This window comes from Indicator indicator, chromosome 8, assembly GCF_027791375.1.
Source record: "Indicator indicator isolate 239-I01 chromosome 8, UM_Iind_1.1, whole genome shotgun sequence".
NCBI lineage: Eukaryota > Metazoa > Chordata > Aves > Piciformes > Indicatoridae > Indicator > Indicator indicator.
In genome coordinates, this window is record NC_072017.1 from 26,997,501 (window position 1) to 27,141,679 (window position 144,179).

Below are 144,179 nucleotides of genomic sequence, written 5' to 3' on the forward strand. Positions count from 1 at the left end.
TATTCCAAATTAGCCACTGCACTGCCTGGTGATTATAGCCATAAAACCCACAGAATGACAGGGGTAGGAAGGGACCTCAGGAGACCATCTAAGTCCAATGCTCCTGCTAATTCAGGGTCACCCACATCATATTGCCTGGAATCACAATGTGCAGGTGGATTTGGATCCTCTGCAGAGAAGGGGACTCCACAACCTTCATGGGCAGCCTGCTCCAGGACTCTAGCACCTTCACAGCAAAAAATTTTTTCCTTGTGTTTAAGTGAAACCTCCTGTGTTCCAGTTTGCACCCAATGTCCTATCACTGGGCATCACTTAAAAGAGCCTAGCCCCATCTTCTTGGCTGCCTCTTCATTCAGCTGAGGAAAATAAAGCTGTGGAGATCATACCGGGGCATGTCAGAGGCAGAGGGCCACAGGAATCAATACACTTGTGCAGCTGCTGCTGCTGAGTTATTGATGCTGGAAAAGCACTGCAGAAGCATGGACTTTGAGGTACAGCAGACACTGTGAAAGGTGGAGAGGGGAAAGGTGTGCTGAGATGGTAGCTCTAGGGAGAGAGACTCAACCAAAAGGGTCTGTGGGGTCTACTCTGCCAAGGAGCTGTGGTGCTGCTAGGCTTCCAGACAGAGCATGATGGATAAGACAGCAGCAGAAACATTCATTAGAATGACTGTTTTAGCTTTTTGGACAATTAGCCTGATAATTATGCCACTTATTTATTATAATAGCCTGCAGTTAATGGATTCTGTACAAGGGAATTAATGACTCTAAATTATTTTAGAAATACCCTGAATATGCCAACTTTTAAAATACTAACACAGAACATCTCTGCAGGAGGTTTAAATCAGTGGCAGATTGCTGACCGCTGTTCCAAAGCCATGCTTGCCTCCCAGAAAGTCAAAGAGAAATATCTCCTGCCATGGGGCTGGGAGCAGGAGCTCAAGGCTGCTGTGTGCACCACCAAAGCAGGGATGCTCTTCAGCTCTGCAGCAAGCCAAGCACATCAGTCAAGGCCATGCTAGTGCTGTGCTTCCATCAACAGCAGGGGCAACATGTTGCCTGCCTCAGCCTTGGCTTGGTGTGCGTCCTGCCTCTTTGTCAGCTAGAGATGGTGCCTTTGCCTACAGGCTGTGGCAGGCCTATTTATGATCTGCTCAGCACAGGCTGTCAGAGGCAGTTAAGATACCTTCACCCAAGGAAACCTTACTTGTTATTCCCTTGTTATAAAACAAAGGTCATTTGGACCGAAAATACCTCTGTTGCTAGCTGAAGTGGGGGAGAGTTCTGTGTGTAACTGTCTGCTGCTATGGGAGTGGGAAGGCAGCAGAAGCTGGAAGCTACAGCTGTTTCCAAAGCACAGATGATGGTGACTGAGCTTGCATGGATAAATGAAGCAGCATAGCTCTCCAGCCCTCAACCCATGTTTCAGCTGGCTGATTCAAAGCTCCATTTGGTGCAGTGCAGCTGGGTCACCTTGCCTGATTTCACTAGTTGCCATTAAGAGGTGGGAAAGTCCACCAGCTAAAATGTATGCAAGATAAGATAAAATGGATAGTCAGCATGTCCAAGGATTCAAAAGAACAAATACAGCCTTAGCAAAAGTCTAAGGAAAAACAAGCAGGGAATCATAGAATCATAGGATGGTTTATGCTGGAAGTTATCTTAAAGATCATCCAGTTCCACCCCTCTTGCCATGGGCAGGGACACCTTCCAGTAGACCAGGATGCTCAATGCCTCATCCAGCCTGGCCTTGAAAGCCTCTAGGAAGGGAGCATCCACAACATCCCTGGGAAACCTGTTCCAGTTTCCCTCCACCCTCACTGGGAAGAATTTCTCTCTAATCTTCAGTCTAAATCCACCCTCTTTCAGCTTCAATCCACTGCTCCTCATCCTACCACTATGAGCCTTTGTAAAAAGTCCCTCCTCAGCTTTCCTGGATTTCCTCCTCAGGTACTGGAAGGCTGCTCTAAGTTCTGTGAGTTTTGGGGCTATTCAACCTACAGAAGAGAAGGCTCCAGGGAGACCTTAGAGCTGCATTTCGATATCTGAAGGGGACCTTCAGGAAGGCTGGGGAGGGACTGTTTAGAAGGGCCTGTGGTGATAGGATTAGGGGCAGGGTACATTGAGGTTGGATATCAGAAAGAAGTTCTGAACAATGAGGGTGGTGAAATACTGGAACATGCTGCCCACAGATGTGGTTGAGGCTCCATCCCTGAAGACATTCAAGGTCAGACTCGATGGGGTTCTGAGCACCCTTCTCTAGGTGAACATGTTCCTGCTGACTGCAGGGGGCTTGGACAAGATAATAGTTGAAGTTCTCTTCCAACCCAGTGCATTTTGTGTGATTCCATGATTCTGCCATTCTATGATTTGCACTGATCCATATTGAGCACCCTGGCTCCTGAGCAGCCACATGCCTAGAGCTGCAATATTTAATACCTCCATTAAGTGGCTTTCTGTCAGAGGGGTAGGATGGAATGCACCTTGATGTGTGCCTTGGGTTTGTGACACTGTGCTGTATTTTTAAAGGACAAGCTGTTCTGTTCTGCAAAGCAACACCTGCTGAGTGAGATGAACCAGGGACTTCAAATTGTGTGTGCTTGCCTAACGGTGGTTAGCCTCTAAAGGGCTGAAAACTGTGTAAACCTGACAAATCCAATAAAATAAAGATAATTATGCCTTCTGCAGCAGGCATTTTTAGAACTTGAACAATGTGTGTACAGGAAGAATAAAACCTCGTTGAAACTAGAAGAGAAATAATGGCACCTGGTAGTATTCATGGAGCTGTAACAAAATACTGTTTACAGATCTCCACTGGTTGTGAAACAATCTGCACTGAAAAAAATGGAGGGACTGTAACCCAAAGATTGAAGGAGCATAAAACATGTAATATTGTAGTTACAAGGCACACAAAATCTTATTGGAGCTGTGATAAATATTTGTGCCTGAGAGATTTTACTGTTTTACAAACTGCTTTCCCTGGGGGATGATTAAGGAATATAAGGACACCCTGTTTTTCAGTTTGAGAGCCTAGCAGCTTCCAAGATCTATGATGAAGGGGCAACTTACCCATTCTCAAAAGTGTCCAATTGGTTAGTTTTGTATTAAACATCTCTCACTTGAACATAAGGAAAAACTTCTTTCCTTGAGGAGGCTGGAGCAGACTGCTCAGATAGGTTGCAGAGTCTCCTTCTCTGTCCACCTGGACATTGTGATCCTGGGCAACCTGCCATGGGTGATCCTGCTTCAGCAGGGGTGTTGGAGTAGATGACGTCCAGAGGTGCCTTCCAACCCCCACCCTTTTGTGATTCTGTCATTCTGTATTGAAAATACTCTGTTTTGATTAAAGATTATATCAGTAGACAGATAGATAGATCATCTCTTGGGCTGCATAAATAAAGTCAGAATAGGTTCCTAAAGTGATGCTGCTTTTAAACTGAAACTATAATGACCCATGGGAACAGGGAACTCACTGTGCAGGGTTTAATGGAAGCACAGATATTGCATTCAGCTGCAATACAACAGCTTTGGAAGTTGTCTGTAGGACTTGAAAGAGGCTGCACTGCAAGTTTCAAAAGTGTTTACCTAAAAAGGAGGGTAAATTTAGAATGGAGATTAGGAAGAAATTCTTTCCGGTGAGGGTAGTGAGACACTGGAACAGGTTTCCCAGGAAGGTTGTGGATGTCCCCTCCCTGGAGGTGTTCAAGGCCAGGTTGGATGAGGCCTTGAGCAACCTGGTCTAGTGGAAGGTGTCCTTGCCCATGTCAGGGGTATAAGAATTAGATGATCTCTAAAGTCCCTTCCAATCCAAACCATTCTACAATTCTGAAACTGCAGGCATGCACTTTGTGAGGTTTGGGGATGGGGAAGGGAGGTATATTTGAAGTTGGAGATAGCAGTCAGTGTTGTAAGCTAGAACACAGGAAGTTCCACCTCAACATGCGGAGAAACTTCCTTACTGTGAGGGTGACAGAACACTGAAACAGGCTGCCCAGAGAGGCTGTGGAATCTCCTTCTCTTTCAAAGTCAACCTGGATGTATCTTCCTGTGTGGCCTGTCCTAGGTGATCCGACTTTGCCAGGGTGGTTGGACCTGATGACCTCTGGAGGTCCCTTCCAAGCCTTAACATTCTGTGATTGGTTCTGTGTGTGACAATTAATGTTTTCTCCAGTCACGTATTTTAAACTCTGTACAGATTTCATCTGGACAAGTAATATTTGGGGGTTTCTTTGGTTTTTGGCTTGTGGTTTGGTTTTTTTTTTTCTTGTTTGGGTTTTATTGGGGTTTTTGGAGGAGGGTTGTTTGTTTGGGGATTTTTTAGCTGGCATTTTATGCATTTCTACCAATAATTTGTTAGATATTTGTGTGGGTCCTTCATTAATTGCTCCTGGGTTTAACATCTTCCCCCTTCCAAAGATGTTCTCAGTTTTCTTCATGTATAGGAAGAATTTAAAACACTAAAAATAAAATAAAGCCTCCCTGTAGATAACTTTCTCTTTTCTTACATCACTTTTTTGTTTTGTTTTGTTTTTTTTTTTCAAATCATAGAATTGTTTTAGTTGCAAAAAGTCCTCTAAGATCATTGAGGCCAACCATCAATCAAACACCACCACAGCCATCAAACCATGTCCCAAAGTGCCATGTCCACATGTTCCGTGAACACCTCCAGGGATGGTGACTCCACCATCTCCTTAGCAGCCTGTTCCAATTCCTGACTGCTCTTGCAACAAAGGAATTTGTCCTAATATGAAATGAGATTCAAATCTCAAGCTGTTTTGAGGATTACAGCAGAATACTTTGCATTATGGAATAAGAGTCATAGCATTGTAGAATATTAAGTCTGGAAGAGCTTTTTCTCTTCTCATCTTACCTGCCAAGTTCCCTCTTGTTCACTAACCAGTGCCAAGTTTTGTCCCTTGTTCTTAGAAACAAGTATTTCAGTCATTCCTCCTAGAGGTGTTTGTTAATTACTTTTCAGGTCAAACAGTCTCAGGATATGGTTTATGCATTTGCATTGAGTCATAAGAGTGGTTTCTGAGGAATTCATTTGCAGGAGAAAGCAGTAGAGGCTGCCAAGTTACCACATCTGATCTACCACACTTCTACTGGGGAAGGTGAACACCTCCAAGCTTGGTGCAAATTCCTATGCTGCTGACAGTGTGTAAGAATTCAGGAAGAGAAGTTCAGCTGGTGTCCATCAGGAGTGCAGGAGGTTTGCAGCAGGGCTGCTGCTGTGTGACACACAGATCTGTCAGTATTGCTTCTCTGATCAAGGGAAATACAGAATCATAGAACTGTTTTGGTTGGAAAAGACCTCTAAGATTATCAAGTGCAACCATCAACCTATGACCACCATTAAACCATGACCCCAAGTGCCATGTCCACACACTTTGTGAACACCTCCAGGGCTCGTGACTCTACCACAGAATCACAGGATACATCTAGCTTGAAGAGACCTCAAAGATCATCCAGTCCAACCCTCAGCCCAACACTGAAAGATCGAAACTAAACCATGTCCCTAAGCACCAGGTCTACACGCTTGAACACCCCCAGGGATGGTGACTCCTGTAGCATGTTTTGGGATGGTTCCATCAGTAATTATTGGGCAGACAATGACAGTTTTCCTTAGTGCTGTACCAAATAAACTAGGGATGTATTCATCCAGGTTACCAGAGAATAAAGGAAGAGATGATCAGAGTCACCAGGTTTTAAGAATGTCTATGACAATTATGGTGGAAAGATAGAAAACCTGCCACAAAGTCTCATGTAAAAGAGACCGACCATGTTTAATCAAGGCTGACACAAAATCAAGACTTTTCAAGGCAATACCTGCAGCAAAAGAGAAGTATTCAGACACTGTCATTCTCTGCAAACATCTCCTGGTGCCATCAGGTAAAAAAATTCCTCCCTCAGCTATATGGGATTTTCCTTCCACTGTAGATATTACCAAATAAAACTTTCTCAAAACTTGGTTGCAGAAATTCATGAGGAAAAGCGAATTCTCCCATGGTTTTGTTCCACAATACCCTCTCTGAGAAAAAAAACACGTGAGAGTGAGCAGCCAGGGAGAAATAAGGTTCAGAAGGGGCTGCAGAAAGAGACTGAGATACCAAAGCACCATTTAGTAGGACAGGCAAGGTCAAATTTTCTATTTATTTATTTAGTTAGTTAGTTTTCTGCAATGAATGTTCCTCCTCAGGGCTGCAAAACAAAACAAAAACCAACAAACCAAACCAAAACCAAACCAACCAACCAACCAAAAAATAACAGAAAATCAAAACCAACCAAAGACAAACAAAGTGACCAACAACAGAATTTGCCCACAGTCCTGAATTCTTTAGATGATAAAGGCAGGCCTTGTTGTCCAGAGAAGAGGAAAGGGCTTGTAGTGATAGGAAAAGAGGTAATGGCTTTAAGCTGGAAGAAGGGAGATTGAAACTGGAGATTAAGAAGAAATTCTGTGCAGTGAGGGTGGTGAGGCACTGGAACAGGTTGCCCAGGGAGATTGTGGATGCCACCTTCCTGGAGGGGCTTGAGAGCAGGCTGGACAAGGCCTTGAGCAACCTGATCTTCTGGAAGGTGTCTCTGTCCTTGGCAGGGATGTTGGAACTAGATGATATTTAAGGTCCCTTCCAACCCAAACCATTCTGTAATGATTCTATGATGAAAGGCAGCTCATCTGCACAGTAAGCAGCAGTGACTGTAGCCTGTTTAGGGTAGAGGTAAAATGACCACTAGAAACTTATGTTCTTTTTGCTTAAGCTGCTTCCAAAGAAAAATCCTGTGTGCTTGGTACACCCTGATGTCTGAGTTAAGTTCACCAAATGGACAGTGACAGTGTGGGCACAACAAAGGACACATTTTGTAGAAACGCTCTATTCAAATACCCTATTTAATGTTTGTTTCACATGCCACATGCTGGGTAGAATCATAGAGTAGTTTCATGTGGAAAAGTCCTCTAAGATCATCCAGTCCAAACATCAACTCAACACTCCAGGGCCATTAAACCATGTCCCAAAGTGCCATTAAACCATGTCCCAAAGTGCCATATACACACGTTTCTTGAACACCTCCAGGGACAGTGACTCCACCACTTCTCTGGGCAGCCTGTTCCAAACCCTGACCACTCTTGCAGCAAAGAAATATTTTTAATATCCAACCTATACCTCCCCTGGCACAATTTCAGGCCACTTCCTCTCATTCTAGTGCCTGATACTAGGCAGAAAAGATCAACCCCCAACTCGCTGCAACCTCCTTTCAGGGAGTTGTAGAGAGCAATGAGGTCTCCCCTCAGCCTCCTTTTCTCCAGACTAAATGATTTCAGTTCCCTCAATCACTCCTCAGAAGACTTGCTCTCCAGACCCTTCACCAGTTTTGTTGCCCTTCTCAGACTCCCTTTACTAGTAGCTCACCAACCAGGATCTCAAAGTGATATTGCTTTTTGGAAAACAGTATTGATTGGTTTTGATTGTGGAAGCAGCAAATGAAAGTGCAAAAGCACCTGATATTTTTATACTCCTCTTTCAGAGGCAGCACTTGCCTTCTTTCATAGTATAATGCTTGCTTTTGAAAAGGAAATCAAAAGCTGAATAATATGGAATTCTTGTGATTCACAAATGTTTGCATTTTCCAATTATTTCTACACAATCCTGAGATGCTGGATTTGTGGATGTGATGAGGAGCATTCAATAGCTTCTCATATTCAGGTGTTAAGTCTCTCATATCATGCTGCTCAGGGAAGGAATTACCTCTGCAGCCTCAGACCATCCTTTGAAAAATCAGGTCTCTTTCATCTTGGTGAGCTGTAACAGGAGAATTGGTCATTTCTTTGCATAGAGTTACAGCTCAATTTATCTGGGATTTTGCTGTGTCCAGTCTTTCCTTACCGCTTCGTTTTAAACCCAGCACGTCAGAATGATTAAGAAGCATCAAAAGTGTGACCAGAAGGATGAGGGAGGGGATTCTGCCCCTCTACTCTGCTCTGCTGAGACCCCACCTGGAGTACTGTGTCCAGTTGTAGTGCCACCAAACAAGAAGGACATGAAACTGTTGGAGCAGATGCAGAGGAGGCCACAAAGATGACCAGAGGGCTGGAGAACCTCCGCTATGGGGACAGGCTGAGAGAGCTGGGGCTGTTTAGCCTGGAGAAGAGAAGGTGATGAAGAGACCTTAGAGCAGCCTTCCAGTATTGAAGGTGGTCTGCTAGAAAGATGGGAAGGGACTTTTTACAAGGGCTTGTTGTGATAGAACGAGGAACAATGGCTTTAGACTGGAAGAGGGGAGATTTATACAGGATATTAGGAAGAAATTCTTTCTAGTGAGGGTGGTGAGACACTGGAACAGGTTGCCCAGGGAGGCTGTGGATGCCCTCTCCCTGGAGGTGTTCAAGGCCAGGTTGGATGGGGCCTTGAGCAAGCTGGTCTAGTGGGAAGTGTCCCTGCCCATGGTGGGGGGGTTGGAACTAGATAATCTTTAAGGTCCCTTCCAATCCAAACCATTCTATGAATCTGTGATTTGTCCTTTTTTATTTTTTTTCTTTTTCTTTAACATCAGTAACTGTAAATAATTACACAACTCCTGACCCTTGAGTGACAGTGACCAACATGCTTGATACACTTTTCATCTTCCTTAGTAATTTTACTGTGCCTTTTTTTTTTCATTTTTAAAAAAATTGTTTGTACTTTTTTTCCTCCCCCAGGCCAGGTGTCTGTTTTGACGTTCTGAAAACCATACTTGGTAAAAGCAAATTCAGAGATAATGCAGGAATGGATTAAATACTGCCTTTTTAACAATGATTTATAAATATGATTTTGAAATAAGAGAGAATATACAGACTGGTAAACAGCAATGTCTCTGCTAACAGGAGGTACTGCTCCATGACTGCTTGTCCAAGAGGAGATCTGTAGACTTTTAAACCAATTCTACCTTCAAATTCTTTCTGTCTTACCCACCTTCTTCTGTACAGAAAGTCATGCCCACATCCTTGCATAATGGAGGCTATGGTAATGTTATTTCCATTCCTCTGGGAAGAAAATGATACAATGCAAAGCAAGTGTCAGTAATTTTTGCCACACAGCATGGCATTTCTTCACAGAGTTCAATAATGGTGGGACTCAGTGATCTTAAAGCTGATCTCAGTGATCTAAAGAAGGAATTCTATGATTCGTTGTTAGTCTATAACTTTTTATAGAACCATAGAATGGAAAGGTCATCTAGTTCCAACCTCCCCTGCCACTGGCAGGGGAACCTTCCATTAGACCAGGTTGCTCAAGGCCTCATCCAACCTAGTCTTGAACACCTCCAGAGAGGGAACATCCACAACCTCCCTGGGAAACCTTCTCCAGTGTCTTACCACCCTCACTGGAAAGAATTTCTTCCTAATCTCCATTCTAAATCTCCCTTCTTCTAGCTCAAAGCCATTGCCCCTTGTCCTATCACTACAAGCCCTTGTCAAAAACCCCACCCTGTCTTTCTTACTACCACCTTCAGGTACTGGAATTCTGCTCTAGGATGTTCCTGTAGTCTTCTCTTCTTCAGGCTGAACAGCCCTAGCTCTACCAGCTTGTCCCTATAGGGGCAATTCTCCAGCCCTCTGATCATCTTTGTGGCCTCTTCTAGACCTGATCCAACAGTTCCATGTCCTTCTTTTGCTAGTTTTAAACCTGACCTAAAACTATCTAGGAAACTGCCTGGCTTTCTAGGTTGCAATCCAGTTCTCAAACCACTCATAGTCCCATTTTATGCCTTCTCCATGTGTAAACTTGTACCTATATCCCATGTCACATGCAGTGGCATGAACTTGTCTGCAGACTTGCAGCAAAACGCTGTATGGTGCTCCCTGGAAGTTTGTCACCTCTGTTTTTGCAGTGTCCCTTTCAAATGATGTACAATTTAGCCCTCAGCCTGCTTCTCAAGTTTACCCCCACCCCCAGCACAGAGCTTGCTGAAGGCACAAGCTGTCAGACTTGATTATTTGCTAAACATCTTAATAGGAATTGCAGTTTTCCTTAAAAGAACAAAAACAAAACAAAACAAAAAGCACAACCAATACCACCAAGAGAAAATGCCACCAAGGTCAATTGTCCTTTCTTTCAAATTGGTTTCATGGAATTCATCTCTCCCCAGGAGACTTGAGGCACTCCTGGAATTACTGCATAATCAACTCATGCCTTCTCTGGGGACTACACTGCTATGAAATCAAATAATGTTGTAATCTCGATGTGAAAACCAACTTCAGTCAGCACCTTTGATCTCAAAGGTTTGAGAGTGTCACTGAAAGAATTACTTCAAGCTTGACAGTCTTCCAATCAAATTGCAGCAAGCATTGACTCCCAGACCTGCAACTCCAGCAAGAAAGGGCCCTGGGCTGGCCTTAATCAGAGTCTTCCAAATGGAAAACAAAACAAAACAAAACAAAACAAAACAAAAACAAAAAAAAAGACACAAAAAACCAACCAACCAAACAAACAAAACCACAACAAAAAAAACCCCACATGACACGAGAGAGGTATTTTAGGAACACTTGCTTTCCTCAGGGGCTTTCTGTAGTTGTAGCACTGAAGTGTGGTTTAGTTACTGCAGAGCTAAAGGGATTACCTGTTCCACTGCTGTACGTAACCATGGGCCAGACCATTTCTGCCCTGCAGAACTTCCATGGCCTTCTTTGGGAAAGCTAACTGGTAATTCTCACTCAAAAAAAGACTTTCTGAGCTTTCACTCTTGGTTCCTTACTTTTCTCCTTGGTAAAAAATTGCACAGAAAAACAAAATAGGAGAAAATGCACCTTTTTTTTTTAATTCCTTTGCTCAGCCTTTTCTGTTTTCAGCTTCGTTTTTCCTTAGTAACAAAGAAGACTGTTTTCAGTGGCATTTTTTGAGTTCCTAGGAAAAATAATTGGTGTTTTTCAACTGCCTACATAAGAGAGTCCTATAAACTCTAATCCTGCAGCTGTGGCTATTAACTCATATTTCTGTACCCTAGCAAAGCTGGGTTGGAATCAATGGAGCAGAGCACGTTTGACAGTAAGAATGATTAGAAGATCAGTGGCCAATTAGGCAAAAAGACAGCTCAAGACTGTTATGATACTGGGAACTAAAGCACTGTCTTCTTTGGTAACAGAGATGAATCACCACAAAGGAATCCACATGGTTCTGTAGGAAGATGCCAAATACCACTTCTAACATATTTTAGTGGACCTGGTGGGCAAAAATGTCTTTTTTGACAACATTTCACTGTGGCTTCTGAAATGATTACATCTAGAGTAGAAATAGACCACAGCCTTTTGTACTCCAGATGATATTGGGGTGAGAAAAAGATTTGGTTTTCCTCTTTTTCATCTCTCGCAGTTTTACTGTGTGCTGTAATTGCATCTTGTGTGTTACCCAGGGATGCATTCAGCCTGCCTTGTCAACCAGCTTCTGCTGAAGTTATAGGAAGTTTTAGTTGGTTATCATGGTAGACAGAACAGAACATTTTCATATGATGTCTGCAAGTGTTTCAGTTGCTTCCTTTTAAGTATCTTTTCATTAGTTATAGTGATAATCTCATAAATTGTTATATTTTCCCAGGGAAAGGAAGGAAGTTTGTGCAATCATTCTATTCATAGGGGCCTGTAACAAAGCTGGGGAGGGAATTTTTCCAAGTATTTGTTGTGATAGGGTGAGGAACAATGGCTTTAGGCTGGAAGAGGGGAGATTTATACAGGAGATTAGGAAGAAATTCTGTACAATGAGGTTGGTGAGACACTGGAACAGGTTGCCCAGGGAGGCTGTGGATGCCCCCTCTCTGGAGGTGTTCAAGGCCAGGCTGGATGAGGCCTTCAGCAGCCTGGTCTAGTGGAAGGCATCCCTGCCCATGACAGGCAGGTTGGAACTAGCTGATCTTTATGGTCTCTTCCAACCCAAACCATTCATATTCTATGTTTCTGTGATTTCAGGATTCATTTGTGTCCCCTTACTCTCTGAAATTTCTGCTCCTTTTTCACCTCTCTAAAGTAAATCTGACACAGGGCTGAGCTTTCCAGGCTTTTAATTTTATGCAGAGGCTGTGGAAGGAGGCAGCTGATGTCACTGGAAATGGCTAAAGGAAGGTTTGGGGATGAGCCAACACTTGGTCAGTCATCGGGGCCATGGCACAGGAGGGAGCCATCACAAATAATCTGCCTGTATGAAAGGCTTCAGCTGCAGCCTCTATTTTCTTGGGTACCAAAGCCAGTCTGCTCTCAGCTGCAAAAACATCAGACCAGGCTCATGCAACTGCAGAGCCCACAGACAGCATCAGCAGTGTTATGCAATCCACAGCCAAATGTATTGCACTAAGTTTTGGGCTCTCTTGGGCTACAGTTGCAAGGTGTTAGAATCATAGAATCATAGAATTTTTTGGGTTGGAAAAGGCCTACAAGACCATTGAGTCTAACCATAAAGTCAACACCACCATGGCCATTAAACCATGTCCCCAAGTGCGTTGTCAACACATTTCTTGAACACCTCCAGGGATGGTGACTCCACCACCAACCTGGGCAGCCTGTTTCAATGCTTGACCAGGGTTCACAGAGGGAAAAGAGACTAAGTTGTGATGCTTAGGAAGCTATCAGAAATTCATTAAAGGAGCTTTAAATGTTATTAACTCTGAAGAAGTCATGATCTACTCAGAGATACTCTGCAAGTACAAAGAGATGAAATGTACCAGACAATTTATCTGTCATACAGGAATCTCTCTATTCCAATTATTATGTTTTGCTATATAATTTATTTCTCTTTATTTTCCTTTCCATGCTGGTTTTTGTTTTTTTTTTTTTTTCAAGATTTTTTTTCTTCTTTTTTTTCTTTTTGCATTATGTGCATGATAAAAAAGGAATAAAGGAAAGACTGAGGTACTTAAACAGCTGATTAAAACCTGCCTGTAATCCTGTCTGGGACAGGAACTGCTGCTGCGTTCAACAGCTCAGAGTATTGTATCTGTATCAGTCTTCTAAAAATCTTCTAAATCACTGCATTTGGCTGTCTCCAGTTTCTTGGAAATCAGCTGAATCACAGACCAGATCTCTCACTGACATTGTCCAGGCACTTTGTGCAGCTTCTGTCTCCATCCCCTCCTGTGGTACAAAGCATTTTCTCTGTAATCACCATTGCACAGCAGCTTGGACTTGCACTGGATTGCTGGAAGGGGAGAATGAGGCTTTCAAGCACAGCATTTTCATGCTTACAAATTTGATTGGTGTCATCTGTGACATCCATATCCTGCCTCGTAATCACACCATGCCACAACCATCACAATGATTAAATGGTGGGGTTTTTCCCTCTTGTGTGTCAAGATAAGAGGACTTTGGTCTGATGGGAGAAGGACAATGAAGGAGCACAGTTATAGATCATGATCAGTCTTTGGAGGCCTTTAGAAGAGCACTCCTTGGTTCTTTGAGACCTCAAGGAGCAGCATTTTCAAGATGTAAGGTGTCCCTCTTTCTGGGAGATCCTAGCACCGGGTCCTGCTTTTGAAACATATCTCATCCTGAAGAAAAGCCTGAAGCACAGCTGCAAAACCTGCTGGACAGATGTGACAGAGCCATGGTGTAATGAGGAACCAGTTTGATGGTGACACTGGGAGGAGCTGCGGCTGCACCCCACAGTGGGGTGGGAATCCATGCCCCAGTTGGAGGCTCCAGGATAATGTGCTTCTCTCTATCCCTTTCCTGCTATCTGGCACCTTGGCTTCTCCCAACTAAGTGATGCTGTAACTGTGCTGCTGAGGCTGTTTAGCCTGGAAAAGATGAGGCTGGTTTTAAAGGGCAATGAGTCTTTGCCCGTGTCTGAAACTGATGGGAAAAGGGCACCCACTGCTACATGGAAAACATCATAACCCTCATAAATAAAGACACAATGAGCTGTCACCTAGTTTTTGGAAAGTCTGTAGCAGATAAGGATGACTAAAACCACAACATCCACGTCCTAAACTCCCTTCCTCAGTTTTCTGTTCTGTATCCCCAGACTGGTAACAGCTTGCTGACTATCAAGGACGCTGCAAAGGTTAATTAGACGCTTGCCAGGTTACAAGACAATTTAAAGAGTTCTTTTTATTCTAAGCACCACTGTGAAAAACATAATGCCTCTAGGAGAAATTTAGGTTGTCCCTTATCATCTTATGCTTGAATTCACTTTCACCATAGACTTCATTTCCATCTCACCCTTGTTCCTAATGACAGCAGGCAGATTACAGCTGTGGTTTCCAAAAGCAACTTTCCAAGTCCTCTTGCTGGCCACAGCAGAAGGAAGGAATTTGGCAGGGGAAGAGAGGGGTCCTTCTCCACTTCTCCATTCAGCCTCTTTTTCCCAGTTCCCCAGACAGTTTGTTGCCTAAACTTTATTACATTCTCTGCATATACAGGGTGGGCTGTGCTTTGCATCCTCCTGCTAATGAAGATAGCAGAAAAACTTCAAAGTTCACCCCAGAGCCCTGGAAACAGGATCTGAGTAGCAGCTGTTCTTGAAGGTGCTGGCTTAATGGTCTCCCTTTCACCACAGATTCACAAAATGTTAGGGGTTGGAAGGGACCTCTGGAGATCACCAAGTCCAATCCCCCTTATCAAGATCACTTAAGGCAGGTCACACAGGATCACATCCTGGAGGCCTTGAAAGCCTCCAGAGAGGGAGACTTCACCACCTCCCTGAGCAGCCTGCTCCAGTTCTCTGCCATCCTCAAATTAAAGAAGCTCCTTCTCGTGTTGAGATTGAACTTCCTATGTTCACATTCATGCCCATTACCTCTTGTCCTGTCACTGGGGACCACTGAGAAGAGTCTGACCCCCATCTTCCTGACACCCACCCTGAAGCATTTGTTATTATTAATAGTCATCACTAATAGTCTCCCCTTCTTATCATCAATAACCTCCTCTCAGGCTGCTCTTCTCCATGCTAAACCACCCCAGCTGCCTCAGCCTCTCCTCATATGAGAGATGTTCCAGCATTTTGGTGGCTCTCTGCTGGACTTTCTCCGGCAGTTCTTTGTCTTTTTTGAACTAGGGAACCCAGAAGTGGACACAGTATTCCAGGTGAGGTCTCACCAGAGGGGGTGAAGAACCTCCCTCAACCTGCTGGCCTCACTCCTCTTAAAGCATCCCAGGAGCAGTTTCCTATGCCCCTGTACCTGCTGGCAGCAGACAAATTTCTCTCTCATCACCAGAAATGTTTTGGCCAGCGTCCCTCCGAATTTTAAGGTAGGTAGGTTTAATGTGTCATTTTAATGACTCCTTTGCAATGAGGCCAGCTTTGAACTTGCTGATTACTTTAGATGATCTCAGAGGCCTTTGCCAAGCAAAACGGTTCCATGACCAGATGCATTGCCCAGTAGAGGGAGCAGAGGGAGCACGGTCTAGCTGCTGCCTCTGGACGTTCACTCTACATCGATTTGCAGAAGCACTCGGAAAGGTTTCCCCAGTCCGAGCAATCCTTACGTGTTTCTCTGCAATCCCCCGTGTGAGTCAGTGTGGCACGGTGTCCCACAGGGCCATGCAGGCATTGCCCCAATACAGAAACTGCCTTGGGCTGACTCCATCCTTCACAGATGCTGCCGCAGCAGCCAGCAGGAATCAGCTGCTGACATCCACTGCTGGCATCCAGTGCATAAGAATCTTTCCTTAATACCTTGGTGGTATAAATAACAGAATCATCACAGAATGCTGTGGGTGTTGGAAAGGACCTCTGAAATAATAATAAAAAAAAAAAGTCCAATTCCCCTGCTAAAGTAGGATTACCCAGACTATATCACAGGAGAACACAGTGACATATAACAGTTTATAAAAATCATGGCATCATACAATTGTTTCAGTTGGAAAAGACCTCTTAAGATCCAATCCAAACCATTCTATAATCACTGAGTCCAACCATTAGACTAAGACCAGTAATCTGTGTCCCACAGGGCTATGTCCACAAGTTTCTTATATATAAATGTTACATAATAACTATGATACAGAAAAATGTTACCATATAGTTTAAATTAATTATATAGTGATTAATATGCATTCACCACTAATACATAGTAATTAATGTGGTAACTTAACAACAACATATAATAATAATTATCCTTGTATGGATCATACAACCATAGAAGTGTTTCAGTTAGAAAAGACCTCTAAGATAAATTGAGTCCAACTGTCAATACAGCACCACCATGGCCATTAAAACATCTCCCAAAGTGCCATGTCCACACTCTTCTTGAACACCTCCAGGGATAGTGACTCACTGCCTCCCTGGGAAGCCTGTTCTAATCCCTGACCACTCTTGCAGCAAAGAAAGTTTTCCTAATCTCCACCCTAAATCTCCCCTGGCACAATTTCAGGCCATTTCCTTTCATTCTATCACCTGATACTAGGGAGAAGAGACTAATCCCCACCTCACTCCAACCTCATTTCAGGGAATTGTAGAGAGCAATAAGGTCTCCCCTCAGCCTCATCTTCTCCAGACTAAACAACCCCAGTTCCCTCCGCTGCTCCTCACCAGACTTGTTCTTCAGACCCTTCACCAACTTTGTTGTCCTTCTCTGCACATGCTCCATCAGCAAAATGTCTTTCTTGAGTTGAGGGGCCCAAAACTGAACCCAGTTTTTGAGGTGGGGCCTCACCTGTGCTGAGTACAGGGGCATAATCACTTCCCTACTCCTGCTGGCCACACCATTATTTATCAAGACCAGGATGCTGGTGGCCTTCTTGGCTACCTGAACACACTGCTGGATCATGTTCAGATGACTGCCAACCAGCACCCCCAGGTCCTTTTCTTCTGGGCAGCTTTCCAGCCACTCTGCCCCAAACCTAGAGTGTTGCATGGAGTTGTTGTGAACCAAGTGCAGGACCTGGAACTTGGCCGTCTTAAACCTCATAAAACTGACCTTAGGCCATCAGTCCAGCCTGTCCAGGTCCCTATGCAGAGCCTTCCTATCCTCCAGAGATCAACATTCCCAGCTTTACAAGAGGAGTACATAAGAAAGCTGAGCTGTATATCTTTCCATCTTGGATTCATTGCTTTCCATCTGCTACCTGTAATTTCCTGTTTTTTGATTTTTTTTTTTTCACCTGTCTGGATGCAAAGATTCTGTGTGCAAACACTTTGGTGCCAGTCAAAGCCCAAACTATCTGATTTTCTGTTTGCCTACCCTAGTGGCTTCTTCCATTATAAATATATATGTGTGTGTGTGTATATATATACATATTTCTTTATTTATTTAGGCTCTGAAGATTCAAGCTGTTTCTGTATGTAGTGTGTAGGCTGTAGGAACCTCATCGCTAGCTTCACATCTTCCCATTCCTTTTGTGTCCTTCAGTTCTCTTCAGCACATGTACTATGTGTTGATACAGCAGGAAGCAGCTAGCAGTTGCATGGTAGAGAAGAGGGCTGGCAGCTGTATTTTTACAAAGCTGCTTTCATTATCCCAAAGTGTTTCTAATGGCACAGATAGCAAATATCTGCTACTATGCTTCTGGGAACCATGCTTATTTCTGCTAAAGTTCTGCTTAGTTCCACTAAAGGCCCAACATCCCTCGAAGTGAGCAGGGAACTTGGTGACGCTTCATTAGCTTTCTAGTTTGTGTTCTGCACATGTGTGCTTTGCAAGCCTTCTTGCAAAACTTCACAGCTTTCATCTGCTGCATCTGTGGCATCAGACACCAGGCTCAGGTGGAACCCCAGAGCAGCAAATCATGTGCAACTCACACAAAAAATTAAACCATAGCCAACTTCTGTGACTGTAAAGGACAGATCTCCTCTGAGCACAGAACAGCACTTGCTCTGAAAAATCCCTTGTGTGTGTGCCATGGAGAAAGAAATGTTTCTGAAGGATCATCACACATCTTCAGACCCTGGGTCAAGCTAACAGCCACCTCTCTGACTGCTATTGTGATCTTTTATTTGTTTTTATGTAGAATCACAGGTTGGAAGGGACTCCAAGGATCATGTGCTACAACCTTTCTAGGCAACAGTAGAGTTGCAATAAACTGGCCTAGCACCCTGTCAAGATGAGTCTTCAAACTGTCCAGTGGAGGGGAATTCACTGCTTCCCTTGGAAGATGATTCCAATGTCCAACTGTTCTCTGGAGTCCAACTGGACTCTCTCAGGCAGTAACTTGTCCCCATCATGCATTGTCTTTTCCATGTGACTCCTTGTAAAAAGGGAGTCTCCATCTTCTTTATAGCCACCCTTCATGTCATGGTCCATGGTAATTAGGTGTCCCCTAATCCTTCTCTTCCCAAGGTTGAATAAACCCAGGTCAGTCATCCTTTGCTCATGTGGTAGGTCTGACAGTCCTCTGGTGAATCCATGTTGTCTTTTCCCAATTACATGCTTCAGTTGACTTGTGACATTTCCTGGGACAATTTGTTCCATAACTCTCCTTGGGATTGAAGTGAGTCTAATGGGTCTCTCTGGAACCCCTCTTATAGATGGGGGTGACATTAACCTACTTCCAGTCTTCAGGGATGTCTCCCAATCTCCACATCTTCTCAAAGATTATGGAGAATGGCTTCACAATGACATCAACTAGCTCTCTTAACACCCTTGGGTGGATGAGACCTTGGACTGTTATTAATAACTGTGCATTTCCTAGGTGATAGCTCCACAGAGCTTTTAAACATGTAAACTGCCACAGCTGAGAAACTCCAGGGAGCTCACACAAGCATCTCACCCAACATCGCCCTTGCAACAACTCAGACTTAAAATGGCTGCAAATACAAACACCTGGAGAAAAGCCAAAAAGAAAAGAAAACCTACTCCCATTCATGGGAACAAAGGTATTTTCCATCAGATACTTTGAAAATGTTGAGAGCTCCCTCATGAGCTGAATGGAATCCATCATTAAAGAACTGGAAATGCAGATTTGCCTCCAGCCTCCACGAAATGTCGGCAGTTAACCATAAATCCTGTAAATCATCAGGGCCATCCAATGTGCAGCCTGTCCATTCATACCATTGAGGTGTCTTTTTACTTCAAAAGAAGCCACAAAAGGGGAAATTACTGTCAGAAGAATAACACATGCTCATTTCTATTCTAGTTACCACAGTGTGCAAAAAAAAAAATTTTTTTTTTTTTTAAAAAATCATTGTATTAAAAAAATGCAAAAAACAAACTCTTAACATGACGCAGGAACTGGAATATTTCCAACAACATCTTTCTTTGACAGAAGATTTAGCTAAAATCAGAATAGACTTTGGAAATGTGTCAATAACATTTAGGATTTTTTGTTTGTTTGTTTGTTTTAGAGGCTGTTTAAACCTCCAGTAATTCTTGGCATTGAACTAGCATGGATTTTTCTTTTTCCCCATATTCTCTTCCTGTTGATTTCAAAAGTTGGTTCTGCTTGTGCAGCTCATTTATAAGCGTGCCTCTGGTCTGAAATGCTCCTGAATTATTGTTGTTGAACACAAACAGAAACAGAGCATGACTTCCCTCCATGCTCTTTCATCAACGGTTCTGGCTCAGTGCTTTGCACCTTGTATGCATATTTAGGCTGAAATCAAACAAATGAGTAACAAAAGCCCACATTTAGTTCACTGATTAATTAGCTTGTTTACTAAAGTTTGCAGAGGACAAAGGAGCTCCTGTTCAAATCACTCTGGAGTTAGAAAGGAGCAAGTCAGAGCAGTGCCTGTCCCCTGAGGGCTAATCCAAAGATACTTGAAGTTAACATGAGCATTTAAACTTTTGTTCCATATTGGTTGTGGGTGGGATTTTTAATTGTACCTTTTTCTGTCACTCAAAGAAAAAAAAAAAGGCACTTTGAAAGATACTTTTTTAAAAAATTCCTTCCTTGCTGCTTCAGATAAAAGAAAGTCTGAAATTCTGAGGTTAATTTTCATTTCAGTGAAAATTATTTCTTTAAACTAAACATGTGAAAATTATTTCTCTAGATTAAATCCATGAAATTTATGCAAGGGAGCAAAAAATATTTGGCTTATTCAATGTCTTTGCATAAAATATTCAGCAGTTTTTCAGTTCACTGGGGCATACATTTTTTAGGGAGAAATATGGTCTTTGTTTAGCTATTTTATAAGTTCCCAAAAAAGCAAATAAAATCATAGCATAGTAGAACTGTATTGGTTGCAAAAAGACCTCTCAGATCATAAAGTCCAACCTTTGTCTAACTCTGCCAAGTCTGGTGTTAAACTGTGGCCCTCAACACCACATCTCTGCCTCTTGGAAACACCTCTAGGGATGGGGATTCAACCAACTCCCTGGTCAGCCTGTTCCAGTCTTTGAGAATGCTCTCAGTCAAGAGGCTGCCTCTAAACCTAAACCTCCCATAGTGAAACTTGGAGGAACACCTGGGGGTGTTCCTGTGTGACCTGCTCTAGGTAATCCTGTGCTGGCAAGGGGGTTGGACTCCATGCTCTCTAGACGTTCCTTCTAATCCCTACCTTTCTGTGATTCTGTGTGATTCTATGGTTAGTGGAACATGTCCCTCCTCACCGCAGGGGAGTTGGCCTAGGTGACCTTTGGAAGTCCCTTTTGGTCCAAACCATTCTATGATTCCACGATTACCTAACCACAACAGCACTAATGGTTGGGCCTTACTGTAACAAGATAGGATTTGTGTTGGTGTGGCCATGATGTTTTACAGGAAAACCTAGATGTTATTTTCCTTTTTCTGTTTAGTAAATGCACAGAGAAATATCCTGAGTATGTCTCTTATGGCTTTTGTAACCTTTCACAAGGTAGTTGGAAAAGAAAGCCTAGATGAGTTTACACAGTCATAACTGAGTTGGTGAAAGGCAAGTACCCACTAATTGTAACCAGAAAATGACATTGTCTTCTGACCCTTCTTCTGCTCTACTTTGTGCATACGTTGTTTATTGCAGCATGATCACTGCAGAGTTTGGTTCTGATCCCACCTTGAGTGAGGATGATGAGATTCCAAACAAAAAAATCTTTCTGCTGCCAACCCCACTGGGGCCTTGGCTAATATGTAGAAATAAACGTTACAGGGTGAAAATCATCCTTGGGATGATCCCATGCTGGAGATTAAGCATGACCTAGCTGCTCATAAAGCCATGCAGGCTGTTTGCTCTCTAGTGAAAACAGGATGCTGTCCATGTGAACCAATCCCCAAAAACAAGTCTTATGAGAAGCTGGTGAGGGATCTGGGGTTGTTTAGTCTGGAGAAGAGGAGGCTGAGAAGAGACCTTCTGACTCTCTACAGCTTCCTGAAACGAGGTTGGAGCAAGATGAGTGTTGGTCTCTTCTCAGTAATGTGAGAGGAAGTGGCCTCAAGTTGCACTAGGGGAGTTTTAGGTTGGAGATTAGAAGAAACTTGTTGACTGAAAGGGTTCTCAAAAATTGGAACAGGCTGCCCATGGAGGTGGTTGAATCCCCATCCCTGGAGGTATTTCCAAGAGGTAGAAATGTGGTGCTGGGTGACATAGTTTAGCAATAGATTTGGTAGAGTTAGAGAATGGTTGGACTGTATGATCTGACAGGTGTTTGCCATGATTCTAAAGTGCCTTTCTCCACAAAGTCCATGGCTGTTTCATTTGGAGCTGCAGCCTTTCTTGTAAGAGAGAGCCATCATGGCTCTTTTACAGCTCTGTAGAAAATGATGGAGAGAAAGGTATTTAGTTGCTGTAAGTAACGTAAGGGAGCAAATTTAGGCAGTTTGACTCCCACTTTTCCACAAGTCTCAGATTTCAGTGATTAGCAAGAAATCAAAACACAAGCTGTTTTCTTCAGCACTAATTTATATATGAAGTACCCTCAGGAATCCCAGGTGGAGACATTTTATAGACCTTTTCTCCATGTTTTATTAGCAAAGGCTTTCTTTCCGCTAGCCATTTAGCATTCTCTTTTGGTACACGGTTTAGCACCAAACTTTGTAGAGTTAGATAATGGTTGGACTCAATGATCTGAAAGGTCTTTTCCAACCAAAACAATTCTATGAGTCTATGATTCTATGATTTGCTTGTCCTAAGCTGTATTTACTATTTGTTACCATTCAGTTAATCATGCAATACAGCAACCAAATTTTTTTTTTTAAGAATTGCAAGTCTGGAGAAAAATTACTGAGGCAATAACACTTTTTTGTTTGATGCCACCATTCTCTGCATCATCCCTCCAACACAAATCATTCTCCTTGCTCTGCTCTATCTTCTAGAATAGATGTTAGCTAAAACCTTGCTCTAACTCTTGCATCAGAGAGGAAATATGGTACAGGAAAAAATTTTATTGTCTTCAGTATTTCCACTCCTCTATATTTAGGTCCAAGGGGACTATAGTGTTGCCTTGCCTGACCTTTAATGCATTGATTCTCAGTGTCCCAGCATGAAGCAGAGAAGTGTTATTCTTCCCATACTCCATATGGACAGCTAAGAGACAGATACTTGCCTAGGGCCGCACGGGACTGCTTGTGGAAGATGAAGGACTTAAATCCAAGTCTTTCACACACCAGTAAACTATCTCCAGCACCAGATCCATCATACACTTATTTCAGTCCATTGTCATTGAGGTCCCGTCTGACTCTTACACAGCATCTCTGTGAAAAGGACTTGGGGATCTTGGTTGATGAAAAAGTCAACAATAGGCAGCAGTGTTTGCTGGCAGCCCAGAAGGTAGCTGTATCCTAAGCAGCAGCAAAAACAGTGTGGCCAGCAGGATGAGTGAGGTGATTCTGCCCCTCTACCCTGCTCTCATTAGACCCCAACCAGAGAACAGAGTCCAGTTCTGGTGCCCCCAGCACAAAAAGGGCATGAAATCACTAGAGATGGTCCAGAGGAGGCCACAAAGATGATCCCCTATGGGCAGAATTGGGGCAGTTCAGCCTGGAGAAGAGAAGGCTCTGGGGAGACTTTAGAACAGCCTTCCAGTACTTGAAGACAGACTGAAAAAAGCTGGGGAGGGCTTGTAGTAATAAAATCAGATGGAATGGCTTTGAGCTGGAAGAGGGCAGATTTAGAATGGAGATTAGGAAGAAATTCTTTGAAGTAAGGGTGGTGAGACACTGGAACAGTTTGCCCAGGGAGGCTGTGGGTGCCCCCTCCCTGAAGGTGTTCAAGGCCAGATCGGACAGGACCATGAGAATCCTGGTCTAGCAGAAGGTGTTCCTGCCTTTGGCAGCAGGGATGGACCTAGATGATCTTTAAGGTCTGTTCCAACCTAAATCATTATATGACCTCTCCAGGGTATCTGGAAAATTCTCAGTGCCTGGGCTCTCCCTACCCTCCCTGCTAAATCTATTGATGGCCATTTTAAAAAGCAGGTCCCAAAAGAAATCCAAGTGAGTAGTGATACAAGTTTGATTTTTATCTTTTAGTGTGCCCAGATGGATTTTCATGTATATATTGGATTTACATGGAAGGATTTGGTAGCAGAGGAGCTACAAGGCTGGCTTATATGAGAAGATATCAAGAGCTGTTGCCATGTTCAGCAGAGTTGGTTCCAGCTTCTGGACAGGATCCTGCCCCAAAAAGAGCCCTCCGTGGGCTTGTGGAAATTAGTTTCCCCAAGTCAAGTCTGGTTTGCCCATGATGGTAATTGCTGAGCAGCCTCCCTGTCCTTATCTTAATCCACAAACTTTTTTCTGAGCCCTGGGGCACACCATTTGTGGCTGGTAACCAACTGGATTTAACTCCATTCCCCACTACTCTCTGGGCCTGGCCATTTAGCCAATTTTTTACCCAACATAATGTGTGATTATCCAAGGCAGGATAGGCCTGCTGAGCTTGTATGATTGTAGCTTGATTGCTACTTTTTATCTGAATACTCTCGTTTTTACAACATTTCCTAGAAAAAAGAAACCAAAACTCTAGCATTAGTTTACCTTTAACAGCTTCTATTACTTTAAACTCCAATAAACACAGCAGAAAGTAGAGAATTAAAGTGGGTTACCTACATGAGTGCTCTGGAGGCACTGAACATCAAGTAGTTTGCCTTTGTCACTTTTCTGCCACTGCAAGTCACCCAAATAAGCTTTCCTGTAACTGAGCTAATGATAAATCTGCAACTCTGAAAGAACAGCTTTCTATCTTTAGGCTTCAACTATGCTTCGCTTTTGTGTGTACAGCCTATTTATGGAGCGCTGCTGTTGAACTTGAATGCAGACCAGAAAAGCCTTCTTGCCTAAACTGTCTATAAATACCTTCTGGAAGAGCTCAAGGGGTTTTACAATTTGGGTTGTTCTGAAGTCCTCAGTGTGTTGCTTTGCTCAAGCATTTGTTTATTCCCCATTGAATATCCATCTTTTGTCTTCAAGAAGTGGCTTCCTGAAATGTAAGAGACTGCTATTTGTGTAGAACCACAGAATGCCAGGTTGGATCCACAAGGATCATCTGGTCCAAGGCAGGGACACCTTACACTAGATCAGGCTGGCCAGAGCCTCATCCAACCTGGCCTTAAACACCTCCAGGGATGGGGCCTCAACCACCTCCCTGGACAACCCATTCCAGTGTCTCACCACTCTTATGGTGAAGAACTTCTTCCTCATGCCCGGTCTGAATCTCCCCACTTCCAGCTTTATTCCATTCCCCCTAGTCCTGTCACTGCCTATGATTCGTAAAATCATAGAATTGTTTTGTTTGAAAAAGACTTCTAAGATTATCCATGACCACTAAACCTAAGACCACCATGACCATTAAACCTAAGATCACCATGGCCATTAACCCATGTCCCAAAGTGCCATGTCCACACATTTCTTGGACACCACCAGGGACAGTGACTTCACCAGCTCCCTGGACAACCAATTCCAACATGATTTCATTTATTGCAAGCAGATAGCTGAAAACAAAGAGCTAATACATCTCCTTTCCACTGCAATTTATGGCATTTTGAAACTGGGGGGGGAACACACCTGAAAACAATCAATATTTTGTTAAAACAAAATTCAGAGCAATTTGAGTGTCTAATAATTTGAGGTGTTGTTTTGGTAACGTGTGTGTGTGTATCAATTCTCACTTTTACATTTGTTTAATGTTTCATAATGTCAAATAACATTCTAGGAAAGCTTCATTCCAGCAAAATTGAAATGAAATAAGAATTTTTCAAACATGAACAGTCCTTGGATTGATGCAGCTTAAAGTAAAGCCTGAAACATCAGGAATCAGCCCCAAGAATGAAATGCTAGCTTTATAAAATACAGTGGGGAATATGCAATCCAGAAATCAATCCATACAGCTTTAAAAATACAAAAATGTCCACTTATGAAATTGTGCAGGAAGCTAAGCAGACCAACATCACCATCTCTTGGGTAATATTTACATTATAAGTTTGTCTGATTTGTTGTTTTTTCTCTCCTCATCTTATACAGCTCAAGTCTTGCAATTACTAAATGCCTCGTGAATGCTCTTGCTAATGTGAAACCCAAGACTTCTCAGGCTTGGAAGCAGTAAATATGTGTGTGCCTGTGTTACCTCTCTGACATGCCCAGAACAGAGAAAGACATAAAGGCCAAATCTATCTTGGGAAAAGGTGGCAGTAAAAAATAGGATTTTCACCAAATGTTACCTTGTACTTCATGGGATGCTTGCAAAGTGAGGACAAGATTCTTCCTGCCTTCCTTACAGCACAGGATTAAAGATTCGACTGGATGATCCTTGAGGTCGCTTCCAAGCTGGCATTCTGTGATCATGGAGGAGAGCAAAAGTAGGCCCACCATTAAATCCTCAGTCCGGGTCAAAGGCCTAGTAGACTTCTGCACAGCATTTAAGCAAAAGACAGAGTCTTTTGGTTGCCAGTGGAAGCTGACTGAAGCTTTGTCAATCCTCTCACCAAAAGTGGAGACCAATGTGGTCTCCCCTCAGCCTCCTCTTCTGCAGACTAAACAACCCCAGTTTCCTCAGTGGTGTTTTTTTTAAAATAAATTAATCAAACAGTGTAGAAAGATCTGAAGAAAGATGACAAATATTCAAAACATGCTTGCTCTGGCTATGGGGTATAGTTGAGATTGCCCCAGACCTTGAGGGGCAAACCTCATGCTCATACTGATGGACCTTACCTCATCAGCATGCCTGTTGCTTTCAGCAGAGCTGCTGCAAAGATTGAGGCTTTCTTGCTTGAGATTTTGCCTTCAAAGAAATGGTTTGCTAGTAAGGTGGATCACACCACGGCATTCGGGGCTTGTAACACCATGGAGTTTATTCTCCTGATTTATCACAAGGGAGGGCTCATACCAGTGCTATAGAAACTGGTCTCCTGGGGTGAGAGGAGAGCCACCTCCAGAGACTAACGTAAAAATCACCATTAACTAAGAGTTAGACTCATAAGAGCATGCTCATGGTTGCTTTTTAGAGATAAGAGTCTCTCTCAAGTACCTGCAGAAGAAATGAAGCAAAGCTACTCTCAAGCTAGGCACTGCAATTATTTTCCTGGTGCTGCTTGATGTGAGTACCACATTCATGACAAAGGACCACATTCATAAAATCATAGAATTGTTACAGTTGGAAAAGACCTCTAAGATCATTGAGTCACCATGTTAAGCTGGCATGGTGGTGTCAGCCTAACACTACCATGGTCATTAAACCCTGTCCCAAAGTGTCATGTCCACACATTTCTTGAACACCTCCAGGGATGGTGAGTCCACCACGTGCCTGGACAGCCAGTTCCAATGCCTGAACGCCCTTTCAGCAAAGACATTTCCAAAGTGCTTCAGTAATAAGCTCCTGAAGACTTCATCAAGAAGGTCCAAGCGTGGTTGAGTCTGCGAGAACAAGTTCCTATCGCCATCAGTATAGGTGTGTATGGGCAGACCTACATGGAGGCATTGAAACAATGGAGGAATTAATTCCTCCATTCACTTTGTATTGAATCTAATATTTATAGATTTCATAAAGACCAATATGTTTAAAAATATTTAGTTGGAAAAAAAACAAACCAAACTAAAACAAACCTCCCAGTAATTGATTTTAGTAATGTGGGTTTAATATCATCACTTAATGACAAACTCACTATGAGCCGGCAATGATTGCTGGCAGCCCAGAAGGCAGACATGTACTGGGCTGCATCCAGAGCAGTGGAGCAGGACAGGGAGGGGATTCTACCATTCTACTGCTGAGACTCCATCTGGAGCACTACCTCCAGTTTGGGTGTCACCAGAACAAGAAGGACATGGAGCTATTGGATCAGGTCCAGAGGAAGCCACAAAGATGATCAGAGGGCTGGAGAACCTCACCTGTGGGCACAGGTTGGTAGAGTTGGGGCAGTTCAGCCTGGAGAAGGGAAGGCTCCAGGAAGACCTTAGAGCAGACTTCCAGTATCTGCAGGGAGCCTACAAGAAAGCTGGGGAGGGACTTTTGACAAGGGTTTGCAGTTACAGGACAAAGGACAATGGCTTTGAGCTGGAAGAGGGGAGATTTAGACTGGGAGATTAGGAAGAAATTTTTTCCAGTGGGGGTAGGGAGACACTGAGATAGGGTGCCCAAGGAGGTTGTGGATGCCTCCTCCCGGGAGGTGTCCAAGGCCAGGTTGGATGTGAAAGGTCTTAAGAAACATTGTCTAGTTGTCTGGAAGGTGTTCCCACTCATGACAAGGGGTTTGAAACCAGATGGTTTTTAAGGTCTCTTCCAAAACAAACCACTCTGTGATCCTACAATAATATATAAGCACATTTTGGTAACTAGTTGTAATTTTTTTGAGAAATATTTCTTTCACTACATCCATTCTAGTTCTCCCTAAATTTTTTTCTAAACTTTTCCAGCTTTATCTGAAACTGCTCTAGTCTTGCCTTTAGAAAGACTAAACATCAGCAAATTTTTTTATTAAAAAAATTAAAAAGTAGAATTTCACATCTTTAAAACTGACTTTATTTTCTTTAAATTCCTTCGTAGTTAGTTAAAATCCAAAATAAATGTTACATGAATCCATGGAGGTTTCTTCCAACTGCTGCCCTTCTATGTTTCTATGAAAGTAGTCTTCAAATTGTGAAACTTATTGACTCAAATTCTATTTTCTTGGCAAGTTTTTATAATAAGTTATCTTATTACATGCAAAGAGTAGTTACTTGTTAACCTCAGAACCACCTGGGGCATCTAAATCTTTCACAACAAAGAAAGAGATATCAAGGTGTAAAATGAAAAGAAGAAAAATACAGCTCTCAAAGGAATGTCAAATATTTCAGCTTGAGGGTTAAATATGGGCATTAAAACTAATCCAATAAAAATGGAAAACAAGGGTGTACTAAAATTCCCAACTGTGATAAATTCATTATGTATGGATAAAGGAAAACATAAGAATTCACAATAAACACATGTGCTTCTTAAAGACAGTTGGTTGTAAAAATAATTAAAGTAGATTACTCTGACTTCCAGACACATGTTCTCAGTATGCTGGTGGGTTTAGAAGCGTGGAGGTACCAGCAGTGCTTGGGGAGGTGGGAGATGTGCAGTAGCAGTAATCACAGAATCATAGAATTGTAGAATCAGAATGGTTTGGGTTGGAAAATCATCTAGTTACAACCCCCCTTCTATGCGCAGGGACACCTTCTACTAGAGCAAGTTGCTCAAGACCTCATCCAACTTGGTCTGGAATTCCTTCAGAGAGGGGGCATAATGCATCATGGGATAACAACCTCATATAAAACTTAAGCCTTCTGTCTAAAAACCAGGAAATAAAAGTAGGAATCAGTATTTATCTTCATCAAACTTCAAATTTCAGTGATTTTATAGCTGATTGAAATACTAATTTAAGAGTAGCCTTTAGCTCCCCTCTTGTGCCAACATCAAGCAGTATCTGGGGTTAGATTTTCCAAAAATCTGATCTCAGTGTTTCATCTTCTAGACAAGTTTTCAAAGCAGCTTATCCCTGGCAGTTGTCCCAAAGCAGGGAGAGAAAGGAGGAACTCTTTTGTTCAGATACTCTTACAAAACCAAGGTCAGCTTTGTGCTTCAGCTTCACAGTTCAGCCACCAGTAAGAGACAGGGTGCCCAGCAATAGGATGAGGGGCAATGGATACAAACTGGAGCGCAGGGGGTTCCACCTCACCGGGAGGGAAAAGCTTCTTTACCGTGAGGGTGACAGAGCCCTGGAACAGGCTTCCCAGAGAGGTTGTGGAGTCTCCTTCTCTGGATACATTCCAAACCTGCCTGGATGCGTTCCTGTGTGACCTGCCTTACGTGACCCTGTTCTGGCAGGGCAGTTGGACTGGATGATTTCCAGAGGTCCTTTCCAATCCCCACTATGCTGGGATTCTCTGATAGTGTTCATAAGGCTGTGGAATTGTGTGTTAATGTAAATTAATGTATTTGATGTATGAGACAGAAGACTTACTTTCACACAATCACAGAATTGCCTAGGTTAGAAAAGAGCTTTAAGATCATCAAGTCCAATCATTAGCCTAACATTGACAAGTCTTTGACTAAACCACATCCCTAAGCACTAAATCTACAGGACTCTTAAATGCCTCCAGGGATGGGGACTCCACCACCTCTCCGGGCATCCTGTTCTAGTATCTGACAACTCTTTCAGTGTAGAAATTCTTCCTAATATCCAAACTGAACTTCCTGTGGTGCAACTTGAAGCCATTTCCTCTTGTCCTATCACTTCTTACTTTGTTGAACAGACCAATCCCCACGTGGCTCCAGCCTCCTTTCAGGGAGTTGTAGAGAGCAATAAGGTCTCCCCCTAGGCTCCTTTTCTCCAGACTAAACAATCCCAGTTCCCTCAGCCATTCCTCACCAGATCTGTTCCCCAGATCCATCACCAGATTCACTGCACTTACTCCAGACCTGCTCCAGCATTTCAATATCCTTTTTGTACTGAGGGACCCAAAACTGAACACAGGACACAAGGTGTGGCCTGACCAGTGCTAAGTACAGGAGGATAATGACTGCCCTAGTCCTGCTAGTCATTTGAATGACTGTTGTCATGTTTCCTCTCCTCTCCCCACTTTCAGGAGCTTGTTTATCCAAGGCTGGGAGGAATATAGCTGCTGTTGTTTAAGCAAGTCATGGTATGAGAAAGACATAAAAATGGGATCAGAGAAAAAAAATAAATCAATTAAAAAGCCACCAAATTGGCAGTGATCTCACGGACCAGGAAAGCTCCTGATAAATGGCAACTCCCTGCAGTCTTTTCCCCAAAAGGCTTTGGTTTCCTAGGAATAGCCTGGGAAGGATTTGCACGTGGGCAATGTCAGAGGGCAGAGTTACACAAGGACTGGAATTGCACAAAGAAGCTGATTCATCAGGGGCCAGTGCCTGTTTAAAGAGAAAATCTAGAACAAGTGCCAGTATTTCAGTGCACATTTCTCACTCACTGAGTCAAGATTCCCAGGAGCTATGAAAGGCAATCATGCAGTTCTCAAGTGATTGGAAATGTCATTATAATGTAAAAGGAAGAAAACTTAATCCCCCATCACTTTTTCCACAGCTTTTTTGGTTTGCTTTTTTTTTTTTTTCATGCCTGGACAGATGTTCCTTGTCAGCCTCTTGAAAAATACATGGACCATAATCCAGGCTCACTGTGGTCACTGTTAAGCGGTGCTGTTAGCCTAAATATTAGTTAGAAGGCAATAAACAGGGACAGGCAAACTTTTACACTGAATAAAATATAAGCAGGCTAAGTGAAGCAGGAGAGTAATCTACAAAGTAGAAAACAAAGTGAAAAAAAAACCACAAACATATTCTTTTGCATAGCAGATGGTGAACAGCAGCGCTAAGAGATTTGGAAGGCTCAGCCTTTGAGGGATATGGGGAAAATGGGTTCCAAATCATAGAATCATAGAATGGTTTGGGCTGGAAGGGACCTCAAAAGTCATCTAGTTGCAATGCCTCTGCCATGGCAGGGACATCTTCCACTAGAGCAGCTTGCTCAAGACCTCATTCAACATGGCCTTGAATGCCTCCAGGGAGCAGGCATCCACAGCCTCCCTGAATAACCAGTTCCAATGTCTCACCACCCTCACTGGAAAGAATTTCTTTCTACTATCCCAGTGAATTGAATCCCAAAGTTATTTGATGCTCATAGCAAGGAAAAGCATAAAGAGAAATGAAGAGTGGCAAGAACAAGCAGGACTAGGAGAAAGGAAGGGAAGAGGGAAGAGAAGAGAAGAGAAGAGAAGAGAAGAGAAGAGAAGAGAAGAGAAGAGAAGAGAAGAGAAGAGAAGAGAAGAGAAGAGAAGAGAAGAGAAGAGAAGAGAAGAGAAGAGAAGAGAAGAGAAGAGAAGAGAAGAGAAGAGAAGAGAAGAGAAGAGAAGAGAGAAGAGATAAGAAGATATAAGAAAAGAACAGAAGCATAATTTCTGCAAGATATAATTCCTGTATAAACCTCAGCCTGCTTTCCCATTGCCATCAAATAGAGTTTATTTCTCTCAAGGTCCCTTCCAACCTCAACCATTCTAGAACCTATGAATTTTGAAACGGTAAAGCAAGCATCATCATAGAGTTTTCACAAGGGAACTAAACTTCTTTACATGAGCCTCCCACAGAAATATATTACCTTCAGTGTACTAATATAGGTATGTCTATGGATGCATGCATAATGTCTCATTCCTTTAGGTGTCTTTTGCTGTTAGGCTAACTCTTGACATATTTTTTCCTTCTATTTATTTTTAGGAAGTTCTCAAATTAAAACAGTCTGAAAGGTTTTTCCACCCCCCCGTAAATGATTTATGCACAGAAAATTGCAGCTTACATCAATCCAAGGCTACTTGTGAGCTTGTGGAAATTCATAATACAGAGACAACTGTCTCCAAGCTAGATGTCAAGCTAGAGAACTAGAAGAAGATGAGGAATATATTCTTTTTAGCCCACTTCTCAGAGAATCCAGTGTTTTGGTCCATCCACCATGCAAACAATTTACCAATGTATAGAATGTAAACCTCATGGAATTGTTTTGGTTAGAAAAGACCTTCAAGATCCTTTACTCAAACCATTCACTAACTCTGCATGATGCAGTACTTCCCAAAACACTCTTACAGATGCTGCAGGGAGCATTGCTGGACCTGGAGTGGGTGCTTTGGTATTTAATAACGCTTGAAACTTGTCTTTTCTTTGAATGCACCTCATTGTTTTTCCAAAAACACTTCAGTTGTCAGCAGCTACTCTGCTTTGTCGCCATGAGTCTCTCAGTCTATGTCATGTGCTGTGGGTAGGAAGGCTCTAAAGAGGGACCTGGGCAGGGTGGATAGATAGGCCAAGGCCAATTGTATGTGATTCAATAAGGCCAACTGCCTGGTCCTGCACTTGGGTTACAATAATCCCATGAAAGCTTAAGGCTTGGGGCAGAGTGGCTGCAAAGCTGTCCGGCAGAGAGAGACCTGGGAATGTTGATTGATATCTGACTGAAGATGAACCAGCAGTGTGCTCAAGTGGCCAAGAAGGCCACCATCATGCTGACCTAGATCAGCAATAGTGTGACCAGCAGGACCAGGGAAGTGATTGTCCCCCTGTACTCAGAACTGGTGAGGCCACATCTTGAGTATTTGGTTGAGTTTGGGCCCCTCACTACAAGAAAGACATTGAGGTGCTAGAGTGTGTCAAGAGAAGGGAACAAAGGTGGTGAAGGGTCTGGAGAACAGGTCTGGTGAGGAGGAGCTGACAAAACTGGTGTTAGGCTGGAGAAGAGAAGATTAATGGGAGACTTTCTCCCTCTCTACAACTCTCTGGAAGGAGCTTGGAACCAAGGGGGTGTTTTGGTGTTTGTCTCTTCTCCCTAGTAACAAATGATAGGAGAGGAAACAGCCTTGGGTTGCACCAGGGTGGGGTTAAATTGGAGATTAATAAAAACTTCTTGATTAAAAGGGTTCTCAAATACTGCAACAGGCTGCCCAGGGAAGTGGCTGAATCCCCATCCCTGGAGGTGTTTCAAAGAGGAAAAGATGTGGTGGCCATGGATTAGCGCATATAGATATTGATTGGACTCAATGATCTTAAAGGGCTTTTCCAACCAAAACAGTTTTGTGACTCCATGAAGGAGCAGTTCTGTTCTTTGTTTTGAACCTAGCCCTGACTCATTTAATTTGATCCCTTCTAGCTTACAAATTGAAAGAGACAGGAGACATTGATCCCTGTTCCTATTCCTCTTCTCCTTGTCTTCTGGTGATTTTATGGTCCTAAGCCAAATCAGAAAAATGCAGATAATACCTTTGCTAGGATATTTTTTTGCTACCTATAGCTAGAGTATAAGGGCTGCACATACAGAGGGCTTTACAGCAGCTGGGAAGGATTTTCATAACTGTGATGCTACATGGTGAGAGCAGCAGAAATGCCAAGTGTCTTGCACACTTGTACCTGTAAATAATTGATATGACCTCTTCTTAATACAAATTCCTCCCAGAATTAAAATGAAGACTCAAGTCTCACCTGCAGGATTTCAATTTCCAACCATTACCACAGAATCACAGAGTGCATCAGGTTGGAAGGGACCCTCAAAGGTCATTTTGTCCAACCTGCCTGCAGTCAGCAGGGACATCTTCAACTAGATCAGGTTGCACAGGGACACATCAAGACTGACCATGAATGTAATCAGGGATGAGGCCTCCACCACATCTATCGGCAACCTGTTCCAGTATTTCACCACCCTCATTGCAAAGAAATTCCTCCTGATGTCCAACCTAAATCTCCCCTACTCCAGTTTCAAACCATTGTCCCTCGTCCTATCACCACAGGCCCTTCTAAGCAGTCCCTTCCTACCTACAGCCTTCCTGAAGCTTATTTATGTTCAGATATTGAAATGCAGCTCCATGATCTCCCTGCAGCCTTCTCTTCTCCAGGCTGAACAGCCCCAAATTTTTCAGCCTGTCTTCATAGAAGAGGTGCTCCAGCCCTCTAATCATCTTTATTGCCTCCTCAGGACCCACTCCAGCAGGTCTGTGTCTCTCTTGTGTTGGGAGTCCCATCACTGGACACAGTACTCCAGGTGAGGTCTCATCAGAGTGACAGAATCACCCCTCTCAACCTGCTGGCCATGCTTCTTTTGAATGGAAATGAGGAATGTCTTAGAAATTTTTCCAGTCCTCCTGGCTGCTTTATTCTTACTACATCTCATGTTTCTCAAAGCACAGTTGCCTTCCAGTTTCCTTAAGTGCATAATCAGATGCCAAGAATGTAGCACATGCTGTGTCAAAGAAGAGCCTAGGTGGGATCTAGAGACCCAGATGCCAGGGCGTTAGAGACATCATCTCAACACTCCTCACACTGAATAGTATTTTAAGTGTAGGTAGCCACACTGAAACCTACTTTCTTTCCAGAATAAGGGAAGAGGACAACATGAAGAGAAGTCCTCGAGTAGATGCAAGGGAAACTCCAAGAGAAGCAATGATCATAGATTGATAGAATCATAGAATTGTTTCTGTTGGAAAAGACTAAGATCATCCAGTCCAGCTGTCAAACCAACACCACCATGGGCATTAAATCATCTCCCAAAGTGCCATGTCCATGTTTCTTGCACACCTCCAGGGATGGTGACTCCACCACCTCCCTGGTCAGGCTGTTCCAATCCCAGACCACTCCTGCACCAGAGAAATTTTTCCTACTATCCAGTCTAAACCTCTCCTGGCACAATTTCAGGCCATTTCCTCTCATTCTGTCCCCTGGTACTATGGAGAAGACACCAATCCCTACCTCACTCCACCTCCTTTCAGGCAGTTGTAGAGAGCAATAAGGTCTTCCCTCAGCATCTTCTTTTCCACACGAAACAACCTCAGTTGCCTCAACTGCTCCTCAGCAGCCCTGGTCTCTAGACCTTTCACCAGTTTCCTTGCCCTTCTCTGTACATGCTCCAGCACCTCCATGTCCTTCTTGTAGTGAGAGGCCCAAAACTGAACCCAGTGTTTGAGCTGTGGCCTTATCAGTGCTGAGTACTGAGTGAGGGGGACAACAACTTCCCTACTCCTGCCATCCACACTATTCCTGATCCAGGACAGGATGCTTTTGGCCTTTTTAGCCACCTGGACACACACTGGCTCATGTTCAGCCAGCTGTCAACCAGCACGCCCAGGTCCTTCTCTGTCAGGCAACTTTCCAGGCCCCCTATCCCAATCCTGGAGCATTCATGGCATTGTTGTAACCCGAGTACAGGGCCCAGCTCTTGGTCTTGTTGAACTTCATACAGCTGGTGTCAGCACATCAATCCAGCTTGTCTAGGTGTCTCTGCAAAGCCTTGATCAGATCAACACTCCGTCCTAGTTTAATGTCATCTGCAAATTTACAGAGGGTGCACTGTAAATCATCTAAATCATTGCTAAAAACGTTAAACAGAACTGGCCCCAATACAGAGCCCTGGGGAACACCACTAGTAACTGGCCACCAACTGGCACCCAGCTAAGCACCCCAACACATCTATCGGCAGGGCACGAGGACAGTTATTTGTGCTTTGCCTGCAGTCTGGATCCCCAGGTGCATCCCAGCAGGATGTGCTGCAGAGCCTCAGAGAATCACACCTAGCATCCTTGTAAACATTTCCCTCCAAGAACAGCCCTGCAGGCTGCCGCCATCTATTTGCATTACTCTACAAATCCTTTCTCTTGTGAACAAAGTAAAAATCATTGCCCATTGTGTTGCAGATCCTTTAGTAACTTCTGAAAACAGAACACACACTCAAGTAGGATAATGTTGTGCTTCAAGTCTGAGTTTGGGGTTTTGTTGTTTGGGTTTTGGTTTTGGTTTTTTGGGGGGTGAGGAGGATTTTAAGTGTTTGGGGGTTTTTCCTGTTCTATTTTCATCTTCTTTCAATAATGTGGAGGTGAAGCAGTTGCCACTCTACCTGTGTAACTAGATAGGTGCTTTTTAGGCACCTGAAACCCCCTCTTCCTAGGAGAATCAGCAAATCACAGGATACCAGGTTGGAAGGGACCACAAGGATCATCTGGTCCAACCTTTCTAGGTAATATTAGAGTTGAAATGAGCTAGCCCAGCACCCTGTCAAGCTAAGTCTTCAAACTGTCCAGTGTAGGGGAATCCAATAATTCTCTTGGGAGATGATTCCAATGCCCAACTGTTCTTGTGGTGAAACACTTTCTTCCACAGCCCAGAAGGCTGGATTTTATCTCGTGGCTGATGTACAGGAATTTTTCCACCTACCTGCAAGAGGCATCTCTTCTGGGGCATAGCAGGGCCACAGTCTAGCAGCATGTTACACTAAGGCAATCAAATAAAAATATTACAACAAGCTGGAAGTGCAGGATAAGTCCAGAAGGGCTGAGTGCAGTACAGCTCAAACTGAAGTTTCTTACTTCTCTGTGTCCAGTGTTAGTTTATAGCACAGTGGTTTTGATTTTTTTTGGTTTATTGAGGAGCCAGCTTCCAGTTTCACTTTTAATCAAAAATAAATACCCTCTGATATTCTGTAGATCCAGTCATTCAATTCAGACTCAGCTTTACCTACTGATGCCTTTGCTGGTCCAAGTCATAGAATCATAGAATGGTAGGGGTCTCCGGAGATCATCATGTCCAATGCCCCTGACAAAGCAGTATCACCCAGGACAGGTCTCACAGGAATGCATCCAGATAGGCTTTGAAAGACTCCAGAGAAGGAGACTCCATAACCTCTCTGGGCAGCCTGCTCCAGGGCTCCAGCACCCTCACAGTGAAGAAATGTTTCCTCATGTTGAGGTGGAACTTCCTCTGTTCCAGCTTGTGTCCATTCCTTCCTTGTCCTACCAGAGGACACCATGGCAAAGAGACTGGTGCCTTCTTGACATTCACCCTTCAGATATTTATAAACATCAATAAGATCTCCTCTCTGTCTGCTCTTCTTCACACTAAACAGCCCCAGGTGTCTCAGTCTTTCCTCATCAGACAGATATTCCAGTCCTCTCATCATCCTCGTAGCCCTGATCTGCATAACCTCAAAGTGGGATTTCCCTCCTAACTAACCACTCAAGAGGGAAAAAAATAAACCAAAACCCAAACAGCTAATGTTAACATTTTTTACACAAAAATCCTTTAAAAAGAGATTGTGTTTAATAACTGCAATCAGCTTTCTGACAAGGACAAAAACCATTAATGACAGAATGGAAAAAAAATAATTTCTCAATGAGAAGTACTTTGGGAGGAGGAAAAAAAAAAGTCACCTTGATTTTCTATTATTACACAGCAATTGCTACTCAAAGCTCAAAGCCAACCAGGGATACATCAATATATTAGTGAAAGGTAAATATGGGATTGATTTGCAGAAAGGAAAAACAAAAGTCAGAGCTGGAAGTGCTTCATAGTGAAATAAATCCATGGGAAAAATAAAAGAGCCAATATGAACAGACTGATCACTGAACACGTGAAGTTAAAAGAGATCTATGATACATCTCATAAAGAATAAATCTTCATGGAGGTGTATATACATATATATATATAAACAGAAGTATGAAATCAATGAGTAAAAGCTATTTGGTAAATGTGTTATCATAAGATTTTATTTATTTTTTTTCATGGACCCCTACTTTACAAACATGCACTGATTTGCAGACTCTGATGCGGAGTTATAGATAATACAGAGGTCAGGTGGGGAGCATCTGTGGCTGGTCACCAGTGGTGTTCCCCAAGGCTCAGTGCTACAGCCTGTTCTCTTGAGTGTCTTTATCAATGATCCAGATGAGGGGATTTAGAATTATCGTAGAATCAGGCAGGGTTGGCAGGGACCACAGGGATCATCTAGTTCCAACCCCCCTCCGTGGGCAGGGACACCTCACACTAGATCAGGCTGGCCACAGTCTCATCCAGCCTGGCCTTGTTTTGGCAGCCTGAGTAAGTTTGCAGGTGACTTTAAATTGGGTGAGACTGTCAATGTGCTTGAGGGTAAGAAGGCTCTGCAGAGAGACCCGGAGCCATGGCTGAGGCCATTTGTGTGAGATTCAACAAGGCCAAGGGCCAGGTCTTGCACTTGAGTCACAACTCCAGGCCCAGGGCGGAGCGTCTGGGCACTGCCTGCCAGAGAAGAACCTGAGGCTGCTGATTGACAGCTGCAGAACGTGAGCCAGCAGTGTCCTCAGGTGGCCAAGCAGGCCACTGGCAACCTGGCCCGGATCAGGAGTACTGTGGCCAGCAGGAGCAGGGAAGTGATCCTGGCCCTGTGCTCAGCACTGCTGAGGCCACACCTCGAGCACTGGCTTCAGCTGTGGCCCCCTCGCTAGGAGAAGGACATTGAGGGCCTGGAGAGTGTTCAGAGGAGGGCAAGAAAGCTGCTGAAGGGTCTGGAGAACAGACTCACAGGACCTCAAGGATCATCTAATCCAGCATTTCAGGGTAAGGATATAGTTTAAATGGGATGGCCCAGCACCCTGGGCCTTGAAACTGTCTGGTGTAGGGGATTCCACCACTTCCCTGGGGAGCTTTTCCAATGTTCAATAGTTCCAATGGTGACATTTTCTTTTCTGTCATCCAGTCCAAATCTCCCCAGTAGCAACTTGTGCCTATTGCCCCTTGTCTTTACCATGGGACTCTGTAAAAAGGGAGTCTCCCTCCTCATGATAGCCACCCTTTATGTACTTGTACATGGTTAGGAAGTCTCCCTAACTCTTCTCTTTTCAAGGCTGAAGAGCGCAGTTTTCTCAGCCTTCCTTTGCATGGCCCTTCTCTGCACCCTTTCCAGCCTATCCACATTCTTCTTGTATTATTAGGAGCAGCTGAGGGACGTAGAGCTGTTTAGTCTGGAGAAGAGGATGCTGAGGGGAGACCTTATGGCTCTCTGAAAGGAAGGTGGAGCCAGGTGGGGATTGGTCTCTTCTCCCTAGTATCAGGTGATAGAAGAGGAAACCCTGAAATGGTGCCAGGAGAAGTTTAGGTTAGAGATTAGAGTGGTGAGGGGTTGGAACAGGCTGCCCAGGGAGGTGGTGGAGTCACTACCCCTGGAGTGTTCAAGAAGTGTTTGGACATGGCACTTTAGGACATGATTTCATGGTCATGGTGGTATTTGGTTGTGGCTGGACTGGATGAACTTAGAGGTCTTTTATAGCTGAAATAATTCTATGATTCTATGGTTCTGTGATTTCACTAGAAGGAAATCATCTCTCAAGCTGATTTTATTTACTAACCCTTTTATTTTGCATGATAGCTTTTCTGGATAAACCTAATAACAGCCTCTTAAATGCTGTGCTTTTGCCATCTTTTGGTTTCTTTATTGGCATTCTTAAAATATTCACTTGGCATGTAAGGGAGGTGGGACATTTCTGCACCATTTCAGTAACCCATACATCACAGACAGTGTTACTCTAGAGCATATTAATGAAATTTGCCAGCAACCCACATTCTAAAATCTGTTTGCAGTAAATGTTTCTTCAAAATGTTCAAGTAAGAAACAAATCAGACACAATCAGACTGTTTGTACATACTTCATGAAGGAAAATAAGATCCAAATTCATTAATAAATTATTCACCAGCTCTGCTTTCAAGTATATTGAGAGCTGGCAAAAAATCCACAGCAAGGGATAAAGCTCAGTAAGAGCACATAAAACGGAGAGGCACTCTCAGGTAGGGAGATTAGTGGCAGGTCTTGACTTAGTCAATATCCTCATTAATGATTCTGGAGCAGAAGTAAACAGAAGCATAATGAAACCCATGGGTAGCTGGGAGGAACTGTGCATGCCAGTACCAAAGAGTGGGGAATAATACAAAAGAAACAGGATGCAGAGATGTCAAATAAAATAACCCCTCAATCTAAAAATCAAATGAAGAAAAATATCCTATGCTGATGTAAAGGAGGACCACAGACAAGCCTCATATTCATTGTTCATCAATCACAACAGCCAGGTAATAATCAGAGTAGTCCCACAGAAGTCAGTGGCACCGTGATTGAAGTCTAAAGGAAGCAGGGACCTACTTCCATCAGCTGATGAGCTGCAGAAAGAGGAAAGTCTATGGTGCTGCATGGTGAGTTGCATTGTTTGTGTTGCAGAGGCAGCAGCTCTTCTCACATAACCTACAGCAAATCATCACCCACCTTTAAGCACCTTATGTGCTCAGGTGGCAAAGAAAGCCAACAGGATCCTGGCTTCTATCATGAATAGCATGGTCATCAGAACCAGGGAAGTGATTGTCCCCCTGTACTCAGCAACACTTTGAGTCCTGGGTTCAGTTTTGGGCCCCTCACTACAAGAAAGACACTGAGGTAATGGAGCACGTCCAGGGAAGGGCAAAAAACTGCTGAAGGGTTTGGAGGACAGGTCTGGTGAGGAGCAGCTGAGGGAACTGAAATAATTTAATCTGGAGAAGAGGAGGCTGAGGGGAGACCTCATTGCTCTCTACAAGTCCCTGAAAGGAGACTGCAGTGAGTTGGGGGTTGGTCTCTTCTGCCTAGTCACAGGTGAGAGGAAGAGAGGAAATAGCCTGAAATTGTTCCAGAGGAGGTTTAGGTTGGAAATTAGGAAAAAATTCTTTGCTGCAAGAGTGGTCAGGAGTTGGAACAGGCTTCCCAGGGAGGTGGTGGAGTCACTGTCCCTGGAGGTGTTCAAGAAACGTGTGGACATGGCACTTTGGGACATGGTTTATGGCCATGGTAATGTTATGTTCATGGTTGGACTTGATGATCTTGAAGGTCTTTTTCAAACAAAACTATTCTGTGCTTCTCTTATTCTATATACTTCAATGACTTTCCTGTTAAGAACTCACGGTTTCAGCAAATAAGTTATCAATCGACAATACAAATGTCTTGGAAATTTTTCCCTAGTCATGAAAGACTGGGTCTTTCTGGCTTTTCTATTCCTACATCCCATGGTGGTCTTAGGTTGAAGGTTGGACTCGATGATCTTAGAGGTCTTTTCCAACCAAAACAACTCTGTGATTGTATCTTCACTGATTACATACTGAGTACTCTAAAAACTGTGAAACTACCACTGAAAATGTTTAGAGGTGAGGACGGAGGAAGAATCCCAAAGGTATTTTCATAAATCTGTAGACTCAAAGTGATGCACCCAAAGGTGAAAAATTAGTCAATGACTCACAAAATGTTGCTTCCCCTGGCTGTCCTGCACCCGGTACTGAGCAAAACATTGTTGCTGAGGCCTCTAAGTGATATTTTGCCTGCTGTTTTCATTAGAAGCCATTCATGTTTTATTTAGGTAACTTCAATCAATGTGCATCTCTGTTTTATTTCTCACTTAAGCTCTGCCAGAGTAATCAGCCTCAGCTGCAAATTGTCCTGCATTGCCAGTGATACTTTCCAATATTGTAAACTTCGTGCAGTTAATTGTTCTGAGAGAGCAGGGAGGTATTTGTCGGTAGCAGAAGAAATGCAATGGTCATGCAATGGCACTGTGTTTATTTTCAATACATAATTGATCTCACACAGTTGGTTTGGGTGTTTTCTGCTCTTTGGTGTCCTGCAGATTGTTCCACTGGGGGAAACATAGAGAGGGAGACAGCTGCTTTGATTTTTGATAAGGATATTGGGGGCAAATGGGAATGATGAATCAATTTAGCTGGAAAATTTTGCTCTACTAAGAGGAGGTGTCTGGATATAAGTTTTAGAATCAGGGAATTATTAGGGTTGGAGAATACCTCTAAGACTGTTCAAGTCCAAACATCAACCCAGCACCACCACTCTAAAACACTGAAGTAAAAGATACAAAGCTAGAAGGAGGATTTAATGGTCTAAATGTGAATGGAGCTCATGGATGTAGTTTCTAAAAGCTGTGCTCTTCAACAAGGTTGTTTAGTCTGGGGAAGAGGAGGCTGAGGGGAAACCTTCTCACACTTGCCAGCTCCCTGAAAGGAGGTTGGCACCAGGTAGGTGTTGGTCTCCTCTGCTTAGTAGCGAGTGATAGGAGGAAAGAAAATGGATTTAAGTTGCACCAGGGGAAGTTTAGGCTATATATCAGAAGAAACTTGACTGAGAGGGTTCTCATATATTGTAACATGCTGCCCAGGGAGGTGGTTGAATCCCCATTCCTGCAGGTGTTCCAAAGAGGCAGAGATGTGGTGCTGAGGGCCATGGTTTAGCACCAGACTTGGTAGAGTTAGGGAATGGTTGGGCTTGATGATCTTAAAGGTCTTTTCCAACCAAAATGATTCTATGATTCTATATTTATAAAATGCCTGGGAAAAAAAAAAAAAAAAAAAAGGACTAATTGTAAAAATGGAAAGATCCAATAATTACAAAGCAGTTGGGTAGGCTACTGAAAAGAAGATAGAAGATAGAGAGCTGAGGTAATAAAATGGCAAATTAGACCCATTGGAAGGCAATACTAAAATATGCACCTTGAAAAAAGCAATTTGAGACTCATGAATAAAATTAGCTCTGAGCTGGTTGTAACTGTCAAGAATGAGACCATGAAAACTACACCTTAGTGCTTGGAAATGCTGGATAAAATTGTAAGAGGTTTTTGATAGGTAACAAACAAAAAATACTTTAATCTTGGTACAAAATGATAGTTCATCCCCATTTTGAACACTGTGTGTTGTTCTGATCCCTTCACCTGGAAATCAGGAAAGTGACAGGTGTGGGACAGTTTCTCCATGACAAATGACCAAACTGGCTGTGACTCTTTGCTCCAGGACAGATTTGACTGAAAGGAAACAGAGTAGATTCTGGGAGTCACAGTGCTAAGAGAAGTCAAATGCAGAAAAAAAATGGGATAGTGTACTGCAGCTTCATCAAGGTTTTGCTAGGTCTGTTTTTCAAAGAATTATAGAATTGTTTGGGTTGGAAGAGACCTTCAAGATCATCTAATTCCAACCCCACTCTCATGGTCAGGGACACCTTGTACTAGATCAGGTTGCTCAAGGCCCTGTCCAACCTGGCCTTGAACACCTCCAGGGAGGGGGCATCCACATCCTCCCTGGGCAACCTGTTCCAGTATCACACCATCCTCACTGTAAAGAATGTTATGGGTGTTCAACATCTGCATGGCCCAAAGGATATTCAGCATTAGACTCTGCAGCAGAAATCCAGACAGCATTCCTAAATGTGGAATAAAAACCTCCCTGTGTAATAGAGAAAGTCACTGAAATTAGAATGGATGGGAGTGTGTTTTGGAGAATGTACCACTAGTGGTTGTGTTTTTCTTGTTCCTCTCTAGATCACAGAATCATAGAATTTTTCCCATTGGAAAAGGCCTCTGAGATCGTCAAGTTCAACTGTCCACCCAACACCACCATGGCCATTAAACCATGTTCCAAAGTGCCAGGTCCACATGTTTCTTGAACACCTCCAGGGATGGTGATTCCATCACCTCCCTGGGCAGCATCTTCCAATCCCTGCCCACTCCTAATCTCCAACCTAAACCTCCCTGGCACAATTTCAGGCCATTTCTTGTCCTTTTATCACTTGAGACTAGGGAGAAGAGACTGATCCCCAAGTTTCTTCACCTCCTTTCAGGAAGCTGTAGATGCATGCTTAGACGTACAGCTGGAGCTGGTGGAGGTGTGGTGTGTGTAAGCCGTTTGCATCCAGCACATGAACCATATGCTGCTTTTAAATCTTCTGAAACTGAGCAGCCTCTTCTCCCTGATCAGACCTTATCTTTAAAATGATGTCTGGCTTCTGGGATTTCCTTCTGTGCTCACATCCTGCTTCTGCAAACTTGAACATGGCTCTTGGGAAGCATTGCAGATTGACAGCTTCAGCAACTGGAAAAAAAAAAAAAAAAACAAGACATGATAATCACTGTCAGAGAAGGATTGGGAAGAGAGTCTGAGAGCTTAATTATGGCCACAAAGGGACGGGCTCTTTGTATGAGCAGTGCTGAAATGCAGAGAGGGAAGGGAGGGGAGAGTACAGGAACTGCAGTCAGGTTTCAGAGACAGTTGGTCATTCTGCTGATGATCATGCCAAAACACCTAGAGGTTTTTAAAAGCTTAGAAAGCTGACAAATTTTGCACTGTGCATTCTGCAAGAGCCATAAAATGTTAAGTAGCTCAGATACAGTAGGGTAGTAACAGGAGATGTGGGATGCTCTTAGTCCAGAGAAGAAACACAGAAGTTTAAAAATCCTTTTGTGAGTTCTTTTTTTTTTTTTGCTGTTAATGACCATAAGGTACCTGCTAGCAGATCCACTGTGGTGACCTGAGGAAAGAAGAAAGGGGATTCTACCACACATGTTGATTGCTCTGTGTGCCCTCAGCCAGTTTGCTGTGGATACAAAACTGGGAGGATTGGCTGCTACACCACCCAGGCTCTGCTGCCAGTCAGGGAGATCTGGGCAGGCTGGAGAACTGGGAATAGAGGGACCTAATAAGATTAAACAAGAATAAGTGGAAAGTCCTGTATCTGGGGAGGAACAGCACCATGCACTAGTACAGGTTAGGGCTTGACCTGCTGGAAAGGGGATCTGTGGAGGAGGATCTGGGAATCCTGGTGGATGACAACTTCACCATGAGTCAGCAATGTGCCCTTGTGGTGAAGAGGGCAAAAGATATCCTGGGGTGCATTAAGAAGAGCATGACCAGCAAGTCTAGGGAGGTTCTCCTCCCCCACTACTTTGCCCTAGTGAGATCACACCTGGGGTGTTGTGTCCAGTTCTGGGTTCCCTAGTTCAAGAGGGACAGGGAACTACAAGAGAGGCAACCTACACATACATACATGTATGTCAGCCCTTGAAAGAGCACCATGGAGCAGGCAACACTTGAGCTTGAACCCTGCAAGCTGGGGAACAGCCACTTTCCTGATTAAAAGGGAAAACTAACACCTCAGATAGTCCATGATTAAAGTCAGCAGTCCTAAATGGTATCCCTTAGTCTGAGACTTTTAATACAGAAGAGCATGAGTGTGAACAACTAGTATTTAACAAAGGTAACAAAGCAAGCAGTGGAAGTAATAAAAACTGAACAACAAACCCCAAACTAACAAAACCCAAACCCCAAACCAAATCAAAACCAAAACCATACATCACACTGCAGTTGTGATTTGACTTGAAACAGAGCATTGCAGGGGCCAGTGGTCCTTAGACTGATCATGAATGTCATAGGTAGGGCTGATTCCTCCCTTCTTTCTACACCAATGCTTATCTCCTTCAATATAAAAGTAAGCAAAATACTACAGAGAGGTTTATGAGCTCTATTAAAAAAGAGTACTGTGGCAGGGCTGCAAAAAGCAGAAGGCTCATAAGCTAGATATAAATTCAGGATGGGCATCCTGAATGGACCACCACAAAGTGGATCCTTTACTGTTTACATCATATTTGATGCTGTTTTCCACTGCCACATCCAGGGTATTTCACTTCCAAAAAACTGTCGTGAACAACCATGTGGCACCAGGTTTACAACACTGGAAAAAACAGATGAGCTGCAGTTTCCTTGCTACCCAGACCACCTAAGAATCATACAACCATGGAATTGTTAGGGATGGAAGAGGTCTCTAAGATCAAGTCCAGCCACCAACCCAGTACCATCATAGCCACTAAACCATATCCCAAAGTGCCATGCCCAAACATTTCTTGAACACCTCCAGGGATGGGGACTCCACCACATCCCTGGGCAGCCTCTTCCAATGCCTGACCACTCTTGCAGCAAAGAAATTTTCCTATTCTCCAACCTAAACCTCCTCTGGAACAATTTCAGGCCATTTCCTCTTGAAGATAAGTAAGAAACCCAGAAGAAAAGAGCATACTGGGTAACACAAGGAACTGGTGACTCTGTGCGCATTGGTTCTCTGAGTTCAAACTACTGCAGATACATAAGATGAAGTTAGCTGAGGATTGAGCCTGGTGGCACACTGTTTTGCAAAGAAAGCTCATCTTTGTGGGTGTCTTCAGTTTTCAGAAGCAACTGTGCTTTTAAGAAGTAAGAACCTGCTGGCAGCTGCCTAGGCTTTTCTTTGAGCACAGAACTGATACCATCTCCAACTCTTTTGTAGCTCAGCAGTTGAGTGATGAAACAGAAATCTGCTGTTTCTATTTGCTCCTCCACCTGAGTGTCTTCATAGACTGCAATTCTCCACAATGTGTAGTACTGAAGAACACAAGAGAGGAATGAAAGACAAAATTCCCATACCAGTTTGTTTGAAAAATCAAGCATAACATTTGGAGTTCTGGGTTCTCCAGTTCATGAGGGACAGGGATATATGAGAGTGGATAAAATGGAGGCTACAAGGATGGTGAAGGGCCTTGAATGTCTGTCTGATGAGGAAAGGCTGAGAGACCTGGGGCTCTTTAGCCTGGAAAAGATGAGTCTGAGAGGGGATCTTATTAATGTTTATAAATATCTGAGGGGTGGGTGTCAAGAAGGGGCCAGGATCTTTTCAGTGGTGTCCTGTGATAGGAAGAGGGGCAGTGAATACAAATTGGAACACAGGAAATTCCACCTTAATATGAGGAAAAACTTCTTTATTCTGAGGGATTTGGAGCCCTGGAGCAGGCTACCCAGAGAGGCTATGGAGTCTCCTTCGCTGAAGACTTTCAGGATCCATATGGATGCATTCCTATGTGACCTGCCCTAGGTGGTCCTACTTTGGCAGGATCACGATGATCTGTGGAGGTCCCTTCCAACCCATACTATTCTATGATGCTATGATTCTATGATTCTGTGATTCTATGATTCTGTCTTTTGTTAACAGTATTGGGGGGGTTTGACTGTGGCTGGTGGAAGAGCCTGGTGATACAGGACACATCAATTTACCAGTCAGTTTACAGAGATCTGATACTGGCTAAAAATCTCCAAAATGTATTGAGTGTCACGTCTGTAAAGTAATTCCAATGTTGGAATCTTATTCCCTGTCTACTGCTCTAAACAACTCAGCATAATGATACTCATCTTCTCCAAGTCACTGTGCTGCTCTCCTCTTGGCTGTGGTGCACACCAATCTGTGTGCTAGGTCCTATACATTAGGGTGTCTGACTTAATTCAGAAATCTGCTTAGAATGCATACTTGAATTATTGATTGTACAGGTCAGGAGATAGAATTAGATGGGGTGGATTTGAGAGTTATGAATAATAAACTCCTGCTCAGACAAAGTTGCCCAGCAATGAGTTCAAGTTCAAAGAGCTGCTACCACTACACATTCTATGTGTGCTGTTATCAGGCTATCTACAGTCAATGCTACATATTGTTTAGTTTTCTTAATAGCCATGCAGAAGAACGGACAAGTCTGTAAGGGATTTAGGAGCACAGTTCCCTCTGGCCTGTGATGAGATTATGCACCTGAAAACTTCTTTTGGAATCTGCTCCAGATATTGATTGCTGTCACATTTCCATTTAGCTGATTTTTCAGGCATTGGAATTTTCAGACATTGGAACAGGTTGCTCAGGGAGGTGGCTGAGTCACTGTCCCTGGAGGTGTTCAGGAAATGTGTGGACATGGTGCTTCAGCATACAATTTAATGGTCATGGTGGTGTTGAATTGATGGTTAAATTCTATGATCTTGGAGGCCTCATCAGACCAAAACAATTCTATGATTCTGCACTTGTATGAATATCTGCTTTGAAACATCCCTGACCATCTTTTCTCATGTGCTGGTTGATAACATTTTACAATTCAGCCTCTTATCACAGAATCACAGAATTGTTAAGGCTGGAAAAGACCTCTGAGATCATCAAGTCCAGCCTATGACCTAACACCATGACATCAGCTAAACCATGCCACCAAGTGCCACATCCAATCTTTTCTTAAAGACCTCCAGTGATGGCAACTCCACCACCTCCCTGGGCAGTCCATTACAGTGCTTAATCAGCCTTTCTGTGAGGAAGTGCTTCCTAACATCCAACCTAAACCTCCCCTGGTGCAGCTTCATACCACGCCTTCTTGTCCTGTCGCTAGTTGCATGGGAGAAGAGCCTGACCACCACCTGACTACAACTTCCTTTTAGGTAGTTGCAGAGAGTGATGAGGTCCCCTCTAAGTCTTCTCTTCTCCAGACTGAACAACCATGCAGGACATTAGGTGCATCTCACTTGCTCTTCTTCCCCTCTCAGAATTTGTTTCAGCAAGCCTTTCACATCCTCTTTCTTCTCAGTCTTAATGAGAACAAAACTAATTGGAATCATCTATAACCACACTTACAAACATCCAGGACTGCCCAACACTTGAGTTGCACTTTCTGTGTCAGTATCTTGGTAATGGGGCACTCAGCATTTCACACAGGCCTCAGGTGTGGGTCCACTGGCCCCTTCTGCATTTCAGCCATCCCTTCTGATTTGTTCTGTGCCTCTGCTGGTATATCTCAGTGTTTTGTTTGCTTTCTCTTTGGCTGCCAGATACTATGCTAACTATCTGAAGATTAGATCTCTCATTTGTCTCAGATCAGTTTCCTGTGACCTTATCAGAAAAAGCATTAAAAGATTTATAAAATGAATGTGTGAAACAAGGAGATGTCAATCAACTCTGCAGAAGGGGGTAAAAACATTATTTCAGTGACTGCTGACACAAGCTAAAAAAACCCTGAACTTAATAAAAAATCATTCTACTGATTTCTGAAACAGAGCCCAGGGTGGAGAAACCAAAAAAAGATCAATTGCATGTCTCTGTACAACAACCATTTCTTAAAGCCTTGATTTTTTAGTATATTCCCTTTTGCTATGCTTTGACCCAGTCCTATTTGATTTATGTTGGGGTTTTTTTTGTTTTCTTTTCTCATTAAGTTGTGTACATGAGATATCCACGCAAGACCTCATGGAATCATGGAATCATAGAATGGTATAAGTTGGAAGGGACCTCACCTTAGAGGAATCATAGAACCACAGATTGGTAGGGGTTGCAAGGGACCTCTGGGGATCACTGAGTCAAACCCCTCTGCCAAAGCAGGATCAGCTAGGGTAGGCCACACAGGAATGCATCCAGAGGGGTCTGGAAAGTCTCTAGAGAAGGAGACTGCATTTAATGAAACCTTGCACACATTTCATCAAAGGGAGCTTCTGCTGCATTTGGTCCAGATTTTATACCTGCTTTTCTTTGAAATCTGCAAAATTTGTCTTTGCATTATTGATTTCTTTCTTTTTTGGAACCTGATTTCCCCCTGACCATAGCATTTAGTCTTCAAACAAAGTCAGGATCACTTTACCACTGCAGTATAACCTCAAGTGAGAAAGTTAATTTCCTATTCAGTTTAGAATTTCACCACTGATACCATGAATACTAAATTCATACCACCGCAGTCGGGGTCCTTGGAGAGCACCTTTAAAAACAGGCTTCTTATCTGCGATTATTTCCTACTTTTGTTTCACAAATGGCTTTAAATCCTCTCACAGTCTTGCAAGAAGAGTGGTGTTTTCCCTTTGGTTTCTTCTCTCCATTCTGCCTGCCAGGAGATAGGTGAAGTAAGTGGTTACAGATGATATGAGCATTATAGGATAGATAGCTACGAGTACTGCAAAAGCAGGATGCCCAGCAGTCCCTCAGGGGCAATACAGCATTTCTGCCAGGAGTTCAAATTTCTCTCAAGCCCAGCAAGTGATGTGAGCTGGAACTTTACTCTTCTGGATGTCAGCGTAATTCATCCCTCATGCTAATGCTGCAATGGATGCCAGGGGTGGATTTCCTTCTCTTCTCCAGGGGATATTTTGGGTTCTTGTAGAATGTAATGGCTTCATGGACCTAGCTGATGAAGTCATGATAAATTGCAGCATGCAACAATGTGGTCTTGTGAGACCTCACCTCAAATACTGTGTCCAGTTCTGGTGTCCCCATCATAAGAAGGACACAGAGTTGGTGGAGTGAGTCCAAAGGAGGGCCACAAGGATGATCCAAAGGCTGGAACACCTCTGCTGTGAAGATAGGCTGAGGGAGCTGGGGTTGTTCAGCCTGGAGAAGAGAGGACTCCAGAAGGGTCTCAGAGCTGCCTTCCAGTACATGAGGGAATCTTCCAGGAAGGCTGCAGAAGGACTTTTCATCAGGGTGTCTAGAGACAGGACAAGGGGGGATGGTTTGAAGCTGAGGGAGAATAGGGTTAGACTGGATCTTAGGAAGAAGTTCTTCAGTACAAGGGTGGTGAGTCTCTGGAACAGGTTTCCCAGGAAGGCTGTGGATGCACCCTCTCTGGAGGTATTTAAGGCCAGATTGGATGAAGCCTTGGGCAACCAAGTCTAGTTGAGAGGAGTAAGTGGTCTCTGAGGTCTCTGAGCCATTCTGATTCTGTGATGATTCTATGCAGTGTATGGCTTCACATGGCTCGTAGATTAAGGACAATACATTGGTTTCCTAATGAGTATGGACACCAAGTACCTATGAGGGGTTGTGTTGATCATTTATGAGGAACACTTTATTTTCCTGAATGTCACAAGAGTTTAAGTGGGCACTGGTAGAAGTGCTCATCAAGCCACTTTCCATCAGTTATCAGTAGTCCTAGATAACCAGGGTGGTCCCAGCTGATTGGAGATTGACAAATGTGAGGCTCATCTATGAGAAATGTTGGAAGGAGGATCCAGGGAACTACAGACTTGTCTGCCTGACCCTATGTGCCAGGGAAGGTCATGGAGCAGGTCACCTTGAGCACCATCGTGCAGCATGTGCAGGGTGACTAGGTAATTAGAACCTGTCAGCTTGGGTTCATGAAAGACAGGTCCTGCTTGATGATCCTGATCTCCTACTATGAGAAGATGGCCTGCTTAGTGGATGAAGGAAAGGCTATGGATATTGTTTACCTGTATTTTGGCAAATCCTCTGACATTGTGTGTGACACCCTCCTCCTGAAGAAACTGTCTGCTCGTGGCTTGGACGGTGGATGTTTTGCTGGATAAAAACCCTGGCTGATAGCTGATCCCAAGGAGTGGTGGGAAATAGATTTAAACCCATATGTTGGCTGGTCAAAAGTGGAGTTCCCCAGGGTTCAGTGCTGCAGCCTGTTCTCTTTAATGCCTTTATCAATGACCTAGGTGCACCTTCGGTAAGTTTGCAGATGACACTGAACTTGGTGGTTGAATGCCCGTCCCTGGAGGTGTTTCAAAGGTGCAGAGATGTGGTGCTGAGGGCCACGATTTACCACCAGACCTGGCAGAGTCAGGTAATGGTTGGACTGCGTGATCTTAAAGGTCTTTTCCAACCAACAGGAAGCACAGAAATTCCTGTCCACCTTTTTGGTCTTAAAAAGATATTCTTCCTCCTCTCTCTCTCAAACCCACTGACTGCTTTTTCTGATTTTTTGATTCCTCATGCTTTCCCTGATCTTTTCTGCCTTTTATCAGTGGCTGCAACCAACAAACCCCCTTGCTTCCAAATCTGCTTCTATGCCTCCAGCATCTCTGGCAGCACGGCTGGTTTTACCCTGCTATTTCTGCTTCCTGTGTTTTCAGCCATAACTAGGTGGAGGGGCATTTAATTGCTCTTTCGTTTGAGCCTGGTTCCAGCCAGCTACTTTAAAGTGGCTCCTAGATCAAAGCCCTCTTCTTTTACAACAGCCAGCTACATCTTACATAGTTACAGAATCATAGAATGGTTTGGAATGGAAGGGATCTTACAGATCATCCAGTTCCAGCTCCCTCACCATGGACAGGAGACCTTCCACTAGACCAGCTTTCTCAAGGCCTCAAATAGTATGGCCTTTAACAACCCCAGGGAGGGGGCATCCACAGCTGCCCTGGGGAACTTGTTCCAGTGTGTCATCACCCTAACTCCAAAGAATTTCCTTCTTTGCTCCTTTCTAATCTTCCAGTGCAACATCCACATACAGACAGGCTTTAGCCTGTGTTAGAAAATGTAACCAGAGCCAGCTCTCACAATTTACAAGTTCAAATTAATAAGAAAACCAAAACCAAAACAATGAAACAACTCAAACTCCTTAAGCTGACATCCTAGAGACAATTTTTATTTTCTCCCACATTATTTAAGTACTGGAACAAGAGAGACAAATCAAAGACTTTCCAAAGGGTTGAAATCACTTGAAGTCATAGAGGAAGGCTGTATTGTTAGGTTTCAATTAAGCTAAATAATTAATGATTTTTGTGTCTAATTGCCTTATTACCTCAACAACAGACAGATTTGGGTCAGCAGTTCAGGTAATTCTTATGCAGGGCTATTTTCCAAACCATGTCTAAGCCACCAGTCACCAGCAGTCATCTGGAGTCTCCCTCTCTGGAGATATTCAAGACCCACCTGGATGAATTCATCTGTGATCTGGTATAGGTGATCCTGCTCTGTCAGGGGGTTTGGACTGGATGACTTTTCAAGGTCCCTTCCAGCCCCTAACATTCTGTGATTCTGTGATTCAGCTGGTTTACACAGACTTCCCACTTGCATTTTGAGTGGGGTGAATTTGGGCATGCAAGTTAAGAATGGCAGTTTATTTGAAGTGAATACCATACTCTGTCCTGAGAATCTGTGCCGGGAGATCTTCCCGTGTCACTCCTGCCTACTCTTTGGAAAGCATGGAAGCAGCACCACTGCCTACCAAAACACTGCAGCAGGAGTATTTCTGCTCCTGAGAGACTGGGAAACCATCTTCTACTGCACAAAACTTTGGTCTGCATTATACAGGCTGTAAGGAAGTACACCAACAGGTAAGTACTAACAAAGTTAGGAACCAGGTCATGGAATCATAGAATCATTAAGGTCAGAAAAGACCTCTAAGATCATCAATCCAACACCTCCATGACCACTGGACTGTGTCCTGAAGTGCCTCATTTCCCACTCTACTCAGTGTTCATCAGACCACACCTGGAGCACTGCCTGCAGTTTTGGCCCCCACTATGAAAAATAGATGTGGACAGGCTGGAAAGTGTCCAGAGAAGGACCAGGAGAGTGATCAGGGATCTGGAAGCCCTGTCATGTGAGGAAATGCTGAGAAAGCTGGGTTGGTTCAACCTGGACAAGAGAAGGCTGAGAGGAGACCTTATCACCATGGACCATAAAGGGTGGCTACCAAGAGGATAAAGATTCCCTTTTTACAAGAAGTCCCATGGAAAAGACAAAGGGTGATGGGGACAAGTTACTGCTGGAGAGACTCCCATTGGACTCCAGAAGAAAGTATTTCACCATGAGAACAGTTGGACATTGGAATCATCTCCGAAGGGAAGCAGTGGATTCCTCTCCACTGCAGAGTTTGAAGACTCAGCTTGACAGGGTGCTGGGTCATCCCAGTTCAACTCTACTGTTATCTAGAAAGATTGGAGCAGATGATCCTTGGGATCCCTTCCAAGCTGGCATGATTCTGTGATTCTCTGATTCTGTGTGTAGATTTTATGATAGAAAAGTGACTAAAAATGAGTTTTGCTGAATCTATAGCCTGTGATGTTTATCTGTATCACTCCACAGCATTTGTTTTTTACAGCTGACGTATTTTTGTCATGACAATATTTCACATTGGGTTAAAGAAAAAAAAGAGGTGAAAGCCAAACAAGCTACATAATACTTGATCATGAAATAAAGAAAACACTGTGAAATGTGTTTCACGAGGGAGAACTGGATAAAGAAAGTAAAAAAAAAAAGGCTGCAAGCCTGAAAAGCATAAATGTGTACAAATGAGCTGGTCCAGATGACACGCATCTCAGAGAATAAGGTAATTCATTACACAATGTCATGGCTCAGTGAGAGTTGTTTATGGAAGTTCATGGAAATCTGAGAGAAAGCCAGAAAACAAATAGGACACAGATCTTCAGAGAAAAAAAAAAAAAAAAAAAGAAGGGAAAAAAATAATAGAATAAAAGGAGAAGAATCAGAATCACAGGCAATTACAATTCACTAAACCTAATTTTAGTCCATTGTAATATAATGAAATGATCATTAAAGCTCTGCAGCTACCTGAGGGATAATGGAATAACGAGCAGCAAATGATGCAGGCACTGTGGTGCCAGGGTGGTATAGAATCCTAGAATGGTTTGGGTTGGAAGGTACCTTAAAGATCATCCAGTTCCAACCCCACTGCCATGGGCAGGGACACCTTCCACTAGACCAGGTTGCTCAAGGCCTTATCCAACCTGGCCTTGAACACCTCCAGGAAAGGGGCATCCACAACCTCCTTGGTCAACCTGTTGCCACCACCCTCCCTGTCTCACCACCCTCACTGTCAAGAATTTCTTCCTAATCTCCAGTCTCAATCTTCCCTCTTCTAGCTCAAAGCCATTGCCTCTCATCCTGACATTACCAGCCCTTGTAAAAAGTCCCTTCCCAGCTCTCCTGCGTCGCCCTTCAGGTGTGGTGAGATATTGGGACAGGGTGCCCAGGGAGGTGGTGGAGTCACTATCCCTGGAAGTGTTCAAGAAATGCGTGGACATGGCACTTTGGAACAAGGCAATGCTGGTTTTGGGTTGACAGTTGAACTTGACGATCTCAGAGGCCTTTTCCAACTGAAAAAATTCTATGCTTCTGTGATCTAGAGAGGAACAAGAAAAACACAACCACTAGTGATACATTCTCCAAAATACACTCCCATCCATTCTAATTTTGACTTTCTCTATTACACAGGGAGGTTTTTATTCCACATTTAGGAATGCTCTCTGGATTTCTGCTGCAGAGTCTAATGCTGAATATCCTTCAGACCATGCAGATGTTGAACACCCATAACATTCTTTACAGTGAGGATGGTGTGATACTGGAACAGGTTGCCCAGGGAGGATGTGGATGCCCCCTTCCTGGAGGTGTTCAAGGCCAGGTTGGACTCAGTGATATTAGAGGGCTTTTCCAAGTAAAACATTCTGTGATTTTGTAAGGCCTTAGGGCCAACCACCTCTGCAAGCAAAACCCCCTGAATGCCAGGGTGATGGATATAGAAAAGAATAGGAGTAGATTATAAAGAGCCTTACAAAATGATAGAGCAGCACAACAAATCAATGCACTTCGGGGTTGCTGGCGCAGGGAAGTTCTATCCCTTGACTGCAGAGCATAACTGCTCGTTATGGAATCACACCTGGGATATGGCATTAAATCGCAATACCTCATTACTTGTCCTTGGAAAACACGAAAGAATTTCAGGCAATTCAGATCCGCAGAAGAAAAATTATCAGGCTCTCGGAAAGACTGATACACAAGGAGAGATTAAGTAGCTTAAATATATAGCTTATCTGATCAATAATTAAGCAAGGGAAGGATAATGGTTTAAAAATACGCACGAGCAGGGTAATTATTTTGGATGATGCATGGTCCCAATTCAGCACGGTGCTTAAACACATGCGCATATCCATCAGCCCCGCAACGCACCCCGGCACGTGACGCCAGCAGAGCTTTACAGCATACCTAAATTTAAGCATGCACTGAAGCACTTTGATTAATTGGGGCCATAACCACCAGTAATGGCATGAAATTAAGAAATGGGGGAAAAATATAGGCTGAAAAAGCAGGAAAATCTTCCAAGCAGCCAGATATATGAGACTGGGGAGCCATCACTCAAGGGAATTGGTGGAAACCTCATCCCTGGACAGCATTCATGGTTTGCTGGGAAAATATCCTTTGGGTGATAATCTTGCTATTGCCTCTGGAAACCTCAACTGCATGAGCTCCACATTCAACATCAGTGTGATCAGCATGATGAGGGAGTTGTTCTCTGGAGACTCCACCTGGAGTACTGCATCTGGTTCTGGTGTCCTCAATGCAAGATGGACATGAAACTGCTGGAGTGGGTGATAAAGTCATGGAATGGTTCAGATTGGAAGTTGTTCAGAGATCAACTAGTTCCAGTCTCCCCATCATAGGCAGGGATACCCCTCAACTAGACTCAGCTGCTCAAGGCCTCATACATCCTGTCTTTGAACACTCTCAGGGAGCCAGCATCCACAACCTCCCTGGGAAATCTATTCCAGAGTCTCACCACCTTTGTACTGAAGAACTTCTTGCTAAGATTCATTCTAAATCTACTGTCTCTCATCTTCAAACCATTCCCCCTTGACCTATTGATAAATACCTTTATGAAAAGTCTTCCAATCCCTGACCACTCTTGCAGCAAAGAAAGTTTTCCTAATGTCCAAAATAAACCTCCCTTGGGACAATTTCAGGCTATTTCCTCTCTTATCACCTGCTACAAAAGACCAATTCCCACCTCACTCCAAGTTCCTTTCAGGGAGTTGTGGAGAGCAATGAGGTCTCCGCTCAGCCTTCTCTTCTCCAGACTAAATAACCTCAGTTCCCTCAACTGTTCCTTTCTAGTCCAGTTCTCCAGACCCTTCACCAGCTTCGTTGCCCCTCTCTGGACATGCTCCAGCAACACTGTTGCAGAAAAGAACTTCCTCAATGATGGAGCAGAAGATTCTTGAAGGAGTTTTCCCTTTGATAAAAATTATTTTCTTGAGTCGATTTTATAGTTGTTTTAAAACCTGTTTTCTCTTCCAGTGAACGCCTAGAGAAGGCTGTGCACCACTCACTGTGATTTTGGGGGGTATTTTGCAGACATGTGGGAAAGGCCATGTGTTGTTTAACAGCACTTTGCAGAAGTCCAGTGGAAAGAGAAATACTCAAGACAGATTTGTTACAACTTCTAGATTTATTTGTTTATTTTTACCCTGTGAATTTCATCAGCTGCTGTTCTTCCTTTGTTAAAAAACAGTATTTTTGTTTATCAGCCATAACTTATTTCCATAGCACATCAGTGCATCCACAGATTCACGGAATTATTTGGGTTGGAAGGGACCTTAAAGAAAATCTAGTTCCACCCCCTCTGCCAAGGGCAGGGATACCTCCTACTAGACCAGCTTTGTTCAGGGCCTCATCCAAACTGGCTTTCAACACTTACAGGCTTGTTCTGGAAAACCTGTTCCAGCACCTCTTAACCCTCATGGGGAATAATTTCATATGTCTAATCTCAGTCTATCTTCTTCCAGTTTTCCACATACATTCTTATTCTCCAAAGACATTCTCCAGGCATGTTTTCACAATAGTGTAGCAGCTCCTTGCCTAAACCACACATTTCTGTGCCTGTCTACCCAGCAAGGCATGTGAGCAGTTTCCTGACTCATGGTCCATGTTGATAAATAAGATCTGGAGGTGTGGATGGACAGCCACTGAAGATGAGCCAGCACTGTACTTGGGCGGCCAAGAAGGCCACCAGCATCCTGGTCTGGATCAGCAATAATGTGGCCAGAAGGTCTAGGGAAGTGCTTGTCCCCCTCCACTTAGCACTGGTGAGGCTATACTTTGAGTATCAGGTTCAGCCCTGGGCCCCACTCTAGAGAAAGGACTGAGGATTCTGGAGCATGTCCAAAGAAGCACAACCAAGCTGTTGAAGATCCTTGAACATAAGTCTTGTGAGGAACAGCTGAAGGAACTAGAGTTGTTTAGTCTAGAGAAGAGAAGGCTGAGGGGAGACCTCATTGCTCTCTACAACTTCCTGAAAGGAGGTTGGAGGGAGGTGGGGCTTGGCCTCTTCTCGCATGTGACAGGACAAGAGGAATTGGCCTTGAGTTGCACCAGGGAAGGTTCAGGTTGGCTATTAAGAAAATTTCTTCCCAGAAAGGGTTTTGAGATACTGGAACAAGCTGCTCAGGGAGGTAATGGAGTCATCATCCCTGAAGGGATTTATAAGGCTTCTGGATGTGGTACTGTGAGATGCAGTTTGGTGGTAGTGTATTATCAGTTCTATGATTCCATGATTCTGTGCTTAGTTACTTTGTCCCACTGAAAAGGACACTCGTGCAAGGTCTACAGGAAGGCTAAGGAGGGACTATGCAGAAGGGCTTGTGGTGACAAGGGACAATGGTTTGAAGCCAGAGCAGAGCAGATTTAGGTTGAACATTCGGAGAAAGTTCTATACAATGACAGTGGTGAAATACTGGATCAGGGTGCCCAGAGATGTAGTGGGGGCCCCATTCATTGAGACATTCAAGATCAGAGTTGATGTGGCCCTGGGCAGCCTGATTTAGTTTGATGTGTCCCTGCTTCCTGCAGGGGGGGTTGGACAAGATGACCTTTGAGAGTCCCTTCCAACCTGATGCAATCTATGACCCTGTCAAAGGATATCTGTAAGAGTTTGGTGAAGAAACATATGGGAAAGATGATAAATGGAGTGGTCTTCCAGTGAGGTAGACTGGGTGGTCTCATTCCAGCCCTTTCATATCTCCAGGCTACAGGTTTTTTGACTTTGAAAGCCAGGACCTTAGCAACATCTCCCCAAACCAGTGTGGTCATTGGGACCAGGTGTGATGTGTGGCCTCAGGCAACTGGACCCCATTTGCATTTTGTTTCTTCTTGTTACTTGTTTAAAAGAGTTGGATTTGTCTGGGTCCTCCTCTCCTAGATTAAAACCAAATGGACAATGCAGCCCAGGAGAAAAATGCTGCTCATGTTGCAGCCAAGCACCATCATTTCCAGAGGTCCCTTGGAAGGATCTAAGAACAAAAATGGCAAAACAAAGACAGGCATCTTGCCCCCTATCCCATATGTCCCCAGCCCTAGATGTCCTTGGCTCTCTAGACATAAGAGGCTTCATATTTCCAACTCCTGGATGCCCCAGAACAGGATGAAGTTTGTGCCCTTGGCTCCAGGCTGCTGTGGGCCTCTGTGACTAGTAGGCAAGCTGTGACTGGCTGCTGGACTCAGGGCAACAGATTGACCAGCCAGCTGGGAGGTGGATAATCCAGTGAGGAATGGGTCTGTTCCTGACAGGCTGGCTGCAACTGGCTGCCTGGGAGTGGGGCAATAGGCAGAGAAGCCAGATGGAAGGTGAGGAAACCAGAGGGTGATGGGTCTGTGCCAGAAAGGCAGGTGGCAATTGGCTGCTTGCTGGAGACATACAACCCAAGAAGCCTATTGGGAGGCAGGGAATCCAGTGTGGAATAGTTCTGTGCCTGGTCAGCAGGCTGTGATTGGCTGCCTGTCACGGGAGCAATAGGCAGAAGTACTCATCGAAAGGTGAGAAAAGCAGTGGTGATGATTCTGTGACAGACAGGTATACTGTGATTGGCTACTTGCTGGGGACAAAAGGCCAGGTGGCCAATTGGGAGGCAGAGGATCCAGTGCGGAACGGTTCTATGTCTGGAAGGGAGGCTGTCATTGGCTGCTGGCTGGGGACAAAGGCCCAAGTGGCCAATTTGAAGGCAGGGAATGCAGTGTGGCATGGTTCTGTGCCTGGTGGGCAGGCTGCGATTGGCTGCCCTGGAAGGGAGAGGTGGGCAGAGCAGCCAATGGGGCTGGGGGGAGCCCTTCGGGCCGCTGCGGGCCGGTGGCCAGGGGGCGGTCGCGGGGCAGAGAGGGTCCGGGGTGGAGGGAGCCGGGCAGGCCCCGGCGTGGTGCGGTGCGGTGCCGGCTGCTAGGTGGAGCCCGCGTCCGCGCAACCCAGATCCGGGCCCTCGCCGCTCCCCCGCCCCTCGGCTCGCCGCCCGCCCGCCCGGATCCGTGCGGCCGCCGCCGGGCAGGGCAGCAGCACCGCGCCGGCCGCCGCCTCCTTCTCCCCGCTCCTCGCTCCTGGCCTGCGGGCGACGAGGGTGCTGCAGGTCCCGGCGCTTCTTCGCCCCTTCCCCGTGCGCGGTGCCGAGCCGAGCGGTACTGAGCCGTGCCCAGCCGAGCCGAGCGGTGCCGAACCGAGCGGTACCGAGCCGGCGGGGCCGCCCGCCCGCGGCCATGGGCCCCCCCCGCGCCCGTTAGGCACCGCGCCGGGCGCGCCCGCCGGGGCTGGCGGTGTCCGCAGCGACGGCAGGAGAAGGAGGAGGAAGGATCTGGGGTGCCGGCAAAGCCTGGGGGGCTGAGGTCCGCCTGCCTCCCCCTGCGCGGACGCCTTTGTGTCCCTGATCCCCGGCGGAGCGAGGGGCCGCGGGCAGGGGAGCGGATGCGAAGAGCGGCTGGTGCTCGCGGGGAAAGAGAAGAAGGAGCAGAAGCAGGGGGATGGTGGAAGGTTGTTCTGGCTGGGTTGTGGTGTGTTGCTGGTGGTCTTCCCGGCGGCGGCTGTTCCTCCCCAGCAGCAGCGGCAACGGCGGCGGCAGCGCGGGCAATGACTGTGCCGCATCCGAGGCGCCTGATGGCCGGGGCTGCCGGCTCCGCAGGCATCACCTTGGGCTGAAGAAGCTGCCCACCCGCAGGAGGTAAATCGGAGCGGGTCTTTGGTCCGGAGGGGGTCGGCGACGACGGGGGGAAAGGCGTGGAGCGATCGCCTCCCCCATCCCCACACAGCCTCCGTCCTCCGGGAGGGAGCCTGTGCAGCAGAGAAGCACGGCAGAAAAGACTTCTTCCCATTTTTACTTGCTTTTATTTTTTATTTTTTTAAAATTTTCCCTTCCTTGAGGGACGTTCCTCTCTTCTCATTCCATTTTTCCTCTCACCACAACCCCTGTTTTTTCCTCCTGGCTTTTTGGGGGATTTGGTACTGTGTGGCCAGGTTTGCTTCCTACCTCCACCCCTGGTTTTAATGGCTGGATTGTGGCAGCAGCAGCAGCTCCCTGCTGCAGGTTGTTGAGGAACTGATGGGGACTTGCATCGCAGGAGCCGGAGGTGACTAAAGGTAACTAAGCAGCCGTCGGATGGATGCTCAGCAGCCCTTTCCTGGCCCTCAGTCCCATCTCTGCCTGCTTGCCTTGGGCTGAAGGGTGCCGGCCACCCTGGGCACACGTTTGGATTGAAATATTCCATAATCAGGATAGTTTTCTTCGGGGGGCTGGATCCTTCAGGTAATGGGGTCTGCATGCTGGGAGAAGGGGCGGGGGGAGGACGGGAGAGATAAGAGATGTGCTGCTAATTGGGAAATAAGTACCTTGTAGGCTCCAGCTGGGTTTGGCTGTGGACAGATAGGGTGTCAAAGGAAGATGGAGTGTATCTAGTAGGTTTTGTTCTTACTCTCCCTTCTGGCTTTATTTTGTATTTTATTTTATTTTAATGAAAACCATCACGTTGGACCAGTTGGTTTGCTGGTGTTGCACTGAGAAATTCCTGAGTTTCATGCGTTCTCCCCCACCCCGTCCTCATGCCCACCCATTTGTGGATCTACATTTCGCTTCCATTGCTGAAGGGTGAAGTAAGCGCTTCCCTGCATAGCCGGAGGCAGAGGATGGGCAAGTGGCATGGACTGCCGAATTGTGTGTGTGTGCTGTGCACTGGGGCTCCTGTGTACGTGAATATGGGGTGGTAGGTCTGCATCCAGCCCAGCGGCCTTAGGTTACAGGTAGGTGCAAGCTTCTCTTTCCTTTGCAGCCCGAGAGGAAAATGTATGGTCCAGGTAGATGCATTGCTAGAGATGTTGAGAGCTTCCCACCTCCTGTCTCTGAGATTGCGTTTGCCAGCTCTTAACAGTAAAGGGCTGGCATTTGCCAGAGGGATTTTTGAGCAGGAGGGCTGGTGTGTATGGCTAGAAGCAGAAAATTCGCGGGGGCTATGCCTATTTATTTATTTATTTATCTCTTGGTTTGTTTGCTTGCTTAATTGTTTATTTGTGCTGTTGCCCTTGCAATCATCTTTTGACTGTTTAACTTGGAAATCTGGTTGTAAGCTGATGATCGCTCCCTGCCATGAGTCATGAAGAGCAGCCCTTTCCCTTTTTTTTTTTTTTTTTTTTTTTTTTCCGTTTCCCAGTCAAGGGAGCCTATCTCAAACTGGTGGTGCCCTTTATTGTTAATGAAGATGTAGGTACGGTGCTCCAGGAACGTGCCCTGTGGGTATCTAGAGGCCCTTCAAGGGCTGAGTTTGATCACCAGCCTCATGCCCAGAGTTGTCCATGGAAACAAGGTAGCCCCACTGATGCATTTAGTTGTTTTTCATTTTTTCTTACCCACCCTTTCCCTATAGACAGGCAGATGTTCAGTTTCACGGGAGGAATGATGAGGTGGGAAAGAAGCCTCTTCTTTCTCTCCCTTTCCTGATAGGCATTGAATTCTTCTCTGCAGTGGTTACAACAATTTGTATATAGCCCAAAGCAATAGATTGTTGTCTGCTTGTCACTGTATCATTCATTGCTGCAGCCAAAACAACCCGCGTCTGTGGTATTTATGTTGCTCTTTAGAAGACTCGTTAGTAAGTATTAGCATTCCCACTCGTCCACTCCTGGTTCCAGGCAGCAAGCTGCTTAGGATGAGGCTGAGATGCAAAAATAAAGGTAACAATACCATCTGTGTCTTAATAGAAGGCAGATAGGTAGTCTGCTTCTTGCAGTTTCTTTCTGTATTATAGCAGTGGTTATTTCATAGCCTTTTATTTGAATTTTCAAAGATGACCAAGAAAAAGCAAACAGTCAAACAAACAAACAAAATAAAACCACCCAGAACTTCCCTGGAGTTGAAAAAAATTCCATTTTCATTGTGGAATGTCCTCTCTCAAAGATTGCAGCCAGTGCTGCCTGCTTGGTCTTGAGTAGTAGTGTGTGATTTGTAGAGCTTGTTTATCACCATTTGCAGGGGTTCCTGATATTAACAAGTTTCTACTGTGTAGCCATTAGGGGGAAAAAAAAATCCTTCCATGAAGGTTTTTTTCGATGAGGGTAAAGCAGGTGTTGCAGGTTAAAACAGGCTGCAGTCATCACTTAGAAATATGAGACCAGGGAGGGGGGAAATCTGGACCCCAATGCTGATGTTGGGTGGCAAAGTTGAGGTTAGGGCTGCATTTTATTCCTAAATGTTAAGCAAATGCTCTCAGATGGATGGATTCTGTTTCCCTTTTTGTGGTTGAAGCTGCTACTGTTTCACCTCCTTAATTTCCCCTTTCTTTAGGCTTGGTTGGCTACAAAGTGACTGTTGCCTTGTTACCTAGTAGTAAAAAATAAAGTGGATACAAATCTCTGCCTCTGAAAGGACTCTAGTTTTCATGAAGCTAGTGTTGGCCTGTGAGTTCCTTCTGATTGTTACTCAATAAAATGTGGTTTTGAATTTTTTTTTTCATCCCCCTTTTTTTCTGAGGGCTGTTAGGAGAGGATATGTTTAATTTTGCATTTAATTCCAGAGCGAGCTAAACGTCAGTGTGGATTGATGGGAGTGAAAACACCAAACCCTGCTTTGTGGGGCAATGAGATTTTAATGGTAATTATTGAGTTTAAGGCTAGCAAGTCCTTGCTCGACTGTTTTCTTTGACAAAAGTAGGAGCTGGGTTTTCAGTGCCCTCCGGAGATGGTGGAGCAGCTTGTGTCTCAGCCTAGGAAATTCATCCCTGAGCACCTGCTGGGTTCATCCCCCTGCTTTGTTTGCCACAGCTGGTGCTCAGCCACATGTCCCACAGGTTGGGATGCCATAGGGACCAGGTTGATGTGTTGGAGGTGCTCAGATTACCAGTCGTGGTGTTAATTGCAGAGAACACTGTCTACTCCCACAGATAGCAGCAGCAACCAACTTGCCCTGCCCACCGGTTTGAAAATGAAACTGGTTCCCTTTGCTGCCTGGGAGGGGTTTGTAGGTGAAGATACAGGCAACATGCATGGAGCTGTCTGGGTGCTGCCCAGCCTCACAAGGCTGTTACAAACAATAAAGGAATAAAGATTTGGAGAGGAATATGCATGACCTTTAGCTTTGGTTAGTGTGTCTGGTGGAGATCCTGATGCTGTCCCATCAGGGTTTTCCCATTTAGAACATGGACATCTGCACCATCAACAGGAGTAAATGAGGTGCACAGGGGAGGGTGGAGTCTCTGTAAATGGAGTAGTCCTGGGAGCAGGTGATTTAATATTACAAATGTGGGACTGTGTAGATTGACTAGGAAAATACATGGGTGGCACAGCAGGATGGGCTGAGGATTGATGCAAGGGGTGGCATTCAGGGAACAAGAATGGATTAGGGAAAAGATAAACCATGGAGGATTAGAATCAGGCTTTTACACCTTTTCCTTCTTTTCTTTAATTGTTATTTTTAAAATTGTTTAACTTGGTGGTTGTGAAAATAGACTAGCCCCATCCATCAGTACAGGTTAGGGTTGAGTGCTGGAAAGCAGCTCTGCGGAGAAGGACTTGGGAGTGCTGGAGGATATCAGGCTTACCATGAGCCACAATGTGGCCTTGTAGTCAAGAAGGCAAATAGTATCCTGGGGTGCATTAAGAAGAGATTGGCCAGCATGTCAAGGGAGGTTCTCCTCCCCCTCTACTGGACTTTTTTCAGTGGTGGCCAGGTACAGAAGGTTTCAGTTTAAATTAAGATGAAACTTCTTTACGTTGAGGTGATGGAACACTGGAGGAGGCTGCCCAGAGAGGTTGTAGAGTCTCTGAAGATTTTCAAAACCCACTTGGATGTGTTCCTGTTCAACCTGATCTAGGCATACCTGTGTTAGCAGTGTGGTTGGACTAGATGGTCCAGACGTCTCTTTCAACCCCTACCATTCTATGATTCTGTGATTGGAGTGATTATGATACAACTTTGTATTCCTTAGAGCATTCTTGCACAAGACAAGAGAGGTTTGGAAGCACATCTCATTTGTAAGGGTATCATTCGTAAGGGTGGTGAGACACTGAAACAGGTTGCCCAGGGAAGCTGTGGATGCCGCCTCCCTGGAGGTATTCAAGGCCAGGTTGTTTGGGACCATGAGTAACTTGGTCAAGAGGAAGGTATTCCTGCTCATGGCATGGTGGGATTGGAACTAGATGATCTTCAAGGTCCCTTCCCAAGCAAACCAGTCTGTGATTCTATTAATTATTTTGGATAAGTGATGATCTGCAACTTAAGCTCCACAAGATTGATGGGACAACAGTGAAACACTAAGTCTGACCTTCAAAATGAGGAAGTATTTTCCTGCCACTTTTGATGATGAGTTGCCTTATAGGGTGGGATGCATTTGGTGAGCACTGTAAGTTTTAAGAGATGTTTACCACAGTTGATGTGGACTCCCAGTTCTTCCCTGCTGTTCCCTTTCTCATTGAATGGATGCCCTCCTGCTGGGACGTGAATACTAGAAGTGCACCATGGTGCCAAAGGGTGTCCACACACAATTCAGACTCTGCTGTATCTGTAGCCAATTATTTCAGTTGTCTAGAGGATGGAGAGCTAGAAAATGTGTCATTTGTAACAATTTACTCTGCTTTGGACTATTTGTAGGAATGTAATTATCCCAGGCAGGGCAGTCTGGCCTCTGATTGTCTCCTGGGGTCACCTCTGCCTTGGCAAATTTTTGTCACCATCTTCACCAGTACTTAACATCGGGCTCTTTAATACGAGCCTGTGATGTGTGTGGTGTGTCCCCATTCGTGTAGGTGCTGATAAGCTCCAGCTCTCACTGATCTCAACCTGGTGCCTGCAGGCAGTAGAAGCTCCCAGAGCAGGCTGCTGAAGGAGGAGCTTTGCTTTTAAGCATTTACTTGTAATTCCTGGTTACTTTAATAGTAACCTCTTACTCAAATCTGTGATGTGATTCCCTTTTTTTCAAATAGCCTTTTTCATTGGTTTCTTTTTCTTTTTCTCTCTCTTTTTCTTTTTTTTTTTTTTTTTTTTTGTCCCTTAAAACTTCTCATCCCTGCTGCTTCAGGCCCACTCCCATCCAAAGGAGGTCTCACAGAAATGGGGTTCCTGTTATAGTTGACTAGATGAACTAGATGATCTTTAAGGTCCCTTCTAACCCAAAATATTCAGTGATTCTATGACTTCCCTGCGAGAAAGATTCGCAAGAACATCAGATGTGTATCTTTTTAAAAGGTGCTCCAGGAGGAGTTTGCCCAGGAATGTGGTTGTCCCTGAAGATATTCAAGATCAGACTTGATGTAGCCCTGGGCAGCCTGCTCTAGTTGGAGGTGTCCCTGCTGACTGCAGGAGGCTTGGACAAGATGACCTTTAAGGGTCCCCTCCAACCCAATGCAATCTCTGCATCAAGAGGAGATTAAAGCAAGTGCAAAGGAGTGAGATTAGGATCTATGCATAGAGGAATTGTCATGTTGTAGAATTGGGCTCAGGGTCTGCCAAGAGTTATTTCTGGACTAAGCTTTGCATGCTTCATGGCTTCCCTGTTCTGATCTAGTGTCTTTTCAAAACCATTCCCCTGCTTGAGCATTTAATTTCTACTAATTGTGTTTTGCTGTCAGCCAGAGGTGGCATTTCTGGCTGAACAAAGCTGTGTACGCAGGTGAAGACTTGACATCTCTGCACACTTCTAAAATCTGCTCATGAAAACAGTCAGAGATTAAAATCAAGACACTTTTATTTGAGACTTGGCAGCTTTTGATTTCAGTGGTCATGAAAGAGATACCGTTCTGAGAGAAGCAAAGCAGGGTTTGGAAGCTGTCCTAATTAGACTATATGAAGTTACACATTTCACACAGAATCACATTGAATGGTGGTGCTTTAAGGGCTTAAGCACCCTTAAATTAAACACCTCATGTTTAGGTGGAAATTCTTATGCTCAAGTTTGTGGCCCTTACCCTTGTCTTGTCACTGGACACCACTGAAATAAAGACTGGTCTCATCCTCCTGACACTCACCCCTTGAGTGTTGATCAGCACTGATGAGATCCACTCTCAGTCTTCTCAAGACTGTAAAGCCCAAATTCTCTCAGTCTTTCCTCATGAGAGAGACGCCCCAGTCTCCTCATCATTTAAATGCCTAATTGTAATAAACTTTGACAGAGCATCCTTTGAAGTCTAGCCTCACACTAACAGGTTATTGTTGTTTTAATTTTTATTTAATTTTTTAATTTTTATTTAATTTTTATTAAATTTTAATTTTTATTTAATTTAAAAATATTTTTATTTTGGTTTTGTTTTCTGTATATATTAAAGCCCTTTACTCAACATGTGAGTAATGACATAGGAATGATTTTGGTGGTTATAAACCTAATGCTTTAGCAGTCTGTTGCAGTGGATCTCAGAAACAGAGAATGTTAGCAGTTGGAAGGGGCTTCTGAAGATCATTGAGTCCAACCCCCTTGCCAAGGCAGGATCACCTAAAGAGTGTCACACAGAAGCATGTCCAGATGGGCTTTGAATGTCTCCAGATATGGAGATTCCCCCCACCTCTCTGGACAGCCTGTTCCAGTGTTCAGTCACCCTTAAATTAAAGAAGTTTCTCCTCATACCTGGCAGGGAGCAGTCTGAAATATTTTCCACAGAGTTTGGAATTGTTTGGATCATAGCTTTGAATCATATTAATTGTAATAGCTTAACTGCCTTGATTGCAGTTGCATTGATTTATGCCAGGTAAGGTCATTGATTTTGAACCTTGCAATGGAGCTGTGTGTTTCTAAAGCTTCCAGTCAAGTGTGATAAATGCAAAAGATCCACATTTATGTTTTCTTACAGTTAAAATGAAGTATAACAGGAATTTCTCCGCTTTTGAAGAATGAATGCTGAAAAATTTCTCTCTCCCTTCTGACTTTTGTGAGGTATAACCCCCTGCACCAGTACAGGTTAGAGGAGCAGCTCTGTGGAGGAGGACCTGGGAGTGCTGGTGGACAGGAAGTTACCATGAGCCAGCAGCGTGTGTTTGTGGCCAAGAAGGCCAATAGCATCCTGGGGTGTATTAAGAAGAGTGTGAGAAGCAGGATGAGGGAGGTTCTCCACCCCCTCTACTCTGCCTTGATGAGGCTGCACCTTGAGTATTGCATTCAGTTCTGGGCTCCCCCAGACAGGGAACTACTGGAGGGAGTCCAGTGGAGGCTACAAAGATGCTGAGGAGACTGGAACATCTCTGAGGAGGAAAGGCTGGGAGACTTGGGGCTGTTTAGTTTGGAGAAGAGCAGCCTGGGAGGGGGTCTCATGAATGCTGATCAATATCTAAAGGGTGAGGGTCAATAGTATGGGGCCAGATTCTTCTCTATGGTGCCCAGTGACAGGACAGCAGTCAACAAGCACAAACTAGAACACCAGAAGTTCCACCTCAACATGAGGAAAAAATTCTTTACTTTGAGGGTGCCAGAGAACTGGACCAGGCTGCCCAGAAAGGTTGTGGAATATCCTTCTCTGGAGACTTTCGAAACACTGCCTGGACACTCTGATCCTGGACAACTTGCTGTGGGTGCCCCTGCTTTAGCAGGGGCGTTGCACTGGATGATCTCCAGAGGTGATGGACAAGAACAAAAATCCACATGCGCACAGGCCTGCACTTTTCAAATGTTAACTGAATTGCTTCATTGCCCAACACCAAAATAAACCAACCCCATTTCAGATATGCTGAGCAGCCACATGTTTTATCAGACTCAAGGCTGGTCTGTGCTTATTTGTTAGAGCAGCCTGATTCTGTTCTGAAGCTGCTGATCCCAAGCCTGCCTTAATGAGAATTTTTTTTTTCCTGCCCTCAAAGCGCAGAGCAGAAGTGTCACTGTGTGGCAGAAGTGCTGTTTGCAGCTTTCTTGAGGATGTCAACATTTTCCTTCAAGAGAGGAGTGGGGGTAAGTTAGAGACAAGTACTCTGGCTAACCTTGAGTCCTTACTACAGGAGAGACATTGGGTTGCTGGAGCAGGTCCAGAGAAGGGCAATAAAGCTGATGAAAGGTCTGGAGAACAGGTCTGGTGAGGAGCAGTTGAGGGAACTGGGGGTGTTCTGTCTGGAGAAGAGGAGGCTGAGGGGAGACCTCATTGCTCTCTACAACTCCCTGGAAGGAAGAGGGAGCCAGGTGGGATCAGTACCTTCTCCCTAATCTCAGGTGATAGAAGGAGAGGAAATGTCATGAAGTTGCGCTGGGGGAGATTTAGGTTGGAGATTAGTAAAAAATTCTTTGCTGCAGGAGTGGTCAGGGATTGGAACAGGCTGCCCAGGGAGGTGGTGGAGTGAAGAAACATGTGGACATAGCACTTCAGGAGGTAGTTTCATGGCCATGGTGGTGTTGGGTTGACAGTTGGATTTGCTGAACTTAGAGGGCTTTTCCAGTCAAAGCAATTCTGTGGCTCTGTGAGCTGGGGAATTTAGCTCAGAAAGGAAGCCCAGCACCGGGAGCTGCTGAGCTGCTGACTGGTTTTCTTTCCCATAGCTGGTGTGTTGTGGAGGGAACAGCAGGAGGGAAGGGAAGCACCAAGCAGAAGCTCCTATTCTGTTTGGTTGGTGGGGTCTTGCCATTCGCAAGTCCTGCAGAGGTAATCTGCTGCCTGCCTGTTCAGTGCCGTGGTGCAGACCAAGCCCTGGCTTACGTTCCTGAGAATAGGGGAGGCACCCCAGCCCAGTTCTTGATGTTCTGCATGGGTGGGTGCCCTGAATACTCAAATGCATTCCAGTGACAGATAACCCTGCAAGGACATTTTCAATAGCTCTCTGGGTTTTGCTGCCTTTTTTTTTCCTTGTCACCTTTTTTGTATTTTTTCTTTCTTTTTTAATTTTTTTCCTTTTTCATTTTTTTAAATTCCTTTTTTCTTCCTTTATTCCTGCCACTTTTTTCTCCCATTTTTCCCTGCCTTCTTCTCTTCATTTTTTTTCCCCTTCATTTTCCCCATCCTCCCCTCTTTTCCCTGTCTTTCCTCTCTTCTCCTCTTTCTCTTTTTTCTGTTTTTTCTGTTTTTTTTTTTTTTTTCTGTTCCAAAGACTTCTGGTGGAAAGGAGGAATAAAAAAAAAGAAAAGCACCTGTCTCTTTGAATAGATGTCACTGATGGAGAGAGTTCAAGAGAATTTCAGGGCTGATGTTAACTCCTTTCACACTGTCTTTGTGTGTGTGTGTGTGTTGCTGACTGACAGTGAATCACCATTTCAGGCTGATGATGATTTCAAGCTGATGGAAGATTCCCATGACTTGCTTCCAAGGGGACAGGTTTTAGTTGTGGTTGTTTGTTTGTTTTGTGTTTTGTGTTTTTGTTGTGGGGTTTTCTTTGTGGGTTTTTTTTTTTGTTTGTTTGGTTTTTTTGCCAGCAAGATGTATGCTGCAAATTTTGTGCCCAGAAATACCTGCCATGGAATTTGCCACTTTCGGTTTGCTTTATTGGGTTTTCTCCCTGACAGAATGGCTTAGGTTGGAAGGGGCCTCAGAGATCTTCCTCTCCAACCTCCCTGAATTAGGCTGGAGTGCCTCTCAACTAGACCAGGCTGCCCAAACCCTTGAACATCCCCATGGAGGAGGCATACACAGCCACTCTGGGCAACTGGTTCCAGAGTCTCACACCCTCATATTGAAGAACTTCTTCCTAAGATCCAGTCTAAACCTACTCTCCTGAGCTTCAAACCATTCCCCATTGTCCTGTCTCTAGACAACCTTAGTCCCCCTCCAGCTTTCATGTAGGATCCCTTCAGGTATTGGAAGGCAACTCTAAAGTCTCCCCAGAGTCTTCTCATCTCCAGGACAAACAACCCCAGGTCCCTCAGCCTATCCTTGTAGCAGAGGTGCTCCAGCCCTTGGATCATCTTTGTGGTCGTCCTCTGGACTCACACCAACAGCTCTGTGTCCTTCTTATGCTGGGGACACCAGAACTGGATGCAGTATTGGAGGTGGGGTCTCAGCAGAGCAGAGCAAAGGGGCAGGATCCCCTCTCTTGCCCTGCTGGCCACACTCCTCTTGCTGCAGCCCAGGATACGGTTTGCCTTCTGGGCTGTGTGAGCAGGCAGTTGTTCTTGTTTCCAGCAGCACCACAAATTGCTATATTGGATATTGCACTTCAGGTCAACCTCACTGGAACTGTGTGTGTGATCTGAAATGTCCTTCCTTTGGATTTAGGACACTGCAACCAAGGGCTCAAATCATTTGGAAATGTGGTGTAGATGTCCTGCTTTCTTCTCAGGGAAATTATGATGTGACTACTGCACTTGCAGCAACTCCCACAGAACAGACTTCTACAAGAAAATGTCATTTTGGACACTGCAGGTGTCTGCAGTGGCTGGGTGCATTCTCCCTCTTCTCCCCTCCCCTTCCCCCCTCCTGGAACTAGCTACTTGGAGGAATGATGGAATCCCCATCCCTGCAGGTATCTAAAAGCCATGGAGATGTGATGCTTAGGGTTGTGGTTTACTAGTAACCTGGCTGTGTTGGGTTAATGATTGTACTTTATGATCTTCCACTGGTTGGACTTGATGATCTTCCAACCAAAATGATCCAGTGATTCTCTGGCTCTGAAATGATGAGTGTCTTCGTGTGTAAAATCCATCCTGATAAGTGTTTGAAGTGTAGTGATTATGCTGCACAGTTTGATAACTTGTGACCTTTTGACAAGTGATCTGCAATTATAATCCTAATGCACTTTATAGATCTCCTTAAGTAGGTCACCAATTTACAGTGAGTCTCTCCATAGTCTGTGTTATGCATTTCAGCTGTGGAAGCAGGGAGCATTTCTCCAGATAACACTGCCAGTTTTCCAAAGGAATGCTAGAACCTGACCAGGGAATTGTACCTGGGCAAGTCTCCGTGTTTTGACAAGAATCCTGGAATCCTAGAATGGTTTGGGTTGGAAGGGACCTTCAAGATCATCTAGTTCCAACCCCATTGACATGGGCAGGGCAACCTTCCAGTTGACCAGGTTGCTCAAGGCCCCAGACAATCTGGCCTTGAACAGCTCCAGGCATCTACAACCTTCCTGGGAAACTCTTTCCAGTGTCTCTCCACTCTCAAAAGAATTTCTTCCTAATCTTCAGTCTAAATCTCCCCCTTTTCATCTCAAAGCCATTGCCCCTCATCCTATCACTGCAAGCCCTTGTAAAAAATCCTTCCCTGGCTTTCTTGTAGCCCCCTTCAGGTACTGGAAGATTGCTATAAGGTTTCCCTGGAGCCAGGCACACTTTTCTGAGTGTCTGAGGGCATTCATGGAGTCAAAGAATACTTTTGATTGGAGGACACCTTTAAGATTATCTAGTCCAACTTTTGACCCAGCACTTTAACCTCACCACTAAACCATGTCCCTAAGTCACAGGTCCACATGCCATTTAAATACCTCCAGGGTATTTAACACTGCCCCTTCCCACCTGAGCAGCTCTGTGGGTGCAGTGGGGATGAGACATTGGGTAAAACTCTCCAGCACCAGCAGAGTCAAGCAGTTGTTTATGCCAGCCTTAAATAAAAGCTGTAATTTCCCCATCCAAGGAGAGAACCTTGAGCTCCACAGTGTCTGCAGGGGGGCATTTGTGGCATGGGGAATGGGATGTGGTGGGGAACATATCTAAGAGCTGCCTTGCTATTTGTCTCCTCCAGCTTTGAGAACAGCATATGAAGGTGGTGTCTTCCTCAAAGCCTTTATGCTTAATTGTTCCCTCATCTCATGTGAGCAAAGGGCAGGCCAGCACACCCTGTGGGCCAAGCTGTAAGGGTGAGGATACCAGCTTTTTTTTGTCCCTTTTCAAACTGCAGGCTTGAGCACAGCAAGGGTCCAGGAGTCCTCCCAAGTTCATGTAATTTGGGGGCAAAGCTTTTTTGAGCAGTAGGCATTGTAGAAAAGCTGGAGACTTAAATAAATAAATTTAACAAAATCAGTAGCTAAAGTAGTAAGCAAGTTATTGAAGAGCATCCAGGAAGTCTGGTCTGTAGTCACACAGTTGTGTTTTGGGGTTGCAGTAGCATCATGCAGCGTTGTTGAGCTGGTTTCTTATATTATTACTACTATAAAATAAATGCCAAAGCATCTGTTGACACAGAGTTGTCACCTCCACTCCTGATTTCTTACTCAGATAAGTCTCTGCTGGGCTGCAGTGGGACACCAAGCAAATAATCACGTTGTTTTTTTTTTTTTTTTCTTATTCCTGTAAATCACTTCTCCTTTTAAACCGTGGCCATTTGTGTGGGTGGTTCCTCTGTGACCACAAAGATGTGGGGGTTTTTTTGGTTATTTTTTTTTTTTTGTCGTCTTTCATTTTATGTTCTCTATTGAATTAGCAGAGTTAGAAGACTTTTGTCTGTTACACTTGGGTGGGATACTCCAATGATTTAATTAAAAATGAAAGAGAGATGTCTTTATTTTAGGGAAAACCATGGCTAAGTGGTGAGAGCAAGCAGGTCCAGCCTTTACCAGAAACCCTAATTAGAAGAAATCCCATGTACGGTTGACCTTGACTATAGAGACAACCCTCAAAGAAGAAAGAGCACTAAAAATTAGTATGCTGCCAGTGCTGCACTTTTATTATTTGAGGTTATTAAGCAAACTCAGTGTGTATTTCTTGTTTATTTATTTATTTATTTGTTTTTAAAGCGTTTGATTAAATGTGTGATCTTATCTTGGTGAAATGGCCTGCTGGGCTGCAGACAGTGGTGCTCAGAAATGAAATTTCTGTAGAGCCTGTGAACAGACATTTATTCAATGAGACCTTTCTTGAATAATAGATGTGACAGAGAGATAGCTCTGCAACAGGGTTTGGGACTTTTTTTTTTTTTTTTAAAGTGTTGGGAGTGCTGGTGTGATCAGCCTGGAAAAGAGAAAGCTCTGAAGACCTCATAGCTACATCTCAACACCTGAAATGGACCTACAGGAAGGCTGGGGAGGGACAGTTTAGAAGGACTTGTAGTGATAGAATGAGGGGTAATGGTTTGAAACTGGAGCAGGGGAGATACAGGCTGGACATTAGGAAGAAGTTCCGCACAGTGAGTGGTGAAATACTGAAACAGGTTGCTAAGTGATGTAGTTGAGGTCTTATCCCTGAAGATGTTCAAGATCAGACTTGATGTTATCCTGGGCAGCCTGCTTTAGTTGGAGGTGTCCCTGCTGACTGCAAGGGGCTTGGAAAAGATGAGCTTTGGGGGTCCCTTCCAACCCAATGCAGAAGATTAACACAAGTGCAAAGGAGTGAGAGTAGGATCTGTGTGTAGAGGAATTGTTGTGTTGCAGAATTTGGTCCAGAGTCTGCTAAGAGTTGTTTACAGACCAGGGTGTGCATGCTTCAGGACCTCCCTGTTGGCATATTGTTTGGCACTGGAGAAAAGGAGGCCAAAAGGGAATGTTCTGGCTCTCTGCATCTCCCTAGAAGGAGATTGGAGCCAGGTCGGTATTGGTCTCTTCTCCTTAGGAACAAGTGATAAGAGAGGAGAAAATGGCCTCAAGTTGCACTAGGGGAGGTTTAAGTTGGACTTTAGGACTAGTTTGATCCCCAAAAGTGTTGTCAAGCTCTGGAACAAGCTGCTCAGGGCAGCAGTGAAATCACCATAGATTCATAGAGTCAGAATGGTTTGAGTTGGAAGGGACCTTTAGGATTATCCAGTTCCAGCTCCCCTGCCAGGCACAGATACCTTTTGCTAAACCAGGTTGCTCAAGGCCTCATCCAACCTGCCCTTGAATAGCTGCAGAAAGGGGGCATCCACACCCTCCCTGTGAACTTTAATGACATATAGATGTGGTGCTGAGGGTCTTGGTAGTGTTAGATTAATGGTTGGACTCAATGATCTCAAAAGTCTTTTCCAGCCAAAATGATTCTGTGATTCTATGATTGTATCAGTTCTTGCGGATGAACTTGTCCCTTTGTATCAATAATCTTATCCTTTAGAATTTTTAAGATGCTGAAACCTTATAGAAGCAAAAACACCCAACCAACCAACAACAAGAAAACCCTGAAAAACTCAAACCCAACGCACATCACAAACAAAAATCCTCAAAGAACAGACCAGAGAAGCATGGTAGGTGACTGTTGGGGTCAGTGCTGATGGCCTTAAGTGGTTCTTTGCTTTCTAATAGTCCCAAAAAAGCAGTCAGACTAAGAGAAGGTTTAGTGGAAAGAAAATCTGGGGGGGCTTTGCTCCTTTTATTTTATTTATATTCTTTTATTTTTCTCTTTTATTTCTCTTTTTCCTCCTCTTCTTAGTACCTTTTTTTTTCTCTCCCGCCTTTTTTTTTCTTCTTTTTTCTCACATTTTTTTCCTTTTTTTTCTCTTCTATTTTTCATCCCCCTCCTTTTGTTTCTCCTTTTTCCTCTTTCTTATTTTCTCTTCACCCTTATTTTCTTTTTTTCCCCTTAATTTCTCTTTTTCTCATTTATTTTTCTGGTTTCCTTTTTTCTCTCTTTTCTTTCTCCCATTTATTTTCTCTTTTCTTCCTCTTTATTTTTTTCCTCATTTGTGCACATTTTCTTTTTTTCTTTCTTTTTTATAATTTTTTTCTTTTTCCCTCCTTTTTTATTCTCTTCTCAACTTTTTCTTTTAAATTTTCTTCTCTTTGTTGCTCTCTTTTAAAAGTATTTCAAATTTTTTTCTCTCATCTTTTTTTTTTTATTGTGTACACCTTCAGGGAGGGGGCATCCGCAACCTCTCCGGGCAACTTGTTCCAGTGTCTCACCACCCTCATTTTAAAGACTTTCTTCCTAATCCCCAGTCTAAATCTCTCTCTCTCTCGAGCCTTCCCTTCTCCAGGCTGAACATCCCCAACTCTCTCAGCCTGTCCCTGTAGGGAAGGTGCTCCAGCCCTCTGATCATCTTTCAGGCCGACCTTCCACTTCCAGATTCATTTCATCAGACATCCAGAGTACGTGAAGATGATCTATGTGCATCTACTGATGCTATTGTAACACACAGCAATTATTTAAATTAAGCCAGAGGACATGTTCCATCAAAAAGGAGAGATCAAATAATGGTAGGAGTGCTGCTTTGTTTAATGCAGGTCTGTGGTCTCGGTACTGAGATTTCAGCAGCTGGCAAGACAATTCATCATCTGGGAAGACCTGCTGGGAGCCGCAAATTAATCATGTCACGGTATCTGGATGTTGCCTTGCAGTGTGTGTGCTGCAGTGCTCAGCTCTAGGTGCTGATGTTACATCATAGCCGAAAAGATAATTGTGCCTGGGGAAGTTTAGATTGGATACTAGGAACAATTTCTTCGCTGCAGGAGTGGTCAGGCATTGGGACAAGCTGCCCAGGGAGGAGGTGGAGTCACCAGCATGTTGACATGGCATTTGGGGACACAGTTTAATGGCCATGGTGGTGCTAGATTGATGGCTTGACTTGGTCATCTTGGAGGTTTTTTCCAACTGAACTAATTCTATGATTCTATGTGCCAGTTGAGGAGGATGAGTAGAAAGCCTTGCAGTTGTCTCCATTCTGTGGTGTCAATGAGCTTATAAAAGGGAGTGGACTTTTTTTTTTTTATCTTTCCTTATGCTTTTTCTCACCACCTTGCATATCCTCTGGAGTGTGATGTCCAGCTTTGGAGACCCCAACACAAGAGAGAGGTAGTCCTGAGGGAGTGGGTGCAGAGGAGGCCACAAAAATGGTCAGAGGGCTGGAGAACCTCCCCTATGGGGTCAGGCTGAAAGAACTGGGGCTGTTCAGCCTGGAGAAGAGAAGGATCCAGGGAGACCTTATAGCTACATTTCAATATCTGAAGGGGACCTACAAGAAAGCTGGGGAGAGGCTGTTTAGAAGGGCTTGTAGTGATAGGACAAGAGGCCAGGTTTGAAACTGGAGCAGGGGAGATTTAGGCTGGACATCAGGAAGCAGTTCTGCACAATGAGAGTGGTGAAACACTGGAATAGGTTGCTAAATGATATGTTTGAGGCCTTATCCCTGAAGACATTCAAGATCAGACTTGATGTTATCCTGGGCAGCCTGTTCTAGTTGGAGGTGTCCCTGCTGACTTAAAGAGGCCTGGAAAAAGATGACCTTTGGGGGTCCCTTCCAACCCAATGCAGTCTGTAAATCTGTGTAACACCTTATTAGAAAGCTTTTATTGCAGCTGGTGCCCAGGAAGCAGGCACTGTTCTGGCTTGTTTGTTTAAGCTTACTTGATATTTTTATCGTGTTGTTATTTATTTCTCACCCCACTTTTGCTGAAGGATTAGTGTGTGTGGCTTTTTTAGTGTTTTGCTTGAATTTGAGGTGGATTTTTTTGTTGGTTTTTTTTTTTTTTTGGTGAGTTTTGGGCTTGTTTTTTGTTTTTCAAAGGAGAAGGATGAGGTAGGTTTAGTTTATCTGGCTGAGCAGAGACGTCTATATGCAAGCTAATAATTTAAACTGGCCTTGTAGCTAATGGCAAGAGGCAGGCACTTCTGGGGCATGATTCCTTTCCTTCTCATGTAGACATATAAAATAGGTCAGATGAATTGCACCCTAAAAAGCTTATTTCTTTCCTCTGACTGTAAAGGTAGCCTAAGGTGACAAGCTCAGATAGAGACATTTACATTGCAGATACCTTAAGATGGAGGAGGTGAATCCTACCCAAGAAAATTAGTCTCCTTGGCTTGCAGAGCATTTCCAATTTAAATGTGACTCTGCATGATAAGCCAGTACCTGGTGCAGCAAAGCTGATCCAGCAGGATGTGCATGGGGAGGAATTGAAATGGCCCCTGGTCTTCACAGAGCTTGTGCCCAGGAGGAGCTCTTGCTTTACTCAAAGGAGAACTGGCACGAGCAGAATTGCTGTACTTTAAATATTACAAAAATAAATGCAGTGCTGGTGGAATATGAGGGATCTCTCCTGTTACTTTTTGTGTAGACCTGTACGCTGCAAGTGGGACTCCCATTGTGTGCTTTTGTACCTCCGTGGCTTTGTTTTCCCCTAAGAACATGTAGTAACCTTCAAAGCTGAGCAATTACACCTGTGAAAGCCTGTGAGGAAGCTGAAAAGGCAGATGCTGGGGGATGGATTTGCCTCAACTCGTGGGAAGGCATCTCTCAGATAGGGGCCCAGGGGTGCTGAGCCCACAGATGACCTTCCAAGAATGACCTTGCATCCCTAAGGTCCTGGTCCCTACCAAATTAAAGGTTTATCTACTGAAGCTACTGCATGCTACAAATGTGTTGTGTACAGATCCTACTAGACTCCCAAAACCCCACATTTTTCCCCCCCTACTCTCCTTTCTTTGAGAGCTACAGCTTGGACAGATGTTCCAGTGCAAGTTTTGGCTGCTTCCCCTCCACCCCCAAATCAAACCCCTTCGTTTTGCCATCTGTTTCTGTGGCTGTATGGGGAAGCAGGCTGGGAAACGAAGCTCTAATTTTAAAATCTACATTGGGTTTGTAGCTTTTGCTGGGCTGTTTTCGCCTGGGATCACTTTTCCTGGCTGCTTTACAGCTGATATTTGTGTAGCTGCGTGGCAGCAGCACAAGCTGTGGGATGGTGTGGGGAGTGCAGAGGTGCTCAAAATTCATAGATTCATAGAATAGTTCATGTTGGAAGGGACCTTAAAGATCATCTAGTTCCAACACCCCTGCCATGGGCAGGGACACCTTCCACTAGACCAGGTTGCTCAAGGCCTCATCCAGCCTGGCCTTGAACACCTCCAGGGAAAAGGCATCCATGGGCATGCAATCTAAATCTGATCCTCTCTAATTTCAAACCATTGCCCCTCACTCTACCACTGCAGGCCTTTGGAAACAGTCCCTCTGCAGCGTTTTTGCAGCCCCCTTCAGGTATGGAAGGCTGCTATTAGGTCTCCCCAGAGTCTTTTCTTCTCCAGGCTGAACAACCCCAGCACCCTCAGCATGTCCTTGTAGGAGAGGTGTTGCAACCCCCTGATCAGTTTCGTAGCTCTCCTCTGGAGCTCTCTTAATAAAAGGAGATATGATAGAAGGATTCAAATACAGAATGTCAACTGCTGATGAAGAAGCCTTTAAAGCTACTATTGTTCCAAATAAGTTGGAAATGAGCAGTAAAAACAAAGCAGGTGTTGCTGAGTGTTTACCTCAGTGTGGCTTAAAAATTCAATTTGTGCTTTACAGTCATAGTTGTCAGATCAAATTAAAAAATCGAAGGGAAACCACAGGGGGTTTGAGCCAATAAAGGACTTTCTACGACTCATTGCCCAAAAAGAAAAAATAAAAAAAGAGGGGTAATATTACTTGAAAATTTCAGCTGCCTTTGCTGAAGGTGACTGATTCTTCATTCAGGGGGGTGAGAATGTTCCCTTCAGGGTTATTTAGTAGCCCCTGGATATGGCAATTGTGCTTCAAGTCATTGATGATGAAGCATATTCATGCCTTCCATAGTCTTCTGAAGCTATGCACATGTGTCATAGTAATGATCTCTCTCAGATTTGAGACATTAGGATTTGGTTAAGATTTGTTTGTGTCTGTTTTTAGCATAGTCCTGTTGATTTGCACCCACTTCTGGGCATTTGTCACTGTATCAAACATCTGCACTTACTTTTGGGTCAGCATCATCCCCCTAAACACAGTGGGCAAAGGAAGTGCTTTGTCAAGGATCTCTTCCTGAAAAGGTTAGGAAGTTAGGCCTGGATTTGTGCTTGGGAGTGTCCCAACCAACATGCAGGACCTTCCACTTGGCCTTGTTGAACTTCATGAGGTTGGCATGAGTCCACCTCTCAGACCTATCCAGGTCCCTCTGGATGAATCCCTTCACTCCAGCATATCAAACACATCACACAGCATCTGCAAACCTGCTGAAGGTGCCTTGATCCCACTGTCCATGTCACTGACAAAGTAACATAGTGCAGGAATACCTTGAATGTTTCAATGTGTGGCCTTTAGAGCTGGTGTGTTCTTGTGACTAGCGTCTGACATCCTTCAGGACCACAACAGGTGCTTACTCTTTTCTTGCAGTGATTTATTTTTCATATTTTTGTGTAAAAACACAACTCTTAGAACGAGTGTGATAGTTGCCAGTTATTAACCTTCATTTGCCATGAGTTGTGTTGAAAGTTGGCATTCCCAAGGCTGTGAGCATCCAGAACTCTTCAATGAGGTCATTAGATCTTGTGTGATTTTAGTGAGTGCCCAGAGAGAACTGAGAACAGGAAGAGGTGTAAATGGCAGATTCATAATTCAGCCAAGCATTTGTGCAGATGCTCTAATGGCTTAAATCCTCTGTTGCAGCTGAGCACAGGCTTTGCTGGGTTTGGGCCTAGCACAGATTGCCACCTCAGAATCACAGATTGTTAGGGATTGGAAGGGACCTCCAGATATCATCCAGTCCAACACCCCTGCCAAAGCAGGATCACCTAGGGCAGGTCACACAGGAATGTGTCCAGGCAGGCCACACAGGAATGCCTCCAGGCAGGTTTTGAAAGTCTCCAGAGACATAGATGGGAAGGGTTCAGCATCGTGGCAGAAGTCACTGGTGAAGTTGGTGAGTTTTGGGTGGGCACCATTTCTACTTTAGAGTCATAGAACTGTTACAGCTGGAAAAGACCTTTAAGCATATTGAGTCCAACTGTCATCTAACTCTACCAAGGTTGATCCTAAACCATGTCCCTAAGCACCACATTTCTGCCTCTTTGAAACACTCTAGGGATGAGGATTCAACCACCTTCCTGGGCAGGCTGTGCCAGTGTTTGAGAACCCTCTCAGTCAAGAAGTTTCTTCTAATCACTAACCTAAACCTCCTCTGGTGCAACTTGAGGCCACTTCCTCTCCTCCTATCACTTGTTACTTGCCACTGGCATTAGGTGAATGTGGTGCTGCACTTTGGGAATACCTTTCCCTGTGATTTATTCATTGGGAGTGTTCAAGGGAGGGAAAGACAGGAGAGGAGAGGAGACAGAGGGAATGGGAGGGGAGAGGAGAGGAGACAGAGGGAAGGGGAGGGGAGAGGAGGGGAGGAGAAGATAGTAAATTAGTCAATTCTACCTCAGACTGTAAAATGACGTCTTACTTCTCACTTACTTCCCTGAGTTTCAATGGGTGCTTTCACTGTGGCAAGGTAAATGTGTTATTTTTATCAATATAATAGAGCAATTCTCTGTGCTTGGGAAGAAAAAATAAAATTAGTTTCCTAAAAGGCCCATTGACTGCCTGGATTTTCCTGTGTTCCCAGTAAATGGCTTATAGCAGGAAATAGTGGATTAGATTTCAGAAGGTAAAAGAACCTTGGCATTTGTTTTGGGGGATGTTTCTTTGGCCTGCTTTACTAGAAAAGGGGGAAAAGCTTCAACATAATGTCCAGTTTTCATCCCTGCTGTACAAAAAAGGTGTGGACAGGCTGGAGAGCATACAGAGAAGGGCCAGGAGAATAATCGGAGGACTGGAAGCCCTGCCATGTGAGGAAAGGCTGAGAGAGCTGGATTTGATTCAGCCTTGAGAAGGCTGAGAGGAGACCTTGTTGCCACAGACCAGGACATAAAGGGTGGCTCCAAGAGGATGGAGATTCCCTTTTTCAAGGAGTCCCATGAATAGAAAACAAGAGCTAGTGGGGACGAGTTACTGCTGGCGAGATTGCCATTGGCCTCCAGAAGAAAACGCTTTCCTATGAGAACAGTTGGACATTGGAATCATCTCCCAAGGGAAGCAGTGGAATCCCTTCCACTGAACAGTTTGAAGACTCAGCTTGACAGGGTGCTGGGTCAGCCTGTTTCAACTCTGCTGTTACCTAGAAAGGTTGGACCAGATGATCCTTGGAGTCCCTTCCAATCTGGCATTCTGTGTCATTCTCTGTGTGTGATCATAATTTTCAAAAGGTGTTCAATAGCCATGAACTGCTGTATCCCCTGCAGTTGGACTGAGACATTCATTTCTTTTAGAGCACAATCCATAAAGTTAGCACTTTATTACATATTGCCTTCTCACCTTTAAAAGTTTTTTTGCCAGGACAGACAGTTTATTTGACAACCATACAGGCTGATATGCCCTGTGCCATGCCCTGGTAACTTTTCAGCCCCTTGCCTGATGACTGGGATGGCTCTCAAATTATTCTCCTCAAATCCTGTGAAAACTGGTGCCCACGTTTCTATAACCTTAGGATGGGCTTCTTCCTTTTGTTTCAAAAGCAGAGACAAGTGAGACCTGATCAAAGCACTGACCTTGAATACTGGGTTCAGTTTTAGGACCCTCACTACAAGAAGGACATTAAGTTAATGGAGGGTGTCCAGAGAAGGGTAATAAAGCTGGTGAAGGGTCTGGAGAACAGGTCAGCTGAGGGAACTGGGGGTGTTCAGCCTGGAGAGCAGAAGACTGAGGGGAGACCTCATTGCTCTCTACAACTCCATGAAAGGAGGTTGGAGTGAGGTGAGGATTGATCTCTTCTCCCTAGTATCAGGTGATAGATTGAGAGGAAATGGCCTGAAATTGTGCCAGGGGAGGTTTAGGTTGGAGATTAGGAAAAATTTCTTTGCTGCAGAAGTGGTCAGAGATTGGAAAATGCTGTCAAGGGGGGTGGTGGAATCACCATCCCTGGAGATGTTCAAGAGATGTGTGGACGTGGCTCCTTGGGACATGGTTTAATGGCCATGGTAGTCTTAGGTTGATGGTTGGACTTGCTGATCTTAAAGGGCATTTCCAACCCAAACAATTCTATGATTCTGTCATCTTCAAATGATTTATTGCGACAGTGCTGATAGCACCTTCAACGAGGCTGCAGCCTATTTATATCACATAAAGTCTGTCTTTAATTGATGGCTTTTGGTACCTTTTTAAGTTAACATAAATTACATGAACGCTTTACAGTCCAGAGTAATAAAAAATCTGAATTGTCACCGTTTCCTTCTAATCATATCACAAGACAGATTCCTCGGTAAAGTATGCACATAAACTTTAAGCCCATTGAAATATGCATATATAATTTAATTTGCATACATTAAATTCTTAGGTTCATTAATGATTTAAGATCCTTTTGCAGTTGGAAGGCTCTGTCACATTTTCTGCTTGATTGAATTGCCCATTCAATTGAAAGCAGGCTTGGTGATTTTGCTGGTGCGTTACGGAGCGGCACCTCTACCTTTGTTAGACCTTTTATCAACATGACTAATTTATAACTGGCCACAGTGGATTATTAGCCAGAGATAGATCACAGTCTGAGACATCCCCACAGTGGAAACTTTGAAGTGTAAGTGAGGTGACAATTGCAGCGGATGTAGCTAAGAAGGTGAAGGAAGGAGAGAAACCTTAGCACCTGATCTTTTTCATCTCAGCATAAGGAGAAGCTTTTTCACCTCAACATAAGGAGAAGCTTTTTTTATGGTGAGGGTTACAGAGCACTGGAGCAGGCTTCCCAGAGAGGTTGTGGGGTTTCCTTCTCTGGACACTTTCAAAACCCACCTGGATGTGTTTCTGCGTGACCTGCCCTAGCTGATCCTTCTGTAACAGGGTTGTTGGTTTGGATCACCTTTTGAGGTCCCTTCCAACCCCAAACATTCTGTGATGTCAAGAGAGCATTTTCATGTTAGCATTGTTAAAATGGGTGCTAAACTCAATTTGTGGTTTCCTTAGAAATAAAAGTGTTGACTGGGATAATAAATACCATGGTCAGTAGAACCTGGACACCAGGCAAACCATGACTTTTCTACTTGAGCAAGCTACCACTATGCTACCTCTTGGGCTGTTGAATCAAATTAACTTGGCTCCATTTTGCTGAGCCACCTTTAAGTGACCTTAGGCTGAGGAACATTAAAAAAGATACTTAATTATTTTTGGGGGGGCTTTTTTTTGCATGATGATAGGGCTATACTTCTTTGATTCTTCTCCAGGCTAATCAGCCCCAGGTCTCTCAGTCTTTCCTTATCAGACAGACACTCCAGTCCCTTCATCATCCTTGTAGCCCTCTGTTGGACTCTCTCCAGTAGTTCCTTTTTGAGCTGGGGAGGCCAGAACGGGACACAATACTCCAGAGTGGCATCAGCAGGGCAGAGTAGAGGGGGAGGGGATCCTCCCTTGACCTGATGGCCATGTTCTTCTTAATGCACCCCAAGACACCTGAGGGCCCTGTTCTATGGAAGCATGTGTAGCCTGCAGGAAAGAGTGGTCCCTTTGAACTTCAGTGGGACATCTAAGCTATGGAAATTGAGACATATAGATGGATGCACTTGTCCTGGGTAAGCCCTGAGATGTCAGGGCAGGTCTTGATATTCAGAGGTGCTGTGATTATAGAGAAGCAAGGATTAAAGAAGGAGAAAATGGACAATTACAGAGAACAGAGCAACCACACAGTGCTAAAAGTTTCCCTTTTTCACTAAGTATCAGATAACTGGTGGAAAGTTCTGACACTTGCTCTGGAGTACTCCCAGTCTGCACTTTGATATTCATTGAACCAAGGACTAAAATTCCTTCTTTGTTGATTGATTCCTTTCTTTTTTTTCTTTTTCTTTTTCTTTAATTTTAAACTGATTAATGTTTTCATTTGACTAACATTGCTGACTCGGCAGAAGATGTGATCTTTTAATTAGCAGATGTCAGGATTAGCATTAGTGTTGAGCTGTAATTATCATTTGTACGCAGAGCAAAAGACCCAGGCTGAGCTTGGCAGCAAGGAGAATGAAATTATAGGTAGTGATGGTGGAACTTCGCAATTTCCTTCCTATCTCTAAGGTTGTTTGCTTTTTTTTTTTTTTTCCTAAAAAGTATAACCCACAAGTGTCATGATCAAGGCATGAAGTCTGGTGGATTAATTGCTGGTAGAAAACTGACATCTAAATCACTGGTATGTGTTCTGCTAGTTAAATCTTCACTTTTGTTGGCCTAACAGGATTTAATATATCTAAATTGTCACACACTGATGCTCTTAAATTGAAAGCTGCAAAGTGGTAATAGTTCCTTGGCTAGGCTGCAGCTGAAGTATACATGGACATGGATCATAGAATTATAGCATTGCTTCAGTTGGAAAAGCCCTTTAAGATCGTCAAGTCCAGGCATTCTCTAAGTCTACAAAGGCTGGGGCTAAACTATGGCCCTCAGCACCACATCTCTGCCTCTTTGATATACCTCCAGCGATGGGCATTCAACCACCTCCATGGACAGCCTGTTCCAGTCTTAAAGAACCCCTTCACTCAAGAAGTTTATTCTATTCTTCAGCCTAAACCTCCCCTTGTGCAACTTGAGGCCATTTCCTCTCCTCCTATCACCTGATACTAGGGAGAAGAGACCAACACCCTCGTGGCTTCAACCTCCTTTCTGGGTGTTGTAAAGAGCAGTGATGTTCTTTTTAGTGCTGACAAGGTGACCAAATACAGTGAGGGTTTCTGTGACCATTAGTCAAAAAATTAGACTAAACTCAGCAACTCTGCTTTTTTGATAAGGCGAAGGGAAAATACCAAGCTATGCAGTTCAAGAATGGAGGTTTAGAGTTTGCTGTTTTGATGCATGGAGGAAGAAAGAAGACTTCTGCAGAGCACTCTATGCTAGTGGTCATAATGTTCTAATACACATGAGGTTTTGGTGTTCCAAGGGCTGGATAGGAAAGCAGGATCCTATTCCTGGCTTTCCTGTGTGTCATTTTCAGTTTTTGGTTTCCTCATTGAAATGGGCTTAAGAATTCTCAGCACCTTTGTCAAGTGCTGTGAAATTCACTGCTGACAAGTACTGTGTTAGGGTGATGAGTGTTCTGGTTGTGACTTCATCTTTGTGCTTTTAAACTCTACTGGAGATAAACACGACAAAGGAAAAGATAAATGCTATGGATGTGAAGCTATGAAGTGAGGCTTTAAAAATTAAAATCTTTTGGGAGAAAACATAGAATTGTGCCTCAAATATTTTCTTTTTTTTTTTTTTTAAATCTCTCACTTTAAAGCTGAATGTTTACAAGGTAACAAAAAATTTTAAATGCTTAGAATAGATAACAGGCTGCTCCCCTCTTGCATTTCCGCCAGGGACTTTTTAGAAGGGCTTGTTGTGATAGGATGAGAGAGAATGGAATGAAGCTTGAGGATGATAGATTTAGACTGGAGATGAAGAAAAAATTCTTTAGCGTGAGGGTGGTGAGACACTGGAACAGGTTGCCCAGGCAGGTTGTATATGCCCCTTCCTGGGGGTGTTCAAGGTCAGGTTGGATGAGGCGTTGAGCAACCTGGTCTAGTGGAAGGTGTCCCAGCCCATGGTGGTGGTGGGGTTGGAACTAGATGATCCTTAAGGTCCCTTCCAACCCAAACCATTCTATGATTCTATGAATACAGATTTTTCTGTCCTCTGGCATGTATAAATGATGCTTGCATGTGTAGCCACCAGCTTCTCTTGCATCCGAACCCCTGTTTGGATCTCTTGAAGTACCCATGAGTGATCCTAAATGCTTAACTTATGCTGCTTTCATAGAATCATAAAATTGTTGTGGTTGGAAAACACCTCCAAGATCATCAAGTCCAACCTTCAACCCAACACTACCACAGCCATTAAACCATATCCCAAAGTGCCACGTCCATGCGTTTCTTGAACAACTTCAGGGATGGTGACTCCACCACCTCCCTGGGCCAAAGTTTGTTTATGTGATGTTTGAACTTGCCTTCTAGTGCTTGATTTCTGCAAGGAAAAAGAAATGCCATCAAAGATGAAGGCTTCTGAAGGTGTTGACCTTTTGAGGGAAGAGCATGGCACACAGGTAAGAGGGTAAACCCTTGGTGATCCTTCACTAAAAGAGCATTAAAAGCAATGGTGTGTCTGATTGGTCAAATGAAGAAGCAGTACATTTCACCTTGCAGCTGAATGAACACAGCTTAGAGAGTAGGGTAATGCTGTCATCAGAAGATAATTGAAATGATATCATTGCAATGGACAATTCAATAAAACTAGCCACAGAAGCGGAGTTATCGATTTAAACTCAGTTCAAAGCAGTTCACATATTCCCTTCCAAATATTTCTGATGAATATCAGCTCTCCTAATATGATTTCCTTCATTCAGTAGCAGAAAAGTTTTTATCAGCCTGAAAGATCAGATAAAATGGGAATGAAGAGTTTGATTCCAGGGTGGTGGTGGAGTCACCGTACCTGGAGGAGGTGAAGAAATATGTGGACATGGCAGTTTGGGACATGGTTGAATGGCCATGGTGGTGTTGGGTTGATTCATAGATTCAGAGTTCCACAGAATGGTTTAGGTTGGAAGGGACTTTCAAGATTATCTAGCTCCAACTCCTCTGCCATGTGCAAGGACACTTTCACTAGACCAGGTTGCTCAAGGCCCTCTCCAAACTGGGCTTGGATACCTCCAGGGAGGGGGCATCCACAACCTCCCAGAGCAACCTGTTCCAGTTTCACCACTCTTACTGTCAAGAATGACTTCCTAATCTCTAGTCTAAATCTATCCTTCTCAAGCTTCATTCCATTCCACCTCATTCTGTCACCACGAGTCCTTGTAAAAAGTCCCTCCCTGGTTTTCTTGTAGGCTCCCTTCAGATACTGGAAGGGTCTCCCTGGAGCCTTCTCTTCTCCAGGATGCTCCAACTCTCAGTCTATTCTCGTAGCAGAGGTGCTCCAGTCCTATGATCATCTTTGTGGCCTCCTCTAGACCCGCTCCAGCAGCTGCATGTCCTTCTTATGCTAGGGACACCCGAACTGGATGCAGTGCTGCAGGTGGAGTCTCACCATAGCAGAGTAGAGAGGGACAATCACCCCTCTCTGTTTGAACTAAATGATCTTAGAGGTCTTTTCCAACCACAAAAATTGTATGATTCTCTGATGTTTGCTCTGTTGTCCTGAGCAGAGAGACTCTTTAGCAACAAGAGCACTTCAGTTTTTATCAGTGTATGTGGTTTTGGGGCATCCCCAATTTTTAGCATGTTATAGGGGGAAAAAAAAAAAAGAAAAAGAATTATTTAATGACACGTGTCCAAAGGCAAGGAGTCCTTTCCAGCTCAAGGCAGCCACTGCTCATGGTAGGCGTGATTGTCATGTAAATGTCTGGCTCTGACCTCTTCTGAACCAGAGGAAAAAGAGTCTGTGGTAATTAGTTGGGTTTTTCCTAGCATAATTAGCAAGTAATCTGCTGTGACATCCAAGTAAAATGTATGTAGTCAGCTTGCAAGTAAATATGTTGTGGAGACAATTGTAAAGTGATGTTGCCCTTTTTTTAAGTGGTGTTGCAGGAAAGCCTTTGGCTTATGCTGGCTCTCCAGGCTGGTTTGCCCTGGCTTATTCTGTCTTGTCCAAAGAAGAGCAATGAAGCTGGTGAAGGGTCCAGAGAACAGGTCTGGTGAGGAGCAGCTGGGGGAACTGAGGTTGTTTAGCCTAGAGGAAAGGTGGTTGAGGAGAGACCTCATTGCTGTGTAACACTTCCTGAAAGGAGGTAGGAGTGAGATGGGGGTTGGTCTCATCTCCCTAGTGATGGGATGAGAGCAAGTGGCCTCAAGTTGCACCAGTGCAGGTTTAGGTTGGCTATTAGAGGAACCTTCTTGGCTGAAAATGTTATTCAAATCTGGAACAGGCAGCCTGTCCCCATAGGGGAGGTTCTCCAACCCTTTGATCATCTTCCTGGTCTCTTCTGAACTTGCTCCAGCAGTTCCATATCCTTCTCGTGCTGGGAACACCAGAACTGGACACAGTAGTCTAGCTGGGGTCTCAGCAGAGCTGAGCAGAGGTCAGAATCCCCTCCCTGTCCTGCTACTCTCACTGCTTTGGATGCAGCCCAGCACACAGCTGCCTTCTGGGCTGCCAGTGACCATTGATGGCTCATGGAGAGCTTGTCATCAACTGACACCCCCAAGTCCTTTTCCTTGAGTCTACTCTGTGATGGCAAGAGCAACTGATAGCTGTAAGCATATGACAAAAACTTTACATTTGATTCCTTGCACTTTCCTAGAGTTTATTTTTCCCTACTTGTCTTGTTCATAGGGATACAAACCATGTTTTTTTTTTACTTCCAGCAGCATGTCTAATTGACTTTAGAGTAATGAAGAAAACAAAGTTGGAGCTCACTGTGAACATTCCTGCTCCTTCAAATGTTCTGAATGCTTCCTTTTATTACACCATTCTAAGTAAAATGAGGGCTGTGCCCTTTAAAAAACAAACAAAACCCAAGAAAACTGTGTCTGTGCCTCCTTATGGCAAGACCTTGTTCATCAGGCTACACCTCATTTTCTTTTATCTGTCATTGCTTAAATACCAGGTTGCTTGGGTTGATGGTATCCTACCTGTGCCAAGTATAGCTGCTACCCCACCTTGTTTACCTTACATTGGTCAGGCAGTGCAGTAAACAGGTTGGGGAATGAGAACTCAGACAACAATAGAAGGGTTGTCCTGGAAATGGCTGTTGTTGGTGATTGAAGGGTTTCAAGCCTAGAGTCAACATTGTTAACTTGATAACTCACACTTTAGAAAGAGACCTTGAGTTTGTTGGCAATAGTACCTTTGACAAGCCTGTTTTGGAGAAGAATTTCCTATTTCATACATGCCAGCAGAAGCTGGGATAGTTTTGTTTGAGAAGGTAATGATGCAAAAAGGTACTGGAGAATTTTTATTATGCTCTCTCAAGTTGAATTAAGACACACTTCAGCTTAAATGTGAAAGAAAAATGTAATGAACAAACCATTGGGCAGAGTTGCTTCTCACCAGCCCTGTTCTCCAGACCCTTCACCAGCTTTGTTGCCCTTCTCTGGACATGCTCCAGCACCTCAATTACCTTCTTGGAGTGAGAGGCACAAAATTGAACCCAGTAATCAAGGTGTGGCCTCACCAGTGCTGACTACAGGGGGACAATCACTTCCTTGGTCCTGCTGGTCACACCATTGCTGATCTAGGCCAGGAAGCTGGTGGCCTTCTTGGCCACCTGATCACATTACTGGCACATGTTCATTCAGCTGTTGTTCAACTCCCACTCAGGTCTTTCTCTACTGGGCATTTTTCAGCCAGTCTGCCCCAAACCTGGAGTGCTCATGAGGTTGTTGTGACCCAAATGCAGGATCCAGCACTTGGCCTTTGGAACTTCACACAAGTGCCCTAGGGCAGTACATCAACAAGATCCTTAGGCAGATCAGCACTCTCTCTCAGCTTAGTGTCGTTTTGAGGAGCGTAATTCATTTGCAGTCACATGGCTTAGACTTCTTATGATTTTTTTTATTGTTATAAATTCTAGATTTTGAGATTTGCAGCTGGTGCAATCACATCTACTGAGTCCTGATAACCCATGATTTGGGACACAAATGTCTTTTTAACAGTCCTTTGCACAGTCATGCCATGGTCCTGCTCTGTAGAGCAGTCAGAAGCAAGGGCTCATGGAAATGATCATAATAGAAATCAAAGCAGAGTCTCTTCTCCAAATATCAGGTGATAGAACAGGAGGAACTGGCCTGAAATTTTGCCAGGGGAGGTTTAGGTTGGAGATTAAGAAGAATTTCTTTGCTACAAGAGCAGTCAGGGATTAGAACAGGCTGCCCAGGGAGTTGGTGGAGTCACCATCCCTGGAGGTGTTCAAGAAATGTGTGCACATGGAACTTTGGGACATGGTTCAATGGCTGTGGTGGTGTTGGGTTGATGGTTGGACTCAATCTTGTAGGACTGTTCCAACTGAGACAATTTTGTGGTTCTATGATTTGAGGTTGTGCTGAGTGAAAATACAGCATACTCAGGGCCTTCAATGAGTTATGTCAGTGTCCTGACAGTTTGGTTTTGTTTATTATCTTGGGTTTATAGAATCCATCATTTGCTTGAATGAATAAGGGTGGTGAAGATGATGGATCTCTCTTGCCTTAGAGATGTGATGTGTCAGGATCAGAGAGCCTGCCTGTGCTATGGCACTGAAAGGGTGGTTTCATGTAATGTCTTCAGGCCTCCTGCAACCCCAGGGATGAAACAGAAATGAGCCCTGGAAAAAGAAGCCTGCATAAGGGTGTGAGGATGGTTTACTAAAGAGGTGGTCAATGTGCAGAGGAATCACTGTGTCAGGTGAGATGATCTAAGGTTCAGCTGTCTGTGAAGGGAAAAAAAAAAAAGGCTGTGCTGTTACAAACTGCGATGATTTGGCCATTCCTGCCTCCTGGGGCTCAGTTATTTGAGCATGTGGCTGGAAAAGACTCAGCTTGTGGTGTGGGTGCCTGTGCAAAGTCATTAGTTTAAGAAAATCTCCCTGCCCTGACAATCTTGCTATCGACTCTACAAACTCGTCAGAGGGATAAGGAGAAAGGAGATGTAGTGAAGTGGTCTTAGGGTGTGTTTTGTTTGTCTTGAACATAATGAGGGTGATGATAGGGTTGTGTGTTTATAGGTAAGAATCAGGGAAAAGGCCAATAAAGGAGATATCCCAGTGGGAGTCTGTTATAAACCACCCAAGCAGGATCAAGAGGCAGATGAAATATTCTACAATTGGCTGAGTGCCACTTCTTCTTGCAGGGGACTTCAATTTATCAGATATTTGCTGGAAAACCAATGGAACAGACAAGACAATACAGTCTAGGAGGTTCCTGGAGTGTGTAAAAGACCTTCCTGACATAGCTGGTGAGGGAGCCAGCTGGGGATTGTGCCCTGCTAGACCTGTTGTTCATAAGCAAAGAAGGGCTTGTGGCTAATGTTAAGGTTGGAGACCATCTTGGGCGTAGTGAGGGACACAAAAATGATCAGAGAGCTGGAGAACCTCTCCTACAAAGCCAGGCTGACAGAATTGTGGCCGTTCAGCCTGCAGAATAGAAGGAGCCAGGGAGACCGTAAAGCTGCATTTCAACATCTGAAGGGGATCTATAGGAAGGCTGGGAAGGGGCTGTTTAGAAGGGATTGTAGTGATAGGACTAGGGCCAGTGGTTTGATACTGGATCAGGGTAGATTTAGGCTGGACATCATCAGGGTGTTCTGTACAATGAGAGTGCTGAAATAATGGAACAGGCTGTCCAGGGATTTGATTGAGGCCCCATGCCTGAAGACATTCAAAATCAGACTCAATGTGACCTGGGCAGCCTGCTCTAGTTGCAAGAGTCCCTGCTGACTGCAGAGGGGTTGGGCAAGATGACCTTTCAGGATCCCTTCCAACCCAATGCAATCTGTGAATCTGCAAAATAGTAGAGTTTTCGATTCTTGGGGAATCAAGGATAGGGGCTCAGTAGAAATGCCTCCTTGGTCTTCCAGAAGGCAGACTTTGACATTTTTAGAAGCCTGATTGACAGAGTCCACTGGGAGGCAGTCCTGAAGGGTGGAGAAATCCAGGAGGGGTTAACATTCTTCAAGAGGGAAATCATTGTGGTGCAGGAGCAAGGTGTTCTGGTGTGCCATCAGATGAGCTGGTGGGGAAGAAGATTGGCCTGGACGAACAGAGAACTTTACAATAGGAGTAGAGGAAATGGCCTCAAGTTGCACCAAGGGAGGTTTAGATTTAGTATTATGAAAAATGTCTTCATTTAAAGGGTTTCTGCAGTGGAACAGGATGCCCAGGGCAGTGGAGGAGTTCCCATCCCTCCAGATATTTAAATGTCATGTAGATGTGGTGCTGAGGGACATGGCTTAGTGGTGACTTAGCAGTGCTGCACTAATGGTTGGGCTTGATGATCTTCAAAGTATCTTCAAACTAAAATGGTTGTGAGATTCTTTGATATTGGATCAGCTATTTGAGCTTCAATGCTGACCATTTCCCCACTCGGGTGTGCTGGCCCCTTACAGGAGTGGTCATCTGAAGGGGTACCACTCTGCCCCTCCAGGCAAGGCTGGAGGGCTCTTATCTTCTTCCTTCCACTTCAATAACAGCACTTGTGGATTTTCACACTGCTCAGCATGCTTTCTATCAGACACCAAAATATTAATTAGGATGTTGTAAAAATTAATTGAAACACAGCATAATCTCTGTTAAGTAAGGTCACTGAAATTGTCTTAAAATAGACCCCTCTAGATATAAAATGAAATCTCTCAGCAGAGAAGCTTGGCAGATTTCCTGTACCAGTCCTCTTGAGATGCTTCCTCTCACCATTAAAAGACATTCAGTATTTCCGTGTTTTCCTTTAGAACACCTGCCCTTTGGAGCAGCTTTCCTATCCTGCTCATCTCTGCTAATCCAGTAGAATCACAGAATCATTAAGGTTGGCAAAGACCTGTATGATCACCAAGTGCAACTGTCAACTCAACATCACAATGACCACTAAATCCTGTTCTGATGTTTCATGGCCACACATTCCTTGGAGGGCTCTAAGGATGGTGACTCCACCTCCCCCCTGGGCAGCCTGTTCCAACCCCTGACCACTCTGTAGCAAAGAAACTTTTCTTAATCTCCAACCTAAACCTCCCCTCTCACAATTTCAGGCCATTTCCCCTGGTTCTATCATCTAATACTAGGGAGAAGACACCAACCCCCACTTCACTGCAATGTCCTTTCAGGGAGTTGTAGAGAGCAGTGAAGTCTCCCCTCAAACTCTTCTTCTCCAGACTGAACAATCCCAGATCTCTCAACTGCTTCACCAGATCCAGTCAGAGTATTTTATCCCTCCTTGCAAAGGTAGTAGTGAAAGGAGCCAAGCGCTAACCAGTGATATCTTCATCTGAGCATTAATTCTGTGGGAGAAGATGTGGACCTGTGGTGGCTACAAAGGGAAATCCAGTCTAGCAGTTGTATGATTTCCATCACAGACCTAATGCCTGAATTAGCTATGATGATCTTGCAATTTTTAGAGCAGTGCTGTCAGAAACTGGACCTGCAGACTGGATAGAAGGATCAAATCCCACCAGCTTCCGAGTGGCCTAGGCCCTACTGTTTTATGATTCTGTGATTCTGTTATTCATTCTAAAAGATGCAGAGATGTGGTGCTGACAGCCATGGTTTAGCACCAGCCTTGTTAGAATTAGAGAGTGGTTTGACTTGGTCTTAAAAGTCTTTTCCAACCAAAACAATTCTGTGATTGTATGATTTTTATGAATGGCAGTTGTCAGAAATCCCCTTTGAAGCCAGCTAACACTGCACCTGGTTGGATCTGGAAGCAGGATGCAGGGGTCAACTGGGGTTGTTTAACCTGGAGAAAAGGAGGTTGGAGCCAGGTGGGTGTTGGTCTCTTTTCCCTAGTAATAGGGAAAAGTGATAGGAGGAGAGGAAATGGCTTCAAGTTGTACCAAAGGAGGTTTAGGTTGGACGTTAAAAGAAACTTCTCACTGAAAGGGTTCTCAAAGACTGGAACAGGTTGCCAAAGGAGGTGGCCAAATGCCCATCCCTGGAGGTATTTCAGAGAGGCAGAGATGTGGTGCTGAGGGCCATGGCTTAGCATCAGCCTTGGTAGAATTAAGTAATGGTTGGACTGGATGACTTTCTGGGTCTTTCCCAATCAAAACAATTCTATGATTCTATGTACCCTAGAGATTGTTCTTTCATTGAGCTGGCTATGAGTGACACAGATGAATACAATGAGTTCCAGTTTTTCTTTCAAATAGATGGCCCAAAACTTGAGTGCCCCAGTGGGACTGAAGCCAGTGTTCTAAGGATGTTGCCAGTGGCATAGTTACTTTGAGAAATCTAGATTCCTATGGCGTTACATGCCTTTATTTGCAGAGTTGGATCTCTGGCAGTTTGCAGTTTTGGGTGTCACCTGAGGCATTTAATTTTATTTTAAGTTAAACTGCTGTCTGGAAAGGAAAAATCACCTCCCACAGTCAGAGAGCATCTAACCGGACCAAGTGAGGTTGCCGACATGTAATAGTGTGACCTTTGTCCAGCTCTGCTTTTCTCTTTTGGTGTTGTAATGTCCTTTTCTCTGTCCAGAGATCAATGGCCTGCAGAAATAGTGACCTTCAAGTTGTGGGGGGAAAACAAAGAAGAAAAGAAACTAGAACTTCAGGTGAGCAAGGTGAGAGCATGGGTGGGGGAGCTGCTGTCTTGTCTAGAGGCTATGATGCTTGGTGCCTTTTGCCTTTGAGCTCCAATGATGAGTCCTTCTGCAACTGTATTGTGGTTTTAGTTGGGTGGGTTTTTTTCTGTTGTCTGTTTATTTATTTATTTCCTGTTAAAATCTGTAGGAAGGAAATCACAGAATCATAGAATCATAGAATGGTGGAGTTTGGAAGGGACCTCCATAGATCATCAAGTCCAACTTCCCCTATAAACTCAGGATCACCTGGGGCAGGTCACACAGAAATGTCTTTAAAGTCTCCAGAGACTCCACAGCCTCTCTGGGCAGCCTGCTCCAGGACTCCAGCACCCTCACCGTAAAGAAGATTTTCCACATGTTGAGGTGAAACTTTCTGTCCAGACAGCAGCCTCCTCTTAGATGCAGCTTCTCACAAGGTAACCGTCTTTTGAAGGTATCCATCTCACTAGATCCCATCTTTTGAAAACTGGAGGCTAAACTTCACAAAAAAGTGTGATTAGAGACTCAGGTTATCCCCAGCAATTGCCTTGCTGTAAATATTAATTCCTTCTCCTTACCTTGAAGCCAGCAGCCTATAACCCTTTGGGAGAAGAAATGCAATGAAGTTGTGAGCCAGCAGACCCATTTGGAAATGGATTCTTCTGCTGCTGTGGGTGTTACAGCACTAAAAATAAATTAAAAGGCTCCATGATAGGATATTATTACTAGCTTCTGATGCAGCTTAGCTGCTGATAGCCTGTTAGAACAATTCCTTCTGACTGCTAATAGCTCACCAGGTGCTTGGAAATGTCAGCTACTGCCCCAGGGTATATGGAGAGATTATGGTCTAATTTTCAGGTCTTCCATGCTTTCTATTGGAACAGGCTGCCCAGGAAGGTGGTGGAGTCACCATCCCTGGAGGTGTTCAAGAAATGTGTGGACCTGGCTTAATACCCAAGGTGGTATTGGGTTGATGGTTGGACTTGATGATCTTAGAGGTCTTTTCCAACCAAAGCAATTTTATGATTCTATGACTTTGTCCCAGGAGACCTGCACGAAGCTTTTGTTTCTCGGTGTTTTTTTTTGCCTACCTGGATGATTCTCTTGCAGACCTCATAGCTCTGTCACACTGGTGGGCGTTGCTGCGTTAGTGTCTCCTGTGCTCATAGTCACTTTGTTTTCTTGGCTTTATTGGGTCATCTCAGTTTGTTCATAAGCTGCCACTCCTTTTATTTTTGTCCTCCTAAGGAGAGGCCTGCTCAGCCTTACTGGTATGTTTGGTAACTGTATAATTAGAAAGCTAAAAATACTGTATGGAGAGCAGCAGTTTTACAGGAGGCATCCCAGTTTGGCGGCACCGGGCTCTGACTCACATTCGCATTGCTAAGAGTCGAGCTGGTTGAAGACATCAGTGGGTGTTGCCTTTCTGAGCAGGCAGCCTTTGCTGATCCTGCTTCATTGAGACTGAGATCTCACAACTCAGCCCCAGCTCTGTAACACCAGCTTGCTCTGGATGAAGGTTTACTGCACTCTGTGTTGATTTGGGAGTTACTGTGATGTTTACCAAACTCCTTCCTGGTGCGGTAAGTGTCTTGGTGCCAGCAGCAACAGAGCAAAGTAAAGGACTACACCTGGAGCACTGCCTGCAGTTTTGGTCCCCACTACGCAAAAAAGATGCTGACAGGCTGAAAAGTGTCTAGAGAATGGCCAGGAGAATGATCAGAAGGACCACACCTGGAGCACTGCCTGCAGTTTTGGTCCGCATTATGTAAAAAAGATGCTGACAGGCTGAAAAACATCCAGAGAAGGGCCAGGAGAATGATCAGGACACTCTAAGTCCTGCCATGTGAGGAAAGGATGAGAGAGTTGGGTTTGTTCAGCCTGGAGAAGAGAAGGCTGAGGGGAGACCAGGACATAAAGGGTGGCTACCAGGATGGCGACTCCTTTTTCCCAGTGATTCCCAAGGAAAAGACAAGGGGTGATGGGGACAAGTTACTGCTGGGGAGATGCCCATTGGACTCCAGAAGGAAATGTTTCCCCATGAGAATAGTTGGATATTGGAATCATCTCTCAAAGGAAGGAGTGGGTTCCCTTCCATTAGACGGTTTGCAGACTCTTTTGGGTACTTTGGGATATGGTTTAATGTCCATGGTGGTGTTAGATTGACAGTTGGACATAATGATCTTGGAGGTTTCTTCCAATTATGCTGGGTCATGTGCTGGACTAGCACATCTGCTTTGTGTGTGTTCACAGCAGAGCTGGGGTGTTGTTCCTGTGTGTAGCATCATTTCTTCTAGCAGGATGGCCTCAGGAGCACTTGTTTCAGGGATACGTAGTTGTATGAGTGAGTCCCTGGATCCCAAATGTCCTCCTATGTTCTTGTGGATATGGTTTTCAGAGAATAGTTGATGACAAGTTTTGTCATCATGCACGCCAAGGTGACAGTTACCTATGGGTTGACTACAGAGCTTCCGTCTTTGTGGATCACATGGCCGATGAAGTCAGTCGTGGGTGTCAGGGCAGGTTTAACAGTGCTGCATACAGATTTAGGGTAGGATGGACTCCAGAATGCAGTGGATCCAGCCTTTGCTGTTGAGTACAAGCCATGGAGCAAAGACCAGAGGTGAAAAATGTGAACCCTGAAAGCTGGCAGCTACCTGGGCTGGCTGAGGAGATGTTGAGCAGTCCAAGTCCACATGTGACCAACAGTTTCCCTGGCAGGGTGGTGGTGAAGCTGTGTTCTTCCCTGTATTCATGGCTGAGGTCACAGCTTACCTTGTAAGGAGTACAACTGTGTATTGTCTTGGCTAAGCTTTAGGGAAGGAAAGGGGAGCTGATACGCTAGGTGGAGGTGTCCTGGTGGGCCAGGTTGGGTGTTCTGCGTCATGGCACACAGCACAATGGAGGTGGTGGAGTTACCATCCCTGAGAGTGTTCAAGAAACGTGGACGTGGCACTTTGGGACATGGTTTAATGGCCATTAGATTGACAGTCGGGCTCGATGATCTGGGAGATCTCTTCCAACTGAAACAAATCTGTGATTATATGATTTCTGGCCCTGCCATGGTTTGCCTTCAGTAAGAGGTAGGAGTCTGAAGTTAGTCTGGTTGAGTCCATGAAATAGGATAGAACTGTTTTTGAGAAGGAGGAAAAGATGAGTCTGTAGATGTTTTTATCCAGGTGGCCACAGGTCACTTCTTCCTTGTTGCAGCACAGTGTGGCTCTTTCCCTTATTTATTTATTTATTTGCTAAGTGAGAAGCTACAAAACTTTGGAGGAAAGACTGGGAATGTTAATTTTGTTTCCAAATGCCTTCTATATCCTGACTGAGTGCAGGCAGCTACATCTTTATCTCCCAGTTTTAAATTCTGCTCCACGGTGCGGCTGAGGATGAGGTGTGGGATGATGGCTGACATTTCGACTCACTTCATATGGTATCATTTTTAATCAGGAGCCAGTGCTCCACTTTAAATAAACGCTGGTGAGTCAGCTTCACTGCTCTCATCGAGTATTAATAAGGATTGTCATTTTATTCTTTGTGGGGGAATTAATCACACTGCCCCTAACTGACATTTTGACCATTATCTTCTGACACTATAAACCCATTTTTTGAAGAATTCTTAACCAAAAAAGATAGAAGTGATATTTGTGTCAGGGATCATGATCAAAATTGGCAAGACTGCAATATTTGTCAGCCAGGCTGTAGGTGAATTCCTGATTTCACAGAAATCAGTGGGATTTTGAGGAGTGATTTTGCAGTTCTGTCCATTCCTGTCACAGAATCTCAGAATACATCAGGTTTTATGGGACCCTCAAAGATCACCTAGTCCAACTGTCCTGCAGTCAACAGGGACATCTCCAACTAGATCAGGCTGCTCAGGGCCACATCAAGTTTGACCTTGAATGTCTCCAGGGATTAGATCTCCACCACCTCTCTGGGAACCTGTTCCAGTGTTCTACTACTCTCATGGTGAAGAACTTCCTCCTAATGTCCAACCTAAATCTTCCCTGCACCAGTTTCAAACCAATGCCCCTCATCCTATCACCACAGGCCCTTCTAAACAGTCCCTCCCCAGCCTCCCTGCAGGTCCCCTTTAGATACCGGAATGCATCTCTAAGGTCTCCCTGTATCCTTTTCTTCTTCATACTGAACAGCACAGATTTTGAAGCCTCTCCTGGTAGGAGAAGTGCTACAGCCCTCTTATCTTTGTGGTCTTCCTGTGTCCTTCTTGTGTTGGGGTCCCTAGAGCTGCACACAGTACTCCAGGTGCAGAACTGAGCGGCAGAATCACCTCTCACAGCCTGCTGCCCACACTGCTTTTGCTGCAGCCCAGGCTGTCATTGGCCATCGGGGCTGCAAGTGTCCATTGCTGGCTCATGTCCAGCTTCTCACCCTCCAGTACCCCCAAGTCCTTTTCTGCAGGGCTGCTCTCAATCTCACCATCTCCCAACCTAGATTGGTACTGAGGATTACCCCAACCTACATGCGGGGCCTTGCACTTCATTTCACCTTACTGAACCTCATGGAGTTCCTCCAGTGTCAGAAAACCTCAACAGAAGGACTGAACTGTCAGAGCTCTACTGAAATTTCTAAACCTTGTCATTGCTTCTCTGTTATTCCAAATTCTTTTGGTAAGTGATCATGTCACAGAACACAAAATCTGCAGGCCACCTGCACGAAGGGAGGTTATTTCCATTCAGTAATATTTTCTTAAGCGAGATACAAAAGAAACGTCCCACAGAGTTAATCACAAATATCCACTGCGAATAAACACCCAAAAGGTTACATCAGCAGTGCCCCTACCTACACAAAGCTCCAAGCTCCCTTGCTATTGTCAATAGGTTCAGAAGGCATGAGTCTGCAAGAAAGGAAGATGTTGGATTCACAGATATATGCAGTGAAAAAGGCTGCCAGGGGAGGTTGTGGAGTCTCTGGAGGCATTCAAAACCCTCCTGGAGGTGTGCCTGTGTGATTTACTTTAGGTGATCCTGCTCCAGCAGGGAGATTGGACAAGATGATCTTCACAGGTCCCTTCTAACACCTACCATTCTGTGATATATATATATTTTGACTGCAAGAGTGGTCAGGCATTGGAACAGGCTGCCCAAGGAGGTGGTTGAGTCACCATCCCTGGAGGTGTTTAAAGTTACTGCAACGTGTGTTGCTTAGCAATCTGGTTTAGTGATGAACTTGGTAGAGTAGGATTCATGGTTGGACCTGATGATCTCAGGGGTCTTTTCCAGCCTGTGTGATTCTATGATTCCACGATATAAAGAGAGAACAGATCTGGAGAACAGCTGAGTTGGGGTTGTTTAGTGTGGAGAAGAGGAGGCTGAGGGGAGACCTCATTGCTCTCTACAATTCCCTGAAAGGAAGCATAACCAGCATGTTGAGAGAGGTGATTTTGCCCCTCTACTCTTCTCTGGTGAGATTTCTCCTGCAGTATTGTGTCTAGCTCTGGGGAGCCCAACATAAGAAGGACATTGAACTGCTGGAGTGGGTCCAGAGAAGGGCTGCAAAGATGATCAGAGGACTAGAGCACCTCTCCTGTGAGGAGTGGCTGCAAGAGTTGGGGCTATTCCACCTGCAGAACAGAAGGTTCCTTGGAGGTTTAAGAACTGCATTTCAATATCTGAAGAGCACCTACAGGAAGGATGGGAAGGGACTGTTCAGAATGGCCTGTGGTAATAGAACTACCGCCAGTGGTTTGGAACTGGAGCAGGGGAGATTTAGGTTGGACATCAGGAGGAAGTTCTTCACAGCGGGACTGGTGAAATAATGGAACACATTGCCCAGGGATGTGGTTGAGTCTCTGTCCCTGGAGACATGTGAAATCAGACTGGATGTGGCCCTGCACAGCTTCCTCTAGTTGGAGGTGTCCCCGCTGACTGCAGGGCAGTTGGACAAGATGACCTTTGAGGGTTCCCTTCCAACCTTCTGCATTCTGTGATTCTGTGCAGTGTACAGTGCCTGTATGCACTCTGCCAGCTGTGGTGAACAGATGGTTGTTTACATACCTGGGGATGTGCATTGGCACAGACATGTTTGCCAAATCAATGTGCAGCCACAACCAGCTCAGCATTCTCCCTCCCATGGCTGTTTTCCTCCCTGTAACAACCCCAGATCTGCTTTGCAGATCCCAGGGCCATCACTTCAGATGGCCTCAGTTTCTGGGCAACTTGCAAAGCTAATGCTAATCAGCAATTAGAAGTTGCTGCTTCTGGCAAGAGATGGGATGCCAAAACCACCACTTATGTGTTAAAGTCAATCTTAATTGCACCAGAGTCAAGTGTTGGCTTCTTTGACCACAAGCTTTGCACTAGATTTCCATTTTAGCATTTCTCTTTTTTACTTGTTTGTGTCTTTATGGACACAACACAAAGAAGGATTGGGATATACCAGAGAGTGTCCAATGGAGGCTATGAGGATGGTGAAGGAACTGGAACAATGCTCAAGGGAGACCCTAGAGCTACATTTCAATATCTGAAGGCAACCTACAGGAAGGCTGGAGAGGGACTGTTTAGAAGGGCCTGTGGTGATAGGATGAGGGGCAATGGTTTGAAACTGAAGCAGCGTAGATTCAGGTTGGACATCAGGAAGAATTTCTGCGCTATGAGGGTGGTGAAACACTGGAACAGGTTGCCCAGGAGTCTCCTTCTCTAGAGACTTTCAAAACCCTCCTGGATGTGTTCCTGTGTAACCTGCCCAAGGTGAGCTTGTTTCAGAAGAGGGGTTGGACTAGATGATCTCCAGAGATCCCTTGCAACCCCGAACGTTCTCTGATTCCACGACTCTATGGTTCCATGGTGCTATGATCCGCTAGTCAACCATGTTTACACTTCCTTAGTTTTTTTAAAAGATATCTAATTTCTAATGAATCTATATTACACATTTTTTGGAGGGTAGGGGGGTTTAGTTCTGCTCAAAATGGAAATCCAGATTTAGGAATTTTTTTCTCTTTGTTTTTCTCTATTTGTTTTTAGATCCTCGGTGTATTCCAATCCTCTCCCTCCCTCTCACCCAGCTTTTTCAGTGCTCTGCCTGCTTGAACTGCCATATCTACTCACCTGACCGGATTCCTCTTCCTTGTAATCAGCAGAGATGTCATACCCCACCTTTTTGCTCTCTGAGTCCCAGGCTCCTGTGATTTTAATGGGTTTAAAGACAACTTCAGCAGCAATAACAGCAACATTCATTTATTTCGATTGCTTCTGACAGGTTCTGCAGATATTGCAGTTATTGTAACGTTGTGTAAGCTTCAGATCTCAGATGCCCTTTGATAATTTTACAAGATGCGTTTTGCCTAATTATTTCATCCCTAATTAATTAATTCAGGCTCTCCTTGACGTCAGGGCAGAGTGCGCTGCACGTGCCGTGGATTCCTAGGAAAGGATTTAAATTCCTGGGCTTGCTGGAGCTTGCGGAAATAGCTCCTTTTTGCCTCATGTGTAAAGCAGTATCATCTTTGCTGTCTGGTCCCCAAACAGTCTACGAGTGCTTGGATGGTGCTCCCCTTCAGCTCTTCCCAGCCTTGCTGAGACAGAGGCTCTGGCTCTGGCAATGATGCTCTCCAACCCTATCCCTGCTCTTCTGGGGCAAGTCCTCAGCTTGTAACGCTGGAGGATTTCGCTTGTAAGGGATTGAGGAAGGGAAAATGTTGTGAAAACTTTGTGTTTTCAAAGCCTTCCTGAATGCGTTCCTGTGTGACCTGCCCTAGGTGATCCCGATTTAGCAGGTGATGGTGGTCTCAAGGATCTCTGGATGTCCCTTCCAACTTCTACCATTCTAAAAGACTGAAAAAGGATTCCTTCTTGCAGACTTGTGTTAACTGCAATCAGCAGTTGGGTAGAATTGCTCCTAGTGCATTAGTTGGGCTCTTCTTGTTTGAGGCTCAGTGGAAGTCCTTAAATTCCTCTTTTTTTGTTCTTGTTGTTGGTACTTTTTGTATTCAGACTACGTGGAGCAAAGGATTTGTTTAAAAATGTCAACTGAAATAAGAGTAGCAAAGCAAATGAAATTAAATATGATGGAGGCAGAAGCTAAGAAATGAATCCATTTAAATGAAGCAGAAAGTAGAGTTTCAATTAATTTTTTTTTTCAGCATTAAGGGCATCAGATTTCAAATATTGAAAGAGGGAATGGGCAAAAAATGATTTTTTGTAATAAAAAAGTCTCTCCTTTGTTGCAGAGATGTGGTACTGAGGGCCATCTTTTAACACCAGACTTGGTAGTGTTAGATGAATGTTGGCCTTGATGATTTGAAAGGTCCTTTCCAACTAAAAGGATTCTATGATTCTGTGATTTCCAAGCCAGTTACTTCTCAGAGGTTTCTGTCAGCCCTTCTTTGAGTGTTTGGCAGTAAACTTTTTTTTTCCCCATCTCCTGTGTGAGAAATAAACCTTCTGCAGGAGCATTAGCTCTGCAGAGAAGATCACAGAATCACACAGAATCACAGAATACCGGGTTAGAAGGGACCCCAAGGATCATCTGGTCCAACCTTGCCAGGTAACAGTAGAGCTGAAATGAGCTGGCCCAGCACCCTGCCAAGATGAGCCTTCAAACTGTCCACTGCTTCCCCCAGGACTCGAATGTCCAGCTGTTCTCTTAGGGAAACATTTCTTCTGGAGTCCAAGGGGAATCTTCCCAGCAGTAACTCGTCCCTATCACCCCTTGTCTTTCCCATGAGCCTCCTTGTGCAAAGGGAGTCTCCATCCTCCTGGTAGCCACCCTTATATACTAGTACAAGATGTGGTCATCCTTCACTCTTGGTTTTTAATGGCTGAAAATTGCTTTTTCTCAAGTTAGAGAAAAATGATAAGAATTTCTTCTTGCTGATTGGTTAGTTTAGGCTTCGTGGCAGTGTTACATGTCACATAATGTTGATGGTACATAGCCCCCCAAGTCATGTCTGAGGAGCATGGGTCACTGAAGAAATGATGCTTGCTATAGGCATCAAGAGACAGTTATTTCTCATTCTTACTTCTCAGTTTCCTGGGTTTTGCTTCCATCTAAAGACTTTGAATAGGCAACACCTGGTGGCTTGACTGCAAACGAAGCCTGTGCTCTGTCCTCTGGTCGATAGGCTGTGCTCCTCAAGCTGCTCTTGAATTGAAGAAGATAGAGGTGGTTGTGTGCAGAAACATTTTATGAGTAAGGAAAATTGTCCCAATCATGCTTACCAAGTTTGGTGCTTTTTTTGGTCAACCTGAAGTACCATGTATCTTTTTAAAAGGCTGAAATGACTCAAAATAACTGGATTTGTAGTTTTGAAAGTCAGTTTTAAAGTAATTTTGTGATCATTCTGCTGACTGAGACAGCAGCATGTTATATTTCTGCTCCTCTTGTCCCCTAAGACCTTCACAAAATGAAATCTTCTACCTCATGAGCCTGTCAAAATGACTGCTTTTTAAAGTAAATATGAAGACATCAGTGAACATAATTTTCTTTGAGTTCAGTCCTGGCCTAATGGTTTTGACAGAACATCCAGTTAATTTTGCTCTAGGCTTCTGCTGCAATTTAACCTAAGGAAATTACTGGAGGTGATCAGATTTCTTTGTTTGTGGGAGATGAATGCTGCTGACTTGCCTGCTTTCTCCTTGCTGGTGTGGCCACGAGATGAGGTCGATTTTCCAGTGAGCTTGCTGGGAGGTTGGTTGCACAGCAGCAGAGGTCCTGCATGGCAGTGCATACCTGCCCAGCATTCTCTACACAGGATGGTGTTGAAGGTGGGATAAGACACCAGCTCTCTAAATATGTGCTCCCTGGCCAGCACTCAAAAGCCTTCTTGATGAGATTTGAGGATGGTTCCTCTGTCTGTTCATATAAGGGCTTGTAGTGACAGGATGGGGGGGCAACGGCTTTGAGCTGGAAGAGGGGAGATTTAAACTGGAGATTAGGAAGAAATTCTGTACTGTGAGGGTGGTGAGACACTGGAACAGGTTGCACAGGGAGGTTGTGGATGCCCCCTCCTTGGAAGTGTTCAAGGTCAGGTTGGACAAGTCCTTGAGCAATTTGGTCTAGTGGAAGGTGTCCCTGCCCATAGTGAGGGGTTGCAACTGGATGATCTTTAAGGTTCCTTCCAACCCAGACCATTCTATGATTATGAAGACATTGTTTGCCATGTTGTAATTAATCCAAAATGATCTTATGTTGACCGGCATTTGCTCTCTCTTGGGTGGTGCTTCAGATGTTTGAAATTGGTTTAAAGCTGAGAAGAAATGTTGGGCTTGATGATCTTAAGATGAAGACCGAGAGAACTGGGACTGTTTAGTCATGAGGAGAAGTCTGTGAGGGGATCTTATTAATGTCTATAAATATCTGAGGGGTAGGTGTCAAGACAAAGGTGCTAGGCTCTTTTTGGTGGTGCCAAGTGATAGGACAAGGGACAACAGGTACAAGCTGGAACACAGGAGTTTCCACCTCAGCATGAGGAGAAACTTCTTTAAGGTGAAGGTGCTGGAGCTCTGGAACAGGCTGCCCAGAGTGGTTATGAAGTCTCCTTCTCTGGAGACTTTCAAGACCCATCTGGATGCATTGCTGTGTGACGTGCCCTAGGTGATCCTGCTTTGGCAGGGGGCTTGAACTTGATGATCTCTGGAGGTCCCTTCCAACCCCTAACATTCTGTGATCTTAAAGGTTTCTTCCAACCAAAACAATTCTATGATTCTATGAAATGGTTTGGTGTGAGTGGGTTTGCAAATGCAGTGTTCAGAGTCAGAAAGAATATTCTGAACAAAATGGTATAGGGACTTTGATCTGAAACTGCTGTGCCCTTGCATTTTGAAAGAAGTAATTTGGGACTTCCAAGTCTCAATTCAGTCTTAAATGAAAAAAAAGGTTGTTTAACTTTCAAAGCAATAAAATGGAGCACAAGTTTACTACATAGCATCCAGTATCATACCAGAAGATGTGTTTTACAATAATGTTGGGGGCTATTTTAAGTTTCGTTTTATCATAAAATAATCTTTTTTGAGTAAATAATTTAATCAGAAATGTTGGCAGTGTAACATTGATTTCATTTTCTCCAACATAACTTTTTTTTTTTCCTATTTCCCTTCCCCCCAGAGTATTTATGAAAAATCTTCCTATTCTGTGTTTTCTGTGCAGGGACATTTTTATAACCCTTTCAGTAAATTCTTGCACGCTTTCAGCTACTGCATTTTGAAGTGTTGGACAATGTTGTCTTAGGAATCCAGCAAATCACAGAATCATAGAATGGTTTGGGTTGGAAGGGATCTCCAAAGGCCATCTAGACCCAACCCCCCTGTGGTACCTGGGATATCCTCCACTAGATCAGGCTGCTCAGAGCCTAACCTTGAATATCTCTGAGGATGGGGCCTCAGCTACCTCCCTGGGCATCCTGTTGCATTGTGCCAGCACCCTCATGGTGCAGAACCTGTTCCTAACATCCCATCTAAATCTGCTCTTCTCTCAGTTCAAACCATTCTCGCTCATCCTGTCACTGCAGGCCTTTGGAAACAGTCCCTCTGCAGCCTTCTTGTAGCCCCCTTCAGGTACGGGAAGGCTGCTGTTAGGTCTCTCCAGAGCCTTCTTTTCTGCAGGCTGAAAAAAGCCAGCTGCCTCAGCCTTTTCTCATAGGAGAGGTGTTCCAGTCTCCTGATCATCTTTGTGGCCCTCCTCTGGACCTGAAATGTTGTCATTTCCCACAGAAGGTAGGATTACATTTTCTCCAGGGTGGTGTTTCATTACATTAAGCCTAAGAAGGTTCGATACTGGTCGATACTGTCAGGTTGGCCCTGACACTCCCAAATGACTCAAGATTGGTTTTGGCCCCTTGCTATGAGAAGAACTTTGAGTCACTGGAGCATGTCCAGTGAAGGGCAGCAAAGCTGGTGAAGGGTTTGGAGAACAGGTTGGGTGGGGAGCAGCTGAGGGAGCTGGGGTTCTTTAGTTTGGAAAAGAGGAAGATGAGGGGAGACCTCAGTGCTCTCTACAGCTCCCTGGAAGGAGGCTAGTAACAAATGATGGGACAAGAGGAAATGGCCTGAAATTGTGCCAGGGGAGGTTTAGGTTGGAGATTAGGAAAAATTTCTTTGCTGCAAGAGTGGTCAGGGATTGGAACAGGCTGCCCAGGGAGGTGGTGGAATCACCATCTCTGGAGGTGTTCATGAAACATGTGGACATGGCACTTTGGGAGATGGTGTGGTGTTGGGTTGGTGGTTGGCCCCAATGATCTTAGAGGTCTTTTCCAAGTGAAATAATTCTGTGATTGTATGACATTTTTATGTCCATCTCTTATTTCTTCCTCCCCCCATCCCCCCATGCACTATATGATAGAAGTTGAAAGGACGGGTAATTTATGAGCTTTTAAAAAACCTCCTTTAAATCATGGGAAGGTTTAATTCTGCATTGCCTTTAGGGGGTATTTTTGAAGATCTGTGGCTACTCCTTGTTGATTTCAGTGGGAAATAGGAGCCTAAACATCTTTTAAAAATTCTTATTGGTAGCACTTAGATTACTTCAGATGTTGATGGGATTTCTGTGCTCATGTCATTGAGGCACTTTGGAAAATTACATGTAACAGCTCTGGAAGCCAACACATCACTGGAAGCTATGGGATTTTGTTTTACTAAGTTGCTTAGGTGCTCCTGATAATCTGAAATGATGCTGGACTTCTCATTTAAAATGAATTAAAATCCTCTGGCCAAGGGTCATTTTTCACAGTAGAAATCAAGGAGGCCCTTTGTGTTTCTGAGACAAGAACAAATATAGGTGGGGTGAGGACTGATATGAGAGCAGTCATGAGGAGAAGAACTTAGGGGTGTCAGTTGACGAAAAACTCACCATGAGCCGGGCAACAGACACCTGCAGTCCAAAAGGGCAGTGGCATTCTGGGCTGAATTAAAAGAAGTGTGACAGGCAGGAAGAGGAAGGTGATTCTCCCTCTCTACTCTGGTCTTGTGAGACCCCCACCTGGAGTACTGGTGGAGCCTCCAACACAGGAAGGACATGGACCTGTTGGAGTAGGTCAGAGGAGGCCACAAAGGTGATCAGAGGGCTGGAGTCAGGCTATGGGGGACAAGCTATGGGGGACAGGCTATGGGGACAGGCTGAGAGAGTTGGGGCTGTTCAGCCTGGAGAAAAGAAGGCTCTGCGGAGGCCTTGTAGTAGCCCCCTGAAGGGGGCCTATGAGAACACTGGGGATGGACTTTTTACAAGGACTTATGGTGATAGGATGAGGGGCAATTTGAGCTGGAAGAGGGGAGACTGCAGATTAGGAAGATTCTTTCCAGGGAGAGTGGTGAGACATTGCAACAGGTTGTCTAGGGAGGTTGTGGATGACGCCTGCTGGAGGTGTTCAGGGCCACAGAGGTGAGGGCCTTGACCAAGCTGATCTAGTGGAAGATGTCCCTGCCCATGGCAAGGGGGTTGGAACTAGATAATCTTTAAGGTCATTTCCATTCCAAACCATGCTATGATACTATGACAAGGCAGGACACAAGAAGCTGCTCTCCCCTGAAGTATTAATTACAAAAAGCGAGGGGAAGAGCAGCATGTTGCTCTTCATACAGCACATGTTGTCACTCCTGACTTTCAGAATAAATTCACACTCAGATTGATTTGAGGCTTTTCTGCTGGGCTGGCCACAGGCTGCTCTCTGCAAAGAGCTGAACCTGCCCCGGCTTCGATGTACAGAGGATGAACCCCTATCTGTGGGACAGGAACAGCAGTAAATCTTGTAGCAATGTGTTTGGGTTTCCTTGCAGAAATGCTGGATCTACTATCAGAAGAAGGAATGATGCTTCAGATTGTGAATGTTTACTTCTGAAGAGTTACCCTGGGTGCAAATTATTTCTCTCTAAACCAATCCTCATTTCTCCCCTGTTTTCTGCTTTCTGCACACAACCTGGGGCTGTTAGGCCTGGAGAAGAACAGCCTGAGAGGACATCTGATCAATGCTGATCAACGGCTAAAGGGTGAGGGGCAAGAGGATGGGTCTGGGTTCTTTTCAGTGGTGCCCCAGTGAAAGGACAGGGGGACAGTGGGTACAAACTGGAACCCAGGAGGTTTCACTTAAACATGAGGTAAAACTTCTTTACTTTGACTGAGCTGGAGCCCTGGAGCAGGCTGCCCAGAAAGATTGTGGAGTCTCCTTCTCTGGAGAGATTCCAAACCCACCTGGGCAACCTGTGATCCTGGGCAACCTGATCTCAGTTACCCTGCTCTAGCAGTGGCATTGATATTTGAATGTTCTTCTAGCCTTTACCAGTCTGTGATTCTGTGATGAGATACTGCCATTGATGTCATGTGGTACATCCATAGATGGGCTAAAATCTAATCTTTAGAACAAATAGTGCTGGAACAATCAGGAAAAAAAAAAAAAAAAAGCGAATGAAACTCAACATAAGAAGCCTGCTTTGGCTCTTAGGAAAATTTAAACTATCATTACATCTCAAATTTAAGAATCAATGGTTTGTTTTCTGAATGCTGCTGCCAGCTAACACATCTGGGGATGCTGTAGAAACACTTAGGGATTCACCTGCTAAATTTAGCTCTTCTCCAGTACCTCAAGACTTTTACTTTGCTTCTCTCTCTAAGCATTTCTGAGCAGTTTTTTTCTGCCTTAGAATATGGGGCAGTGTGGAAGAGATAATATCACCCTCCTAAATACACAACCACACTTCTCCCCACTCTCACCAACACTGTTTACCGAGATCCTCCAGACCTTACCTACCCCTCTGTGAGGTTTCTTCAGAGGGGAAAACTTCCAGAGACTTAAATAAATACTTTGAAACAGTCATAAAGATAGCAGCTTCTGGAGCAAAGCCTAGCTTTTGCAGGAGTCTGTTGACCAGGTGTGAGAATCCGTGGGCTGCTGGCCAGTGTCAACCCAATATATCAGGTCTGCTGGCCAGTGTCAACCCAATCTAACATCCTTGAGGTCTTGCAGCTTTGAAGTTTGGGGAAGGAGTCTTGCCAGCACCAAAGAAGGGAATATGAATGTGGAACCACAACTAGTTTAGTAAAGATTTATTGGCCTCATGTTTTGCCATGGGATGCTGCTGGCTCTTTGCTGCCACGTTGAGGGTCCCGATTTCTCTGAGGTAATTTCAAATCTCAAAGAAATGTTGATTTTTTATTGCACATCTGTTTTACCTTCCAGACTCTCTGGTGGCACCAGTCTTCGTTGATAGTGTGAATGACAATGAAACGGAGACTGAGAGTGGAAGGAAAAGTGATCAGACATTGAAGCAGGCTGCTCAGGGAGGTGGTGGAGTCACCATCCCTGAAGGTGTTCAAGAAATGTGTGAACATGGTGCTTTGGGACATGATTTAACGGCCATGGTGGTTTTAGTTTCACTGTTGGACTCCATCATCTCGGAGGGCTTCTCCCACTGAAACAATTCTATTATTCTATATTTTAAGGTAGCAAAATGTCATTGTATTTAGTATGAACTTGAAGACATGTTGGCAGATTCAAAATTACACGCTGGCTTTAGAGAACAGGACTGGTGCCTGTTATGGCATGAGCTGATACCAAACTGGTATAATTCCTGAGTGTAACTGTTGAATGTATTGCTAAGGTGGGTAATGAGTTCACGTCATCTGTCCTACCAGGGAAGACAAAGACAAATTTTCCCTTGGGGGCTGGCTTCACCTCTTCCTGCTCTGCCATAAATGTCTGCTTGCAGCCCAGAAGGCTACATCAAAATCAGTGTGACCAGTGGGACAGGGAGAGGGTTCTGCCCCTTTGCCCTTGTTAGACACCACCTAGAGCACTCTGTCCAGTTCTGGGGCCTCCAACATAAGGACATGGAGCTGCTAGAGTGAGTCCAGTTGAGGGCTATGCAGATAGTTGGGGGACTGAAGCACCTCCCCTATGGCAACAGGCTGAGAGAGTTGAGGTTGTTCGGCCTGGAGAAGAGAGAAGGTTCCAGGGAGACCTTCTAGAGGCCTTCCAGTACCTGAAAGTGCCTACGAGAAAGCCAGAGAGGGAGTTTTTAAAAGAGCTTGTAGTGATAGGACAAGGGGCAATGGCTTTGAGCTGGGAGAGGGTAGATTTAGGCTGGCGATTAGGAAGAAATTCTTTCCGATGGGGGTGGTAGACACTGGAACAGGTTTCCCAGGGAGGTTGTGGATGCTCCCTCCCTGGAAGTGTTCAAGGTCAGGTTGTTTGAGGCCTTGGCCAAGCTGGTCTAGTGGAAGGTGTCCCTGCCTGTAACAGGGTGGTTGGAACTAGATAATCTTGTGGGTCCCTTCCAACCCAAACCATGATTCTATAAGAAAGGCCTGGAGCTGATCAAAGACCTGAGTTGGGATGGGTATGGTTTTAGCTGACTCAGGCTCATCTCAGAAAGTATTGCTGGCCATCCAGCTTTTCTCCATCATAGAGGATGTGGAATCAGTTTGTTAATTCTGACGTACTGGTACCTTGCCTACAGTGACATGGGCTTTATTGAGTGAGGTTGCTTTTGACCTTTCCAGTGATTCTTCTGGTTGTTATTAGTCTGTCTGGGTGAATGGAGGTGTTGGTAGCCTTGGCATATCACCAGCTGTGTTTTCTTTTCCATTTGGAGACAAAGCTGCTTGCACCAAGATAGTTAATGTCCTCTTCAGGGAGTAATTCAAGTATCACTTACCCCTGGTTTTGTTACCATCCTCTGAATTACTGTGAAAAGGGATGGACACCTTGATTTTGACTTGGGCTTGAAGCAATTTCACTTTTGGATAGTAGATGGTCATCACTTCTGTCTGATAAAATCTACTGAAATGGCTTTCTAGGAAGCTTTTTGCAGGTGTGCAGGTTAGCAAGTGGTGTTGACATCCTTGAGCCATCCCCCCCAGTTAAGATTTGATCATAGTTGTCTGTTGGTGAAGAAGTTCTCTGAAACTTTAATTTCCAGTTTAACATTATTCTTGTTGGATTTGGCCATTGCTTTACTTAAAACTCATTTACACCTACCGAAAAGAAATGTTGTTGCAAGTCAGAGGGTTCTTAGTAGCATGGATTTTGTTTGTTTTCTGTTGCTCATGAAAGTAAGTGAAAAGCTGCTTAAGCTGGACTCAACTCTTCATGTGCCATAGAGGTCCCATCTGGATCTCCTTCATACAGCCTCACAATAAAATCACTTGATGCTTTCCTTTAGACAGCTTTGTTCCTACATGTGGAAAGGATGAACAGATCTTTGTGCTCTCAGCAGCCCTCAAAATCCTTAAGGGAAGAAGAAAATTCTGAGAGGAAATGGATTTAAGCTGAGAAGGGGAGATTTAGACTAGATATTAGGAAGAAATTTTTTAGAGTGTGGAAGAGGTTGCCCAGGGACGTTGTGGCTGCCCCCTGCCTGGAGGTGTTCAGTGTCAGGTTTGATGGGGTTTTGAGCAACTTGGTCTAGTGGAAGGTGTCCCTGACCATGGCAGGGGGTGGGGTTCAAATTGAATGATCACGAAAGTCCCTTCCAACCCAAACCATCCTATGATTCCATGATCTTAAAGGTCTCTTCCAAGCAAAATGATTGTATGATTGTCTGATCTTCAACCTGAGATAGGGAGGGAGGGGAGGGAAATTGCTATAGGTGATCTGGTTGAAAGTGTCTTTGTTCACTGCTGGGGTGCTGGACAAGATGACCTTTGAGTGTCCCTTTCAACCCAATGCAATCTGTGAATCTGTAAATATGAACAGACCTAGGAAGGACCACGGGGCTTGGGGAGTAGGGCTCCTGATACAGGGTAGTGCAGTGGAGTCCACTGCTTTCAGTGGAGCTCATTTTGTTGCTATTTTTTATTTAGCTGTAAAATTTGAGAAGAGAGAGTGAGATTTCCTTTTTTTTTTAGTGCTTCTGAAGACTGCTGTGAGAATTCTAACTTGCAACACAAAATTTAATAGACTCCTAGTGCATAAGGTAAAATCTCAGCTTTGGATGTCTTGAAGAAATAAAATTATCCAGCCAACATCTTCCTTCCCCTCTAGTCCCCAGTTTACCTTCAGCTTTATTTTGTCCGAAAGAACCCCTGTCTGCCTCCTCCTATCGAGCCCCACCTAAGTAAATTCTTTTTTTTTTTTTTTTCCTTTTTTTCTTTCCCTAAAAGAAGCAGTGATTGTGCTTTGAGGAGTGTAAATAAGAAGTGACATGGTCGTCGGGAGTGTCGCTGAATCGGCCCTTGTCTCCTCTTGTGTCCCTTGCCAATTAAAGGTCATTTGCAGGGCACAGCAGCTGGGAGGGTAGGGCTGAGCCTATTGCCCACACATCAATGACAGCTGAGATCAGAGGCAGCAGAAAAATTCGGGGGCCAAACCCGGTTATTGTGTGCTGGAGGGAGGAGATCAGGGGGATGATGGGAAAGGCACAGGAGCATTCCTACCAAACAATGCACAGCAGCCACCACTGCCTGGCTCTGCTTGACTTGTCTAAAGAAAAGAAGGCTGAGAGGAGACCTTCTGGCTCTCTACAGCTCCCTGAAAGGAGTTTGGACTGGGGCAGGGGGAGAGTTGGTCCTTTCTCCCTACTAACATGTGATAGAAGAAGAGGAAATGGCATTAAGTTGCACCAAGGAAGGTTTAAGTTAGCTATGAGAAGAAACTTTTTGAGTGAAAGGGTTCTCAAGGACTAGAACAGGCTGCCCAGGGAGGTTGTTGAAACCCCACCTCTGGAGGTGTTTCAAAGAGGCAGAGATGTGGTGCTGAAGACATGGTTTAGCCCCAGCCTTGTTAGAGTTAGAGAATGGTTGGACTTGATGATCTTAAAGGTCTTTTCCAACCAAAATGATTCTATGATTCCATGATTCCATTTTTTCCCAAGCTGAAATTTTACCCCAAGTGAAATATTTCATTCTCTGATGGGAAACTCCTGTCTTCCTGGAGGCTCAATACACAAGTGCAAAGGAAATCAGCAGCTCGAGTACAGACACTACTTGGCCATATATAGAATCATAGAATGGTTTGGGTTTGAAAGGACCTTAAAGACCATCCAGTTTCAACCCCCCCAGTGGGGGGGTCAAGGCCTTGTCCAGCCTGGCCTTGAACACCTCCAGTGAGGGGGCACCCACAACCTCTCCGTCTATCCATAAATTACAATTTCTGAAGGCAAAAGGCTGAAATCACAGAATGTTAGGGGTTGGAAGGGCTCTCCAGAGATCATCTTTGTGTGCTCAGTAGCCCTCAGCAGGGACAATTCTTTATGGTGAGGGTGACAAAGCACTGGAACAGGCTGCCCAGAGAGGTTGTGGAGTCTCTTTCTCTGGAGACTTTCAAGACCCATCTGAATGCACTCCTGTGAGACCTGCACTAGATTCTATGGTCCTGCTCTGGCACAGGGGTTGGACTCCATGACCTTCAGAGGTCCCCTCCAAACCCTAACATCCTGTGATCCTGTGATTAAGAATAACCCCCCTGCTAAAGGAGGATCACACTGTAACACATCCAGGCAAGTTTTGAAAGTCTCCAGAGAAGGAGACTCCTTCATAAAGAAGTGTCTCCTTGTGTTGAGGTGGAACCTTTTGCCTTCTAGCTTGTACCCACTCTTCCTTTTCCTATCAGTGGGCACCACCAAAAAGTGACTGGCATCTTCATCTTGAAATGGGATTGACAGGAAGGGGTAAGAGGTCTAGGACTGGAATCAGGAGTTTTCCTCAGCATAATGCAGAGGTAGAGATCAGAAGGCTCTCCTTTGAACATACAGGAGGGTGAATTCTGGCTGAAGTGTTTTCTCAGCTTCACTTCAGGCTCATGTGTGATTGTTTGGATTTGTAGCTGATATGGCAGAAGTAGTGGTGCAAATGTGGCAGACAGTAGGACTGATACCAGGTGTGGAATCATATTTCAGGAGACAACACCACCACTCAGAAAACCTCACTGCTCCAGTCTCTTCCAGCCTGCCTTATTTTGTAGGGGCTTTGTTCATGGTGAGCATGACAATTTGATAGCAGATTTGTTCACCTAACATTCTCTAGGAACTTCCCAACTGCCTTGTTTTGTGATTTTATTTTTTAGCATGAATCACATCTTTGGGTTTTGGGTTTACTTATTTATTTAATTATTTTAATTCTAATGCAGCTCCTGGAATTGGAATATTTAGATCTGTTTTAGTTCTGGACACCCCCACTCAAGAAGAACAAACAGCTACTGGTGAGAGTCCACTGCAGGGCACTAACGGTGCTGAGAGGACTGGAACATCTCTCATATGAGGAAAGGTTGAGAGATCTGGGCTGATTAGCCTGGAGAAGAGGAGGCTGAGGGGGAATCTTATTAATATTTACAAATATCTAAATGGTGGGTGGCAGGAAGATGAGCCCAGACTCTTTTCAGTAGTGCCCAGTGACAGGACAAGGGGTAATGGGCATAAATTTGAACATAGGAAGTTCCGTCTTAACATGAGAAGGAACTTGTTTGATTTAAGGTTAATGGAGACCTGGAACAGTCTGCCCAGAGAGGTGGTGAAGTCACCATTTCTGAAGATTTTCAAAGCCATCTGGATGTATTCCTGTGTGACCTGCTTCAGGTGAACTTTCCTTGGCATGGGGGCTGGACTCCATGATCTTCAGGAATCCCTTCCAACCCCTTCCATTCTTGTGATTTTCAGCATTCATGAACAGGAAAAAAAAAATCAGTAAGAAGATCTAACACCCACTCTCAGCAAAGGTGCAATAAAGTCTTTGTAAAGTCCTTCAAAGGCAGGGTGGATGGGACCTTGAGCAACCTGGTCTATCAGGAATTGTCCCTGCTTATGTCAGGGGTTTGGAATTAGATGATCTTTAAGATCCCTTCCAACCCATTCCTTTCTATGATTCTGTGTGATAGGAGGAGAGGAAATGGCCTCAAGTTGCACTAGGGGAGATTTAGGTTGGATTTCAGAAGAACCTTCTTGACTGAAGGGGTTCTCAAAGTCTGGAACAGGCTCTCTGCAGAGGTGTTTGAATCCCCATCCCTGAAGGTGTTTCAAAGAGGCAGAGACGTGGTGCTCAGTGACATAGTTTAGCACCAGCCTTTGTAGAACTAGAGAATGGTTGGACTGGATGATCTTCAAGTCTTTTCCAACCCAACCCATTCCATGATTCTCAGAGAGGGGATGAGCTGATGAGGCACCTGTACAAATGAATTGCAGAACAATTTTTCCTTCGTGGTCTGAGTTGTGCCTCGAGGTGAAACCCTGCTTCCTTGGAAAGGATTGCCAAATACTTATTGACTTGAGGCAGACAGGGCGGCAGGAGCAGGTTTGATTGCACCGCTTGCAGCTACCACACTAATAGTGGTTGGCAAAGGAGACACCACAGGCAGGATTGATGTGGGCTGCTGCAGTGGAAATTGTGTAGTTTGATCTAAAGGATGTCCTAAATGCAACATGAGGTAAGAGATGTAGTCAATCCTGTGCAGGAGTCCTTAGGTTGGCTCTACAAGTGTCTGCCATGGCCAGGTTCTTGGCATGGAATCATGGAATTATGGAAATGTTTCAGTTGGATTGTCAAGTCCAACTGTCAACATAACACCACCATGGCCATTAAACCACGTCCCCATGTCCCACCTTTCTTGGGGGTGGTGGAGTGGCCAGGCATTGAAACAAGCTGCCCAGAGAGGGGTGGACTCACCATGCATGGGAGGTGGTGTAGAAACATGTAGTGATTACACCTCAGGACCAGGTTTAATGGCCACGGTGGTGTTATTTGAAGGTTGGACTAGATGATCTTAGAGTGCTTTTCCAACCCAAACAATTCTATGATTCTGAACCTTTGCCAGCACGTCAGGTGAGCATCTTAAAGCGAAGAAGGAGAGAGTGGAGCTGACCCCATCCCTCAGTGGATGTTGTCCCCCTCCCCTCAGCCAGGAGTCCTATCCTTCTGATTTACGATACCCACCTTTGGGTTCAGCATCATCATTGCTCCTGTCTTCTGTCTAATTCCTCATGCTTGACAACCTTCATGGGTAAGCTGACTTTCCACTCCTTGATCCAGGAAACTTCTTGGTTTATTGCTCACAAAACAGAGGCTTTTAATTGAATTTATGTTTGTTTAGATAGCACTTGGCAGTGCAGCATGAATCTTCATTGGACCTGCTCATCTTGTGCCCAGTTCATCACTAATCCCCACAGAAGCTGCTTGGAAACTAGAAGGTCTCCTTCATCTCAAGGGGACACACAGCTGCTTTGGGGCATGGCTGTCTTTCTTTCCCAGGCCCATAGAATCAAAGAATTGGTTTAGTTGGAAAAGACCTCCAAGATTATTGAGTCCAACTGTCAACCCAACACCATCGTGTCCTGAAATGCCATGTCCACACGTTTCTTTATCTCCTCCAGGGATGGTGACTCCAACACCTCCATTACTGGAGACACAGATTCACAGATTGCATTGGGTTGGAAGGGACCCTCAACAGCCATCTTGTCCAACTCCCATGCAGTCAGCAGGGACACATCTGAATAGAGAAGGCTGCCCAGGGCCACATCAAGTCTGATCTTGAATGTCTTCAGGGATAGGGCCTCAACCACTTTCCCGGGCAACCTGTTTCAATACTTCACCACTCTCATTCATCCTAATGTCCAGTCTAAATCTCCCCTGCTCCAGTTTCAAACTATTGCCTCTCGTCCTATCTCAGCAAGCCCTTCCAAACAGTGCTTCCGCAGCTTGTCTTGTTGGTCCCCTTCAGATATTGGAATGCAGCTCTATGTTCTGCCCAGAGCCTTCTCTTCTCCAGGCTAAACAGCTCCAGCTGTAGCAGCCTGTTCCTATAGGAGAGGTTCTCCAACCTTCTGCTTGTCTTAGTGGGTTTCCTCTACACCCACTCCAGCAGGTCCATGTCTCTACTGTGTTGGACACAGTACTGCAGGTGAGGTCTTAGCAGAGCAGAGCAGAGTGGCAGCATCACCTCTCCCCATTTGCTGCCCACACTTCTTTTGATGCAGCCCAGGCTGCCATTGGCCTTCCGGGCTGCAAGTGCCCATTGCTAGCTCGTGTGCTGCTTCTCACTCACCAGCATCCCCAAGTCCTATTCTGCAGGGCTGCTCTCAATCTCATCATCCCCCAGACTGGATTGATGTCAAGGGCTGCTGACCTATGTTCAGGGCCTTACACTTTGCCTTATTGATCCTCACGTGATTCTCCTCAGCCCACCAATGTCAGAATTATGATTTTTCTTATTCTTCTTTTCTTTTTTATTTTTCTCTTTTTTTAATGAATAGTGAATCTTTAGTTAAGGAAAATGTAGCTGTGCTTATTTTTAGCACTCTTGAAGAAGGGAGCTAAGCCATGGGGGCTGATAGCAGCCCTGAGAGGAAGGAGCTTGTATTGCTTGGTGGTTCCCCTTTGCATGTGGGAGGACAAGAGTCTACAGCTCCCCCTCTTACAGAGTCTGGGCTGAAAGGCCTTAAGACCTTGAGAATTACTGACACAGGAAACATGGTAACAGTACTGGAAAGGGGATAAAAGGAACAGGAGCGTAGTAATTCAGTTAACAATATGTTCAACAGAACACATTCATAACTCTTTCTACTTGGGGACACAATTTGCTTGCTGTATTGTGTCAGTGGAGATAACCCTTAATTCCTCTAGTATCCTGTTTTTGAATCATTTTGTTAAACAAAGGCCTTTGAGTCCTCTTTTGTTGCTGAGAACAAATGGTGAGATTTTGGGGACTGTAGCTACTTTTGTTATTCAGAAATTCCAGAGCCTTTCAAAATTCTTCATCATTCACATTCTGGGCTTCACCACACAATCATTCATTATGTCAGCAGCTGCCCAGGGAGTCTCACTTCAGCTCATTCAGCCAAATAATAAGCACTGGGACAACTGCTCCTGAATTAAAATAATAATAAAATAATAAATAGAGGTCCTTGCATGTTCAGAGCAATGTGGCTGTCTTCTGCTTTTTGACACAGCCCTCCCTGGACCTCAGTGCCAGGGTTTGCTCAGCATCTCTGTGTTGTAATGAACCTGGGCATTTGGGAAATTGCCTTTTTCTGAGGATGTTGCAATGTGGTCAGACTCTTAAGTTGTGCCTGATTTCTGGACATGTTTTAAACATGGTGTCTTATATCTTAGACATCTGGCTTATCACAGATACTATTGTATATGACAGAATAGTAGGGGTTGGAAGGAACCTCTGGAAGATCATCCAGTCCAACTATGGGCAGAGACACATCCCACTACACCAGATTGCACAAGGCACTCTCCAACCTGGCCTTGAACACCTCCAGGGAGAGGGCAAAGACAGCCCCCCTGGGCAACTTGATCCAGTGTTTCACCAACCTCACGGGAAAGAATTTCTTCCTAATCTCCAGTCTAAATCTTCTCTTTTCCATCTCAAAGCTATTTTCCCTCATCCTATCATTACAAGGCCTTGTAAAAAGGCTTGTAAAAGGGACTTTGTAAAAGGTCCCTCACCAGTTTTCTTGTAACTCTCTTCAGCTTTTGAGAATATATGTTGGCTTCCCTACAGCCCTTATGCTCACTTTCAAATAAATAAACAAATAAATGAACTAGCAAATTTTCTTCCCATAAATATCTAAATGACTTCCTTTATCAGGAGCAAGCCACTTCCATTCAGTCAATAGCAGTTTCCAGTTGCATGGGGCACTTTTTGTGCAGGCAGGAAGAGTTCTGCAAGTCTCCACCACCTCTGTGGGCAGCCTGCTCCAGTGATCAACCACCCTTAAATCAAAAACGTTCCTCCTCATGTTTAGATGGAACTTCTTATGTTCCAGTTTGTGCCCTTGTCCAGTCACTGGACACTACTGAAAAATAGCCTGGTCCCATCCTGTTGTATGACTCTACATCTCAGGATGTCCTCACAGTCAATGTTGGGCCACACTTCAGCGAGCCTTGCCTCCTTAGACTGTTTGCTGTGCTCTTAACCTGTTGCTTTGAGCTGTTTCCAAAGCTGTGTGTGATTTCTGTGATCTGCAGGGTGCTGCAGAGAGAGATGTTGGATGTCTGTTCTGTAGGACAAAAAACATTTCTGAAAATGATCTCTGTACATTTGGCCAAATGAGAAAATCTCTCTGTTGTGGTGGTCTCAAACTAGGCTAATGTGAGAGGAAGCAGAAATTAAAGGTATGGATTTCAAAGGAGCAAACCCTTGCTGCACTCCTAGTCTAGGGCACTTAACATCTTCTGTTTAACCCACAGACCTGTGTGGTCACATACATTTAATTCACCTGTGTCTGGGGATGGATGACCTGGGAGAGCCCCTGTGACTTTTAGCTTTACAATTAGCTCTGTCTCTTGCTCAGATGAGATGGTGGCAGCACAGGCACCCTCCCAGTGGCTGTGTGGGCTGGTGGGTTGCTTTCTGGCACCTTCTGCCCAGGGAGAATCTGCCATGTATTCCCACGTCTGTGCTGTCTTTCCAGGGAGGTGGAGTCAGCGTCCCTGGAGGTGTTCAAGAAACATGTGGACATAGTATTATGGGGCATGGTTTAATGGCCATGGTGGTGTTGGACAGTTGGACCCAATGGTCTTAGAGGTCTTTTCCAACAAAACAATTCTATCCTTCTATGATCTCCTTCCTCCTGCCATGTTGCCTGATAACGCCGGCATGATTTTCTCACATGACCCTGGTGTAATGAGTTGTGTGTCAGAGATTCAGCAAGCCCTGGTTTATCAATCAGTGATCAGAATAATGAGACAACAGGGACAAGGATGAGAGAGCTGCAAGAGATGCCAAAACCAGGTAGGTGGCTGGATCAGAATGTATCCCCAACTGCACACAGCAGCACATTGGACACTCACTCCAGATATCCTCAGTACCTGAGGGGGGAAACCAAGAAAGCTGGGGAGGGACTTTTTACAAGGGCTTGTAGTGATAGGACAAGGGGCAATGGCTTTGAGCTGGAAGAAGGAAGATTTAGACTGGAGATTAGGAAGAAATTCTTTCCAGTGAGGGTAGTGAGACACTGGAACAGGTTTTCCCAGGGAGACTGTGGATGCCCCCTTCCTGGAGCTGTTCAAAGGCACATTGGACAAGGCCTTGAGCAATCTGGTCTAGTGGAAGGTGTCCCTGCACATGGTGAAGGTTGGAACTAGGCAATCTTTGGGGTCCCTTTAAAAAAAAAAACATTCTGCGATTCTATGATTTAGCTAAATTGCCATAATTTTGCAAACCCTGTGCATCACCACCAGCATATCTCTAGTGTTACTAAGCAAGGTGTATTTTTAGTTTCAGTAAGCTGTGTAGACAGAAACAAAGCAAGCAGTAAATTCTTCCTTTCAGTTGTAGCATTATTTTTACTGGTGTTACTTGGTGTGTGCCAGGAAAAGAAATCCCTTTCCTTCCACTTATGCTACTTAGCATGGAAAGGGTAGCAATGCACAGGCTGGTTTAATGAAGATGTCAAAAACTACTGTGGGGAGAAAAGTGGTCACAGAAGATGGTACTCTGGGACATGGTTTAATATTCATGATTGCCTTAGGTTGATAGCTGGACTTGCTGACCATGGAGGTCTGTTCCAACCAAAACAATTCCATGATTTGCAGCCCAGAAGGGCAATGGTACCCTGGGCTGCAAGAAAAAAACCATGGCCAGCAGGTTGAGGGAGGTGATTCTGTCACTTTACTTTGGTGAGGCCTCAGCTGGAGTACTGTGTCCAGCTCTGGCCACCCCAGCACAAGAGAGACATGGACCTGCTAGAGCAGGTCCAGAGGAGCGCCACAGGGATGGTCAGGGGGCTGGAGCACCTCTCCTCTGAAGACAGACTGAAAGAATTGGGGCTGGTCAGCATGGAGAAGGCTCCAGCGAGATCTCAGTATCTGACGCGGGCCTACAGGAGGGCTGGAGAGGGACTGTTTAGAAGGGCTTGTAGCGAGTATATGATGAGGGGCAATGGTTTGAAACTGGAGCAGGGCAGATTTGGGTTGGACATTAGAGGAAGTTCTTCTCAACGACAATGGTAAAATACTGGATCAGGCTGCCCAAGGACGTGGTTGGGGACCCATTCCTGGATACATTTAAGATCAGACTTGATGTGGCCTTGGGCAGCCTGATGTAGTTGGAGATGTTCCTCCTGACTGCAGGGTGGTTGGACAAAATGACCTTTGAGGTTTCCTTCCAACCCAGTACAATCTATGAATTCTATGAAGAACAATGTAGAAGTTCTTGAGAAAAGCAGGAGAACCCAAGCAGCAATATGTTTGAAAGGAAAGCTGCTGCACAGGATAAAATTCCTCAGTGTAACTGTTCTCTGTGTGTTGCTCTTCTTGCAGTTCGTGGCTTTGTTTGGTATCAGATTGCCTTCATCTTGCAAGCTCATGCAACTGGAGTTTATCAGGATTGAGTGACATGGAAGTGTTTGCATATTCATAAATTAGTCTTTTCAAGACTTCCCAGTGGGACTCTTAACTATGCTTAGTCTGTTTATCCATTCAAATGCACTGCTCCAGTGTTTTAAAACTTGAAGTCATAACTGCAGCTGAATTTCAGTGTGGAATAAAATACTGGAAGGGAGGACACATGGTGGCAATCAACACAAGGTCTTTCAAATGAACCCTTGTGCTGCAGAACGGGAGGCTGTTTCCAGGGAAGTATTGACAGACCCTTGATCAGTTGAAGCCTGGGGCACTGAAATCCAGCAGTAGGCAGGGAGGTTAACACAGAACAGGTTTTGGAGGTGCTCAGTGTTTCACAGTGATGGACTAAATCATTTCAGTAGCTCAAGCGTAGCCGGCTGAGTGTGGTCAGCCTGGCTGTAAATTGTGAGGTGGGCAGGGGAAAAGCAAGCAGGAGAATCTGTTCACCTCGTGCTTCTGGAGCTACCACAGCTTTTCACACAGGCTTCATGTGCCCTGACTGCTAGCCTTTCGAGCAGCACACAATCTTCTGTTTAGGAACCAGGGGTCTGCCTGAACTGTTCCTCTTATTTCACCCCTTCTTATATTAATATGAGATCAGACCTGTCTGTAGGGTTGCAGATTGCAATAGGCAGCTGGCTGAACACGAGGCATTGTGTACCCAGGTGGCCAAGAAGGCCAGCAGCACCCTGGTTGGGATAAGGAATAGCATGGCCAGCAGGAGCAGGGAAGTGATTGTCCCCCTGGGCTCAGGACTGGTGAGGCTGCACTAGTTTAGTTTAGTTTTGGGCCCTCAGTGCAGAAAAGATGTTCAGGTGGTGGAGCGTGTCCAGAGAAGAGCAATGAAGCTGATGAAGAGTCTGGAGAAGAGGTCTGGTGAGGAGTAGCTGAGGGAACTGGGGGTGTTCAACCTGGAGAAGAAAAGGCTGAGGGAAGACCTCACTGCTCTCTACAACTCCCTCAAAGGAGGGTGCAGTGAAGTGGGTGTTGGTCTCTACTCCCCAGTATCAGATGATAGAAGGAGAAGTAATGGCCTGAAATTGTGCCAGGGAAGGTTTAGGTTGGAGATTAGGAAAAGTTTCTTTGCTGCAAGAATGGTCAGGCTGCCCAGGGAGGTGGTGGATTTCCTGGAAGTGTTCAAGAAAGGTGTTGACATGGCACTTTGGGACATGGTTTAATGGCCATGGTGGTGGTACATTGACAGTTGAACTCAATGATCTTGAGATCTTTTCTAAACAAAACAATTCCATGATTCTATGATTTGTTCAAGTTACAGAGGCTTTCACATTGCAGAAATTAAAATTCATACTTTTTACATTTTATTGCTGGGTAGCTGAACTAGCCAACTGGGGCTGAGCTACTCAGAAGATAAGCACTAGTTTAAAGTTAGGAGTCATAGGTGTGATTTTCCTGCAGACCAGAAATCTTCTGGGTCACACTTTTGAGAAGTTCAGCTTGGAGCCTTTTCAAAGAGATTTTCATTTTTAATGCATATATACAGCATTGTCCCTGCAGGCATTCAAAAACCACGTAGATAGGGCTCTTTCAGACATTTTTTGGTGGCCACGTTGTTAGGTTGATGGTTGGACTTCACAGTCTTAGAGGGCTTTTCCAACCAAAGCAATTGTATGATTTATAAAAAATAAACAATTTTTGATGGCAGGTTGCTTTGCATGCTGAAAGGAGTAGTCATTTTGGAAACAAGAAACCAGATGGTGAAAGACACTTGCTGGAATAGACAAGAGTGTAAAAATCAGAAGATGTGGTACATGGCACTGCTAAGGGGAATCCCTGCACCATAACATAGAGCCCTGCAGAATGGAGGAGCTGGAAACAAAGGCACAGGAAGATCTCCACAGAAGCCTGGTGTAGCTGGGCTGAGGTGAGGAAAAGAGAACCACCTCCTCTGTTCTTCTGGAGGACAGAAGGCAGCTGGTCTAAACTAGCAGGTAAAAATTTTAATACTTAATAGGAATTCTGCGATTTGTAAAGCTTCAAGCCATGCCTTTATATATAGATATATATATATATATATACATATATATATATAAATATAAATTGAAATTACTTCTACTTCTAAACCACTGTCAAGTCCCTTAATTCATTTTACATGCCTTGGCCAGTACAACAGTGGAATGATGAGGAAGGGTTCTGATCCTGGGTTGTGCACGTTGTACTCTAATGCAGGGCAGCCTGCATGTCCTAGCAGAATTCTTACCCTCTTACCTTCTCCTCTAAAGCAACACAATTTAACTTAGCAGGCCCTCTCACCCAGCTGTAATTTTCTATCACTGCAGGATACCAATGTCCTATTTGCAACCCATCTGGGTTGCGTTTCAGCACTTTGCCCTCTTAGCATGCATCATTGTTGAAGGACTTATGTAGATGAGGGATCTGAGAGCTGAGTTTCTGAAGACTGAATAGCTCTCTTGTTTCAAACATCCAGCAATGTTTTTACTGTGGTTACTGGGTTTGTTCAGCCTTGAGAAGAGAAGGCTTAGGGGAGACCTTATTACCATGCACCAGGACATAAAGGGTGGCTACCAGAAGAATGGAGACTCCCTTTTCACAAGGACTCCCATAGAAAAGACAAAAGTTAGTGGAGACAAGTAACTGCTGGGGAGATTCCCATTGGACTCCAGAAGAAAATGTTTCAACATGAGAACAGTTGGACATTGGAATTATCTCTCAAGGAAAAAAGTGGAGTCCCCTCCAACTGGCAGTTTGAAGACTCAGCTGGACAGGGTGCTGGGCCAGCTTATTTCAATTCTGCTGTTTCCTAGAAAGTTTGGACAAGATAATCCTTGGGGTCCCTTCCAGCCTGGCATTCTGTGATACTGTGATACTTTACTTGGGTCCTTGTTTTACATTTGCTTTTTGACAGAGAGAATAATAGGCAAAACCCACCAACCAACCCAAACAAAACCAAACAAAATAACAAAGGCATCTTCTGATATGTCTCTGTTTTAAAATGAAAGTTGTTAGTGGTTTTTCTCTTCTATCTAGGTTTGTGTGGGATTGTTTAATATAGCTTTCCCCAGACCACAAAGGCTTATTTCTTTACCCATTGACAAGCAAAATGGATTTCATTTGGTGTTTAACTTCCTAAGGCATAGAAAGAAGATTGGAGAGAACACAAAAGAGGACAGTTGTGGGGGGGCAGGGAGTGTAAGGAAGAGGACTTAAATAGCTTGAAGAAAACAAGAGAAAAAGAGAAACAGCAGGATCTTATGCAGAACACTGAAATGTTCCCATGAGTATAAGCTCCTGTTTTTTTCTTGGACATGTGGGAAGTCAGGTCAGTCTAGCTGTTAATTTCTGTTTCTAGCTGTTAATTTCTGTTTCTAGCTGTTGAGATCTGTTTGAGCCTGGAGTCTCTCCTGACTTTTTTTTTTTTTTTTTTCTTTTTTTTTTGTGTTAGGCTTGTGTACAGGCTGGGTTTTTCCATGGAGATAGGCAGATGTTTGGAAATCTGTGCCTCACTGCTACACTACAGCTTGTTACAGCTTGGCATTACTCAGTGACTTTGTGGGCAGTTTCCTTGTCATGGGATTTACATTTCATGTGATAGGACCATAGAATCATAGAATTATTTTGGTTCAAAAAGACCTTTAAGATCATCAAGTCCAACCTTCAACTCAACACCACCAGACCAACTAAACCATGTCCCCAAGTGCCATGTCCACAGGTTTCTTCAGCCCCTCTAGGGATGGTGACTCCACCACCTCCCTGGGCAACCTGTTCCAATCCCTGATCACTCTTGCAGCAAAGAAATTTTTCCCTAATTTCCAACCTAAACATCCTCTGACACAATTTCAGGCCATTTCCTCATTCTATCACCTGATAACTCACTGTACTCCAACCTGATATGATGTGTAGATGAACCATTTTTAAGTTTCTTTTGCTGTGTGGAATACCTCATGGTATTGCTGTTCTCTGAGCACTGTGGACATTGTAAAATAGGTTCTGTAAAATAATAGATGCCTAAAAAAATACTTGTTAAAAACAGTTAAGAACTCTTCATCTCTACAAGATTAAGTACTCTGCTGTGGGACATCTGAGAAATGGCCAACCTAAGCAGTCACCATAACACCTGAAAATGGTCACCTTAAGCAGTCACCATTTTTCAGTGCAAACAGCCCAAGTCCCACACATGTGTCTGGTTCCACAGTATCTCCACCTGCACGTGGATGTTTTGTCCATGTGGAAGGCCCAAATGGCCCACAGCCATTCCATCTACAGCTGGTCAGAAGGTGCTTGTGGGCATTTTGGGAGGATTTGTGAAAGGCTCCATGTGTCTCTCTCCTCACCTTGCTCCCTCCCTCATCCCAGCAATCCCTCTCATGTGCTGAGGAACACAGCTGGGCATAGTGGGCCAGAGAAGCTAAGGAGAAAACTACTTGTGGTGCAGGATTTCCCAAGGGAAAGCTGTTTTCCTGGATGTTGCTACTCAGTGGAGGACCCCATGACACTCTATGTTCAGAAATGGGCTTCATCTTCTTTTCTTTGCTGCAGAGCTGTTGCAGATTCTTATAGATCAAGTCCCAGTTCTTCTTTTAATGCTCTGAGGAAGTGGTGATTCTGTACTATCTGTGATTGTAAATGCATTTGGGAAAGGAATTCCTCCTCAAGAGTTTTTTCTTGGGATTTCCTGGGTGTACCTCCCCTCTGGGGATATGCTGCAAGAGTTGAGGCTGTTCAGCAACTAATGGTCTTCCAGTACCTGAAGGAAGCCTACAAGAAAGCTGGGGAGGGACTTTCAACAAGGGCTTGTAGTGATACAATGAGGGGCAATGGCTTTGAGCTGGAAGAGTGGAGATTTAGACTGGATATTAGGAAGAAATTGTTTGCAGTGAGGGTGGTGAGACACTGGAACAGGTTGCCCAGGAAGGTTGTGGAATGTCACCTCCCTGGAGGTGTTCATGGCCAAGCTGGGCAGGGTGGTCTAGTGGAAGGTGTCCCTGTGCATGTCGTGGATGTTGGAACTAGGTGATCTTCAAGGTCTTTTTCAGTTTGTTTTGTTTTTTTTTCTTTTTCTTAACAACATGAAGGGCTAGAAATGAGTAATAGTGCATGGCAGCATGGGGTCTACAAGGTGCACAGCATCACCAGCTGTTCTCCTTATACAAAAGTAGAGCTGAAAGCTGCCATGCCTGGCTTAGGTGGAGGTGAAGAAAAGCAAAGCAGTGCTGGAAGACAAGACCCCTGCAGCAGGAAGGGCAGTGTTATCTGGTTCAGAGATTTTTAATTAGGGAAAGGTGGGATCAAAGGAAGAGCTGTTCAGGCAAGTTGTCTTTTTGTCTTACTATTATTTTGAATTTTATTGCAAAGCCTGAAATAAAGCCTGAAATAAGTTTGGGGTGGAGGAATCAAATGGTAATTGTAATGATGCAGTGAAATGTAACGTTCCTCAGGGGCTCCATTTCATCATAACCTGTGCCTTTAATAACCCAGGCTTTGGTGGGGGGAGAGATGGTAGCATGTCTCTGTGCAGGCTTTTATTTGGCATGGTTGGGTAAGCTACTGAATTCTTACTCCTTGCCTTTAAGCTCAGATCTGTATTGTATGTTCCTCACAATACCTCAAGCTGAAAATTGATCTCTGGTCAATACCATGCGATGATTCAAACTACTCCCGTAATCAACGCTGTTTGTTGAATGAAATTCCTTGTGGGAGGCCTGATTATTGTCTCCACTGGGACTGACCCAGCTGAAAGGGCTATCAGAATGTCTGAATTTGGACACTTTGGACAGTTGCCATCAGGAGTTATCTGTGCTTCCAGAAAGGGCTAAATTGAGCAGAGATGAGGTGCTGGTGTTTATTGATTCCTGCTTTAAAAAAACGAACTTATTTTCTTTTTCTCTTCATTCCTCCTTACAAGCTAAAGCCAAGGCAGCTTTAGCTACACACTCTGGGGGTTGAAACAGCATTCATTCAGTTCCAACCACCCCTCCCCCACTTCCCTCCCACCCCAACCCCAAGAGCAGGTTTCACTAGATCAGGTGGCTCAAGGCTCTGTCCTGCCTGGCCTTGAATGCCTCCAGGGAGGGGGCATTCCGCAAGCTCCCTGAGCAACCTGTTCCAGTGTCTCACCACCCTCACTGTAAAGAATTTCTTCCTAATCTCCAGTCTAAATCTCCCCTCTTTCAGCTAAAACCATTGCCCCTTGTCCTATCACTATAGGCCCTTGTAAAAATCTCTTCTCCAGGTTTCTTGTAGAGGGACTTTTTACAGGGGCTTGTAGTGATAGGAAGTCTCATTCCCACAGTGAAGATGCATCTTCTCTGACCTCTTGCAAACTGCATTGGAAGATTTCAGAGCTGCTTTTAAAGGAAAGACCATTTATCAGAAATGCTATGGTATGTAAACCAGCCTGGTAGTCCTCTTGGCTGTCTGCTGCAGTCCAGGTAAAACAGAAGGGTGCCACAGATGGGGCTGATCATTTCCCACTTTGTGTATCAGCCTCAATACACAGGCTCTTGATCTGCAGATACAGGCAAGAGGAGCTGAAGCCTTCAAGTGCCTGTTCAGAGAGGTGTTCACCATGCAGGTGCGATCCCCATTAGGTCTCCTATTGGGATACCCTCATCAACTCTTTTGCCTTAGACTTAAGGATCTGGGCTGAAATCTTAATTCACTACAAAGCTCTCATCGACCAATATAGATTTCATTTCAGCGCTGTTTGATGGAGTGGTGTGGAAGCTTTAGAGACATTCAGGCCAAAGTCTCTTCACCAAGGGTGTTGTGCCTGTTTGTCACCAGATAACCTAGAGTCTTTTAATAGAGTTAAAGCCTGGTGGGCAGGCTCTGCCTTTGCTTAATGCCGTGGCATTGTTCCCACTGCCTTCAAAAGGAGAAGGCACTTAGACTGGGATTCACAAAGGCCCTGAGGAGCCTAAGTTCCATTCATTTCCTGATTTCAGTGGGACTTACAGTCCTAAATCCCTTTGTGAATTCAAGCCATAATGCTCTACTATCTAGGCACAAGCATTAACAAGAGTTCTCTTTTTATCCTCTTAGTATGGTAAGCCTGGAAAGTGGAGCTCCTTATTATCTTCCCTGTGCTCCAGAAATCGGCTGAAAATATGTGTAGCTGTTTAAATATGGAAGTTATCTTCTTGCTTGAGTCTGGATTATCTTCTCTTTACCAGAACTCTAAAACCAAAAATCTCCGAACGATCAAACTCCTTTCTGGGCTGAAATTCTGAGGTTTGGGATAGAGAATGGGTAACCTGGCTGAAGGCAGAGGAGTACATCATTTCTTAAACCCCTGCCTGTCCTTCTCCCTTCCAGTCATCCAGGTCCCTTGGAAAGCATGTTAAAATTATCTGTGTGCAAACCCTTTCCATGTTGGTGCTTTGAAGAGCTCTGTGCCATTGTATGTGCAAGACCTTGATCCACAGACCCTGTTTGGAAGCTAGGCACTCATTGGTAGGCAGGTAAAAATCAAACCTTCAGTAAGAAATCTTTAAAATGCCTCTTGCTGTCATTTTTCTTGCCCCAAATGAGGTTTTTGGATCAGCTTGCTCATTGCTAAATATATTGATGATGGGCTGGATGCTCAGCTGATGCTGATGGAAATTGTCCAAAATGTGCAGATGGCAAGAGTGGTCAGGCATCAAAACAGGCTGCCCAGGGAGGTGGTGGAGTCACCATGCCTGAAGGTGTTAAAAAAATATGTGGTCATGACACTTTGGGATATCGTTGGGTTGATGGCTGGACTCAATGATCTCAAAGGCCTCTTCCAACCAAAACAATTCTATCATTCTATAACGACTCACCATCTTCCATGGTTGTGAAGCTCATGGGAACAGAGAAAGTAGAGTGTTCTTGCGTTTAGAGTGCATGGGTAATGCTGCTGGTTTAGCTCTGCTCCTCCCTTGGCAAGCCACTCTGCCAATCCTGGATGAGCTTCTCCACAGAGCATTGCAACACTGAGCTTCTTTCCCCTGTTATGGATCACTGCTTTGAATGGCTTGTGATACAGTTTCTTCTGCAAACAGGGACCTACCTGCTCTGGTATGATTCTGCTAAAAATGAGTGACTCCTGGATGGAGTTTTGTAACTGGAGAGTTATTGGTGGAGAGAGGTCATCAGAAGGTTGTGCATCCCTTAAGGGACAATACCTTCTCCGTGCTTGATATCTGATGTGTTCCTGTGTGACCTGCTGTAGGTGATCCTGCTTTGGCACAGAGATCGGACTGGATCTCCAGAGGTCCCTTCCCTGCCATTCTGTGATTCTATGGTTCCAGTCTATGATTCTAAGTTTCTATGGTTTATGATTCTATGATTCCACCTCATATATCATTTAGGTCTTAAAATGCTGAGAAGCTCAGAGTAGAGCTTCAAAACACTGCCTTTTTGCTCGCCATTCAGAGGGATGCTTTCCTCCTTCTTGCTGAACTACCAATCTGTGAATGCAGAGCATTGCATTCCAGGAGGATGCACAGAGTATCTAGCCACAACATTTAGCTACACTGACCCAGACTTCAGAGTGAGGAGGGCTGGCCTTGTGGTGGGCTCCAGACTGCAGTTCAGGTGACCTGTGCTCGCTGGACATTGATTTTTCATCTGACCTTGCAGAAGGCATATAACCTCCTCCTGCCCTGCTTGGCCACCTGCTCTGCAGGGACAGTGCTGCTGACCCTTTCATGGGCTTTGTCCTCAGCTGTATTGAATACATATTGCTGAGGGCAGGAGGGGTTGTACTGCACATGTCTGTAGTTCTTAGCAGGTGGGGGTTTAGGAGTCCTCCGGGGTTTTTGGGTACTATGATAGTAGTAAAATAATGAATGATGATATTTCACATGCTGCTTTCCTCCTGCTTTATCACCATTGCCATCCTGACCCTTTTCTTGCCTGCAAAGCGACCACACTGGCTTTGAAATGGTCTCCCATGACTGATAGACTGTGCAGTGATGGGCAGGTGAAAGGCACCTCATGGAACCAATGGGCAATTTGCATTTTTATGCATTTTATGCAGTTGCAGGTACCTTGGACTGGAAAAGATCCCAACCTATAAACCTGCTCTTGCTGAAGCTGTATTGAAAAAACTTCAATGGGGTGGCAAAAACAACAGAAAGAAAGGCAACCTGACATTCCCTTGAGAAGTTTTAAGGCATTATTCCACCATCAGGAATCCTGAGACCAGCATGATGAGTGAGGTAATTCTGTGCTACTGCTCTGCTCTCCTGAGAGCCCTCCTGGAGTGCTGCATCAGTTCTGGTGCCCCCCACTCCTGCCCCCCCCCCCCCCCCCCCCCATCCCGGGAAAATAAGGAGATGGAACTGTTGGAGCAGGTGCAAAGGAGGCCATAAAGTTGATCACAGAGCTGGAGAACCTCCTGTATGGGGACAGTCTGTGAGAGTTAGGGCTGCTTAGCCTGGAGAAGAGAAAGCTCAGGGGAGACCTATCAGCAGCCTTCCAGTATTTGAAGAGGGTTACAAGAAAGCTGGGGAGGGAATTTTCACAGGGGCTTGTAGTGACAGGATGAGGGGCAATGGCTTTGAGCTGGAAGATGGGAGATTGGTGGTGGATACTAGGAAGAAAGTCTTTCCAGTGAGGGTGGTGAGACACTGGAACAGGTGGCCCAGAGAGCTTGTGGATGCTTCCTCCCTGCAGGTGTTCAAGACCAATTTGGATGGGACCTTGATCAACCTGATCTAGTGGAAGCTGTCTCTGCCTAGGGCAGGGGAGTTTGGAACTAGGTGACCTTTAAGGTCCCTTCCAACCTAAAGTGTTCTGTGGTCCTATGATTGCTGAATTTTCTGCAAACTTAGTCACATCGTCTCTTGAACACAGATACTGGAAAAAAACCTTAAGGTGCTTGCTTGAAAATCTATATTTAGAGTTGCTGGGGAATAGAATATATTAGACTGAGGGATGCTTAAATAATTTTTTCAAGCAAATTCATCTGGTTCTCAGAATTGCTTTTTGTAGAAGTGCCAATTGCCTTGACCAATGGGCTTTGGTGACTTTCAGGAATGTCTCTTTTTAAAAGTTATTAGAGATTAATTAAACAGAACTTCATCACCTGATGGAAGAGCAGAAATACACATTTGCTTTATCGTAAGCTGGCAATAAAAAGGATGGATCTGTTCTCCCTGGCCAAAGGTGGTAATGACTATTGTGGAGGAAATGTGCTGCCCTGCTGACTCATTGGCAGCTTCTTCACTTCTTTCTTTTGTGATTTTGGTGGTAAGGCAGGAATGTGGCATTGCTGCGTGTTGCTAGGATGTCTCAGAATCATAGAATCATAGACTGGTTTCAGTTGGAAAAGACCTCTAAGATCATTGAGTCCAACTGTCAATCCAACACTACCATGACAATTAAACCATGTCCCCAAGTGCCATGTCCACGCATTTCTTCAACACCTCCAGGGATGGTGACTCCACCACCTCCCCGGGTAGCCTGTCCAATGCCTGACCACTCTTGCAGTTAATGAAGAGAAGTCTGTCTGGAGGGGCTAAAACATAGCAAGAGGAATATCTGGATGATAATGATTAGACTCAATGATCTTAAAGGTCTTTGTCAACTGGGCAATTACACGGTTGGTTGTGGACTCATTGACTTGGTTGTGGACTGAAGCGTGCCTGCTTGTTACATCAAGCCTTCTCTCTCTAGCTTCAGTGCTACATAGAATCACAGAATTGTTAAGCTTGTGAAAGATCTCTAAGACCACCATGTGCAACCATCAGTCCAATAGCATCGTGGCCATTAAAGCCCCATGTGCCCCAGAACCATGGCCACACATTTCTTAAACACCTCCAGGAATGGTGACTCCACCACCTCCCTGGGCAGCCTGTTCCAATTCCTGACCACGCTTGCAGTGAAGAAACTCTTCCTAATCTCCAACCTAAACCTCTCCTGGCACAATTTCAGGCCATTTCCTCTCATTCTGTCACCTGATATTAGGGAAAGAGACCAACCCCCACCTCACTCTAGCTTCCTTTCAGGGAGTTGTAGAGATCAATGAGATCTCCCCTCAACCTCCTCTTCCGCAGACTAAACAACCCCAGTTCCTTCTGCTGGTCTTCACAAAACCTGTTATTTAGACCCTTCACCAGCTTTGTTGCCCTGCTCTGGACCTTCTCCAGCACCTCAATACCTTTCTTGTAGTGAGGGCCCAAAAGTTGAACCCAGTATTTGAGGTGCAGCCTCACCAATGTTGAGTTCATGAGGACAATCACTTCCCTAGTCTTGCTGGCTAGGATGCTTTCTGCCTTCTTGGCTGCCTGAGACTTTTCACTCAGGACACAGGGAATGATCTTATTCTTCTTCCAAGAGACAGACAAAAATTTTCTCTCTGCTCTTTTGTGATTTCCTTGGGTAGCAGCTTTTCTGATAACGAGGAGCTCAGATCCATCTCTTTAATCCCTGTGTCTGAAAGATGAAGCTTTTCTTTCCCAAATTGGTATGTATGGGAAAAAAAAAAAAAAAAGGAGAGATGCCTTCTGCATGTCTGTGTTTGACTTGCACTGGCAACTTCTTCTTCTCCAACTGTTCATAGCTAAAACATGTGCTTGTTGGGGGTGGAGGCAGGGTTGTAAACACAGGGTGTTCTCCAAACATCAAGCAAATATGGCATGTTCCCCTCCCCCTCCTCTATTTTGGATCACAACTGATTTTTCTTTAACCTCTTGGAAGTAGTTTCAAAATTCACATTGTATTCCTGTAAAAGGCTAAGGAGAACCATGAGGTCCTGGGATTTTCCTTATTTCAAAGTCTTTGATGGCTCATATTTAGAATGCTGCCTTTATCACAGACATTTCATAATGCTAAATAAATAAATTTTCCTATTGCACCTTCTGAAATTACCAGTGTCTTTGTCATTAGTGGTCAAGATCATTCCAGTAACAGCCAGCCAGCCCCAGGTTTCTCAGCTTCTTCTCCTCACAGAGATGCTTCAGTCCCCTCAGCATCTTTGTGGCTTCTGTTAGACTCTCTGTAGTAGTTACCTGTCCCTCTTGAACTGCAGAGCCAGAACTGGAAGGAATATTCCACTAACTAGAGCAGAATAGAGGAGGATAACCTCCTTCAGTGACCTGTTCTGCCTTCTGCTTGCTTTCTTATTCTTCCTCCTCACCTTTACCTTGCTGGAAAAATTACAAATGTATGAGAATATGGATGGTTGTTCAGGTCAAGTTACCCTTCATTATGATTATTAATGTTTTGAATTTCACTCTGATTTCAAACTATCAGAATTATGAAACCTCAACTTTTTCTGATCCTTATGTCACTTCATTTTTTTTGGCTGCAGGAAGCTTTCAAATGACAGGTGCAGAGGTGGTTCTGTAAGTTCAGGAAAGAAACAGCTGATATTCTGTGTGCAAAGGCACTGCATGTAGCTCCATCCCCAAAAGCCAGCATTCTTGGTGTCTCCTTGCTTCACCCTGACTGACTCAGTATTCCTAGAGCATGAAGAACCTACATGTGGGCAACACATTGTGACTTCATCTTATTTAGATCTGAATAAGAAAAATGAGCTGAGGTCATAAGATTATAGAATCCTAGAATGGTTTGGTTTGGAAGGGACATCCAGAGGTCCCCTAGTCCAAACCTCCCGCAGTCAGCAGGGACATCCTCCACTACATCAGGTTGTTCAGAGTCTTGTCCAGCCTGACCTTGAATACCTCTAGGCATGGGGCCTCAACTACCTCCCTGGGCAACTTGTTGCGGTGTTCCACCACCTAACATCCAATCTAAATCTTCTCTTTTCTCGTTTCAAACCAATGTCCCTCATCCTACCACTGCAGGCCTTTGGAAACAGTCCCTCAGCAGCCTTCTCGTAGCCCCCTTCAGGTACTGGAAGGCCACTATTAGGTCTTCCTGGAGCCTTCTCCAGGCTGAACAACCTCACCTCCCTCAACCTGTTCTTGTAGCCCCACGATCATTTCTTTCAGTGAAAGAGTGGTCCATTGTTGGAACAGGCTGTCCAGGGAGGTGGTGGAGTTACCTTCCCTACAGGTGTTCACGAAACATGTGGACATGGCACTTTGGGACATAGTTTGACGGCCATGGCAGTCTTAGTTTGATGGCTGGATTCAATGATCTTAGAGGTCTTTTCCAATCAAAACATTTCTGATCCTATGATTGTGGGTGGGGTGTAAAAGGTAGGAATGATCCTAAAATGCTCAGTCTTTCCTCTTGAATATCTTCCCTTTGCTATCTCATTTCTGGACTTAGGAATCATGTGTCTGCCAGAGCCTCCCCTTGGCCTCATGGTGCAGCTTAGCATCTTTTTGACCCTAACCAAGGGAAACAGATGATCATCTGGACCTAGCCGTGGAAGTGCCAGAGTGGGGCCAGTGTTCTCTGCCACCTTGGGTACATGCCCACCATGCAGCTGCTTCTTTTCATAGCACTGTGACATCCAAGGGAGCTGCAGTCTTGGGGCAGTAGTGAGCATGCTCTTAGTCCTGTCCCTGCAGCCTGGCAGTGAGAAATGAGGGCCTAAATCCAAGCCAGGAGCAATTTGTGTACCAAGTAAGCAAGTAACCAAGCCCAAGAAATATTAACTGAGAGCAAAGCCTTTAAAAGTCTTCTCCAGGAGGGTAAAAGGTCTTGATATATGTGGAGAGCTCATGGTCCCTCCTGGGACCCTTGCACCCACTACCCAGTGTCCCTTCTCTGCCAGAACTCTCCTCTGACAAGGAGGAGGCTACCAGTGCAAACAAATATTCTTGTCCTCGCTTCAGGAGTGGTTTATCCATTTGGTATGCAGGTCGCTGATACGTTTTGCTGCTTTAGTAGAAGATGGCTTTGGCTCTTTTGAAGGTCTCTTGTGGCGTTGCTGCTTGTGCTCTTGAAGTCATTCTACTGCTATGTCCTTGGGAAGCAAAGTGTTATTCTTCAGTTCTTGTAGATGTGAGTTATGGCACTTTTCTTCCCATTACTTGTGTGTGCACAGTTTCTGTTTTTTTTTTTTACTTTTGATAGCAGAAAAAGTGCAGACAGATAGCTACAGACGTCCATCTTAGACTTTGTTGCCATGGAAATAATGGAAGACCTCTGCTCTTGACTTCAGAGGGTTCTGTGCAACCTTGGCAGGTCAAGAGAGGAAATGGGAGTAAAAGGAGCAGTGCTGTATGATATTGGAAATCGATTTGAAGAATTTTGTTTTCCCTTTTGAGTCTTCAGCCAGGTAGCCCCATCTTCACCCTCTGTTCCCAAGAAAATAAGAAAGGGAAAACATTATGTTACCCAGAAGGAGCAGAGCTGCAGAAAGAGCATCCAGTGCTGTTGTCCCTTGCCTTGTTGGCTTTTGGAGCTCCTGGAAAGCTGTCTGTGCTCATACTCCTTGCTGGAGGTTGATGTTTGCAGAACAAACATGAAACCCTGCCGTGACAAATTTAACGAGCACAGGATTTTGCTCATGTTTCCAGCCTGCCGTCAAAAATGTCTTGACTGCCCTCAAAGTTCTGGAAGCCTTGCAGATCTTTCATATTTTCCCACTGTCAAATTATTCTGCTTAACCGATACAGAAAAGCATTGGTTTGGTTGGAAAAGCCCTCTAAGATAATCAAGTTCAGCCATCAACTCCGCACCACCATGGCCATTAAACCATGTCCCCTTTGAGCTGGAAGGGTGGAGTTTTAGACTGGAGATAAAGAAGAAATTCTTTACAGTTTGGGTGGTGAGACACTGGAACAATTTGGCCAGAGAGGCTGTGGATGTCCCCTCCCTGCAGGTGTTTAAGGCCAGGCTGGATGAGACCTTGAGCAACCTGGTCTAGTGGCAGGGGAGTTGAAATTGGATGATCTTTAAGGTCCCTTCCAAACTGAACCATTCTAGGATTTGTCCCTGGTGAGGAGAGATGTTCCAGCTCCTTTCTGTGCCAGATCCCTTGCTGTATTCCTGCTGCTGTTATAGTCAGCAACCTGCAAGATAATTAAAGTTATTTACTCTCTGTTGTGCTGTGACTAAAAGAGAGAGCTGACTTGTAAGCATCTTTGAGGAGAAGCATAATAAGTTCTCTGTTCTTTTGGAAAAAGGAGAGGCTGCAGAAACAATCCAGGAGATCTTGTATGTAAACCACTAAATCACTTTTAGTTGTTTGCCTTTTTTTGGCTTTTTTTAGCCTTTCATTTTTCCTGCTTAGATGGATGGAATACTTCTTTTTGAGATGTATTAACTAACTCTTGGCTGTGAGTTGACTCTGACTTGGACGTTGCTTTGAAACAGAGATGAGCCAAAGCCTGATCTTGCTGCGTAGTGCCCAGAGCTGTTGCTGCTCTGAAATGCTTGTAGCTTGCCAGTGCCCAGGTGGTGGGTGTTTTTCAACTCACCAGGGTGCAGAGCACAAGTCAGGCTGAAATGTGTAGATACTTGGGATTAGGGGTCATGGATGTGCAGACCAGGATCACAAGTCATGCATTAGCTTGCATTTGCACAATGTTCTGAAGATGATAAATGCTCTCTGGATGCTCACTTGAACTCCATCATGGATTAAATCCAATAGAAATTTGATTTGGACTTTATTTTCAACATGCTTCAACTGGACAGGCAGGTTTTTGTGGTGGTTTTCTGGTTCTGTTAATTTAAATATTTATAGAATGATAGAATCATTTTGGTTGGAAAAGATCTTTAAGATCACCTAACCATTATCTAACTCTACCAAGTCTGAGGCTAAGCTATGGCCCTCAGCACCACATCTCTGTCTCTTTTAATCACTGCCAGGGATAAGGATTCAACCACCTCTGTGGGCAGCCTCTTCCAGTCTTTGAGAACCCTTTCAGTCAAGAAGTTTCTTCTCATAGCAAACCTAAACCTCCTCTGGTATAACTTGAGGCCATGTCCTCTCCTCCTATGCAATCTGTGAATCTGTGAAAAATCCTCCACACGCCAGAGAAGGAGGCAGCTTTGTCCAGGTGACTGAAAACAGATGGCCTTTAGAATGAGTTTTGGGAATCTCAACCTGTTTTTCTGGGTGGGGATTTATCTTCAGGCAGCCCAGACCTCTGCAGCAGTGAGGATGTCACCTTTCTGATAAAGGTCTGACATGCAAGAACCTATATCATCCTAGAAAATTATATATAATGAAGTTTGTTGGCCTTTTTCCTCACTCCCAGTAAGCCTTGTGTAATAAGACAGTCCCTCTTAATTTAACATTTTTGTGCTCTTCATGCTTTTAAGACATAGATTCATAGAATGATTTAGATTGGAAGGTACCTTAAAAATCACCTAGTTCCAACCCCCCTGCCATAGGGCAGGGACACCTCCCACTAGACCAGGTTGATCAAGGCCTCATCCAACCTGGCCTAGAACACCTGCAGGGAGAGGGCATCCACAACCTCCCTGGGCAACCTGTTCCAGTGCCTCACCACCCTCACTGTCAAGAATTTCTTCCTAATCTTCAGCCTAAATTGCCCCTTGTCCTATCACTGCAATTCCTTATAAAAAGTCCCTCCCTGTTTTTCGTCTAGCTCCCTTCAGGTATTGGAAGGCCACTCTAAGGTCTTTCCTGAGCCTTCTCATCTCCAGTCTGAACAAACCCAACTCTTGCAGCCTATCCCCATAGGGGAGGTGCTCCAGCCCACTGATCATCTTTGTGGCTTCCTCTGAACCTGCTCCAGCAGCTCCACACCCCTCTTCTGCAAGGGGCACCAGAACTGGACACAGTACTCCAGGTGAGGTCTCATGAGAGCAGAGGGAAGGGGCAGAATCCTCTCCCTCATCCTTCTGGTCACTCTTCTTTTGGTGCATCCCAAGATGTGGTTGGCCCAAGATGCAGCTGACACCACATGTAGATGTGGTGCCAAGGGCCATGTTTTAGCAGCAAACTTGGTAGTGCTAGCTTCACAGTTGGACTTGATCTCAAAGGTCTTTTTCAGCCTAAACTGTTCTATGATTCAATGATTCTACTGTGCTTTGCAGAACCTCAGTCAGCCTTGAGCATTTTTCACCTTGCTGAATTCCTCATGGATATTAGCACAGTGGATGAGTCATCTGGTGTATTTAAGTGCAAACCTTAGGAGAAGATAGCTCGGAAATTAACTTTTCTTTTTTTTTTTTTTTTTCTCCTGGAAGCTGATAAGCTCATTAGATATGCAGAAGAGGGTGCTCCTATCGGGCGAAGCCAATATGGGACTTGGTAAGGGAAGTCCAGCCTGAAATATAAAATAGATGTAACGATGAATTTAAGCATCTTATTAAATCACAGCTGTGCAATTTTATTGGACATTGTTTCATAAACTCTGGAAGCTTTAGCGAGCAAATAAATCTATCTTTTAATCGGCAGCACTTACATTTCTTTATAATGTATTTCTCTGATGCTGCTCAGCAAAAAAGCTCCTTCTTGGCTGCTCTGCTCATACACTGCATGCTGTTTGTCACTGCAAGCCCACAGTTCTTGCCACTGTCTCTGAGCTGGTGCTGTCTGACTCATAGAAATACAATGCAGAAGTTGTGAAGATGGAATGTTGGGTCACAACAATCCCATGTCACGCTCCAGGCTTGGGGCAGAGTGGCTGGAAAGCTTCCTGGCAAAAAATCACCTGGAGATGCTGGATGACAGCTGGCTGAAGATGAGCCAGTGTGTGCCCAGGTAGCCAAGAGGACCAGCAACATCTTGGGCTGGATCAGTATGGCCAGCAGGACCGGGGAAGTGATCATGCCACTGTACTCAGCATTGGTGAGGCCACACCTCAAATATTGTGCTCAGTTTTGGGCTCTCGCTCCAAGAAGAACACTGAGGTGATGGAGCATGTCCAGAGAATGGCAATGAGGCTGGTGAAGGGTCTGGAAAATAGGCCTGGTGAAGATCAACTAAAGGAACTGGGTTGTATAGTCTGGGGAAGAGGAGGCTGAGGGGAGACCTCATTGCTCTCTACAACTCCCTGAAAAGTAGTTGCTATCATTAGCCTGGAGGAGACTGAAGGAGGATCTCGTTAATGATAATCAGTATCTAAAGAGAGTCAGGAGGATGGACCAATGGAACAAAGAGGTCTCCCCTCAGCCTGCTCTTCTCCAGACTAAACAACCCCATTTCCCTCAGCTGCTCCTCACCAGGCCAGTTCTCCAGACCCTTCACCAGCTTTGTTGCCTTTCTCTGGACACACTCTAGCACCTCAGCATCTTTTTGGTAGTTAGGGCCCCAAAAGTGAACAAAGATCTGGATCTTTAATGTGGTCTTAGATAAGGTACAGTGATATAACCATGTGGGCATTTTTTATCTAGGACCAAAACACAAAAGCTTTGATTCACCCAAACCAGTGCTCTGCCCTTTCCTGCAGTAGGTTTTTCTCACAACCACCTTGTTCAACATGTCTCTGTAATTTAAATTTATAATTTAGCTCTTTTAAGAAGTGTCTGCTTACCTGGAACTTTTTTTTTTTCCTGCATTTTAAATTTGTTTCTGCTTGTGTCTGACTACTGATGACACTGCAAAATGAAATGAATATTTGATTACAAGAGCTGATCACAAATGCTGGTCTAATTGGTAAGCCAGACATGTTTTACAACCCAATGCCATCAAACCTCTTTTGGAAAAATCCAGCAGGACCCTGCTCTGGCAAAGTCCTTCACCACATCCTTCATTTTCATCTGCTCTGGTCTGAGGGATGCCGCTGAGACTTCTCAGTTACTTGCAGCTGTGGAGGGAGCTGGCTTGTTTTCAATCTCAGCAGTAACACTAAGGTGTAAGCCTTGTACTGAGGAGCATCAACCACCAAACCCCTGGGATTTTAGAGCATTGTGAAGTTAAGCAGATGCTTAAACTGTGCAGCTGGATGCTTAACAACACTTAGGAAATGTACCCACCAACTAGATGGAATAGCATCATACAAGCATAGGATCATAGAATAATAGAATGGTTTGGCTTGTAAGTAACCTTAAAGATCATCTGGTTCCAGCCCCATCACCATGGGCAGAGCCACCTCCTACTAGAACAGCTTGCTCAAGGCCTTATCCAACTTGGCCTTGAACACCTCCAGGGAGGGGACATCCACAACCTTCCTGGACAGTCTGTTCCAGTGTCTCACCACCCTCACTATCAAGAACTTCTATCTAACATCCAGTCTAAATCTCCCCTCTTCCATCTTCAATCCTTTCACTTCTCATCCTGTCACTACAAGCCTTTGTAAAAAGTCCCTCCCCATCTCTCCTGTAGCCCCCTTCTGGTACTGGGAGGCTGCTCTAGGGTGTCCCTGAAGCCTTTTCTTCTCCAGGCTGAACTCTCATGGCCTTTCCCCACAGGGGAGATGCTCCAGCCTCTGATCATCTTTGTGGCCTCCTCTGGACCTGCTCCAACAGTACAGGATGGTACACTGTACAGCACAGTACAGTGTTACCAGGAGCATCCATCTTGTCTGAGATTCCAGACTATGCCAAGAAAGCAACATTTTTGCTATTTGGTCAGCTGTGTCAAATGCAAGTAACAGCTTTGCAACAGAAGGACTCTTCTGTCATGGATATTTAAGCAAGTTATTAAAACACTTACTCTTGTCCATTCTGTGAAAAACAGTGGTGAGTGGTTGAGAGATGATTTGTTTATGCTGCCCAACTGCAAGCAAAACTTTATCATTTACTTCTGAAAAACATTTGGATGAAACCAAGCAAGGAAATTGAAAAAGTAAAAAAAAAAAAAATAATAGAATAATATAAAAATAAAAATGAAGATGTTGAAAAGCAGAAACCTTCTCAAACAGAGAAAATGTAGGTTAGGGAGAGCTGGTCTTATGCTGCCTCTGGGAGACCAACATCATTGACAATCAAAACATTGTTATGAAGGGAGAATTTAAACTGGTTTGATTGTCAGTTGCCCGTTTTTTATTACAGTATAGATTCAGAGATTCATAGAATTGGTTGAGTTGGAAGAGACCTTAAAGATCATCTAGTTCCATCCCCCCTACCATAGGCAGGGACACCTCTCACTGGACCAGGTTGCTCAAGGCCTCATCCAGCCTGGCCTTGAACACCTCCAGGGAGGGGCATCCACAACCTCCCTGGGCAACCTGTTCCAGTGTCTCACCACCCTCACTGGAAAGAATTTCTTCCTAATCTCCAGTCTAAATCTCACCTTTTCCAGCTGAAAGCCATTGCCCCTCATCCTGTCACTACAAGTCCTTGTCAATAGTCCCTTCCCAGATTTCTTTTAGCCTCTTTCAGGTGCTGGAAGACTGCTAGAAAATCTTCCCAGAGCCTTGTTTTCTCCAGGCTGAACAGCCTCAGCTCTCTCAGCCTGTCCGAAATTGAGGTGTTTATTCTTAATTTCAGAAGTTTTCCTGAAAGGGGAGGATGATGGGGCATGAAAAAGGACAAATGATTTGTCTGGAATTGAGCAGGTAGCCACACAGCATCTCCTTTAACTGTGTGCCCATGAGAAGACCTCTCTGTATGGGGGAGTGATGCTTCACTTTCATGAGGTGGGGTGACACACATGAGGACACTTGAGTGTCTTCGTTGAAAACCTTGCAGAGTGACGCAGGAAGATAGCTCCTGAGGATTTTAATGGAATTTCAGGGGGAGGTTGTGGATGTTCCCTCCCTGGAGGAGTTCAAGGCCAGTTTGTACAGGGCCTTGAGCAAGCTGGTCTAGTGGAAGAAGTCACTGCCCATAGTGTGGGGGGGCTGGAGCTAGATGACCTTTAAAGCCCTTTCTAACCCAAACCATTTAGAATTCTATGATTCAGGGAGAGGTTGTGGAGACATTCCAAACCCACCTGAAGGTGTTCTTGGGTGATTTGCTCTGGGTGATCCTGCTCTAGCAGGGAAGTTGAACCAGATGATCTTCAGAAATCTCTTCCAACACCCAGCATTCTGTGACGCTGTGACACCATGAAAAGTGCAAGTTGCCCACATTGGAAAAAGTGTTTCACAGTTAGAGCAGTTTTTACTCCCTTTTGGCTCAAGGTATTTGCTTTTCTCAACCCTGGAGCTCCTAGGAGCCAGGGGCTTTCTGTTTATAATTTGTGCAAAGCAGAATATATTTTGAATGATAAATCCATTTTAAAACCCAAACAGACAAAAAAAGTCCCCTACAGCTGTTTGAAAGCTGTTGGGAGGTATGGCATATCTGAAGTGGTCCCAGCTGAAATGGAACCACAGGCAGAGTTCAAGTGAGGAGGTGAAAGGAGTAAACTGGATGCAATTTATCTCTTGGCACTGCAGTTTCTCATGTGGTAGCAGAAATAAAGAAATGCCACCCTCATGCACATATTTATACCTAATAACTTCAAGAACAACTGGGAAAAGTCTTAAAAGGCATTGCAAGGCTGCTGATGAAATCATGCTGTGTGGGCTATAACCCAAAGATGGTTCAATCAGTTCCAAACTGCCACCAGCATCCTGGCCTGGATCAGGAATAGTGTGGCCAGCAGGACCAGGGAAGTGATTTTCTGCCTCTACTCAGCACTGGTGAGGACACATCTTGAGTTCTGGATTCAATTTTGGGGCCCTAACTACAAGAAGGACATTGAGGTGCTGGAGCAGGTCCAGAGAAAGGTCTGGAGAGGAGCAGTGAAGGGAACTGGGGTTGTTCAGCCTGAAGAAAAGGAGGCTGAAGGAGACCTCATTGCTCTCTACAACTCCCTGACAGGAGGCTGCAGCCAGGAGGGGATTGGTCTCTTCCCTCCTAGTAACAAGTGTTAGGACAAGAGGAAATAGCTTCCAATTGCACAAGAGGAGGTTTAACTTTGCTATGAGAAGAAACCTTTTGTCTCAAAGGATTCTCAAAGACTAGCACAGGCTGCCTGTGGAGGTGATTGAATGGCCATCCCTGGACGTGTCTCAAAGAGGCAGAGATGTGGTGCTGAGGGACATGGCTTAGCCCCAACCTTGGTAGAATTAGAGAATGGCTGGACTGGATGAACTTAAAGACTTTTTCCAATCAAAACAATTCTCTGATTCTGTGATTCTCTTTTGGACCCTGTTGTTGTGGGACAATGCAGCCTGTTAGCAACCTTTAGTCCTGTATTAAATCTTAAGCTCGTACAGGATCGTACATGAGCATTAATCATGCTCTGCTGTGGCAAGGTAGTCCTCTGCCCCTCTAAAGATGTGTATTAATGTCACCAAGTGGTGATGGGCTTCCTTATGAAGGAGGAGCAGTGGCTGGTGAGCCACTTGGAATTAAAAGGTCAAGATTATTTTTGGCTGCTAAGGATGTTTGTTTGAAAGCCACTTTAGGCAGCATAAACTCTGGTGAAGGATCTTAGTGTCACATTCATAATAATTATTAAGAAATGTGACAGGCTCATCTGGAGCAGCCTCTATTAGAAGCAATCTTGGAATGAAATTTAAAGTAGAAGGTAATTTCTGGATGCAATTAAAAACTTGTTAGAGTGGAGAAGCAGCTACTTTCTTTCTGGCTTTGACTGTAAGCACTCTAATGAAGTGGCTCAACCAGGCATTTCCCACCCTGCAGCATGAGCGTGGCCAATCCGAGGGCAGTATATGATGTAGTTGCATTTCTGATGCATCAAGCTCCAACGTTGCCCTTGCAGGAGAAATATCTCTGACCTGTTTTCTGTGCTAATTAATGACCATGGTTGGACTTGATGATCTTAGAGGGCTTTTCCAATCAAAAGTAGCATGGAGAGCAGGTTGAGAGAGGTGATTCTGCCACTTTACTCTCTCTGGTGTGACCTCACTCAGAGTACTGCATCCAGTTGTGGGGCCCTTAACACAGGAAGACCATGGACCTGATCGAGAGGAGGAAGGCCACAAAATGATCAGGGGCCTCTGCTAGGAGGACAGGTTGAGGGACCTAAGTTTGTTCAGCCTGGAGAAGAGAGGGCTGCAGGTAGACTTAACAATGGCTTTCCAGTACCTGAAGGGGGCTACAAGAAGGCTGCAGAGGGACTGTTTCCAAAGGCTTGCAGTGACAGGATGAGGGGCAATGGTTTGAAATGAGAGAAGAACAGATTTAGATTGGATGTTATGAACAAGTTCTGCACCATGAGAGTGATGGAACACTGCAACAGGTTGCCTAGGGAGATAGTTGAGGGCCCATCCATGGCGATAATCAAGGTCAGGTTGGACAAGGCTCTGAACATCCTGGTCTATTGGAGGATGTCCCTGCTGACTGCAGGAGGCTTGGACTGGATGACCCTTGCAAATCGCTTCCAACCCAAATCATTCTGTGCTTCAAAACAATTCTATGATTCTTTTAAGGAGTTTTAAAAAACAAGTTCCCTTTTTGCATCAAGAAGGTGCAACTGTCTCTTTAATGGTGTTCCGTGATAGGACAAGGGCCAACAGAAACAAACTGGAACACAGGAAGTTCCACAACAATATGAGGAAAAAATTCTTTGCTGTAAGGGTGCTGGGGGCC